Source organism: Macrotis lagotis, chromosome 4 (genome assembly GCF_037893015.1).
Source record: "Macrotis lagotis isolate mMagLag1 chromosome 4, bilby.v1.9.chrom.fasta, whole genome shotgun sequence".
In the NCBI taxonomy this organism is placed as follows: domain Eukaryota; kingdom Metazoa; phylum Chordata; class Mammalia; order Peramelemorphia; family Peramelidae; genus Macrotis; species Macrotis lagotis.
The window spans coordinates 111,351,706-111,495,884 of NC_133661.1; the positions used below are offsets into that span (position 1 = coordinate 111,351,706).

General features: G+C 38.3%; 2 protein-coding genes and 1 long non-coding RNA gene across 7 annotated transcripts in view; 2 read left to right on the forward strand and 1 right to left on the reverse strand.

Moving 5' to 3' along the window:
• Window positions 1–484: 484 nt before the first annotated feature.
• LOC141521322 (uncharacterized) lies at window positions 485–18,315 on the reverse strand. Its single transcript, XR_012477898.1, has 3 exons — window positions 17,697–18,315; window positions 5,218–5,378; window positions 485–1,364 (listed from the first exon to the last, which is right to left on the reverse strand). It is a non-coding gene; the product is annotated as an uncharacterized LOC141521322 (long non-coding RNA).
• Window positions 18,316–18,582: 267 nt separating this feature from the next.
• On the forward strand, window positions 18,583–91,518 carry STN1 (STN1 subunit of CST complex). Of its 5 annotated transcripts, none has more exons than XM_074233781.1 (9): window positions 18,583–19,075; window positions 21,910–22,005; window positions 39,525–39,593; window positions 53,366–53,533; window positions 54,592–54,715; window positions 55,473–55,644; window positions 61,244–61,366; window positions 64,819–64,891; window positions 86,999–87,187. In XM_074233781.1, exons 1-9 carry the CDS (start codon window positions 18,943–18,945, stop codon window positions 87,142–87,144), a joined length of 1,104 nt encoding a protein of 367 aa, XP_074089882.1. In that variant the 5' UTR covers window positions 18,583–18,942; the 3' UTR covers window positions 87,145–87,187. The 5 variants fall into 5 exon arrangements, with proteins under 5 accessions (XP_074089882.1, XP_074089884.1, XP_074089885.1 ...); XM_074233783.1 differs by lacking the exon at window positions 86,999–87,187 and adding an exon at window positions 66,251–74,810 and having other exon boundaries at window positions 18,591–19,075; XM_074233784.1 differs by lacking the exon at window positions 86,999–87,187 and adding an exon at window positions 89,148–91,518 and having other exon boundaries at window positions 18,594–19,075.
• Window positions 91,519–109,884: 18,366 nt separating this feature from the next.
• SH3PXD2A (SH3 and PX domains 2A) overlaps window positions 109,885–144,179 on the forward strand; it is a 362,190-nt gene continuing 327,895 nt past the window's right edge. The window contains exon 1 of the mRNA XM_074233789.1: window positions 109,885–109,982. Coding sequence (XP_074089890.1) covers window positions 109,911–109,982 — 72 coding nt within the window. The 5' untranslated portion in view covers window positions 109,885–109,910. The remainder of the gene's footprint in view (window positions 109,983–144,179) is intronic.

Here is a 144,179-nt window from a genome sequence, read left to right on the forward strand (position 1 = left end):
ACCCGACCTCAGACACTTGATAATTGCTTGTGTGACCTTGGGCAAGTCACTTAACCCCATTGCCTTCAATTAAAAAAAGATACCAATGGGACATGTAGATAGAAAAATTTGGCAGAGAGATGCAGATGATAGAGTGATAGATCTAGAACTTGAAAGGACCTTAAGAAGCCATCTAGTTCTCCATTTATTTTACAAATGAGGAAACTGAGGCAAGTAGACATATAGGTAGAAAATGCCAGAGGTGGAATTTAAACCAAGGTCTTCTGCCTCAAGACTATATTCCTTACTCTGTACTACATTCCATCACTCTGAACCACATGTGGTTCAGGATAAATTGAGGATGTGTATAACAAATTGAAAGTAATGGATTCATGGAAGTGAAATGACAATTGAAACCAGAGGAAATGGAAGAAATTCCTCTGGGACAGAGCAAAAAGAGAATAAAGAAAAATATAGGGGACAAAGTTTTGGGGAACATTGGGTATTTTTATTTTGAATTTATTTATTTATTTTTGAATTTTACAATTTCCCCACTAATCTCGACTCCTTCCCCCCACCCCCCACAAAAGGCAGTCTGTTACTCTTTACAGTGTTTCCATGCTATACATTGATCTAAGTTGAATGTGTTGAGAGAGAAATCATGTCCTTAAGGGAAAAAAATAAAATATAAGAGATAGCAAAATTACATAATAATATTATAGTGGGTTTTTTTTTTAATTAAAGGTAATGTCTTTAGTCTTTTTTCAAACTCCACAATGCTTTACAATTCCTTCTCTGGATACAGATGGCATTCTCCATTGCAGATACCCCAAAATTGTCCCTGATTGTTGCACTGATGGAATGAGCAAGTCCATTAAGAGTGATCATCAAACCCAGAACATTATATTTTTTATTAAAGATTTTACTTATTTGAGTTTTACTATTTTTCCCCCATCTTACTTCCCTCCCCCCATCCCCATGGAAAGCAATCTGTCAGTCTTTACTTTGTTTCCATGCTGTACATTGATCCAAATTGAGTGTGATGAGAGAGAAATCATATCCTTAAGGAAGAGACAAAAAGTTTAACAGATAACAAGATCAGACAATAAGATATCTGGGTTTTATTCTAAATTAAATGGCATAGTCCTTGAACTTTTTTCAAATGCCACGGCTCTTTTTCTGGATACAGATGGCACTCTGCATTGCAGACAGCCTAAAATTGTCCCTGGTTGTTGCACTGATGGAATGAGCAAGTCCATCAAGGTTGATCATTGCCCCCATGTTGCTGTTAGGGTGGACAGTGTTTTTCTGGTTCTGCTCATCTCCTCAGCATCAGTCCATGCAAATCCCTCCAGGCTTCTCTGAATTCCTGTCCATCTTGGTTTCTAATAGAACAATAGTGTTCCATGACATACATATACCACAGTTTGATAAGCCATTCCCCAATTGAAGGACATTTACTTGATTTCTAATTCTTTGCCACCACAAACAGGGCTGCTATGAATATTTTTGTACAAGTGATGTTTTTACCCTTTTTCATCATCTCTTCAGGGTATAGACCCAGTAATGGTATTACTGGGTCAAAGGGTATATGCTCATTTTTGTTGTCCTTTGGGTGTAAGAACATTATATTTTTTAAAAAAATCATTTGTTTTCTAACTATTATGCAATAATAGTTTCTAACCAATTTTTGCAAGGTTTTGAGTTTTACATTTTTCCCTCCCTCCCTTCTCTCCCCACTCCCCCTGACAGAAAGAAATCTGTTATAGGCTCTATATTTATAACCATACTAAACAATAGATCTATATTGATCAGGGAATATACAATCTTAATGGTCAGGAAATGGGAAAAGGAGGATAAGTTGACAAAGAAGTTAAAAAGAAGTGATCTGACAGGTGGGATATTAAATGATAGTTTGCAAGGATGGCAGGTTCAATATTTTATATTAATTCACAAGGATCTTGAAAATACATCCTGCCTACACACTGAGAAAATTTAATCTTCAGAATAAAGACTAAATTGTTGCTATCTACCTGGGCAATGAGTTCAGGGAATGTCCTCAAGCAAAAACTCTATTAAACATTCCACCCTATCCACATTCAGCTTGTATAGGCTTGTTTGGGAGGTACTTAAGAAAAAAAGTTGTTCTTTCTTGATACAACTCTTTTAAACAAGAAATTCTTGGCTCTTGCCAAAGGCAGAAGGAAAAGAAACCAAGTTCTGTGGAAAGGAGAACTGGATAGTCTAAATAGAAAACTAGGTATTGAAACATTTTGCCTTTTTGTGAATTCAAGGCTAAAGTTGTCTAAGTAAACAGATTCATAGAACTAAATGTTTGAAAAGATCTAATACCTTTTTCAGCTCACCTATCATATATAAGAAAAGAATACTTCAGTATTTCTGTGTGAATAATCTCTCTATCCCTACAGATCATAACCCCATTATCTTATCCTGTATTATTCTTTTTTTATTTTTTATTTTTTTAAAGTTTTTCCAAGGCAAATGGGGTTAAGTGGCTTGCCCAAGGCCACACAGCTATGTAATTATTAAGCGTCTGAGACCAGATTTGAACCCAGGTACTCCTGACTCCAGGGCCGGTGCTTTATCCATTGCACCACCTAGCCGCCTCATGTATTCTTAACAATGCTTTCCCACAGGTCCTCCAAAGAAGACATACTCAATATACTAAAGATTTTCCTCTATTTTTTTTGAAAAATAAGGATGACTTCTTATGATTTGCTTACTGATTATTTATTCAATCTAAATTTAAAATCTTCCCATGAAGGACATACACATCTTTCTCCAAAGTTCATTGGAAAAGGTTTCCATCCTATGCATTTAAAATATTCCCTAACTGATGTGGGAAATCTGGGACACTAATTCATTGTTAGTGGAGCTGTGAAATTAGCCAACCTTTCTGGAGAGCAATTTGGAATTAAGCCCAAAGGGCAACAAAAACGTGTATACCCTTTGATCCAGCAATACCACTACGAGACTATACCCTAAAAGAGATGATGAAAAAGGGTAAAAACATCACTTGTACAAAAAATATTCATAGCAACCCTGTTTGTGGTGGCAAAGAATTGGAAATCGAGTTAATGTCCTTCAATTGGGGAATGGTTTAATATACAATGTGAACTTAACTACAAAGACTGTAAGAGAATATTGGTGATCATAGGAATTTGCTCTTGGTCCACATACTTCAGTAAGGTCTCTGACATGAAAACTGGGAAAATGTTCAAATAATTCATTTTCAAGTAAAATGCCACATTACAAAAGCTAGACAGTACCACAGAGAAGAGGATCACCAGTAATACCACCACCTTTATAGAAATGGAACCAAATTAGGAAGCCTGAAGAAGAAATGAGTCCTATACGAATTAGAGGTAATAAACAATTATGAATTTACTCATGTCAGAATGGCTCATCTCTCCCATTGCTTTTAAAACAACTACTCATTATTTATGAAATGTTTACCATGACTTACCACATACAGAATAAATATAGAAGAACTGTTAAATTAATCATCAATCATTTATTAAGAATCTATTATATCCCAGGCTCTGTAATAGATTCCTAGGATTCAAAGACAAAAATGAAATATTTGGGCAACTGGGTGGCACAGTGGATAGAACACTGACCCTGGAGTCAGAAGGATTTGAGTTCAAACTCGGCCTCAGACACTTAACAATTGCATACCTATGTGACCTTGGGCAAAATAATTTTTTAAAAAAAATGAAATATTCCCTGCCCTCAAGGAATTCATATTCTATTGGGGGAAGGCACTATCTCCTTTAATTAAGGTAGTTTGAGGAGGGAGAACACTAGAAGCTGGGGGATCAGGAAAGGCTTCATGTAGAATGGTGTCCGAAATGAATCTTGAGGAAAGCAAGAGATTCCATGAGGTGGAAATAAAGGAGTGAATTCTAGTATCTGAAAGTGTAGGGGATAGTGAACTGGACATGGTATCAGAGTCAGGATTCCTGAATCCTGTTACAGAAAATTACTTTCTATATGATCATAGACCAGTCATTTAACTACTCAGAGACTGTCTCTATTGTAAAATGGGGAGAATCATATTTTTCATGACTTATCTCTCAGGGCTATTATGGAGGCATGCATGATGTAAATGTGAATTGTCATTATTATTATTTAGTATGTAATCAAGAAGGGGAAAAGCCTCAGAATGTTGATAAGGAACTTATATGGGGAAATTTTATAAGAGAATTACTCTGTATAAGGAGGCATAGATGAGTTGTGCTCTATATCACTATCTGATCTATAAATCGAGATCCCAGATTCAGTAGAGTACTACTTAATCTCACTAGGGAGACAGACTTAAGCAATATGAAGCAATGAGAATATAATTCAATGTTACACTTTGTGATGCTGATTCTAAACAAATACAATAGGGATCAATATGTAGTAGGTGAGATTGCTGCCTGGAAGAAGTAGATCTTCAGCAGAACCCTTAAAAATCAATTGCATTTGAAGATGCAGAGGTGATAAGAAAGAGTATGCAACATTAGGAGAAAGATCCAGCTGCACCTCTCTCCCACTGCTTCCGGGCCTGACTTCTGGGGTCAAACAGAGCATGATGTTTCCTTTTGTATTTGCCAGCCCTTCAAAGATCTGAAGAGAATTCCTGTATCCACTTCTCCCAGCTATCCTCTTCTCCCTAGTTTAATAGATCCTCATATGAAACAAACTCAAGGCCCTTCCCCAACCTGATTAACTGACTTTGAACATTTTCTGTCTTATCAAAGTCCTTAATTGTGTTGCCCAGAACTGAATGTTAAGTAATGAAGAAACATTGCCAATAACAGGAAAATGCAGGCTGTTGTAATACCTCATGTCTCTAAGTACACCTAACTTAAAAATTGGGTTTCTCCTTGATCAAAATATGAAATACAGACTCTTCTGTCAACTGAACTACTTTTTAATTTCTTTGATTCATTTCTTTGATATTTTTTTTGATCTTAAAAAGTTAAAAACAATTACCTTGTATATTTGGGGGAGGGGCATAAAGTTGTGGTTTAATAGGATATGGAACTTCTCTTAAAGAAACTTCCTCTATCCTTGTAAATCTACAAGTGTTCTGTAGTAGTGTTACTTGGGGTATTCAGCGATTAAGTGACTTGCCCAGGATTATTCAGCCAGTTCATATCAGAAGCAGGATTTGAGCCAAGTTTTCATAACTCTGAGGTTGGTCATAAATCTATTAATGTTGCTTCTCACCTTAACTAATAGATGTTTGTGGGATCTGATGTCAGCACCAAGGTCATTAAGATGCATCATCACTGTGAAGAGAAATTTTTCAGGGTCAGCAATGTCTGTGTATGAAGCGATCTTTCCTAATAGGGTGCATGAAACTCTTCCAGACAGCCATCCAAGTAATTCTGTAACATAAAGTCAGATTCAGTGCTGAATAATCATTTAATCATATCATTAAACACAACAAAACATACAGTATTAGATTTTTTAAAAATTCTGTTCTTAAAATTCTATAAAACACAATCCTGACTTTTTTAAAAGATGAATTCTATAAATTTTGCACCACTGTGAGAAGTGGAGGAAAAATAGAGGAAGATATCTAATAGGAATTCATAGTCTAAAAGAGAAAGTAGAACATATAGTACATCTCATATAGGACAAACATAAACATAACTATGACCTTTGGCATCTGTTCACAATAGGTATGAGGATGCTAAAACATTTAGATTTAGGTCCTGGGACATAATTACAGAAAGCTTTTTAGAATTCTGAAGAGTAGATAAAAACATAGATTACAGAAGGATAATATTAATATTTATCTTTTATTTTTGAAGAAGATCATAACATCAGGTAGGTGATGCCATAACAAGCACATCAATTGAATTTGAGTGAGGGGGAAGCTGGGCTAAGTCACCAACCTCACTTTCTCCTCCAGAGCCATCTGGGTCCAGTGGCCAGCTATGAATCAGGATGACTGGAAATGGCCCTGGATATGAGGCAATCAGGGTTAAGTGACTTGTCCAAGGTCACACAGCCAGGAAGTAGCAAGTATCTGAGGCTGGATTCAAACTCCCATCCTCTTGACTCCAAGGTCAGGGCTCTATCCACTGTGCCACCTAGCTGCCTTTAGCCACTTCACTAGTTGAATTTGTTCCCTTGCTTGAAAAATAAGGGAATTAAATTAAATATTCTCTTAAGGTCTCTTCCAATTCTAAATTCATGTTCTATGATACAAAATACCTTTATAGTTGAAACTTTCCCTAACTAGTTAAGCTCTCTTGGTTGACTTCTTATCAACTTTATCTTTTTCACTCTCAAATGACAATACTTTTAACAAAAAATTCCATGAACTTGTATTTTTAAAAATTGCATTCTCTTCTTTTCCCCAAATTTGTATTGTTGCTCTTTGCCTTTACTTGAACTCATATTCTTTAGAATCTGATCTTTGAAGATATCCAAAATTTTTCCTATCTCAAATTATTTTTTTGAGCTCTATAAATAAAAATAGGAAAAGATAATGTCATGTGAAGTTAGTGCATTATTGTTGATGGAAAGATAAGTTATATAGAGGGTTCACTGCTGATATGCTCATTTTCCTTTTATCTGCCAACCTTGCAAAATTGGCAATTTTCCACTCTTTATCAAATGGGTGAATCCTTGTCTAGTCTTTTGAGGCAGTCAAAATAGGGCTGCTTCCATTCATCCCTATAAGACCTCTTTTTCACCTTCCCCCTTCTCATCCTGCTGCAACATATATAATATAGTGGGTCTAATACAAATGCTATTCAGAGTAGGTTTTTGAATAAAATATTAGGTATTTGGGGGGAGCTTGGTGATACAGTAGATAGAGAACTGAATCTGGAGTTAGGAAGATTTGAATTCAAATCCAGCCTCAGATACTTAATAACTATGTGACCTTAAACAAGTTATTTAATCCTCCTTGCCTCAGTTTACTCTTCTGTAAAATGAGCTAGAGAAGGAAATGGTAAGTTACTGCCAAGAAAACCCCAAATTGGGGTCACAAAGAATCAGACATGACCAAAAAGACTGAACAAAAAAATTAGATATATTGCATAGGTACATAACATATTGTATTATATGCCAGAAATACCACAGGCTGTTCAGTTCTCAGAAATTCTGGCTTTAAATGGTAAAATTCAAACCCTATCATATACCATACACTTAATATGCCACCTATGAAATAATTCCTTTTATACTTTATCTCCAGAATAAACTACAAACCATTTTTATTCTGCCCCCTTTATCTTTACAAGAGGATCTTAAGTAAAAATCTCTGAATACTCTTTTGATTGATCTGAGAGGAATTATTCAGGTAAAGTATTAGATTTCACCATTCTCTTTCAGCCTTGGTTGTAAGAATCCCTTTTAAATTCTTCACCTAGTGCTTTGCCTTAGTTTGAACTATCCCTTATTTAATTCAAATAATCTTCTATTTTCTGGTTAATAAGCAAACTCATTGGCACTGCTTTCAGTATCTATGGCAGACACAATGACAGGAGAAAAACAACCCTATCAGGCAGGTAATGAAAGTATTCATTCATTCATTCATTTATTTTTGGTTTTGCAAGACAATGGGGTTAAGTGACTTGCCCTAGATCACACAGGTCATTATTAAGGATCTGAGATCCAATTTGAACCTGAACTCTAGGGCCGGTGCTCTATCCATCAGGACACCTAACTGCCCTGAAAGTATTATTTGTATTACCCCCATTTTACAAATGAGAAAATTAATGCTTAGAAATATGTCTTATTCATGGTCATTGCTAAGGAGGTAGAGATAGAGCTAGGACTCAAATTAGGTTTTAGTTCCAAGTTTCCCCCCCCCCCCATTGTACTATCAAGCTTCCCAATCATCCTTCAGTTATTCTACATCTATATTCTACTCCTTTTCTCCTTCTATACTAATCCTAAAATTCTTTCTCCCTAGTTGAAGTTAATCTTGAGTACCTGAACATAAGACAGTATCTCCTAAATCATTAAAAAGGAAGCAAAGGGGGCAGCTAGGTGGTACAGTGAATAAAGCAATGACCTTGGAATCAGGAGGACCTGAGTTCAAATGAGGCCTCAGACACTTAAAAATTACCTAGCTGTGTGGCCTTGGGCAAGTTACTTAACCCCATTGCTTGCAAAAAAAAAAAAACCCTAAAAAAAAAGGAAGCACAGTAAAACTCTTTTATCTTTATATTCCTGTTCACCTCTGCATCAAACACAAAGTATAACACATAATAGGTACTTAACAAATATCTACTGAATGAATGATTGAATCAGAAAGAAAAACTTTGCCACACTGACACCCATAAGCTTCCAGGAACACTATATTTTTCTAGTTCTTTGTCTATGTTTATTATATTTATATTTAAAGATAGATTTAGTGCTAGAGGGTATCTTAGGAAAATGACATCCTCATCCAAAGACCAAAGTATGGCTTCTGAATGCAGAGCAAGGCATACTATGTTTGCTTTTTTTTTTTTGGCAAGGCAAAGATTTGCCCAAGGTCACATAGTTAGCAAACATCAACTGTCTGAGGTCATATTTGAACTCAGGTCCTCCCAATCCATGGCTGGTATGCTATCCACTGCACCACTTAGCTGCCCCTATGTTCACTTCTTAAAAAATTTACTTTCTTTCTCATGCCCCCCCCCCCCTTAGTTCTAATTCTTCTTTCCCAACATGACTGATTTGGTACTAGGTTAATCAGATTGTACATGCAAAACTTTACCAGTTTGCTCACTTCTATGGGCAGAGTGGTAGAAAAATGTGGAACTCATAAACTTGCAAAAGGATGAATGCTGAAAATTACTTTTGTTTACAACTGTAAAAATTAAATAAAATTTCATTATTAGAAGGTACCTTAGGAATGGTTTATGAATTCATTCTCATATTTTTTAAAAAATGAAGAAATTGAGGTACAGAGGTCAAGTGAAGCCTTAGTAGTGATAGTAAGTGGCAAAGCTATGATTTGAACTCATCTTTCTCTTGGACCATGCTATCTCCTGACACTTCTGTGTGTTACTTTTATTGGGTTCCCATCTTCCTTTCACCCATTAAATACCAAGGTTCACTCCTAAGTTCTTGTTGTTTCCTTAAAAAAAAATAAGTTTTTTTAACTGATATCTTTTGTCTTTATATTTCCCTCAGCATCCTTCTTCTACCTACCCCATAAAGCCATCTCCTATAACAAACTGTTTTTTAAAAGTAAGAAGAAGAAAATTCATCAAAACTAGTCAACACATTGAAAAAAATCTGACATTACCTAAACAATATTCCATACCTATAGAAACCTATCTCTGGGAAGGAAGAAGAGAGAAGTATCTTCTATTACTTTTATAGGGCCAAGTTTTATCAGTTCCAGTGTTGATTCTTCTGAATTTTCTAAAAACTATCATATGGGTGGGGGGTGGCTAGGTATTGTAGTGGATAAAGCACTGGCCCTGGAGTCGGGAGTACCTGGGTTCAAATCCAGTCTCAGACACTTAATAATTACCTAGCTGTGTGGCCTTGGGCAAGCCACTCAACCCTGTTTGCCTTGCAAAAACCTAAAAAAAACAAAAAACAAAAAAACCCTTATCATGTCACCACATTTAATTTTTGACACTTTTTTTATGCCTTTAATTTTTTTCTCTTGTCTTATTGTCCTTCTTGGCATATCTACAACATTTTAAATAATCCAATAAACAATAAATCCAATAATCATTTCTTAAGTGCCTACTAAGTGTCCTTAGCACTGAGAATACAATTAATACAAGGGAAAACAATCCTTGACCCAAAGTAGCTTACATTCTTCTGAGGGGAAACAGCATGAAAACAGGAGTCAGAAAAAGGGGGAGGGACAGAGACACAAAATGGAGAGAACTAAAGTCCAATTTCTGCCCTTGGTAAAGTTAAGGTACTGAGAGGAGCTTGGTTCTCCACCCCATAGTCATTCAGAGTGGAGAGGAGATTGAGGAAAGTGGTATCAATAAAAGCTTGAATTAGTGGCAAGATTAGAAGATATAGTGAGTAACTCAATGGATAGAGAACTGAGTCTGGGAGTCAAGAAGACCTTAGTTCAAATCTTGCTTCAGATACTTACTAGCTGTGTGATCTTGGACAATTCACTTAACTTCTGTTTGCCCTAATCTGCTGAGAAGAAAATGGCAAATCACTCCAATATCTTTGTCAAGAAAGATGCCTGGAGATTATGGCCCACTAGGTCATGAGGAGTTTAACTTTACTGACTAAAAGAAGAGATTAGAAATGATAAGCAGTAACTATCTAAAACTATCAGCAAGCATTACATGTAAAGCATATGAACTAGAAACATTCCCAATAAGATCAGGGGTGAAGCAAGGATGTCCATTTTCACCACTATTATTCAATACTATATTAAAATGTTAGCTTTAGGGGGTGGAGCCAAGATGGCGACAAGAGTAGATCCTGTCTTAGGTGCTCTCTCATAAAACTTATAAACTAAGGACTCTAAATTTTCGAGACAGAACCCACAGAGGGACCCAATGAGGCAGTTCTCCTCCTCAAGGTGACCTGGAAAAGAGCAGAAAGGCTCTGTTCCCCAGGGTCGGAGGGGTAACCCGCCAGAGGTGTGGCCCGCCAGAGGGAAAGAACTTCAGCCTCCCGGAGGCAGCCCCAAGGCACTGGGAGCCGTAGCTCACAGCAGCTGGGGAGTTTACTGAGCTACACCCCCAGGGAGCACCAGACACAAATTGGGGCAACAGCGGGGGACTTCTGCCAGAGTAAGCATGTGAAGCCTAGCCCTCAGGGCACACAGAGAGCAGCATGGCCAGGAAACAGAATCAAGCAGAGCCAGTAAGCAGGAGCCCCCAGGGCGTGAGCCCACTGAACCTAGGGAGGGGAGTGAAGAGAGAGACTGCCCAGCTCTATCCTCTGCCCCTGGAACAGGACTTCTGGGGCTCTGACCACATTCAGATCCTGATCACAGTCTAGGCCCCCCCAATAGAACAGCAGGAGCCCCCCCCCACCTCAGCCCCGTGGCAGAGGGGGGCGCTTATGGTCATTCACAGACCAGGAGGGAGGACAGAGCCTCACATACTGAGATCCTTGTAGGGGGGGTCCCAAAAGCTCAGGAAGCACCCCAAAACCAGGCTCAGGCTGGGAAAATGAGCAAGCAGAGAAACAAGAGGAACACCATTGAGAAATATTTTGCATATGAGCCCAAGAAGGATCAAAATACTCAGTCTGAAGATGAGGAAGCACAAGCTCCTGCATCTAAAGACTCCAAGAAAAACAGAAATTGGGCTCAGGCTATGACAAGAGCTCAAAAAAGACTTTGAAAATCAAATGACAGAGTTAGAAGAAAAACTGGGAAAAGAAATGAGAGAGATGCAGGAAAAACATGAAAATGAAGTCAGCAGCCTAGAAAAATGCTGAAGAAAATAGCATGCTAAAAAGCAGCTTAGGTCAAATGGATAGAACAGTTCAAAAAGTTACTGAGGAGAAGAATGCTTTAAAAAGCAAAATTGGCCAGATGGAAAAAGAGATAAGAAAACTCTCTGAGGAGAACAAATCCTTCAGACAAAGAATAGAACTCAGGGAGATTGATGAATTTACAAGAAACCAAAAACATGAAAAATTAGAAGAAAATGTGAAACATCTCATTGAAAAAAAACAACTGATATGGAAAATGGACTTAGGAAAGATAATTCAAAAATTATTGGAATACCTGAAAGTCATGATCAGGAAAAGAACCTTGAAATCATTTTCAAATAATTACTACAGGAAAATTGCCCTGATATTCTAGAAGCAGAGGGCAAAATAGAAATGGAGGGAATCCACTGATCCCCCCTGAGAAAGAGATCCCAAAAAACCCCAAAAATTCCATAACTCCCAAGTCAAAGAGAAAATATTACAAGCAGTCAGAAGGACACAGTTCAAATATCGTGGAGCTACAGTCAGGATCACACAGGACTTAGCAGCAACTACATTGGAAGCTCGTAGGGCTTGGAATATAATATACTGGAAGGCAAAAGAGCTTGGAATGCAACTGAGAATCAACTACCCAGCAAGGCTGAATGTCCTCTTCCAGGGAAAAAGATGGACTTTCAATGAACCAGGGGAATTTCAAATGTTCCTGTTGGAATGGCCAGAGCTGAACAGAAGGTTTGATCTTCAGATACAGGACTCAGGTGAAGCATGGAGATTGGAGGAGAGGGGGAAAATATGAGGGACTTGATGATGAACTGCATGTATTCCTGCATAGAAAAGTGACACTGATAATACTCATATGAACCTTCTCAGTTAATAGAGCAGGTAGAGGGAGTTTTTATAGTTGAAGCACAGGAGAAAGCTGAATTTGAAGATAAAATATGGTGTAAAAATGGAGTCAATGGAAAAAAGGGAAATGTAATGGGAGAAAGAAAAAAGGAGAGGGGGAATAGGCCAAGATATTTCATATAATAAGATTTTTCTTTATTACAATGAGCTATTGCAATGATATGGAAGGGGGAAGGCAAGGGGGAATGAGGGAATCTTTGCTCTCATCAGAGGTGGTTAGGAGAGGAAACAGCATATATACTCAAAGGGGTATAGGCATCTGGAGTAAGAAGGGGGGGACAGGGGGAGGGGGGTGATATGAGTGATGGAGGAGAGGATAGATCATGGCGGGGAGAGTGGTCAGATATAACACATTTTCTTTTTTACTTCTTGCAAGAGGCTGGGATTGGATGGCCTGTCCGGGACCATAGGGCCAGGTGGATGCTGGGCCTAAGGGGTGGTATGGGGACTTGGGGCCTCTTGGCCCCAGAACCGGGGATCTGTCTGCTGCACCACTCAGCTACCTTACAGCAGAGTCAGAGTGAAAGGAGAGAGAAAATATAGTATATGGTAGTGAAGAAATACAAAAGGAGGGAGTTGCACTCAGCAATGGCAACGGTGGAAAAATATGAAAGTAATTTTTGTGATGGACTTATCATAAAGAATGTGATCCACCCGCGATGGAGTTATTGGTGTTGGAACAAAGACTCAGGCACATTTTTTATTATTATTATTATTTTTTGAGGGGGTGCAGGGCAAATGGGGCTGGGTGGCCTGCCTGGGGCTGTATAGCAGGATGATCTTTGGGTATCTGAGGCCAGATTTGGACCTGGGTGCTCCTGGCTCAAGGGCCAATGCTCTATCCACCACCCAGCCACCTCTACCATTATTACTATTTTATTTTATTTTGGGTCTTTTTTTTTCTTTTTTGGTTTTTGCAGGGCAGTGGGGTTCAGGTGGCTTGCATGTTACATGGCTGGGTGATTGTTGGGTGTACGGGGCTGGATGTGGGCTCAGGTGCTCATGGCTCCAGGGCTGGTGCTATGTCCATTGCACCACCTAGCCATACCTACAATTATTACTACTTTTTTTAATTTTAATTTTTTTTCTCTCCCCTTTACTTTATCACTCAAGCGAGTCTATATTTATGGGGGGAGGGGGTATTTTGTTTACTCTTAAACAAGAATATTTTATTAATGTATAAAAACATTATTTGTACAAAATGAGAATAAATAATAAAAAATAAAAAATAAAATGTTAGCTTTAGTAATAAGAAGAAAAAAATTGAAGGAATTAGAATAGGCAATGAGGAACCAAACTCTAACTCCTTGAAGATGATATGATGTTATACTTGTAGAATTCTAGAAAATTAACTAAAAAACTACTTGAAACAATTAACAACTTTAGTAAAGTTGCAGAATATAAATAAACCTACATAAATCATCACATATTGTATATTACCAACAAAGTCCAGCAGCAAGAGATTGAAGGAAAAATCCCATTTGAGTTATTTGTAGACAATATAAAATATCTCGGATTCTACCAGCCATGACAAACCCAGAAAGTATATGAACACAATTACAAAACTTTTAACATAAATGAAGTCAGATCTAAATAACTGAAAAAATGTCAACTGCTCATGGGAAGGTTGAGCTAATACAATAAAAATGACAATTCTCCCTAAATTAAAGTGCTTATTCAGTGTTTTACCAATCAAACTACCAAAAAATTATTTTATAGAGCTAGGAAAAATAGTTCATCTGGAGGAACAAAAGATCAAGGTTATCAAGCGAATTAATGGAAAAAAGTACAAAAAAAAAGGTGGCCTAGTCATCTTTTAGATCTAAAACTAAATTATAAAGTGTCAATTATCAAACTCTTTGGTACTTGCTAAGAAATGGGGTGGTGGGGCTGCTAGGTGGCGCAGTGAGTAGAGCACCGGCCCTGGAGTCAGGAGGACCTGAGTTCAAATCCGACCTCAGACATTTAATTACCTAGCTGTGTGGCCTTGGGCAAGCCACTTAATCCCATTGCCTTGCAAAAACCTTAAAAAAAAAAAGAAAAGAAATGGAGTGGTGGATACAAAAGAAACAGTTGTAAATGACTATAGTAATATACTGTTTGACAAACTAAAAGAGTCTAGTTTCTGATCTAAGAACTCAATATTTGACAATAACTGCTGGGAAAACTGGAAAATAGCATGCTAAAAACAAGGCATGGACCAATATCTCACTCCCTATACCAAGATAAGATCAAAATGAGTGCAGAATTTAGACATAAAGGGTGAAACCATGAGACAATTAGAAGAACAGGAATAGTTTATCTGTCAGTTGTTCTATGGAGAGGGAAGTAGTTTATCACTATAGAGATAAAAGAACATTATAAAATGTAAAATGGATAATTTTTTATTACATTAGTTTTTTACAAAAAAAACACAATGTAACCAAAAATAGAAAGAATTCAGAAAGCTGGTAAACAAATTTTTATGGCTAGCATTTCTGATAATGAATTGATATCTAAAATATATGACTGAGTCAAATTTATGATTACAAGTTATTTCCCAAATTGATCAATGTTCAAAGGATATCAACAGACATTTTCAGATTAATAAATTAAAGTTGTCTATACTCATATGAAAAAATTCTCTAAATCATTAAATTTAGATAAATTCAAGTTAAAACATCAGATTGGTTAATATGACAAAAAAAGAAAATGATCAATGTTGAAAGGGATGTGAGAAATCTGGGACACTAATATACTGTTGGTGGAGTTGTGAACTTATCCAACCATTTGGGAGAGCAATTAGGAACTGTGCCCAAAGGGCCATAAAATTGCATAAAACTTTGGTCCAGTAATACCATTGTTAGATTTGTATCCCAAAGAGATCATAAAAAGGGGGAAAAGACCTATATGTACAAAAATATTTATAGTAGCTCTTTTCTGTGGTGGCAAAGAATTGGAAATTGAAGGGATATCTATCAACTGGGGAATGACTGAAGAAATTGTGGTATATTAATTGATGGAACACTATAGTTGTATAAAATCACGAGGGACGGTACTCCTGAATAGCTTGAAAAGACTTGTATGAACAGATGAGTGAAGTTAGCAGAACCACAGCAACTGTGTGATGATCAACTATGATGGACTCAGTACAATCAACTATGATGGATCAGTACAATAATCAAAGAAAATTCTAAAAGATTTGTGATGGAAAATACTATCCATATCCAATGAAAGAGTTTGAAATGCAGACTAAAGCTTACCATCTTCAAATTTTTTAAAGTTGTCTTTTGTATTATATTGTTTTTTCTCTCTAAATGGATTTGATTTTTCTTTCACAACATGATAATATGGATCTATATTTACAAGGTTATATATGTAGAGCCCATATTAGATTCATTTTGGTCAGGGGGAAGGGGGAGAAAAGGAGCAAACTCTAAAATTCAAAAATCTAGCAAAAAATGATTATTGAGAACTAATGTTTCATGTAGTTGGAAAAATGAATAAAATATTTAAATTTTTAAAAATTGTGGAATTAAGAATGTGATAGAAAAGTATTTTTTTGCTAAGAAATCATGAGTAGGTAGATTTCATAAAAAATCTAGAAAGACAAGAACTTATTATAAGTGAAATGAGTAGTATCAGGAGAACATAGTACTCATTAACAGTAACCTTTTGTGATGATCAACTATTTAGACCTAGTTCCTCTCAGCAGGATGATGAGCAAAGAAAATTCTAAGACTTGTCATAGAAAATGCCATCCACATCCAGGGGAAAAACTATGGCGTCTGAATGTAGAACAAAGTTTATCATTTTCACTTTTTAAAACTGATTTTATGTTTTTTTCTTTCTCCTTTTTTCCCCTTTTGTTCTGATTCTTCTTTCATAACATGAGAAATATGGAAATAGGTTAAACATGATTGTACATAGATATATAACCAATGTATCCTCTTAAAGGGGCAAGGACCATGACAATAATATTTAGATCCTCAAAGTTCCTACCATAGTGCTTTAAAAATAGTTAAGTGCTCATTAAATTTTTGTTGACTTATTTACATTGTTCCCTTGCTCACTGTGGCTTCTCTCTCCTTGACAGAATGAAGTCTACCCTTCTTAGCTTGATATTCCAGGCCTACTTAATTAGCCTCAATCTATTTCTCCAGATTTATTTTCCACAACATCCTAACAAACAAAATTCACTCTAGCTGGGCTGAACAACTCACTATCTCATGACCTTGCTCCTATCATTCCCTTTATTCCATGTGGAATGCAGAGCAAGATGTTCAATTAATTTTGACCAACCTTTAAAGAATTTGGGCCTTATCATGTGATATATGCTTAGGAGCTTTGCAAATCCTATTTTGGCGAATTATAGAAATCCAAGGCTTAAAGTACTTTAAGGGATAACCTAGGTATTTATAAATACTTGTCAAATAACTGAAACTTTCTACCACAACCTATTCAAATTAAAATTAAATAAAAATTTAAAGTTGAGCTCTGGGTTAGAGGCCTGAGAAATATACAAATTTCAGTGAACCATATTTTCTTTTTTTTGGAAGTTTACAATCTAAGAATTGGGGAATAGGTATGAGCACATAGGAATGTGATATAATAATATACACAGCCAGAAGGAAGGAAAGAGAAATCCGTTATACTATTGGAAAAATTCTCCAAGGTGGAAGATTCCACAAATTTTCTAATAAACATTCTAATATAAAAATGCTCGACATCAAGTTCAATTCAAATGAATAAATATCAGTTTACTGAATTTTAAGGAGATAGAGAAAATGAAAAGTTTAGCTATCATAAGAACTTAAAGGAAATTCTTCATTGTGTCTTAACTTTTTGCTTCAGGTTACATTTACTTCCTTAGGCAGCATGCTGAAATCAGAATGGGACCCCACCAGACATCCATTATTCATTTCAAGCCTCATTAACAAGGAAGCCAAGATCTGAGTTAAACTTTACCCCTCAGACCAGTTCACTCTAGTACGTTTTCCACTAGCTCTTTACACGTAACATATTTTTGTTGAAGTCAGGTGAAAATTGCTTCCTTTGTGCTAACTAGGGTGATCTTTAAAGTTCTGGGGGAGTTGCCAGTAAGCTCCCTAGGTAACTTCTTATCTCTAGCTCTATTCCTGTGGGAGTAATTCATTAATTATCCAAAGCCTCTAAGTAGGCACAACTAGTGATTTTCTGCTTCTGCCCCACCCTGGTTTGGAGAGATGGGGGGATGTGGTTAGGAAAATGTCGTTCAACCTGTCTCTGGCTTCTTCCATCTGGCCCTTGTCACTTAGCGGCATCCATCTAGGGAGGAGCCTTAAATCCACCAGGGCACGGCAGGAGCCCTGGCAGGAGCCCTGGCAAGGGCTGGGCAGACCATGCTGGGGCCGTGGGAAGGTCTGCAGCTAGTGGCATGGGGCTTGATGACTTGCCTTCCTTCTGATTAGACACATGTCCCCTTGCAGTCTCCGGGTCCCATTGCACTTTTATTCTAATGGTCCTCAGTTTGATTCTTCTGACAGCTTCATCCCCCCCCCCTCGAAATCCTTAAATGGAGGTGTCTCCATGACTTTTGGGGAGCTGGTGGGAAAGGGGGCACACTCCTTAATTCCTCCTTTAGGCTTGGGGGGGGGGGGCTGAGGCTTCGATTCCTTTGGAAGGGGGCGGGTCCTCCTGCTGAGGAGGGCAGGGCGCCAAGGCAGGGTTGGCACGGGGCTCCATATCTCCCAAGTGCAGGAAGTAAACATCCTCTCGACCGTTCCGGAAAGCAAATAACTTCATTTTCGGGGCCCGTAAGGGAGGGAATATTTCCTCTTCTGAAGGCGGGGTGGTTCCTCCCGACACTGCCACCACCTGAGGGCGAGGGGCGCGGGGCCGCGGTCACTTTGGGGGAGTTTTGTTCCCGGGGAGTTGGGCGTCTCCCTTCTCCGGGACGGGGGACGGGGCGGCGAGGGGCGTCCAGGGGGAGGCGGGGAGCCGCGGGAAAGCCGGGCGGGCCGGGCGCGGGGCCCAGGGGCGGAGCCGGCCTGGCCTGGGCCTTCCCGGGGAGCCGGGGAGGGGGAGGGGCGGCCCGGAAGGAGCCGGCCTTCGAGTGCCGCGTGCGCGTGCGCGGGGAGGCGGGCGAAGGGGCGGGGCTTCCCTCCATTTCCCTTTTCCTGGGAGGAGTAAAGGGGGCGGGGCGCCGCCCCGGCTGCGGCTGGCGGGGGAGGCGGGAGCCGAGGTCACGTCTACGTGGCCGGCCTGCCCTCCCGGTGCGCGCGGGCCCCGGGCCCGATCCGCCTGGTGCCCGTGCGGAGGTTCTGAGTGGTGCCAGGCCTCGGGTTGGGCCCACGTGGGCCGGGAGCGGGCCAGCCTCGCGGGATCCGGGCCACGGAGCCATTACTTTACGGAAAATAGGCCGAGTCGCCCCAAACGGAGGATCCTGGGAGTGTGGGTTCCAGTGGGTGGCCCTGCTACTTGAGGGCAGTGGGGCCTTGATGCCAGGCCGTGCCCCTCGGTTTCCTCAGGCTCGGGCTTCACCTCTGAGATCCGTTTAGCCTTCCCCTACCTCTGATCCTCCCCAACTCAAGTTAAATCCCCAAAGATTCTTATTTTTGATTCACGCATCCAGATTACATTATTATTCTCCACAATCCGGGACCATTCAGGGTTCACTGGACTTGATAATCCCGTTTCCAAATGCAGTCGGAGCCCAAAGAAAACGAAGAGGAGACCCCTTCCCTTTTGTGGGGTTTGGATCCAGTGTTTTTAGCATTTGCCAAACTTTATGTAAAGGATATACTGAACATGAAAGAGTCCCAGCAAGCTCCAGGTATGTCGTTCAAGATAACAGTTGGCACGACCAGCCCTTCACCGCCCTGCAAGGCTTGTTACACACGTCAACATGAGGTGTGCAAAGTGCTCACTTGGGAACTTGGTTCCTTCGGGCCTGTGAAGATTACTGTAGCACTTTTTACTCAGGTCAGAAGCAATTAAACATTTTTGTTGATTAAGAAACCTTAAAAAAAAAGAAAACTTGAGGGACTTGTTTTTGTAAAGAAGGAACTTTGTGTGTGCCTACTCTGTAGTCCGATCAGATTTTTGGTTGTTTAAATGTCCACTTGGCTTCCTTTGAACTTGTCCCTCTCTCTTGATGTTTGCTCACTTTCCCACTTAACCTGTTGTTTTCCATATAAGTTATCAAAGATGGGATAATAGCATGCATTTCTACAGCACAATGAGTTTGTGATTAGCTATTGTCTAGGTTTTATAGATGAGGTAATGGGGCCCAGAAGGGTGAAGGTTGTCTCAACTTGCACAATTAGTCATTGGTAAAACCAGTACTGGGACTTCTCTTTCTGGCTCCAGAGTCTGTTATCCCCATACTACCTCATGTATACTTAACAGCAAATTAACAAATGTTTAAGGACAGAAGCAATCAATGTATATTGGTGTAATGACTATTTCCCTTTCATGGTAAAATTTCTGCCATGTCAGAGTTTCACAAAAAAATATCTATTTCATAATCTATTTGTTCTGCTGTATTTTACTTACAGCTAAGAAGGTTTCCTAAGCGGGTCTAACTTAGGTTGGTAGAGTTTTGTCATTTTGGTAAGATAAAAGTAATATTATAAATAACTAATTTATAATATACTTTAATGTCTGCAAAACACTTCACATAATATATCTCATTTAAACCTCATGAGAACTCCATCAGGTAGGGATTACAGGGATTACAATTCCTATTTTATAGGTGATAGAACTGAGGCTCAGAAAAGTTTAAGTGATTTGCCCATCCATGATCACATGTCAAAGGCTACATTTGAATCTAGGTCTTCCTGACTCCAACTCTTGTACTCTATCCACTAAATCAACCTTAGGCCTTTGATAGAATATAAATTCCTTGAGAGTAAAGATAAAGGTCCAACTGAGTTCAAATCCAGCCTTAAACATCTGGTAATCCTGGGCATTAGAATATAAATTCCTTGAGAGTAAAGATAAAGGTCCAACTGAGTTCAAATCCAGCCTTAAACATCTGGTAATCCTGGGCAAGTTCACCCAAAGGTGGGCTCAGTTTCCTCAACTGTAAGATAGGGTCAATAATAGTACTTCTCTCCCAGGTTTGTTGTGAGGATCAAGTGAAATGAATTGTAAAGTGCTCAACCTGGGACTTGGCTCATGGGAAGACAGTGCTTGGCACAGGGGAACCAAAGAAATGCTTCTTTACAGTTTAGTTCACCATCCTGGGACCATTTAGCCTTTTACTTGTATATTTTTTACTATACCTTTCCTAATCATTGTTGGAATGGGCATGATTTTTGCTTGTTTTCCTGTTGGAAGACAACCAGTCTTCCCCACAGGCATCTGTTTTCCAGAACAGTCTAGTTTTTTTCATAGCTCATCTCCTTAAGAAGAAACTAAATCATACCAAATGCCACCAATATGGAAAGATCCATTGTAGATGAATTTGGCCAAGGGGGGTGGAGAATGGGGGTGGGGAATGGGAATATTAGAAATCTGTTACTAAGGCTTAAGTTTTTCCAGTGGGTTAAAAAAACTAAAAAAATTACTACCACAGTGCATTTATCTATTGTAAAAGGTAGTATTTGGTGTTTAACTCAAAACAACATTTCCTTTAAAGAGCTAATCGAAGCTATGTACCAAGAAATTTTTTCACTCAGGAATCCTGTTGAGTCCCAGGGAATATGAAAATTATTTTAGAGTCCTGGAGTGAAGCAGTGTACTTTCAGCCTGCATGACCCAATTCATATTTTTTTTTTTTTTGGTAAGTGAGGAAGGATTCTGAGAAACAGTGACTAATATTCACAAGAAACATTTGCAGATACAGATCAGCTAGCTCTTCCTTTTTGTTGTCAGGCCATTTCTTATACTTCCCCAAATATTGTATGTCTGTGTAATAAGATATTATATATTGATATTTTTAGAACTCATCTTTTCAAGTTGTTTATTTTTATTTCCATGAGTTGATCAAAGTCAACATAGTGACATATATATTTCTCTTCTAGGCACCAGCCTCAACTACCTTAAATTAATTTCTAGCTTCTCATACTTGTGGGAAAGTTCTCATCTGAATTGCTTTATTTTTTTCTTGGTATCTGGCTTTTCGAATGGCAGAAGTAGGCCACTGAGCCACTTAGGACAGTGGAAAGAGTACTGCATTTGAACTCAGAGATCCTGGGTTCAGATCAGTTCTGCCATTTATTACTGTGTGATCTTGGACAAATCATTTAACAAATCACTTAACTTTTATGAGCCTCAGATCCTGTTCTCTAAAATGAAATTATAGGACTAGATGGTCTTATAGTTCCCTTCTAACTTATGATCCCTTTTAGAATAGGACTTGAATATTTAACTATTTTATAGTATGGGGGAAAAATGCCATTAATAATGCATTATCAGGGTGGCTAGGTGGCGTAGGGGAGGCTAGGTGGCATAGTGGATAAAGCAGCGGCCCTGGAGTCAGGAGTAACTGGGTTCAAATCCGTTCTCAGACACTTAATAATTACCTAGCTGTGTGGCCTTGGGCAAGCCACTTAACCCCATTTGCCTTGCAAAAACCTAAAAAAAAAAATAATGCATTATAATTTATTTCTTGCATGATATATGAAAGATGTGGACCCTATTTCATAATTACTTCTTTTGCAGGTGTATTTTTTTACAATGGACACCCAATAAAACAAGTGGATGTTTTGGGGACAGTAGTTGGAGTGAGAGAGAGAGAATCATTTTACAGCTATGGAGGTAAGATTAATTTTCTTTTCTTTAGTTTTCTTACAAAGTTGTATCGCTACTTGACTGGATATTACTCTGCATGTGTCTCAGAGAACACTGAGGCCATGGGCTTTTACTCTGAAAAAGAGACCTTTTGGGAGCCATTGCCTGTGGGGAAAGTAAGACATCAAATTAGAACAAACATGGATACTAGTAAAGAGAAGTGACAGTTGAGAAAAGATATGGATTGATTTTTGAAAAGAAGGTAGAAAATAGAAGCAATTTCTTTGGTGGCAGGGTAGATAGTCCCACTTACTTCCAAGGCCACTAAGATATTGTGTTACAGCATTTATGAAAATTGGACATAATAAAGACCCTGAGGAATCATGAAAAGGTTAATGTTTAATTCATTCTTCTTAAAAGACAGGACAGGAGGAGCAATGTATTTTAGAACTATTTTTCCATAAAAATGCCTGGTTTCAAATTTTTTAAAGTTCTAACACATTTAAAGAAATAAATGAAACTTATCTGGGTAAATACAGGCGACTACAAATGTACTTTTATAATGTAACTTGCCATGTAAGCAAGTTGTTCTTACAGTTGTTGTTTTATGATGATGACAATAAATGTGGCATTGCACCGACCCATGGCTAGAACAGGGTTATGCTTGGTGACCTTACAAAGGTGGAGGAGCCTCCTGCAGTTGACCTTTTGAAGGGGTCAGGAGACTTTCTATGGGAAACTTGACTTTTGATTTAATGGTCCCCAAAGGTTGAACCAAAGGGCTTCATTTTTACCTTTTAGCCTTGGGGAGAGGGTGTGTGTGGCGAGGAGGGGTGTATACTGTTCATATTTTCCTTTATCTGGGAACAGCTGAAAGGAGCCAGATCCTAAGAGTTTCTAATATCTTTCACTGGCTGTAGTTTTTAAAAAATGAAATATTACCACATGTATCATTGAAAGGTATTAGATTTACTTGCTATATAGATTGGTTTATACTTACAGGGTTTGAGTGTTGAGAATTCTTCCCAAGCCCTTTGTGTTTTCTCCTTGTCTTTATTTATACTTTAGATAGTCTTGTCAGGTATTCCCTATTGAGACTTTCTTGTCCAGAGTTTTCATTTTAGTGTTATATGCTTTTGTTCCTATAGGAACAAAGGGTGCTGGACCATTCCATTTTTACCAACTTTTTCATTTGGACAAGCATTTATTAAGGATTTGCTTTGTGCCCAGCCCTGAGTTAGATGTTCTTTAGGGAATAAGGGAAGCATGAGCCAATTCCTTCCCTTCCAATCATTCCTAATACGCATTTTCTAGTAGTTATGATTGTGTTGAAGTGTTTTTTTCCCCCTCTAAAGTAATGTGATCCCCACCCAAACCCCCAATTTTCAGTATATAGGAAAGGCCAGTGGCATTTGTTATATAGCTTTCTTTTTAAAACCAGTTGATTGAGTGCAACAATGTGCCAGGTCTGTCTTTAACCTTGCTAGTTGATGCTGGCTTTGCTATTGCTCCCAAGAGCTACCATTTATAGAAAGCTGTAGACATACTCTCTCAATCCTCATAACTACCCTGTAAGGTCAGTGGTAGACATAGTTTATCCATTTTTCAGATGATGAAATTGAAGCTCACAGAAGTTCAGGGATTTGTTTAAGGTCATACAATCAGTGAATTTGAATCCAGTGTTCTTTCTTATAGACTCTGGCTCTCTCTATAGATTTAACTTGCTGGAAGGCCAACAGTGATTTTTTTAAAGAATCATTACATAGACCTAAATAAGGATATTGTCTCTCCCATAAAATAAATCAAGATCTAAGAAAGATTTGGGGTGTTTGGCTATGCTTGAATAAACTTTCCCAGAGAGGGAGTTCCCCAAGAAAAAGAAACCTTTGTGGATTTGTTGGGAATAGTGGAATAATTCAGAATGAAAATAGCTTCTAAATCTAATCTCTCCCACTGACTGAGTCAAAGCTCTTTCTGTCTCTGCTGTCCAGAGATCTTATTTTAGTTTTTTTGAATGAATACCTGCCAGGCTGCCCCTCCCTGTTCTTTCCTCAGTTTTGGTCAGCCTGACTCACTGGAAGCTATACTGGGGCTGTTTCCTGTTCATACTGTTTAACTTGTCTCACAGCTAAAAACAAAAGGGTGACCAGGGCTGGCCTGGAAAGGAACTGGTATTGCATCAGCTGGAGAGTAGTGCCTTGCATAGCATTGTGGTGATCTATCGTCTTCTAATCCAGTCAGCAACAGGGGCCTCTGAAGACTCTGGGGGTCTAGAAGGAGAGTTTACCAAAAAGGATTAGACTGTTACCTCTGTCACAATTGTTAGTGGACTTGAATATTAAAACCAAAACAGCTTAAAACAGGCCAAGAAACCTGGGAAGCAGATGTCCTTCTGCTTCAAGAATTTCTTTTGTCCAGAGTTGAATACTTGAGAGAGTTTCAGATTGTATAATAAAAGTCGGTATTTTCTGGTTACAGAAGTTAGCTGACCAACATTGACTAGGCACTTTGCTAAACTCTGGGGGAAAACAAAAAAAGGTAAAAAACACAGTCCCTATCCTCAAGGAGCTCATGTGAGAGTCAACACAACCATAACCAGATCGATTGATCGATTGATCTAGCTATCTAGCTATGCATAAAGAGTAGGTGTAAGGTCATCTCCAAGGCACTAGCAACTGGTGAGACCAAGAAAGATTTCTTGCAAAAAGTGGGTTTAAACTGAGTCCTGAAGGAAACCAAAGAAAATTAAGAGGAGATGAGGAAGGAGATCATTCCAGGCAAAGTGATAGCTATTGCAAAGATATAGGAACTAGATCTGAAGTGACCAGAAGTGTAGCCTAATGACTAGAGGTCTGGTCTTGGAATTAGGATGACCTGGGTTTAGGTTCTGCCTTTAATGTACACTAGCTGTGTGACTGCCAAGAATTGTGAATCTCTCAGAGCTCCAGACAGCTCTTTTTGGGTATGTTACAAATGAATTGCTTCTCTGCTTTTATGAAGGAGTTTCCAAATTGGGAGTCCCCCACCTTGATAAAATTACAAGGTAGATCCAGAATCAACAAAAGTTTGTCTAGATGGATAATAATGTTTGGATTGATGACATTAATTTTAGATTTTTTGCGGGCTAAAATAATCTACTAACCTAAATAAAAGGTGCTCCTGTTTTTAGATTATAGTTCTGGCCCAACTTCTTCAACTTGGCTTGTCAGTCATTAACTTTGTTCTTTCTTATAACCTTGTAGAAAATTTTTAAAACATTTGTCCCACTCAATTTGGATTGACTTTATCTAGATTGACTACCGCCAAGCAGGATTCATGCTAATCAACTGCTTCTTGTGTCATAGGAGCAGAAAAACTTAGATGTCCCACAGATGAGTTCATGAAAATATCATGAATAAAAGGAAAGGGAAAGAAAAGAATTTAGTTGATTTTTAAATTAATTTGGACATACTGATTTCTGTTTGTCAGCAACAGAAGCAAAGTAACTGCCATAGTGTGTTATAGCCAACACTTATAGTTGGCAATTAAGAAAGTTCTAAAGACTGTGAGGCCACACTGAATGATAACATATATTTTCAGATGTAGTTATAAATTGATTTATTTTGCATGAATTTATTTATCCATTAGGAGAGGATAGGGCAGTTAGTGGATAGTGATAGAGAAACAAAAGGAAGCATGAAACACAGAATGTTATTAAAATATCCATAATTTGTGATTTCCACTTCCTTTCCCCTCACTTTCTTAACTCCATAGTCTGGTTTCTGGTTTCATCATTCAATTAAAACTGCTTTTCCAAAGATACCAGTGATCTCTATTATTGTTAAATCTAATGACATTCTTTAAGTCCTCATCCTTCGTGACCTTTCTGCAGCTTTTGACACTGTCAATCACTCTTCTCTCCCTGGTACTCCTTTCCCACTACGTTTTTGTGACACTACTATGTTCTGGTTCTCCTTCCTATCTGAACATTCCTCCTCCATTTCCTTTGCTAGATCTTCATTCAGGTTATGTCCACTGAACATAGGTGTCTGTTTCCAAGACTCTGTCCTGGGACCTCTTTTCTTTTCCCTTTAGCTCATTTTGCTTGATAATTTCACCAGCATCCATAAATTCAGTTATCTTTTCTATATTGGTGATGGAACAACTAGGTGGCTCAGTGGATAGAGTATTGAGCCTGGAGTAAAGAAGACTCATCTACTTGGTCTAAGACACTATCTTTATGACTCTGGACAAATCACCTAACCCTATTTGCCTCAGTTTTCTCATCTATAAAATGATCAGGAGAAGAAGATGGCAAACCACTCCAATATCTTTGTTAAGAAAACATGAAGTGGGATCATGAAACATCAGACACAACCAAAAAATGACTAACAAGCAATACTTATGATTCCCAAATCTCCTTATCCCTAATTTTTCTCCTAACCTCCATTCTCACATCCCCCAATTACCTGTTAGGTATCCTGACCTAGATGTCCTTAGAAATAAAAGTAATAATAGCTAGTATTTGTATAATGCTATTTTTGCTTTGTGTGCTTTTGTAGGGTCTTTTTTTATCTATTATGAAACAAAAGTGGATGCTATTATTCTCCCAGTTTTGCAGAAGGGCCATAGGCTGGTAAAAATTAAATGACTTGCGCATGATCACACAGCTCATAAATATCCGAGATCAGTTTTGAGACCAGGTCTTCTTGTCTCTGCTTCAGCATGATACACTGCACCACTGAATCCAAAATGGAGCTCGTAGTTCCTTAGTCTTCCCACCTGAAGTCCTACCCACTTTTTAACTTTCCTTTTACTTTTGAGGGCATCCTACCCAGGCTCACAGAGTGGGTGACCTTAGCCTCAAGTCTTAACTCTTTCACCCCCCAATATACAATCAGTCACCAAGTCATGTTGATTTGACTTTTTGGTTCTGTCTTTTCTGTACGCTCCTTTCTCTCCTCTGATATCAGCACCACCCTGGTGCAGGTCCTAATTCCCAAGATCCCTCTGCTGGTTGGTCTCCCAGACCATCCCCCACTCAACTGACACACTGATCTTGGTAAAACATAAATCTGACCAAGTCACCATCCTATACAGTAAACTTCAAAGGCTCCCAGTCACATATGAGATCGAGTATAAAGTTAACCAACCCTCAATGACTTTTACCTCTGTTCATCCACCCAAAAATCCTCCCCTCACTGCCATGTCCATCCTGCTGAAAATCAATCCTGTGTTCCGGTCTTTTCATGTCCCATCTTGGGCCTCTACTATCCACCTAGTGCTTAGGGCCTTACCTCTATTGGTCACCTACAATGCATCTTGTTCCTGTCTGTGATTATGTAGTGGTTTGCATGATGTCTCTCTCATTAGTCTCTTGAGAGTCAAACTTTTCTTTTTGTTTTTCTGGGGAAAAAGTTAGCCTTGTGACCCTGGACCAGAGTTAGAAAGCTTAGCTGAGCCATCCTAGCAAGATGCCTTTCCTCTGTCTGCCTTCACCCCTGGGGTGTTGTGAGGGTTAAATGAAATAATATTTGTCCATATTTAGCACAATGACACAAATTAGCCCTGTAATAAATGCTTATTTTCTTCCTTTTCTTCCACATTGATAAGATTATAGCTAGATCCTTCTTTTTGTTATTTTTGGTATATTGAAATATTTTATTCTATGATGATTCTTAAATTCATAGTAAATCAATTTAAAAAACAAAATTCATGTACCAGATATACCTGGGTTCACAGTCTTTTTTGTTCTTTGTACATTGAAATATTTGTTACTTGATTATTCTTTTTTTTTGTTTGTTTGTTTTTTAGGTTTTTGCAAAGGCAAATGGGGTTAAGTGGCTTGCCCAAGGCCACACAGCTAGGTAATTATTAAGTGTCTGAGGCCTGATTTGAACCCAGGTACTCCTGACTCCAAGGCCCGTGCTTTATCCACTACGCCACCTAGCTGCCTCTACTTGATTATTCTTAAGGTTGTAATGAAAAAAAGAAAAATTAAAAAAAAAAAGACAACCAGACCAGGAGACAAAATCTTGTGTACTCTTTTGACACTCTTCAAAACAGTACCTTACAGGTTGTGTAGCTTAGGGAAGTGGCATGAATGAAGCTTGAGTGTCTTTTATTAGACAAGCATTATAAGGATCAAGATAACTTTAGGGCAGAGATGATTCTGTCTTAGAGATGGCCAGAGGCTATTCCTTTCTGACATGTCAAGAAATCCAGATGACCTCTACCTTATCCAAAAAGACCTTTCTGACTTCTGGCCAAGATGGTAGAGAGAAGCCAGGTACTGTTTTAAGCTCTCCTGGCTTTCCCTCACAACTGACATGAATCAAGCATCTTAACAGATTTTGGAGTGACAGAACCCACAAAAAAACATAGGAGAACATCTTACAGCAAGGTCTGTCACAGGTGAGCATGGGCATGCCCAGGGCAGAGAGCAGGCAGCAGGGTGAATTAGGGAATTGATCTGAGAACCTCAGCAGCAGGGCAAACAGCCCCAGGAGTTTGCACCTTTCCCCAAGGCTAGTATGGGTAATGGATTTCCCCAATGCTGATTATTCAGAGAGACCCTCTGTCATTTCCAGCCCTGAAGGCCTAATCCTGGATTGCATGAGATCAGCCCAGATTCAGTCCCAGGCCTATGGGGTTCTCAATACTGAAAGTCTGCAAACCATCCCCACACCCAACATAAAACTCTAGGGAAAGCTAATATTCCCCAAATGAAAAAAGTCAGTGCAAAGCAGGGTCTATTGAATATTACCTTGGAGATAAGGATACAGCTCAGGAAAGGAGGACAGAAAGGCCACTATATGTGAAGCTTCAGAAGAGAATATGAATTGGTCTCCAATCCAGAAAGACTTCTTAAAAGAGATCAGAAAGGAATTTAAAAGTCAAATGGAAAAATTGGGAAAAGAATTATAAGAAAAATGTACACCATGTAAGAGAAAATTAACGTTTTACAACAAAAAACAGCAAAAGAAAACAAATTATTTTAAAAAATACAATTGGACAAATGCATAAAGAAAATAATTCCCTCAAAAACACATTTGGGAAAATGGAAAAAGATAACAGCTCCTTTCAAAATAAAATTGACCAGGGGCAGCTAGGTGGCACAGTGGGTAGAGCACCAGTCTTGGAGTCAGGAGTACCTGGGTTCAAATCCGGCCTCAGGCACTTAATAATAATTACCTAGCTGTGTGGCCTTGGGCAAGCCACTTAACCCCGTTTGCCTTGCAAAACCTAAAAAAACAAAATAAAATAAAATAAAATTGACCAAAAGGAAAAGGAGTTGCAAAAGATAATTGGATAAAATTCCTCTCTGAAAAACAGATTGGGATCTGTGGAACCTAATGACTTCATGAAACACCAAGAATCTGTTAAACAAAATTGAAAAAAAAACAAAGAGTAGAAGAAAATGTAAAATATCTCATTGATAAAAATAACTGACCTGGAAAATATATCCAGGAGAAATAATTTAAGAATTATAGGATTATTTGAAAACTTCAATCAAAACAAAACCATTCTTCTGGATATAGTTATGGTGAACTGCCCTGATATCCTAGAACCAGAAGGCAAAATAGTCAACAAAAGAATCCATATATCCCTTTCTGAAAGGGATTTCAAAAATGGAAACACCAAGGAATATTGTGGCCAACTCCAGAATTATCAGATCAAGAAGAAAATTCTGCAAGTGGCCAGAAAGAAGCAATTCAAATATTAAAGAGCCACAGCCAGAATTACACAGGACCTGGCTGCATCAACATTAAGAGATTGAAGGGCCTGGAAGATGATATTCCTGAGAGTAAGGGAGCTTGGATCCTCTTTTCGTGGAAAAGATGAAGAATTAAGAAAATCAGTGATTTTCAAACTTTTCTGATGAAAAGAGCAGAGCTGAATAGAAAATTTTATCTTCAAACAAGTGACTCAAGAGATACATGAAAAGGTAAACAAAGGAAAAGAAAAAAACTGTTATCACAGTAAGATTAAATTGGTGATATCCCCACCTGGGAAGAAGATCCTCATAACTGTTGAGAATTGTAAATCTATTAGAGGGAATATACTTAGGTTAAAGGTATGGACATTCATGATGATGATGATGATTGTCCTTTTTTCTCAAAGAAGACTATGACATCAGGGGAAGTGATGACATGACAAGCATAGGAATTGAATTTGAGTGAGGAGGTGCTATGTTAAGTCACCAGTCTCACTTTGACCTCCAGAGCCATCTAGGTCCAGGGCCCAGCTATGAATCAGGATGACTGGAGATGGCCCTGGATACAAGGCAGTCAGGGTTAAATGACTTACCCAAGGTCACACAGTTAAAAGGTGACAAGTGTCTGAGGCTGGATTTGAATGCCTGTCCTCCTGACTCCAAAGTCAGTGCTCTATCCACTGTGCCACCTACCTTCCCTGTGGACATTCATGATATGTCCATGACTGATAGAATGAGTTTTTTTAAAAGTTATTTCATTAAAGAGTTGGGAGGAAGGGGGAATTTGCATAGGGTAAATTACATTACCTGAAGAGGTGCAGAGGACCTATTGCAGCAGAGGGAAAGAAGGGAGGAGGTAAGAACCACCTGAATCTTACTTTGAATTTGGTTCAAAGAGGGATTAACACACACTCAGTTGAGTTTAGAAATTTATTTTATCTTTCAAGTATTAGGAAGGCAGAGGGGGGAGGGAAGGAGGGACTAATTGAAAGGAGGGAAGGAAGACTGAGAAGAGGGGAACAAAAGGGTAGTGGATGGAGGATGGCAGTATTCAGAAGCAAAACACTGGGGAGGAAGGATAAGGTAAAAGGGGAAAATTGCAAATGGAGGGAGAGAGCATGAAGGGCAATAAAGGGCTAGTAATTATAACTGTGAAAGTGAATGGTATGAACGCTCCCATAAAATGGAAGGGGATAGTAGAGTGGATTAAAAACCAGAGTCCCTCAATATGTTGCTTACAAGAAATACATTTAAAGCAAAGAGATACATACAGATTAAAGATAAAAGGTTAGAGCAGAATGTATTATGTTTCAGCTGAAGTGAAAAAAAATAGGGGTAGCAATCCTTAGTTCAGACAAAGGAGTTGCAAAAATAAATCTCTTTAAAAAAGATAAGGAAGGAAACTACATCCTCCTTAAAGGTACCATAGACAATGAAATAATTTCAGTACTATGCAACAAATGGTATAGCATCCACGTTCTTACAGAAGGTAAGTGAGTTACAGGAAGATGTAGATAGCAAAACTGTACTGGTCAAGGACCTCACCCTCAATCTCTCAGAATTAGATAAATCTAACCATAAAATAAACAAGGTGCAAGTTAAGGAGGTTAGTAGAATATTAGAAAACTTAGATATGCTCAACTTCTGGAGAAAACTGAATGGGATTGGCAAGGAATATTTCTTTTTTTCTGTTGAACAAGGCACCTACATAAAAATCTCTATATGTATTGGGACATAAAAATGTCATAATCAAATACAGAAAGGCAGAAATATTGAATGCATCATTTTCAGACCATGATGCAATAAAAATCATAGACCTAACACTAATTGGAAAGTAAATAACCTAATTTTAAAGAATGAGTGAATCAAGCAACAAATCATAGAAAGAATTAATGATTTCATCCAAGACAATGATAATAGCAAGACAATATACCAAAACTTATAGGATACAGCCAAAGCAGTTATTAGGCAAACTATTATATCTCTAAATGTTTACATGAATAAAATAAAGAGGAGATCAATGAACTGAACATGCAACTAAAACAGTTAGAGAAAGAACAAATTAAAAATCTTCTATTAAATACCAAATTAGAAATTCTGAAAATTTAAGGTGAAATTAATAAAATCAGAAGCAAAAAACTATTGAACTAATAAATAAAACCAAGAGTTGGTTTTAGATAAATCTTTGGCTAATTTGATTTAAAAAAGAAAGGAGAAAATCAAATTAATAGTATCAAAAAATGAAAAAGGTGAATTCACTACCAATGAAGAAGAAATTAAAGGAGGAAAATAAAATAAAATAATTCAGAACTATTTTGCCTGACAGTAGGCCAATAGATTTGATAATCTAAGTGAAAAGATGAATATTTATAAAAAATATATATTGCCCAGGTTTAAAAAAAAGAGGAAATTAAATACTTAAATAATCATTTCTCAGAAAAAGAAATTCAACAAGTAATCAATGAACTCCCTAAGAAAAAAATCTCCAGGGCCAGATAGATTCACAAGTGAATTCTACCAAACATTCAACAAACAATTTGTTCAAATTTATATATAAACTATTTGAAAAAAATAGGTGAAGAAGGAAGTCTGCCAAATTCCTTCTATGTCACCAATATGGTGCCGATACCCAAATCAGGAAGAGTCAAAACAGAGAAAGAAAATTGTAGATGTATTTCTTTAATGAATATGGATGCAAAAAGTTTTAAATAAAATATTAGCAAAGCAATTACAGCAGATTATCAGTAGGATAATGCACCCTGATCAAGCAAGATTTATACCAGGAATATGGACTTGGTTCAATATTGGGCAAACTATCAACATAATTGACCATATCACTAACAAACCTAACATATATCATAAGATTATCTCAGTAGATGCTGAAAAAGCACCCATTCTTACTAAAAACACTAGAGAATATAGGAATAAATGGAATGTTCCTCGATAAGCAACATCTAAAACCATCAAAAAGCATTATATGCAATGGGGATAAGCTAGAAGCATTCCTGATAAGATCAAGGTTGAAACAAGGATGCCCATTATCACCACTATTATTCAACATTGTATTAGGAAAAATTAGCTTTACTAATAAGAGAAGAAGAAATTGAAGGAATCAGAATTAGGAATGAAGAAACAAAACTCTCACACTTTGCAGATGATATGATGGTATGCCTAGAGAACCCTAGAAAATAATCTAAAAACTACTGGAAACAATTATCAACTTTAGCAAAGTTGCAAGGTATAAAATAAACCCATATAAATCCTTAGCATTTCTATATATTACCAGTAAGATACAGCAGTGAGAGATAGAGACAAAAATCCCATTTAAAATAACTTCAAACAACATAAAATATTTGTGAGTCTACTTACCATGGCAGACTTGGAAACTTTATGAAAACAACTATAAAACACTTTTCACACAAATAAAATCAGATCTAAATACATGGGCAAATGTCAATTGCTCATGGGTAGGTGGGACTAATATAACAAAAATGACTATTCTATGGAAATTAAATTATTTAGTGCCATGCCAATCAAATTTCCAGGAAAAAATTATTTCAGTGAGCTAGAAAAAATAGTAACTAAACTCATATGGAGGAATAAAAGGTCAATAATGTCAAGGGAATTATTGAAAAAAAATGCAAAGAAAAGTAGACTGATCATACCAGATCTAAAATTATATTCTAAAGCATCAGTCATCAAAACTGTTTGGTACTGGCTAAGTAATAGAGTGGTGGATAAGTGCAATAGATTAAATGCAAAAGAGGCAACAGTAAATGACTATAGAAATCTACTGCTTGATAAACCCAAAGATTCCAGTTTCTGGGATAAAAACTCATTCTTCAATAAAAATACTTGGGAAAACTGGAAGATAGTATGGTAGAAACAAGGAATAGACCAACATTTCATACCTTATACCAAGATAAGGTCAAAATGGGTGCAAGATTTAGAAATAAAAAGTAATATTATAAGCCAATTAAGAGACCAAGGATTTATGGAAAGGGAAGCAGTTTATGAAGAGATAAAGAATATTATAAAAAACAAACTGGATAATTTTGATTTCATCAAATTAAAATGTTTTTGCACAAGCATAACTACTGCAAACAAGATTAAAAGGAATGTCATAAGTTGGGAAACAACTTTTACAACCAGTGTTTCTGACAAAGGACTCATTTCTAAAATATAAAGAGAACTGAGTCGAATTTATAAAAAACAAAACAAGTCATTTCCCAATTGATAAATGGTCAAAAGGTAGAGAAAGGCAACTCTCAGGCAAAGAAATCAAAGTTATCTGTAGTCATATGAAAAATTTCCTCTAAATCATTATTGATTAAAGAAATACAAATTAGGGGCAGCTAGGTGGTGCAGTGGATAGAGCACCAGCCCTGGAGTCAGGAGGACCTGAGTTCAAATTTGACCCCAGACACTTAATAATTAGCTAGCTGTGTGACCTTGGGCAAATCACTTAACCCCATTGCCTTGCAAAAATCAAAAATAAAGAAAGAAATGCAAATTAAACCATTACTGAGGTACCACCTCACACCTTTCAAATTGGTCAATATGACTGGAAAGGAAAATGATCAGTGTTGGAGGGGATATGGGAAAACTGGGACACTAATGGCATTGTTTGAGGAGTTGTGAACAGATCCAACCTTTCTGGAGAGCAGTTTGGAACTATGCCCAAAGGGCAATAAAAATGTGCATACCCTTTGGTCCAGCAAATACTACTACTGGGTCTGTATCATGAAGAGATCACGAAAAAGGGTCAAAACCCCACATGTACAAAAATATTCATAGCAGTTCTTTTTGTTGTGGCAAAGAATTGGAAATTGAGTGGATGCCCAAATTGTGGTATACCTATGTGATGGAACACTATTCTATAAGAAATCATGAGGACCAAGACTTCAGAAAAGCCTGTAAAGACTTGCATGAACTGATGCTGAGTGAAATAAACACAAGCAGAAGAACATTATACTCATTAACAACAACAACATGGGGTTATGATCAAGCACGATGGACTTGTTCATTTCAGCAGTACGATTATCAAAGACAATTTAAAAAGATTTGTGGGGCGGCTAGGTGGCATAGTGGATAAAGCACAGGCCTTGGAGTCAGGAGTACCTGGGTTCAAATCTGGTCTCAGACACTTCATAATTACCTAGCTGTGTGGCCTTGAGCAAGCCACTTAACCCCATTTGCCTTGCAAAAACCTAAAAAAAAAAAAATCTAAAAAGATTTGTGATGGAGAATACCATCCATATCCAGAGAAGGAACTGTGGAGTTCAAATGAAGACCAACATTTAGTATATTCAATTTTTTAAAGTTGTCTTATGTATTACATAATTTTTTCCCTCTGTTTTCTTTCTTCCAGTTGGATATGAGTCTTCTCTCACAACATGTGCAGTATTGATCTATGTTTAGCATGCTTATAAATGTAGAGCCTAAATAAGATTGCTTTTTGTCAGAGGGAGAGGGAAGAAGAAAAATTGTAAAGCTCACAACCTTGCAAAAAAAAGATTGGTAAAAACTACCATTGCATGTAGTTGGATAAACAAATAAAATATTAAAAAAAGATGAATGTTGAAAACTATCTTTGCATGTAACTGAAAAATAAAATAACATTAAAAACAAACAGACAAACAAAAAGGCCTAACCTACTCCCCTCACTCCAGATCTTCTCTTCTGTTGAATTCTTAGGGACCTGTAACAAAGTAAGCTTTTCATGGCCATACTATGATAATTTGTAAAATGGAAGTATGTTCATCCATGTGTACATTTGTGTGTGCATGTATTTATGAAAATGGGAAATACTGTGTTTGTTTTATGTGCATTTATCTATGAAAACAACTTTGTTCTTTTGTGGTCTTTCATCTGAAGATCCTAAAGTACTTTTATTTTCACATTCTTTATTATAAGTAAAAGTAAGTAGAAAATAATCTCAGAAAGTGATAAAGGGCATAAGGATTTCACTTGATTTCTCAAGAACCACTTTCCATGATGATGATAATAATAAGACCACACAAAACTCTAGACTCCAAACTGATGTCTTCAGTGTAGCATGTAAATAATTATGACTAATATATATATATATATATATATATATATATATATATATATAAACATATATTGCTTTAGCTAATTCATTTATCTATGAGCACTTGAGACAAAAATGGATTGTTACTTTCTAAGGACACCATTTTGGGGAGGGAAGAATATTGTGTCTAAGGTTAGTGGGATGCAAGAAATGTACAATTTATGTTGCTGATTTTCTTTTATGCCCCAAATTAGCAGAGTTTAAAGAGAAATAATTACAATATGTATCAACATGCAGAGAAGTGTTTCTTTTTATTTTTTTAGAATTTATTTTATTTAAATATTTATTTTACCCCAGCTACATGTAATGGTAAGTTTCAACGTTTATTTCCAAAATCTCCACTTCCTCCCAACCCCTACTCCCCCCGTTAAGAAAGCAAGTTATTTGGTATAGGTTAAAAATGTGTAGCCATGAAGCACATTAAATCTACAATAATTGCATCGTAAAAGTAAACATAATCCCCCCACCCCACAAAGAAAGAGAAACTTCATGAAAATAAAGTGAGAAAAAAAAAGTGCTTCATTCTTTATTTAGAAGTTCTTTCTTTGGGATGGATTGCATTATTTATCATAAGTCCAAAAGAGAAATTGCTTCAATATTTTTTCCCACAATTGCTATCACTAGCTGTATTTTCCTCTATCCTATTACCCCTCACCCCCATTTATTCCCTCCTCAAAACTGTGTTGTATCTCATTACTCTCTCCCACAAGCTTTCCTCTCCTATCATCTGCACCCTACTGCTTTCCTCCCCCATCCCCTTTCTCTCATCCCTTTTCTATTTTCTTCTAGGGTAAGATAGATTTCTATACCCAATTGAGGGTATATATTATTTCTTCTCTGAGTGACTTCCCGTGAGAGTCAAGACTCACTCACTCACTCCCCCTCACCTTCCACTCCACTGCATTGCAAAAGCTTTTTCCTTGCCTCATTTATGTGAAATAACTTATTTCATTCTACCTCTCCTTTCCCTATCTCCCAATGCATTCCTTTTTCATCTATTAACTCCATCTTTTTAATAACTTTTAATAACTTATACCTTCAAATTCAACTCTGTCAACTTGTCCATATAAACTCCTTCTAATTGCTCTAATAAATGAGAAAGTTCATAGGAGTTATCAATATCATCTTCCCATACAGGAAGAAAAGCAGTTCAGCATCATCAAATGCTTCACAATTTAACCTATCCTGTCTACTGTCTCTGTGTTTCACCTGAGTCCTGTACTTAAAGATCAAACTTTCTGTTCAGGTCAGGGCATTTCATCAGGAAAGTTTGAAAGTTCCCAATTTCATTGAATGTTCATTTTTTTCCCCTGAAAGAGTATATTTAGTTTTGCTGGGTAGTTGATTCTTGGTTGTAATCTAAACTCTTTTGTCTTCTGGAATATCTTATTCCAAACCTTGTGGGCTCTTAAAGTAGAAATTGCTAAATCTTGTATTATCCTGGCTGTAGCTCTTACAATATTTGAATTATTTCTTTCTGATTGCTTATAATATTTCTCTTTGACTTGGGAGTTCTGAAATTTGGCTGTAATATTTCTAGCAGTTTTCATTTTGGGATCTTTTTCAGGAGGTGATTGGTGAATTCTTTTAATTTCTATTTTACTGTTTCTAGGATATCAGGGCATTTTTTCCTGGAGAATTTCTTCAGAAGTGAAGTCTAGGGTCTTTTTTGTTTATAACTTTCAAGTAGTTCAATAATTTTAAAATTATCTCTCCTGAGGTCATTTGTTTTTTCCTGAGATATTTCACATTTTCTTCTAATTTTTCATTCTTCTGGTTTTGTTTTATTGTTTCTTGATTTTTTCACAAAGTCATCAGCATCCCTTAGCTCCATTCTACATTTGAAGGAATTATTTTCTTCAAAGAACTTTTGTTTTTCCTTTTTTCTATCAGGCCATTTTTTTTTAGGTTTTTTGCAAGGCAATGGGGTTAAGTGGCTTGCCCAAGGCCACACAGCTAGGTAGTTATTAAGTGTCTAAGGCTAGTTTTGAACTCAGGTACTTCTGACTCCAGGGCCAGTGCTCTATCCACTGCACCACCTAGCTGCCCCCAATTCTGCTTTTTAAGCCGTTCTCCTCATTGACCTTTTGGACTGCTTTTTCCATTTGACCTAAACAGGTTTTTTAATATGTTATTTTCTACAGTGTTTTTTGTGTCTCCTTCATCAAGATGCTGACTTCATTTTCATGATTTTCCTGCATCGTTCTCATTTCTTTTCCCAATTTTTCCTCTACCTCCCTTGTTTTTCTTTGCAAGGCAATGGGATTAAGTGATTTGTCCAAGGTCACACAGCTAGTTAATTATTAAGTGTCTGAGACTGGATTTGAACTCAGATCCTCCTGACTTTAGGACTGGTGCTCTATCCACTAAGCCAACCAGCTGCCCCACCTTATTTGATTTTCAGAATCTTTTTTGAGCTCTTCCATAGCCTGAGACCATTTCATATTTTACTTAGAGGCTTTGGACACAGAAACTTTGATTTTTGTTATCATCTGAGTGTGTATTTTGTTCTTCCACAGCACTAAAGTAATTGTCTATAGTCAGATTCTTTTTCTTCTATTGTTTATTTCCCCAGCCTATGACTTGATTTTAACTCTTTGTTGAGATGGGGCTCTGCTTCCAGGGTGGGAGGGTACACTGTTCTAAACTTTTGAAGGTTTTTGCAGTTGTATTCAGGGGACCCCCCCCAGGACCTCAATTCATGCAAGGTCTTATGAAGGGCTCTGACTGTTCTCCTGGCCTGTGCTTTGGTCTATGTATGACAACAAGCACCACCACCACCCTCCCCTGGAACTGTGAGGAGCATCTTGCTCCACTATGGCAGTAAAGCTCCTTTTCCTGAGACTGGGACCTAAATCTGAGTATGGGCTAAGTAGTAGAGTCCTGCCTCAGAGATAGTGCTGCCAGGCCTGCTTCTGGTTCTGAGATCTGGAACTGCACTGAGAACTGTGCTGGCCTGGACTCTACTGCTCACTCTTGTGCCACAGAGTTTTTCTGTTACCCTTCCCAATTGTCCTTGGCAATCCCTGGACTGAGAAGTCTGGAAACTGCCACTGCTGCCATGGACCCAGGCAGACCCAGGTGTCCTACAGGTTATTCCTAGATGACTGGAGCCAGTTTGCTCCTGCTTGCCTGGGCTGCACTGCAGGCCCTTTCTAACCCCAGTTTAACAGACCTTTCCTGTGAATCTTCCAAGTTGACTTGGGCTGGAAAATTGTTTCACTTAATCATTTTGTGGGTTCTTCCGTTCTAGAATTTGGTTAGAGTCATTATTTAAAGGTATTTGGAGTGTTCTGGAAGAGAACCTTTGGGAATTCCTGCCTCTACTCCACCATCTTGACTTTGCCCCACCCCACCCCATAACTGAGAAGTGTTTTTTTTTTTTTAGGAAGGTGAGAAATATCTGGAGGGGGCAGCTAGGTGGTGGAGTGGATAGAGCGCCATCCCCAGAGTCAAGAGGATTAGTTCAAATCCAACTTTAGACACTTGACAGTTAATAGCTATCTAAACCTGACCAAGTCACTTAACCCAGATTGCCTTGCTAAACAAACAAAAAACCCAAAAGTGATAAATATTTAGACATATGAGAATTTAAATAAATGTTTTACACTAGATTATGTTATTTGTCTCTTGGGAAAAAAGTAATATAAATGATTTATCCTTTTTCACTATTACTAACAAAAGCACAAATGATAATATGCATGCCATGCAAAGAAAGCCATTATCTCTGATCTGTTGTATTTGTTTCTTTTGTAGTGGATGACAGTACAGGGGTTATAAACTGCATCTGCTGGAAAAGGTCACAAGATACTAAGTCATCTTCAGGTAAGATGACATTAATTTGCCACATTTTTTCACCTTTGATTTAACCAATATATTTCATTTGTATAAATGAATTCAGGGGCAGCTAGGTGGCGCAGTGGTTAAAGCACCGGCCCTGGAGTAAGGAGTACCTGAGTTCAAATCCGGGCTCAGATACTTAATAATTACCTAGCTGTGTGGCCTTGGGCAAGCTACTTAACCCCATTTGCCTTGCAGAAACCTAATTAAAAAAAAATGAATTCAAACAGTACTTAAGCCTGTATTTTCAGGTCATTCCACTGGGTTTTGTAGTCTGTCAGTGACACACTTAAAGCTTCTGCTGCTGCTCTGAAAACTGATAACGTAGTGTAGTATAACTGATCAGGTTTGCTCACTGACATCTTCATGATTCTTCTTTCCATCCATTTGGGTTTCCTTTCCATCAACACTAATGGGAATGCCAGCAGAATGCTGGGGCAGTTCAGCAGTTCTGGTTCTTTATTATTCAGATCAGTTACTGAGTGGACAGAACAGCCATTCCAGTTCAGCATGATATCATGTTGCTTGACCAGAGGTTTTGAAATATCACCCATCTACAAGGTAGTAATACCCAATCTTTTAAATTTTTTTAAAAAAAAGTTTATCTCTGGCTTTGTTCAGAAATACATGAATAGGAATGAAAACAATAGGGCAGGCAAATAGGATAAGGGGACAAGAAACTTGAGAGAAATGGAAGTGTAAATTTGAACTGGCTCAACAAAGAATCCAGATGGGGAAGGTAAGAGAGTGTAACCAGTGCAAGGGTGATGACATATGAAGAACTGAGTGGTTTTTAGTCCTTCAACCACTGGTGATGATGAAGAACAGTGTTAGGGAATGCAAGACAGAAAGAGAGAAGGGTTGACAACAGATAATCAGATAAAGGAATTTTCAATTTCATGAATGTGGATGTGGAACATTTGTGGGTGATGGCAAGTTCAAGTTTGTGGACATTGCAGTGTGTAGCCTAGTAGGTCATGGGAAGTGAGTTGAGAAATGAAGAGTATAGAGTGTTTGAGGGAGTATCAATATGTATTTGAAGTCCCCTAGTATGAGGGCAGGAGTTGGGAAGGAAAGAGACTGAGTCAGGCACTGAACTTGTTTAACAATGCTGGCAGCAGTTCAGTTAGATGGATCAGAAATGAGATAGGGTGATAAAGATAGATTAAATGATCCCCAAAGGAAGAGAGCTTATTGAGTGATTGTGGTACTTGGAGAACCAGGAAGTGATCATGAGGAGCAGGGAGTATTCCATATGAGTAATAAGATAAACTCAGAAGACTGAGATTAAGAGAGTGAGAAGAAAATGGAGTCATTGATTATATTATATTATTATATCATGTTATGTTATATCATATATCATATATCATATCATATCATATTATATTATATTAATTATATTAATTTCCAAGCAGTTTAGTCATGAAAGGTAGGAGACGTATAGGACAGTAGCCAGCAGGTGTGGGTGGATCAAGTGAGGGGTTTATCTTTCTTGATATTGTTTGGATCCCAATGAAGTACATAGATTGTCATCAATTAATCCTCATTCTTACTATGTGACAAGCTGACTGCTCTTCCTTTTCTAGTCTATTATTCTCATCATTTTTTATTTCTCTACTCATTGCTCTACTCTGAGGTTTCTACAACTTGTCCATTATGTCCCAGGTAGCTCATTATTGGGGAAGCATTATCTTGGGGCAAGAGTACTTTATATCATCACTACCATCTACCTGCCCCTTTGCTTGTAAAGTGAAGACATGAACTTTAAAACTTCTATTTAAGGAGGGAGCTCAAGATAGATATCTTTTCATTTCTCACCTGACTCTGCTGATTGGGAACTTCTCTTTTTTCACTATGACCCTATGACTCTATTTTTCAACCTTTAATGTATTATCTTCCCCTATTAAAATGTAAACCCGTTAAAGGCAAGGATTTTATTTTTTCATATTTGTCTTCAACACTTAGCAGAGAGCCTGTACCAAAGTAGGTGGTACAATTCATTGAAAAATTATTTGATATGTGATAGTTTATTAATTGCCTCCATGTATTTCTCTAATATCCTTTGTGTGATCATTTAACTCTATTTGAAGATATAACATCACTGGAAGAATATTGATGTCAAGAAGGTGAATCTTCATTTCAGGAAGAAAACTTGAGTTCCATTTCTCATTGGCAAGACTAGCCTTGTGCTCTTACTTTCAGTCAAATACAAGACGAATTCATTGTCCATCTGTAGTGTTCAATATATGTGAACTGATGAACTGTTTCTATGGACTGTTCATCTAGCTGAATTAGAATGCATTCTTCATTTCATTTGCATGTTCTTCCTGTGTATAGAGTTAGATTGAACTCTTTTGAATGATTATGGCTCTCATTTAGGAGTGTGCATAGTGTTCCAGGGCTTAATACAGTCAGCACTAAGTCATATGAAAGGAGGAGCATTTGAAGAACTTTATTAGATGGAGGAAATCAATCCCTTTTCCTCTTGGGCTATGTGCTGACTGAATGTCCTCTAAGACAAAAGTGACAAACACCCTTTGCTCAGTAGACAGACAAGCTCCATGCCTCAGTTGATAATAATCAGAAAATTCTCAGAGTTATCACTATTGTTAAATTTTTTCAGGAAATCTTTATAGTGTTGGCATATTTATAGTAGACACTTTGTTGAAGGAGAGTCTTTAAGAAAGCATTTTGATCTGCCAAAGAAAATGCTTTTTTATAGTTCACAAACAGTAAGCACAGTGGAGTCTTTTATTCTCTGTACTTTCAGTCAGTGGGTGATTGTAAAACTTGTCATAGAATGTCTCTTAGGAAATTCTGCTTTTCCCCTTCATATTCATTCCTCTAGGATACCCTTGATGAATATGTAGATTATTTTGATAAAGATTTTGTAGAGATGGAAAAGCAAGCACATGGTGTTCCCCTTCCAAATTCTGTCATCATTAGGGGTCATAGAGAGAGTCTAATTAGATAGAAGGTCTGGGAGTTATTCTGTTATGTCTTAATGATCTTGAAAGAATGGAATGGGAGGAGGAGAAAAATACTCTTGGAAAGGAAGACTAGGGAAAATTATTTCATATAATTAGATGAGCAAGTAGAAGTTTCCATAAACAAAGAGGAAAGGGTAGGGGGAGTGACTTGTACCCTACTCTCTTCTGATAGAGAGTAGAGAAACTTGAGGGACAGAATTTGCATTTATACATACACACACACACACACACACACACATTAAGACATGACCAAAGTGGAAATTTGAGTTTGCTTGATTTACAAGCATGTTTGTAACAGGGATTTTTGGTTTTCTTTCATTCTCAGTTTGGGATGAGAGGGAGATAAAACAGGTTTTTAAAAATGTGATTAAAAAAAGAAATAAAAGCACATGATATTTTCTTGATTGCTTTTTTATTTTTGAAATACGACCTGTGTTTTTTCCTAAGTCCTTAGTACTTAAGTACTTAGCTCCTCCCCTTTAACAAATATCTTGAGAATTGGTCTCAGCATTTCCCCAAATAGTGTGAACTCTTACTTGGACCTTCTATTTATAGATGATGTAATCTAATGTCCCATCTTTGTTTTCTCTGGTGTCTTATGCTCCTCTTCATAAAACACCTAAGGGACTTTGATGTTAAGTGTCCTAATATATTCTTGCCACTATAACTGATGAAGAGTTTATCTGAATATTAATAGAGCATTTCCATTTTTCAGTTTTATCCTTAAATGCTCTCAGGTTCATAGGACTATAGATTTAGAGATAGAAAGTACCTTGCAAGGTCATCTGATCCAGCCCTTTAATTTTATAGATGAGAAAACTTAGGCCAGAAAGGTTAAGAGACATTCTCCAAGGTCTCAAGGGTAATAATGGCAAAGCTGGCATTTGAACTCAGATCCTAAACTTCTTCCCTGTTGTGTGTGTGTGTGTGTGTGTGTGTGTGTGTGTGTGTGTGTAGTAAACGCCTCCAGTCTCTGATTTATTTAGGTCTCTCATCAAACTTTCTATAAACTTGCTTTTTCCAGTACCTCCACTTCTTGGCATTTTAGAAAGCAGTGCTTCTCTCTCTCTCTCTCTCTTTTAAAGGTTTTTGCAAGGCAAATAGGGTTAAGTGGCTTGCCAAGGCCACACAGCTAGGTAATTGTTAAGTGTCTGAGTCCGGATTTGAATTCAGGTACTCCTGACACTAGGGCCGGTGCTCTAACCACTATACCACCTAGTCTCCCCTAGTGCTTCTCTTTTACTACTATCTTTTTTTTTTTAGGTTTTTGCAAGGCAAATGGGGTCAAGTGGCTTGCCCAAGGCCACACAGCTAGGTAATTATTAAGTGTCTGAGATCAGATTTGAACCCAGGTACTCCTGACTCCAAGGCTGGTGCTTTATCCACTACGCCACCTAGCTTCCCCTACTATCTTCTTTCATAAGGTTTTGAAGAGGAGTTTATATTTTGAATTGGTACTTTCCTTAGTTTCAGTATGTTTTTCTGATTAACAAGAAGATAAGTGTTTCCTGGCAAAGGTGATTTCTAGCCTTATTTGGTTTCAGTATATTGATTGATTCACAACTATTAAACTTCCTTAGGAAATGGTATTAATCAGTGTCAATTTCCATTCTTTTATCTACTTATTAATTATTTTATTATACTTATTTCTTGTTTGAATATGTTTAGTTGGAGTTGTTTTGGTTGTTTCTTGAACAAAACGTTCCACTGGTTGTCTCTCATGTCTGAAAAGAAAAAGAAAGAAAAGGAAAAAAAAAGGAAGGTTTGAAGGGAGAAAAGGGAAGACAGGGAAGGAGGAAAACTAATAAGAACTTAGTAGTGTTTTTAAATGATTTATATTTCATGACTCAACTGTGTCTACATAGCTTTGGAAAATATTAGTCCATAGATATATAATACAATATTCAATCTGTGGAGATATCCCTAGGAATAGCTCATGGGTGCCCAAATATCCAGAGTCTATATTGGAAATCCCTGGACAACCTCTTAGAAATTAGGGAGTCTGTGTCTCATTAGATCAAAAAAAATCTTAGAAAGTGACATTTATTGAAATCATTTTGTGTTGGGTTAAAAAGCAGATAACTCATGGATTAGAATAGAATCTGTTCAAACTATTATGACTTCTTTAGATGACAGATAAGACAACATAATACTGTTTAAGGAGTCATTGTTTTATTAAATGAGTTGGGACAACTCTGAATAACAGTTTGGAAAATAAATAGCTTTTTTCCATACTTTATGCCATATTTTGTTGAAATCAGTATCAATGTAAATATTCTTTCCAGTGTTGCCTATTTTGACTCCATTTTGTTAAATTATTAAATGACACCTTCTGGGTTCCAGGGAAGAAGAAGACCCATTTTCTGATGTGGTAAAATTAAGTTGTTCCACAAGGAATACAAGTTTTCCCAGCTTTAAGGCCATTTCTTTCTTCACTTTGCCATGCTTCTTTGCCTGCCTACAATAAATAAAATATCTAAACATATAGGGAAGTTCAAGTCATCACAGGCCACCGAGCAAATGAGGGTGTACAAACTTGCTTTCCAAAGTGTACTATGAAATGTGAGCTAGTTTGGTTTAATATGAAAGGAATCTGAGAAATAATATCTTAACAAATGGAGAAAGAGAAAGAGATTTTTATTTTTTGAACATTTAATTAAAAAGACATAAGTGCCAAACTGTGCATCATCCAGTCCTTTGCTATATGGGCTTTCTGGAATGTTTGTCTATTCAATTCCTATTCTGGTGTTTCTATTTATCAAATCAAGTTAAGAAACATTGAATAAATGCTTACTTGGTGGAGTCAGGTAGGTGACTCAGTGGATAAGATTGCTGAGCCTGGAGTCAGGAAGACCTGAGTTCAAATGCAACATCAGACATTTATTATCTGTGTGACCCTGGGAAAGTCATTTAACTTCTGTTTGCCTTAATCCACTGGAAAAGGAAATGGCAACCACTCCAGTGTCCATTCTACCAAGAAAACCCCATACAAGGGCATGAAGAGTCAAATAGCAATATTATGCACCGGGAAGTATGCTCCAGGCTAAGAAAACTAAGAAAGATAAAACCAGTCCCTGCTTTCTAGGAGCTTATGTGTAATGGAGAAGGAAAGATGCAAAAATTCTATTATGTACACAGACACACACACACACACACACACACACACACACACACACTACACAAATGTCTGTCTGTCTGTATTCTCATCTCCCTTTATGTATATACATATATATTTATTTACCTATATAGTCCTATATAGTGGTTGGGGAGGAGAGAGACAGAGAAACCAGAGGACTCTCAGGGGGAAGGTACAAGATTTAGGAAGACCACAAAAAGCATCTCTTGCAGAAGGTGAGACCTGAGACTTGAAGCAGTCAGGGTAGTGAGGAGGAAGAGAGTTTCAGTCATGGGGTGGACCATATTTCACAGCCAGTGAAAAATGCTTGGAGTTGAAAGATGGCACATCATGTGCAAGGAATGGCTAGGAGACCAGTGTCTCTGGACCACAGAGTATTTGAAGAAGAGTGAGATATAAGAAGACTGGACAAGAAGGAAGGAAGGAGTCAGGTTATGATGGACTTTAAAAGCCAAACAATTTTATATTTCAATCTGGAGGTTGATTAGGAAGTTAGACAGATTAGCCCATCAGCCATGCCAAGTTATCCGGAAGGGGATGCCCTACCTATTAAAAAAGATTCCTTTATTAAGAATAATTTTATTGATTTTTTTTGTTTTTATATCATAGCTATTTCTAGAAATAAGTTATTCTCAACTACCTGCCAAAGTTTAACCTACCCATGTGACAAAGAAAAACAGTTGAGTAAAAACACCCCAGTGTGACCTCACCTGAAGATGTAGGCAATACTCTGCTGTGGTCCCTGACACTGGGGGCAGGAGGAAGGAGACTCCAAATGCATCTTAGTGCTTTGCTCTAACCTGATTAACCCCTCTTTAAAAATGTCTGTGAGAACTACTTTTGCTTATCCTCAAGTCTCTATAAGCTGGTGAAACTTATTAATGTGTGTGAACAATAGTACAACTGCCTGCCTTTTATCAGCATGGAAACTGGAGTATTCCAAGATCAGACACTGTCCAGAGCTCCGGCTCAAGATTTTGATAGTCCCCAAACTGAGGGCTTCCATCCTCCCCTAAAGGCATCAATCTATCAAATACAATAGCTCCTAAATTTCCCAGTAACAAAAGTAATTTGTGCTTCATCAGTTGCCAAGGCTGGGTTTGAAGACTAGCTGATGTTGCCCAAGGAAGGCAAATGTCTTCTGCTGTCACCAGGAAATGGCCAGGGATGTAATGAGAGGTTCTTTTGGAGCAGCTGGTCTGGGAAGGGCCTTCCTTGTAGGCTGCAACTGGGCGTGTTTGTGTGTGTGTGTGTGTGTGTGTGTGTGTGTGTGTGTGTGTGTGTGCGCGCGTGTGTGTTTCCGGCCCTCTCCACCACTCATCTAAACCATTCAGAGTGATAGGGAACTCAATGGCGATTGTTACTTGTGCCCGGTGTTCTTGGAGTGAGAAATCTGCAGTGGTTTAGTTAGCATAACGAGCTCGGCTTCATCCTTTCTATCCTGTTTCTGAGAGCTGTCTGGGAGAGTCGGAGCCATGGCCCGGATCAGCAGACCCCGGGGACATTGTCTCGAAGCACAGTGGTGACGCCGGGGGGAGGAGAGCCAAGCCCAAGCCCGAGGGCTGCAGCTGCGCAGTGCTGCTCACAGCTCCTCCTCAGCCCCCTTGAAGCTTCCCTGCCCTGCCTGAAGCCCGGGCAGAGTCCCTGCCTCTGGATACATTTGTTTCCTATAAACTATTCATTTCCTTCCTGCCTTGACCAGACCAATCGGGGATGAACACTAGAACGCTAAAGAAAGACTGCTTCGTTTTGACTCTAACCTCACTACACTAAAAATACTCCATCAAGTGTTTATTTTTATAATTAAATGAATTTTTTTAAATGATCAAATCTCGATTTTTTTTCCTTCCTCCCCTTCAGCTCCCCCTACTAATAATGGGGAGGCATATGTAACAAATATTTATAATCAAGTAAAACAAATTTTCACGTTGGCCACATCCAAAAAAAGAGCTATTTCATTCTGTTCTCTGAATTTGTTGTCTCTGTTGTGAATGGGTTGCTTGCTTTATTGTTAGTCACCTAAAATTATGATTGATCATTGCATTAATCAGAATTCTTGAATCTTTCCAAAAAATTGTGTCATTATGAATAGTTATTAATATTTAGTAGTGACATAAATTGTTCTCTTGGTTCTGTTCAGTTCATTCTGCATATGTTCATACAAGTTTTCTTAGGTTTCTCTGAAATTCTGCCTTTTCTCATTTCTTACTACAAGTAGTTTTCATATGCCAAAATTAGTTCAGCTGGCCTTCGACTGATGGGCACCTTCTTAGTTTCCCTTCTTTGTCATCAGAAAAATAAACAAATTACCCATGAATGAAGCTTCAGTACCATTGACTTGAAATGAATACCACTGATTACAGCTATTTAAAAACCTATCTATGAATGTTAGCCAAGTAGAGGAATATCTGGATATGTTTAAACAGCTTATAGTTTAATTATTTACTGTATTGGGCTCTCTTCTTTTTCATCCATTAACATCCTAATTTTGCATATGTAAGATTTCACAAGTTATAAGTTCCTGAAACTGCTTTTGACTGTCCAACTCTGTCATTCCTGAATGTCTGTTTTCTCCCTGAATCTCACCAACCAGTTATCCACCGCATGATAGTAATATAACAAAAGGACAAAGGACTTAAAATAGAAATGTCAAGTGAACGATGAGGAAAAAAAGAAAATATTTTATTCCTCTAAAAACCTTTCTCCCAACCTACAGGTTTCAATTTGAGTCCATTACTTTTTCATTTCCCTTGAATCTTAAGCAAAATATGAGAATTTTCCTTCTAGAAGTTTCCCTGCCTTGTAATTAACCTCTTGTCTCCTGGGTGCAGTGAGACAGTCACTTAACGGGGGTGGGGGGGTGGGGGGGGTGGTTGGGGACCCTGGGATACGCCAAGCTTTTCAGAAAAATATTAAGGACAAGTCTTGGAACCTTGGCTACAACCCCATACTTAAAACTCCATGCAGCTTCTCCCTCCTACCTGGGCTTTACAGCACCTCCACTTGGGCAACACAGTGTAAGGGAAGCACTCCTCATTGATGAGTCTATATATCAAGAGTGAATGAGACCTGTAGCAGCCCCTGGCCTAGAAAGAGCCATTTCTCTCCCCCCCCCCCCCCCACTCCTTCAATTATGTACCACCATCATTTTAGTGACTATTGACTTCCACCTGGGTTCCCACCTCACATGGATTCTCTTTTCATTCCTTTCTCCTACTGCTGCCAGACCCATCTCAGGCAGAGATGTCCCAACCACCTCCAGCAGCTTCCTGTTGTCTTCTTAGACCACCTATAAACTCTGGTTGGAATTTAAATCCTAGTTCCAAGCTATCTTTTGAGTCCCCCTGCCACACATGTCTGCCCTCCAACCTAGAAGGCTCTCACTTCTCACCTCAGTGTCTTAGTTTCTTGTTTTCTTCAAGAATCAGCTCAAGCATAGCCATGAAATATTTCCTGGTCCCCCAACTTCAAGTGCCTTTTTTGTCTTGAGCATATTTTGTATCCTGTCTATGCCTGTGTGTGTGTGTTGTTGTTGTTGTTACCCCCATCCCTCAACTAGATTGCCCATTAGCTCCTTGAGGGCAGGGACCATTTCACCTTTGTCTTTTTATCACCTGACACATCCTAAGCACCAGGCTTTAATAAATGTTTCTTAACTGGATGATTGATTCTACTCTTACTTCTCTCCCCTTTAACAAGGAGCTCTTTGATCCAAATGCAATAGGGAGCTGCTGGAGCTCATTGACTAGGAGTAGAACATGATCAGACCTGGACCTTAGCAAAATCTCTTTGGCAACTGTGTGAAAGATGCCTTGAAGTGGGGAAGAGATTTGAGGAGAAAGACCAATTAGGAGGCCAGTGCTGTAATCTGGGTGAAAGATGTTGAGTGCTTGAACCAGGATGGTCCCAGACAGTGATCTGAATATATAGCACATATGAACATTAGAATATCATGAAATAAGTATGAGGACATATGTAAGCAGAATGCTTAGCATATAAAGCAATAGAAAATATTACATAATTGCTTACTATATATTAAATATATAGATTTCAGACAAACTGCCACAGTGTCTCATGAAAAGGTTGGCATAGTATTTATTTTGTATTTATATTTATTAATAAAGAAATATTCATATAATTATAAATATTTAAATAAATATAAATACTTTATTTCTTTGTATTTATTCTACCTTTTAAATTTTTTCTTTTTCTTTTCTTTTTTGTTCCTTTTAACTTTAAAAAAAAATTTTCCCTAATGTCAAAACAATTTTTAAATAGTTTTTTAAGTTTTGAGTTCCAAATTCTATTGTTCCCCTCACCGTCCCGAACTCTACACGTCTTGCTTAGAATGTGAACTTCTTGAGAACAGGAATTGTTTCTTTCTTTGTATTTGAATCTCTGGTCCTTTTCATAGACTCTGATATTCAGAGTCTGACATTCTTGACTGATTGATACAGTAACCCAATATTTAGATTGCATACAACAGGAGTAGGGAACCTTTTTTCTGCCAAAGGCCAAAACTTAAAAATATGCCCACTACATTTGGTCAAACATTTAATTAGTTCACCCTAAAATGCTGCTAGATATATTGAATTTCAAGTCCTGCCTACAGTTGCCTTGGCAGTACCAGATCATATGATTTCATGGGCCTATGTGTCCCAAGGGCCATACATTCCCTTCCCCTAGCATACTGAAATTCCAGAGATGTGTACATATTAAGGGAATATAAAGCAGAGCTTGCATAATATGGCAAAAAAGAGCCTATATAGGTCAGATACAGCATGTGACATATGTTGCAGTTATATACAAAGTTCATATGCATTCCATAGAGAGCTATCCTCTGGCTTCATGTGGAAACTCCTTTCTCATTACTCTTGAAGCACTATACATGAGCTTGAAACTGGCTGGATAATGCTATTACCTTTACAGTTATTCCTGTTGTCAGGTATATATATTCATACAGACCAGTCAGCCATCAGTTCTAGTTCTGAATGGATGTTCCAGACTAGTTATCTCTGTCTTCAGTCCCTGGTATGTCCTTGTTTCCTGAGGCCTTCACACTGTAGAAAAAGTGGTACTTTCTGGATTTAGTATCGCTTGCCTTCTGTCTGGGTAGAGATCCCTCTAAGACTGAGGCCATTGAATCTGATTTCCTGGTCCTCTGGATGAGATCAATATGCAGTTTCTTTATCTAAATCTTCTCTTCTTTAGTTATCAGCTACAACAGTCCATCCTTACTTCTCAGTATCCCACTTGTCTGGACCTTGTTACTTACTCCCCATGCTCTTTCACCTCCCCTACCAATCAGTCATCAAGTCTATTCAATGTTATCTTTATAACATTTCTCTTATATACCTAGGCTCTCTTGTCACAGGTCTGGATTATTTCAGTAAACTGCTGGTTAGTCCCCCTACCTCAAATTTCCTTCTAGCACCCTTGACTTAGCTACTTACCATCTTCCTAAAGAGCAGGTCTGACCATTCCCTTCTTTCCCCTTCCCTCTCTGCAGACAACCTCTACACATCATTAGTAAACTCCAATGCTCCCTTTTCCCTCAAGAATGAAATATAAAATTCTTCCATCTTTAAAGTCCTTTGTAACCTGACCTTCTCCTACATTTTCAGTTCTCTTACACCTTACCCATACTCTGTGATGAGGTGATACCAGCCTCTTGTTTTTCTTCCAACACAACTCTGAATCTGTTTGCTTTGAACAGTTTCTCTGGCTTTCCCCTGTAGATTGATCTCTCTCCATTCTCAAATCCACCTCCTGGCTTCCCTGACTTCCTTCAAGTCTTAGCAAAACTTCTACCTTTTGCAAGAAGCCTTTCTCAGACCTCTTTAATCTTTGTGACTTTTTTGGGAGACCATCCCTCAATTTATGCTGTATGTTCACATCTCAACTAGGTGGGAATGGGGGCTTAGGGGGTACAGCACCTCTGTGATCTGGAAAAAACATGTAAAATTTTTTTGACCTTTCATTCATACCAGAGAAGTCTGATTTTTTTTTCTTTTTCTTTTCTGGGGTGTTTATAGAATCTTATAGTAAAATTTGTCATAAGAACTTTTGAGTTTCTAAACTTTTTCTGTCTCATCTGCTAGCCTTCATGTGTCTTCTGTGGTTTCTTCAAAACTCCCCCCCCCCCCAACATTTCCATTTACAAGTAATTTCTCATGATATATCAACTGTGATGGGGAAAGTCACAGTGCGAAAGGACTAACTGTATAGTAAAGGTTAAGAACCCCTGATTCCAAGAATGTGCTAATACAATGCTTAAACCAACACAATAACATCCAATTTGTTACTCATCATGAGAATCTACCTCAGGATTTGCAGAAATCTCTAGTTGTACCTAGTGACGCATGGATAACAAATGTATGTATAATAAAATTCATTTGCTAATTTGAGAGATTATAGAAGTTACTAGATTTGAAAAGAAAACTGAACCCTTAGTTTTAGAATGTATTTTTTTCCAATAGATACACAATAGTAGATATCATTATAGTTTGATGAATGTTAGTATTGAAAATCTGATTTGGTGTGTGTGATTTTGTTTCATCTATTTTTTGCCTTTTAAGATTTTTATCATTTTCCCCACATTGTATTTCTCTCCTTCACAAACTCCCTGGCCAAATTAGATTACTACTGTGGTTTTCCCTGAAACTCCACATTCCATTTTCTGACTCTGTGATTTTTGCCTAAACTAATCCAAGTTCCTACAGTACATTCCCTCTTTATCGCCTCTTCTCAAAATCCTTCTTTCTTCTTTTTTCAATGACTCAGCTGTGATGTTACCTCCTTTGGGAAGTCTTTCCTGATTCCTCTGATTGTTAATGCTCGCTCTCTCTCTCTCTCTCTCTCTCTCTCTCTCTCTCTCTCTCTCTCTCTCTCTCCTTAAATTAGTTTGTATTTACTTTCTCCAAAAGGCTAAAAGCCTCTTGAGGTTGAAGATATTGTCATTTTTGCTTTTGTATCCTGGCATCTTACATAGATCCTTATACACTGTCAGCTCACTGAGTCAAACCATATTTGAGACCTTGTTTTTCCTGGCACATTCTTTTAAACTGTTATGGAAGGTGTGTTTGTGCGTGTGTGTGTGTGTGTGTGTGTGTGTGTGTGTGTGTGTGTGTGTGTATTTTAGACAAAGAAACCAAAACCATGAAAAGTTTAGTGGATTTTCTGCAGTAAGTTAAAAATTAGAAATGGAATAAATGATTGATAGTAGTTATATTTCTCCCTCCTCCCCAAAAGAAACCCAGAAACAGTAATCAGATAACTTCATAAGGTTTTTTTGGTTCATTTTTTTGTCTTGAATACATGGTTTTTAAATGATATAGTAGTAAAATAAAAGACAGTACAATAAACAGTTACTAATCATAGTTTAAAATGTGTATAGCAATATTAGTTCTACTATGTAAATTATAGCCTTGAGACCAGAGAATAGTCTTTTAAGAAGTGGGGGGTCATGGAATATGTAAAAACACTTATGCTCTCAGACATAATGAAGTTATTGATTGTTTTTGCTGACCTTTATTTTTCCTCTTTATTTTTAAAAATTATGTGATATAGAAACAAAAGTTATCAATTATAAAAATAAAATTTTAAAAACATGTTTTTTTTTCTTCTTACAGCTAAAATTTGCTCCAGTGTGGCTGATGGGCAAAGTTTAACCTCACTGTTTAGGAAATTACAAGAAACTATAGATAAGAAAACTAAATTGGAAATTGGGGATGTTGTTCGAATGAGAGGCTATGTCCGTGTCTACAGAGAGCAACGAGAGATCCATGCCACCACTTATTGTAAGCAGCATCTACTTTGGTTAAAACTGGAGGGTTTTTTTAAGTCTTTCAGAAAAAAAGATGCAGGCAACTTGAACGACTTTAAGTTATTCAAAATTTCTTCAGAAGGACATTTCTTCATTTTATTTTTATTTCATTTTTTATTTTATTTTAAGGCAGTGGGATTAAGAGTGACTTGCCCAAGGTCACACAGCTAGGCAATTATTAAGTGTCTGTGGTTGGATTTGAATTCAGATCCTCCTGACTCCAAGGCTGGTGCTCTATCCACTGTGCCACGTAGCTGCCCTTCTTCATGTTATTTTTAAGGATGATGATAGACTGATATGAGTTTTGCTTTATTCTTGGATTTTTGGAATAGTATTGAAATTGGGAGCTCAGCCTGTGTTTTTATGCAAAGAGAGTTCTCAATGAGGAAATTCCCTCCACCAATGTAGATTTATAACTCTTGATTAACATAACCTGTGGCTTTGAAAGGTTAAAAGACTTGCCCATAATCACATAGAGAGTATGGAGGAGAGGCAGAAACTGAACATGGGTCTTCCTGACTCCAAGATCAGCCCTTGAATCAGAGTGTTTGGTTTGGGTCATATCTAATAATTTACAGTATGAGCTCCCAGGAGAAGAGGACTACCAGGTTGTATTAGGCGGGACAAATTAGTCCAGCATAGAAATAGAACAAGATATGTTTACTAGTCAGTGGAATCAAGCCTATGAGTAGCCTCTGAAATTCCAGGCTAGGAGAGATAAGCAGACTCAGAGGATGGAAGGAGGGAAGAGGAGAGAGAAAACCCTGCTTACAAGAATTTGCTGACTGTCATATTTTGTTGTACTCTTTCCTGTCCCAGAGCATTCTTCTGGTAGTCAGGTAATAGAGGAGTTGTATTCCCTCATGGAGACCACTTGGGAACCATTTAGTGTACCTTAGCATTAATGATCCCTTATTATCCAATAGGAGAGTCACTAAGGGCCTCATTTATTGCTGCTTCAAGTAGTACCTTCACTATAGGGGAGAATAGGCTTCTGTGTAACTACTATGGTATTTTTCCATTTCCTGATAGATAAAGTGGATGATCCAGTATGGAATGTTCAGATTGCAAGAATGTTGGAGCTTCCAGATATCTACAGAAAAGTTTATGACCATCCTTTCCCAAATGATACAGTAGTAAAAGAAAAGACAGTAAGGTAAACAGGTGCTAATCACTGTTTAAATTGTAAACAACAATATTAGTTCTACTGTATAATTATAGCTTTGACATCAGAGAATAGTTGAGAAAATGTACTTTGCTCACCTCTTTTAAGAGGTGGAGGACCATGGGATGTCTAAAGTACCTGAGGAGTCACCTCAGGTACTTAGAAATTAAGTAACTTGCCCAGGGTCATTTGGCTAGGATGTTAGAGGTGAGATGCAAACTCAGGTTTTCCAGACTCTGAGACCAGCTATCTATTGTGCCATACCTCTTCCTGACATGTTAAGTAATAAATATCAAGATATATCATTTTTCAAGGTGGCAGTGGATATAGCACCAATCCTGGAGTCAGGAGTACCTGAGTTCAAATCCGGCCTCAGACACTTAATAATTACCTAGCTATGTGGCCTTGGACAAATCACTTAACCCCATTGCCTTGCAAAAACCTTAAAAAAAAAGATACATCATTTTTCTCATGAATCACTAAATTGCGAGTTTAGTAGCTAATTTCCAAAAAGCAGAACATGCTTTTGTCAGGGTTGTAACAAGATAATTGTTTCAATAATATTGTATTTTATTTTAAAATACTGCACTTTTATTGTTTTTTTTTAAACTCATATATACAAATGTATATGTGTATACATATTTCTTTATGGATTACTTAGATGTTCTATAGCAAAAGTATTACAAAGATGACCAAAATAATCTTGGTATTTTTCTGAAACTTTCTAAAACTCATTCTCTCACTGCAGCAATCCAGGTACCTTGGATCTTTCTAGTCAAACAAGTTTGCTGAGTGAAAAAATCCAAGACTTCCTTGTTGAGAACAAAGTGCCTACCTTTTACCAACAAGAGCTAGAAGCTGTGGAGTCTTTGATGGCTCTAGCCACTCAGCCTATTATTGACAGGTCCTACTCTGAACAGGTGAGGACTTTTCTACAGAATGTTATCAGGTATACCCACAAACTAGAGAGGAAGAATGTAGGGGATCGTGTTCCTGCTGGAACTGGGCGTCTCCATCACCAAACTGCAGAGGAGGAGCAGTTAACCTGGTCACAGAGAATTATGAGATTACCATGAACCTCTGCGTGGGTAGGGAAAAAAGCTCAGGATTTATTTGCCTACTATTAAAGTAATTAGCAGCCCATTGAAATGGGCTCTTAATCCTAGTAAATTCCAAGTAAGACAGAATGGAAGAGAGTATATAGTTATCAGCTCAATAACAATAATGATAATAATAGCTCATATTTTTATGCAGTACTTGGCAATTTCCAAACTACTTTTTTCATCTAAAACCTATGAGGTACTTGGATAGATCTGTCTTTGATGGATCATTCCTTTCTGGCCCTGTTTCTGATTGTGACTTTCTGGACTTCACTATCATGTCCTCCTCCTCCTCTTCCCCCATCTTTTCAGCTCTCTTTTCTGTGTCATCTTTCCCCATTAGAACACAAGTTCCTTGTGCAGAAATTCTTTCTTTTTACTTGCCTTTATACTCTTCCCCCGCCCCCAATATTTTTCTGGTCATATGTCTTAGATAATCCTAACATTGCTTCTCCTGTATAATTCTGCATAATGTGGTGTAGCCTGCCCATCGTGAGCCATTTGCATTGCAAGTCATCCTTATTTTGTAGGTGAGGAAACTGAGGTTCAGAGGAGTCTTTGCTAGAAAACTTCTTGGGTCAGCAGTAAGTTGTTATGCTTCTCTAATGGAAGTTTTCCACTTTCCCCTTGGATTAGCTTAGTTTGTACTCCTTGTCAAGCACTTAAAGCCCTTCCCTCTTTTTTCCAACCTGCCCTTTGAGGCTTGGTACATATTTCTTCCCTCCTTGTAGTTTACATTTCAGCCAAACTAGATACTTGCTGTTCTCTGAGCCCCACATTCAGTTTCCTGCCTCCCTGGCATGGTACAGGCTATTTTGAATGTTTTGGATATATGTATTCCTCATTGGCCCTTCTGTTCATGCCCAGCCTATACCTTTGGTTAGGTTTGGTCTCATGTGCTGCTTCCCACAGAAACCTTTTTTTGTTTCCCCCAGGGGTTAGTTCTCATCTTTGGGTGTTGAGAGGGTGTTCGGAGGTGGGCATGGGGGTGAATGTACTCCTCTTTACAAACTGGAACCTCCTAGGACAAGAGTAATGCCTGTTTTCCATTTTGTCTTTGTTTCTGCAATCCCCTTTGTGCCTTCCACACATAGATACTTGATAAACTAATTTCCTGTAAAGGATTATTAGACTGTAAATATCCATTGACTACCTTCAAATAGAACCTATTTATAGAATTTTAAAATTGTACCAAAATTTCTTTGATTTCTCTCTTGTTTATAGAGATTTTATTTATTTTCAGCATTTCTGTGGGGGTTTTTGGGAAGGAATGAAAGATACCAGCTGCCTGGTACCACTTTCCTCTTCTGTCATCCTGGAAGCCCCAGAACACTGAACTGTTCAGAATTAAATCATTCAAGGAGGCTGACTGTCTCTAGATTGGCTTCTCAGTACCCCTTGTGACTAGAGCAAAAGATAAGGCAGTTTGAAAGTGAATCTCTGTAGCCCAAAGGGAAATATTAAAACCATGTCCTGAAGATGAAAACAGCTTTTTTCTAAGAACTGTACTCAGGCTTAATTTTTTATATTTTGATATCTTGATGACTCTTCTTTCTAAAAGAATATATAGGGAGCTCTGAGTTGAAGTCTTTAAAAGCACTGGGCCTTCTACCAGGTCTGATTATTGCAGTATGTTCTAATGGAAATTTAGCTTTTGAAGTAGATCTTCTTTGTCTTTTGAAAACAGTTTTTCAATCATTCATGAATCTTCCCCTCATATTACTCCAGTTAGGGAGATCAGTGTGATTAAATTCTGCTTAGTGAGTCCCTGAGAAATAAAGCCACTGGTTGGTGGTGAAATCTGATGTAACCCTAGATCTTCTGTTCTTTTCTCTTGTGGTATAAATGGGAGCTTTCCATAAAGGCTTAGTGACAGCCTGGAGTTTAGAAACAGGAAGGAGAGACTCATTCCTAATGGCCTTACTATGGACATCATAAGAACAAATGTTTCTTATTTTCTTTAAAAAAATATTTTTTCAAGTTTAACACTGAGGACAAATAGAATCAACTGAATTTGTTTAATGACAATTCACATTTTAATTAATTTCAAGTATCATTCTTTGCCACATGGATGAATATTAAATTTATTTGACAATGAAAACTTTTAAGTGTTTGGCCTTGGACTCAGTTGCTGAACTGAATTAATGGGTGCAAGGCAACAGTTGCATCGTCCCTCCTCATGTAATGGCTGATTTTTCTTGTAGAATTGTTTCCCTAGTCCCACAACTCATCCTCTGGCCTTTATCTTTTTGTCCAAGACTGGAATGCAGCTGTTGTGCTCACTAGAAAACTGTTGATGTTTTGGACCCTGGGCTGTTTATAATCAGGACAGGCATTTGGGTCATCTGAGGCTAGGCTGGAGTAGAAATTTCACACACTGTTAATGTTTACCAAAAGGCTTTTCTGTTAGGGTTCACTTGTACGTACAATTCAAACTGATTTTTTAAAAATATCTCTTCTGTTATGTGTCTTGAAGTAGGAACCTTGGCTTATGTGTTTTGTAATAGTAATAATAATAACATTTTACATCCATATGCTACCTTAAAGTTTATAAAACATTTAATAGATAATATCACATTTAATTATTATCCCTATTTTGAAGATGAGGAAAATAATGCCCAAAGAGATTAATTTGACTACCCATGATCTCTTAGCCTCTGTCAGAGGCAGATTTTGAATCCAGGATTTCCTGACCCCAGAACTATCTCCAGTCAACTACATTGCCTGGAATATATATATATATGTCACTTAATTTGCTAGACAATACCCAGCATTCATCATTAAAAGAAATCCTTGTATTACCAGTTTTGATCAGGTAATTTTGGCCTCAATAAAATATTTGAAATATTTGGCCAGTAGAATTCAAATGAACCTTAAAATGAACTTTTATCCTGTGTTGCTGAATTAAAATTGCACAGAATTTTGATGATCACTATAAGAGGCATGATTCTTTTGATTCATCATGAGTAGGAGGAGCTATAAAAAAGAAGAAAAAGTTGCTACAAATCCACCTTGAATGCCAGAATCTGTGACTCTGGAATACTGAGTGGAGTGCCCCTTCTGCACCAAGCCACCAAGCCAGGGACAGTGGGACATCACCAGATTGTTCTTTTGCCTGTCTTGAAAATGGATACCACCCTGTCCTTTATTTGGCATGTTTTTAGTTTCCAAATAGGCTGGAGACTACCAGTGAATCAATTATTTCACAGAGGTGTATATGCCAAGTCAGCCTTAATGTAAGAAACTCATAACATTTATTAGCTATAGAAATTCCAGACTAGGTAGAGTCCTTTTTTTATAAAACTCTGGGTGTACTTGAGGTCACAGTTGATGATCTTTCAGACATCTTCCTTCCTGCACCTCTTCCAGGCCCCTTCTTTTGCAGTTCTCTGTCTAGGCTGCCTTGCAGGCCTGCGCATAAAAAAATTCTCTTAATTCCCTTCCTTTACAGTAGGGTCTTTGGCATGAAATAGAACTGACTCATGGTGGCACTTCTTCAGGAATTTGTCTTTTTTCTTTTTTAATTTATTTCTTTCACATTAAAAAGTGGTTGGAATCTTAAGAGAGAATTCCTTTGCCAGCAGCTTTTCCTGTTGTTGAAATAAAATGGTTATCATCATTTGAATGACAAGAAGGAAATAGCCCTTTTAATTGGAATATGGGAGGGGCTCAGAGCTCTCTGTGTAGCTCATAGCTGGGCAACATGAGGAAACACCCAGTTTATTTTAGGAATACATCATGGTGTCTGGCTGTCCCTTAAGAGAAAGCCTTTTCTTAGAGAATGGTGGTTTCTTACAAAATCTGAACCTGTGATTTCATTGATGTGGGGAACTCCCAAGACATATTGGCCCTTCCACTGTCACTTAGAGTACAATTCCTCTCTTCACTAGCTATCCTGCTTCCATCTCTTGAAAAAGAAATAACACAACTGACATTTATGTGATAATTTAAGATTAGAAATCACTTTATAGATACTGGCTTACCTGACCCTCATTGGGAAGTAATACAAGTATTTTTCCCCATAGTACAAATGTATGCCCAAGTTACACAACTAGTCTGTTGTCCAAGGTGAAATTTGAACCCACTTCTCCCTTGACTCCAGATCCATCTTCCTTTCTGTTCTGCCACACATTTGAGTAGCAACTCAACTGAACTGAAAAGAAGTTGAGGGACAGGAAAGAGCCAAGCCATCAAAGGGGAAGTAGTAAATATAGAATATGACTTTCTAAGCTTTTCTATTTCTCTTCTGTGTTCTTCATTCAGTTTCTGTGTAGTATTCAGACTTATCCCTGGCTACCTTCCTGATCTTAGTGCCCCAGATGGCCTTTGATAGGTTCCTCTACAGCTTTAGACCCAATCACTCCTGTCTAGAAAATGGACATAGCATTGTAGCATTGCCAGGATTGTTGCAGTATGTGTCTAGTTCTTTGAGCTCCTTAGGAGAAGATTTTATATTCTATAACTTCAGCTTATGATGAGTGGCCACAATGCATGTCTATAAGATAGTCCTGTACAAAGAATTTCGAAAACAGTTTTCAAGGTTCACAAGGTAAGTTTCTTCATAATAACCCCATGAGATAATAATACAAGAATAATATCTTTATTTTACAGATGAGGAAATTGAGATTTGGGGAAAGTGAGGAAAGAAAGATCTAATGCAGGGAAAAGATCACTAGATTTGTATCAAGGGACTGAGATTTGATTCTCCATCTGACCACCTTTTGAACAAAACACAACTTCTGGACTCAGTTTCTTCAACTTTAAAATGAGGGAGTCACACTAAGTGAATTCTGAGATCCCTTTCAGCTCAGAATTTGTGAACCCTTTCAAAATTTGTGATCCCGGGAGACCTTGACATAATAAAAGAGCTCTGGAGTCTGAGTCAAGGGATCAGGATTCATATCTGATTTTGCCACTCTTAATTTTGGGCAAGTTGCCTAATTTCTCCTGGCCTCAGTTTTCTTGTGAAATGAGGAAGGAGTCAAACTAGATGACTGCTCAGGTCCCTTTCAGCTCCACAGTTCTCAATCTATGAAAAAAAAAACACAAAGATATATGGCTAATATGTGTTTGAGCTGAGACTAGTATAAAGTCTTTGTCATTAGCAAAGAGGAATTAATAGGCAATGGGATTGCCTTGGGGGGTTTTTTCATGATGATTTCAAAATGAAAACCCTAAAGCTAAGTTTCAGAGTAGTTACTTGTCAAACAAGTCTGGAAGAATATTTTCAAATACCACTCCTGCCAGCCTTCCCAGTTCAAGTTCTCTTGTAGACTGCGTCATTTTTTGACTCATTGTAGAACAATTCCATTGGGCCAATTCAAAAACCAGTTAGTTTGGGAGAGTGGCTTCCAGGTTCAACACAGTGAAATTTTTCTTTCAAGGTTTCATTTTTTTTCTGATTATTTTCTTTCCACAGGTGAATTTAGAAAGTCATCCAACTTCTAAAGCAATCCACAACATATTTAAGGAAGCTATACAACTACTGCGGAAAAAGGGAATCGTCTTCCAGAAAACAAGTGACTTTACCAGTCTTTACTATGTAAGAGAGTTCCAATTCTATCTTTGTTCTAATGCTTCAGAACCAAGCCTTATTGGCTATCAGCTAGGTCTCAACTTTTAGAGTATCCAGAATTGGGCCATACTAGAGAGGAATCTTTCCTTTGATACAAGTCCAGTTATTATGGAGATAAAAGCATCTTAGTCAATGAAGCAGTGAATTCAATGAAGGTTAAGCAATTAAGCATTCCCTGTGTGCAGAGTTTGCAAATACAAAGACAAATGTGAGACAAGTCCCTGCCCTTAGAGAGCTGATATTGTAGTGGGCTCATATGGAGGGGTGGAAAAAACACTGGATTTGCTGGCAGCTGCTACTTTATTCCCTTTGTGATCTTATCTGGTTTACTAGTAGAGGGAGAACAACATGTAGGGCAGTTTGACTGGAATGGAGTGTGTAATGTAGAAGAATGTAAGCTGAGTCATCCAAGGTAAGGAAAAGTCAGATTGTGAACAGCTTTAAATGCTAGACCAAGGAGTTTTTGTTTATACCAGCAGCAGGGAGCCACTGGAGATTTTTGAGCAGGGAAGTGATATGGTCAGACCTGTACTTTAGAAGGATTATCTTAGCAGCTCCTTGGAAGATGGATTGGCAAAGAGAAAAACTAGAAACAAGGAGATCAATTAGAAAGCTATTATAGTAGTTTATTTTTACTCACTCATCCTCAGCAAGGCCCAATGCAGTATTACCTCCATCATGAAGCCTTCACAGATCTTCAGCTACAGTTGTTTCTGCCCTTCTCAATTTTTTTTTTGGGGGGGTTTTTGCAAGGCAAATAGGGTTAAGTGGCTTGTCCAAGGCTACACAGCTAGGTAATTATTAAGTGTCTGAGACTGGATTTGAACCCAGGCACTCCTGACTCCAGGGCCGGTGCTTTATCTACTACGCCACCTAGCCACCCCTATTACAGTAGTTTAGATGACAAGTGATACAGGTGGTGGCGATGTGAGTGGAGAGAAAGAAATGAATTCAAAAGACATTGTGAATGTAACAAAACTTGGCAATTGATTATTAAGTGCTTGTAGATTGGTTGATGTGTGTAAGATAAGGAAGAAGACTTATGGATTAATTTAGTAATGTTAACCTATGCAGCTAGAAAGAATAACAAAAACAGGAAAATTTGGAGGAATGGAAAGGTTTGGGGGGGGTAATGAACTCTTTTAGACATCTTTGAGAAGTCTGTGGAACATCCATGTGAAGATGTCTAACAGCTAGTTGATATTACAAAATTTGATTTCAAGAAAGAGAGATTAAAGGTATTTTATATAGATTTGGGAGTTATCTGTAGAGATAACATTGAATTTATAAGACTCCTAAGAGAAGAGGGCACCGTGCAGTACTTTGGCTAATACCCAGAGCTGCAGGCATGATAACGATGATGATCAGGAAAGGAACCTGAGAGAGAAGTCAGACAGGAAGAAAGAGAACCTGGGAAGAGCAGAGTGAGAAAGAACAAGAGAGAAAATAAGGGGCGGCTAGGTGGCGCAGTGAATAGAGCACCGGCCTTGGAGTCAGGAGTACCTGGGTTCAAATCCGACCTCAGGCCTTGGGCAAGCCACTTAGCCCCATTGCCTTGAAAAATCTAAAAAAATACCAAACAAAACAAGAGAGAAAATATATTCTAAGAGGACAAGGATAGTTGACACAGGTTAAGGAAGATGAGGACTTAGAATAGGTTATTGGATTTAGCAATTAAGGGAACACTGGTAACATTGGAAAGATCAGTTCCTGTAAAGTGATGGAGTGGAAGCTATACTACAAGAGAGATAAGTTGGAGGTAAGTCAGTGCTGGCACTGAGTATAGGGAGTTTGGTTTTTTTTGCTTTATCCTAGAAGTTTGTCTTTGGAAGAGAAAAGAGGGAGTTTTATCTCCAATTTTGAGGGTCAATTAAAAGTTTCTTAAGGATGTGGATCACCTGGGCATGTTTGTAGGCAGCAGAGAAGCAACCCATATATACATTAAAAAATTAAAAATGAGACACAGAATAATTAAAGAGGCAAGCTCCTAGGAAAAAAGGGAGAGAACGGGATCAAAGGCACAAATAGAGCTTTGGGTCTTGCCAAGGGAAAAAAATCCTTCAGAACAAATAGAAAATAGGGAATGATGTAAAGGGGTCAGGGATTGTAGTATGGGATCAGAGAAAAGTGATACCTGGATTTTCTTATTAAAATTGCATGGAAGACTCTCTGCTGGGGAATACTTCCTAAGGATCATTCTTTTTTTATAGAAAATTTGCCAGATGTTACTTTCTATCATTGATTCTTGAATGTAGAATCATAGATTTAAAGGTTATCTCCAAAATCCAGTAATCTGTGCATTACATTGCCTCATCTGTTGTGTAACAGAACATACTAAAACCTTCTGAATAAGAGGGTCTTTTTTTTTTAAAGCTTATAATCAGTATTTGCCTATTGGTGGAATCTTCAGTACAGTGGTTCCCTGTAGTCATACTTATTTTGTTGATATGCTTTGAACTCTGCATCCTTGCCAGTCTGTGGGGAGCAGCTCTTCCTTGTGAGAAACAGCAAAATGGAGTCAGGGTGTGGCTGGGTTGGTGCCACTTCTTCCTGTGAATCATTAGGATCTGCATGGATGGGATTGGAGGTCACGTTTTATACATAGCACCATCCCCATCGCTGATACTTTCTGCTTTGACTACTCCCAGTGCATTAGGTTAGAAGGTTTTAGCTTGTGCTTTTATTCCTAGAAGTCTTTGGGCTATTCTGTAAATTCTATTCAAGCTAGACCATTTCAACAGTATTTTGTTAAGGGATTGCTATAATCTGCAATATACACAACGGCAGGTACCACAGTTACAAGGACAAAAAGAAGAGTTTTTGTCCTTGAAAAGTTTATATCCTATTGCCAATTAGTATTGTTGTTTTATTTTAATATAATTTGTATTACATAATAACCAATAGTAATTTATTAAAAATTTATTATGTAACAAGAACCATGGCTGAACTCTGGAAATACAAAGAAAAAACAAAAACAGCCCTTTGACTCAAAGATCTTACATTCTCTAAGTGGACATAACTTGTTCATTCAGGGTAGATGTCAAGTAACCTTAATCAGTTCTAATCCCAACTCTGTCATTAACTGTGTAACCTTGAATGATTTCCTCTGCATTTATGTCTATTCTCTTACCTCATAGACTTAGTACAAGGCCAAATGAAAACATAGATATGAAAGTTTCATTATCTATGTTTGTTTCCTATTTAGCTCAAATGCATCATCTAATATAGTGGACCCTTTTGTCCAAGTAAGTCATAGGGATATAAATAATTTGATAATATGGTTAGTGTTCAAAGTATGTTATCATCACTGGAAGGATAATGGAATTTCTTTGAAATCTATTCTAAATTTTGATTTAGAGCTTTAGACGTCACAGCTCACATATTAAAAAGCTTTATCTTCCACTACGTTCACATTTTAGGTGACAAATCAAGATAAGGAACTGCACCAAAAAATTCTCAGTATCATTCAAGATGATTGCCAGAAGCCAAGACGTAAGTTATGCAAATAGATCCTTTGATGATTTAAAAAGGGAGCATTCCCTGACAACAGATATATAAAGGTACAGAAAGACAGTGTTGTTTAGTAAGGAGACAGAAGCTTTAGTTTCATCTCTACTCCTACCAGACTGTGTGATCATGAGACATTCTCTTGATTTCTCTAAATCCTCGCTTTTTAATTTCTTAGATGGCAGTGAGATAGGGAGACTAGCTGGTCTATAACCTTCCTAAACTTATGTTTTTTATTGTAAATGGTTAGTGGGAAGAGAAATTGGAGCAAATGACCTCTAAGAGACCTTGCAAATGATTTGATGGGAAGCAGTGTGGTATAGTGAACTGGAATTGGGTTCAAATACTGACTCTGCCATTTATTACCTATAAAATTTTGAACAAATTGCTTAACCTCTTTGAGCCTCAGTTTCCTCCTTAGTAGGTAAAAATGAGGCGTAGGGGTGGGGAGTGGAGCTTAGATTTTGATGACTCCTAAAAATCACTTCTAGCTCTTAATCTATGATCCTGTGAACTCCGGATTCTTTGATTCCCAATTCTATCATTATTCCCCATTTCTTTTGTCTCTGGAACCAAGGCTATTTTCCCAAATGTAAATTTCAAAGTTAATGAAATTATACTGAACACTGGAGTTTATTAACATACTAAAAATGACATTTAGCAAGGAACAGCCATCTTAGAAACTGAATCCTTAGGGATTTTCTAAACCTAATCTCATTCCCTGCTTCTTTTTATTATGCTAATGAGAAAATTGAGGTCAAAACTGGTTAAGCAATTTGCTCAAGGTTGCATAGGAAATAAATGGCAGGGCTAGGATTTGAACCTCCTCTATCTCCAAATCCAATGCTCTTTCCTCTCTACCACATTGTTTAGCATCAAAGGTTGGAAAAAGAATTGATTTAGAGTCATTTACTTTAATGGAGTTAGATCAGCCTCTAGTGGTTATACTGTGGAGTAAACTGTGGAATAAGCAGACATCTCATACACTCACAATTACAAGAAGTTCTAGTCATTTATTTTAAAATTTTTATCAAGAACATACCACTTTAAATGGCAAATGACTTAAATGTGTCTGTGTATGGGGGTGACCTGTGGGTACATAAGGTCTGACAGGTTCTACCAAACAGGTAAGTTTTTGACAAACTCTTTTCCAGGGATCAGTTTAAGGCAGAATAGAGAGGCTTGTTGGCTACTAGATAATGGAATATTTTTTAGGTTGTGGTAACCCATAAAACAGATAAAAGGCACAGAATGTTTTGTATACAATTCAGTTTTGGGGATGTTATTTTACCAGTGGGGTGGGGCAGTATTTTACAAATAATCTTTTTCTCTTCCTCAAATCAGACCTGAGTAGAAGAACTTGGGAAATGTTTTCATGCCACTATGCAAATTCTACTGAAAAAGTGGGTCGGAATTAACTTGTCTTAAAAGATTGGTGTGGTATGAGGTTCCTTAATGACCAAGGGTCATTTCCCGAATGACTTTCTGTCATCTTTGAAGATTTCAACTCCAGTAGCTTATACCCACCCATACCTGACTCAGAGAAGAAGAGCATGGAGATTTAAACTGGTCTTACAGGGCCCAGCCTAGTTTGCTTCGAAGAACTGATGGGATCATAAGTGCAGGTGGGGAGGATTATTGTACTTTAAAGGGAGCTCAAAGGGACCTATTTGTGCAGAACTTTCTGATGCCTTGTTTTCATTCCCTGGCTCATGTCTTATTCTCTTATGAATTGAGAGCCATTGGCACTAAGCTTGTTTAAGTTAAAAAGAAAACCCTTGCTGTCATTCTTTTTTTTAGGATTTTGTAAGGCAAATGGGGTTAAGTGGCTTGCCCAAGTCCACACAGCTAGGTAATTATTAAGTGTCTGAGCCCGGATTTGAACCCAGGTACTCCTGACTCCAAGGCCGGTGCTGTATCCACTGTGCCACCTAGCTGCCCAAGGGGGCTACATTCAGTACCTGAGTTCAAACCGACCTCAGACACTTAATAATTACCTAGCTGTGTGGCCTTGGGCAAGCCACTTAAACCCCATTTGCCTTGAAAAAATCTAAAAAAAAAACCCCCAAAACAACAAAAAAAAATCCTTCTTTTGGGATCATCTTTGGAATTTTGAATGGGATGATTTAATTATATACTAGAAAAATTGCCAGAATATCAGTGTGACACATATTTCACTAGAGATCAAGAAGTATCAGGTTCTATATTTCTTCAGGAACTGATGGCTGCCTATTAGCCTCTTAGCCAGATTTACATTAAGACCAGAATTGATTGCAATTAGCTAAGAGCCTAGGGAAGCAATGAGAAAAAAATGTATCTTAATTCTTGTAAAAGTCAAACAACCTTTTGTCAACTGAAAAATTGCATGTTTTAGGCATTTCTCACTCTTCAGGGCAGCTCCTACAGATCTGTATAGTACTGAACAGACTCTGCCAATCACACAGTAGATAGATAGGTCTTGTTATTAAACCATCATTGAATTGACTGAAACTAATAAATTTTTCAGAAGCTGAATCCAATAGGGTGACTAACTGATTCCACCTATTAAAACATCATTAAACTCCTCCCCACCCTCAACAAACTGGGGGGAAAAAAGCCTTCTTAGTGACATTAGAAACTGATGCTGCCTCCTCTAATGCATAACAAATAATGACTCTATTGTGTTTTATTTTCTCTAACAGTAGGATCTGAAACAATGCTCTTCAATGAGTCTCTTGGCAAGGGCTCCCTTAGAACACTAGAATCATAGAGTTATTTTTATCCTATTACTAGAAATATGAAACAACACAAAGTAATAAATATAGAAGGGCAGCTTCCATGTCAAGAAACCTGGGTTTAAGTTCTATCTCTGATTTATGGTAGCTATATTGTATGACCCTGATCCAGTCATTTCATCCCTCAGTGTTCTGAACTACTCTCTAGGTCTATAAATTGAAAAATAGACTGAGATCTACATGGTAGAGAGAATTTCTTCACAAGGAATGACTAGTTATAATCTGTTCCAGGATTCTTAGAATGTTCTTCAGAATGTTTGTACCAGACTGCAGCCTCATTAGTCATATATAAAGAGTGCCTATTTCTCCAAAAAAGAAAGAAACAATATACAAACAAGACATGGAGGCTAAATTGGAGGTCATCTCAGAGGGAGGGAACAGGAAAGGTTTCTTGCAGTGACTGGCAGAGATGGGAGTTGATCTGAGACTTGATGAAAGTCAGAGAAGGGGGAGGCATAGCTGCTGAAGGAGGCAGGGAAGGGGTGGTCAGCTGGGAGAAAGAGCTGGGAGGTGGGGAGCCTGGGGGCCAGTGTCACCAGGAGGAAGGGGAAGCAATGATATGTTCCCTTTCCATCCTCTTCTCTCCAGCTCCTGTAAAAGAGCATGATGAAATTTTGAGTCTTCTCATCCATTTATTCATCATCTACTCATAAACTGAAATAAGTTCTCCCTTCCTTGAACTCTTGGAAATTTGGTGACATTTTGATTCAGTCATTCAATAGTATGTATTGAGTAGGAGCTTTCTGTGGGCCAGGCCCAAGGATCCACTGGATTCAGAGAATAGTCATAAAACAGGCCCTGCCCTCAAGGAGCTTAAAATTTAGAGGTGACATATACACGAATTAGTCCATTTGAGATGCATACCTCTTATGTAGGGGAGGCACCAGGAAAAGACTCCTGCTGTAGGTGATTGAAGGAAGCCAGGGATACTTTGAATTACAGTTATCTGTGCACATCTTATCTCTTTTACTTACTTGTTTGCTCTTTGAAGATCTGGGTACTACCTTGTTAATCAGTAACTTACACAGTGTATTAAATGCTTGGATGAATTGATTAGCTATTTTACATTAAACTTCTAAAGAATTACTGCCACAGTTGTTCCAAGATCCTCTTTCCTGCTATTAGAGGAGATAGTTCATAACATTTGGTAAATAATGGTTTCTATAATAAGAACTGATTTTAGTTAATACTTTACAATTTTCAAAGTGTTTTACCTCATTTGAGCCTCATAATCACCATATGAGATAGGTAATACACATAATACCCTTATTTAACAGATGAGTAAACTAAGGTGTAGAAAGGGTAACTAATTTGAAGAAGATCACATAGCTAATAAATATGTAAAGTGGGATTTGAATGCAGGTTATTCCGAGCCAAGTACTGTCTTCTGTTATATCAGCTGTAGTAATTGAGATTCAAGTGCATGGCTTTTTTTTTTTTTAAGCTTGGACCAAGCCCCTGGGAAGAGAATAATTTAGAATAAGATCTACAGGAAAATTTATTTTGCAGTTTTTTTCCTGGTGAAAGCAGCCTAAACATTAGGGAATATGTCTAGGAGTTAAGTAGAAATAATTTGGTAGATGTGATCATGAAAGCACTAAATAGGATGTTATCCAAGTAAAATATTTTGAATGTTACTTTGGGACTAGTTCTCAAGATTATCAACTGTCTAAAAAGTATAGTATATTTTTTAAAATAATAGGTTACAAATAACAGATTAAAAACCTATAGCATACAACCTTGCATATAGTAGGTGTTTAGTAAATGTTTATTAAATTGAATTGAATGGCATCATTTTTCAACATTATATTTCTTATATAGATTGTTTCTACTTTTTCCTTAAAATAAGATCTCTTGATTCATCAAGTGCTGAAATATCAAATGATACCACTGCTCTATTTTAAATTTAATTTCATTTTTTTCAATTAACAACCATCTCCCCCCCTTCCCACCCTGTCTACCATAATTGAAAAAAAAAAGAAAGCTCTTCTAACATCAAATAAGCAAGTCAAGCAAAATAAATTTTTGCCTGGTTGTGTCCAAAAAAATGTTGTCTTCTACTTCATCCTGAGTCCATCACCTCTCTGAAAAGCAGTGAGTTACATGCTCATCATCAACCCTCAAGGAATCACAGCCGGGTCTTTGTATTGCTCAGAATTCTCAAGGTTTTCAGAGTTATTTTTCTTTACAGTGTGTTTTATTGTATACATTATGTTCCTGATGAATTGTACTTCATTTTACATCAGTTCGTTAAAATCTCCCCAGGTTTCTCTGAAAACCATTCCCTTTGTCATTTGTTATAGCACAATAGAATTCCATTAAATTCTTCCATAATTTATTCAGCTGTTTCATTCAAGTTCACATTCATTAGACATCTGCTATGTGCAAGGCCCTCTACTTGGTGTAGAAATCAAAAAACTCAGAGTCTGCTTTGTGGAAGACATCTCTTATACAACAGATACAATGTAAAGTATAGAGTGTGACAGGGGCTAAAGAGATCCAGACAAAGAGCTTTAAGAAAAATTGAGAAGGGGGGGTGGCTAGGTGGCGTAGTGGATAAAGCACCAGCCCTGGAGTCAGGAGTGCTTGGGTTCAAATCCAGTCTCAGACACTTAATAATTACCTAGCTGTGTAGCCTTGGACAAGCCACTTAACCCTATTTGCCTTGCAAAAACCAAAAAAAAAAAAAATTGAGAAGGGCAGAAACAACTGTAGCTGAAGATCTGTGAAGGCTTCATGATGGAGGTAATACTGAATTGGGCCTTGCTGAGGATGAGTGAGTAGGAAGGGGGCAGGGGCAAATGAAATGTATCACAGGAGAAAATAGCAGCATGACAACAGGGAACAGGTAGCATTCCACTTTGATCAGAAAACATGAAAGAATAATGTGAAATAACTGGAAAGGTAGGTTGGAGCTAGATTATAGAAGACCTTAAGTGTCACAATAAGAAATTTGCATTTTTATCTTGCAGACAGCTGGTGTTCTGAAAGTTTTTGAGCTGGGAAGAGACACAGCCAGACCTGTGCCTGGGAATAATGTCATTAACAATTTGGTGCTAACCTTCTAGATCACTGGAGCTAGAGCACGGTTTTTTAGGATGTATCTGAACTAGATTTTGATTCATCAAACCAAATTAGCTATTTTAGATCCCAAATCAACAGGATCTAAGGATGAACTTTGGATAAGTTGCTCCATGAGAAAGGGCCTGGAAAAACAGATAGTGTTATGATTACTATTATTATTTTCTGTACTTTTAAGCCATATTGCCAAGGAGTGTGTACCAAAGACTATGCCTCCTCTGCAGGCCTTCTTCCCCTTAAACCACGCATAAGCCTCCAGGGAAGTTCAGTTTGACCTTTAGGGAAGGGCCCATTCCACACAGGGAACTGATATTGTTGGTTGGTTCCTTGGGTGTGGGAAGGGCACATTTCCCTGTCCTGTCTTGCCACACTGCCTTTCCAAAGACTAACTGAGGAGTCTCTCTCTACTTTAACGGTATGACATAATCAAATTTAAAGGAAATTATTTTGCTAATACCTGCCATGTCTCCCTCAGGGTAACTGCAAGAAGAGTGATTTTGAAAACCTCAAAGCATTTTTATAGCTATAATCTGCAACTGATGATGAGAATGATAAGAATGATTTCAGAAGAACCAGTCTTGGTCCCTAGCTCACTTGTAACTGCACAATGCAATGACTAGCCCAACTGAGGAAAGATATTGGCAACCATAGGGACCCTTTATAGAGTATCAGCTGTGTAGGAACTGCAAAGGTTCTGTTCCATCTTCAGATACTGTGATTCTATTCTGTGACCCACCTGTGCCCATGACACAGATTCAGTACAATATAAACAGCTAGACTCCCCTGACTCAAAGAATCCCCTCTCAAGTTATTCTACCAAAATCTTGACTTTCCTGTACTCATTAGAGGGAATGGGAATTATATATTTTCCTCAAAAGTACTCTTTTCTCCATGTAAATCATGGTTCTTGCAGATGATGCAAATATTCACCATGTCACCACAGCCATCAAGTTGGAGGTAGAAATGGAAACTTTGGATAGAAAGATAATACTTTTTGTTGGTTCCAGCAATATTTTGCTAGTTCACCTTTGCACATTACCCTCTGTTTCAAGCCATAGCTTCTTCGACTTTTCTACTCTACACTCCCTTTTTGAAGGGAGTGCATGGAATCTGCCAATGGCGAATTTGGAATTCCCTAGTCTATATCCCCCCAATGGTGGGACCCTTAACTTACCTATAATCCAGACTTTTCTCTCATACCCTACTAAGTGAACCTTCATCTCCAGATTTCTGTCTCAGGTCAAAGTCCTTCCCTCTTTCCTTGTGCCTTTGTTTCAGCCACGCTGCCCTTTTAGGAATGCCCTTCTAGTCTTCCTGCCCATCCTTCTGAGACCCAGATTAGTCCTTCCTGTCATCACACTCTAGTCCATGGTCAGAGCCTTTTCTTCTGAATTTCTGTAACAGTTGTTTGAGCCTTTTATCTGTCATGTCCTTCCAGTGAGAGATGCAATTCTTGAAATGATATAGTTTATGTATTGCTCTGCCCACCACATCTGGTAAATCCCTGAGCACACTGTATCACTCTGTATTTATTTGCTGAATGACTGAATGTACAAACCTTAACAGAAGCAGCTCAGAAGTTTAGTTTTCATTATTAGTGATCTTTTAAAAAAGCATTAAAAATACTGGAAATGGTGAAACAAAATGACCACTAGGTGGAAGTGTGGGCCTACGCTGTTAAGTAGAAGTCAACTCAGAGAATCAGAGCTCTGAGTTTAATGAGGCCGTGTGAGGTAATGTAACCAAGCCCTTTCATTTTCCAGATGACTAGGTTGGAGGGACAAGGGGCATGCTGACCAGATTTGCAGATGGCACAAAGCTGGAGAGAGATCTGGCATGGTAGATGATAGTCAGAAGCCAGTTTTTGATGGCTCAGAAAGCTGAACTATAGCTAATCATAGCTAACATTTACGTAGTACATTATTTTTGTAAAGTTTTTTACATAGATTATCTCATTTTGTCCTCACAAGAACCCTTTGATTTTGATCGTGTCATTATCCTCATTTTAGAGATGAAGAAACAGAAGCTAAGATAAGGGAAGTGACTTGCCCAAATGTGGCTAATAAGTGTCTGAGATGGGATGGCAGACCACCTTCCTGGCCATAGTGTCCTGGATTCTCTCTGATAAAATCATATGATAATAGTGCAAAATGGAAGAGGCTGAGATAGACCTTATTATATCTGAAAAAGACCTGGGGAGAGCATGACAGAAAGCTAAGGGCATTTCTCATCTTGGGCAGAATCAGGAGAGAAGAGAGATGGCAGTCCCTGTCTTGATAATCGAAAATCACCAGAGCTTGCTTTGGCAGGAGACCTTGTGAAATCAGAAGGATATCAGATTAGGTATGTGAGGACAAAGAGCATTGGGTTTGGGGTCAGAGGACTTGTATTCAAATCCTGATTTGACTTGCTGGTCAACTTCTGACTAAAATTCAATCTCAAATCCTTCTTTATAACAAAATAAAACATTTAAGACCAACCCACAAGGTGAGGGTCTCAAACGGTTGCCTTTTAATGTATTCTTATTAATGTAAGAACAACGTGCTTTTAGGAAAATGGGATATTAGTTATTATTTTTCAGACATATCTAGCTCTTTGTGACCCCTTTTGGGGTTTTCTTGACAAAGATACTACAATAGTCTTCTTCTCTAGCTCGTATTATGAGGAAATTGAGGCAAACAGGGTTAAGTGACTTGCTCAGGGTCAAATAGCTTACTAAGTGTCTGAGGCTAGATTTGAACTCAGAAATATGTCTTCCTGATTCCAGGTCCTGTGCTCAATCCACTGCCTCACCCTGCTTCCCTTCAGGGGATATTAGAATGGGTATCAAAGGACTAGACTTGACTTGGTTGTAACTTGCTGCATAAGTTTAGACAGGTCCCCTCCTCTCTTTAAGCCTTTCTTTTCCTATCTACAAAGTCAGGGGATTAGGTCACATTTAAGATCCCTTCCAGTTCTAAAAATTCTCTGATTATACTAGAAAGATTACAGGAAGAAAGACTATTATTAAGTTATAGATAAAAAAGGAATGGAGAATTGTGAGTAGTAAGAAGTTTGGGTTGCTAAATCACTTCTCTGTTTTCCAGTAAGGTTATAGGAACAAGTTATTTGGGTGAGAAGGTAATGATGAGGATGAGGAGGATGATGATGACAATGATCTAAATCTAATCATCTTTTTTAGTGGAGTTCAGTAAAAATGACCAAGTGACTATCCTGCTATTACTATCCTCTGGTGATCCACATTTACATAGACTCTTGCACAAGTGGATAAAATAATTATCTTTTAGAGTGAAATAAAAATATTAGATCCACTGGAAACATCCTGGTTACACATTCCATAAAAGTAATTAGGATAATGAGGTGATATATCCTTCATCTTACTCCCCTAGGAGTTTGATTTCCTCTGTCAGGTCTTTATGGTATAGATCATTATGTTCAGGAGATTGTGGATAACAGTTTGGCCAAGTTCTAGAACATTTTATTGAATGAGTTCTCTAGGATATTTTGAGACATGTATGTGTAGTACAGGGTTTTTCCATTGTCTAGTACATGAAGGATAATCAATTAATAATCATTTAGTAAATGCTTCCTATGTGTCAACACAAAGCTAAGTACTGAATAGTGAGCATCTATCTGCTGGAGGCCACTAGCCACAATGGCTTGCTAGGTAGGTGTTAAATTTGTACAATCTGCATTGATAAGTTGCAGTTATTATTAATGATATTTGTGTGGTTCTTTAATGTTTACAAAGCACATGATCAGATTTGATCCTCAGTAACCCTGAGAAACAAGCACTATGGTTATCAACCTCATTTTACAGATGAGGAACCTGAGAGAAGAAATGGTGTAATTTGCTCACAATCACAGAACTAGTAAATGTCAGAGGTGAGATTTGAACTCAGGACTTCCCAAGTCCACATCCAGTATTCAGTTCACCAGTCCAGGCTGCCATGAGCACAGTTTGCTTCAATTCAGTGTAAGAGGGAAAAACCTTTCTTGAGGAAGGATCTGCAGGCATGGCCAGGCTTAGCAGTCTGCTCTTTTCCTCCTGACAGATTCTGAGAAGGGTTGCCACTTCCTTCACATCTTGGCCTGTGCTCGCCGGCACCATGACTCCAGTGTGAGTGAAGTGGTGCTCCAGCAGGTCTTGGATCTCCTGGAAGACAAGAGTGAAATAGTCAGCACAATGGAAAGATACTACACAGCCTTCTAAGAGAAAGGACTTCATTCTGAATCAAGACAGCCTCTCAGACCAGAGGACAGGCATGAGAGTTGTGCCCAGCAAGCAGTCTGCTTCTGAAAGACATCATTTTAAGGACAACTTTGGGAAAAAGTCACTTTACAATAAAATGTGAGAGTAATTACTGCTGAGAATACAGTTTGATCTGTGTCACATGGTGGCCTTTTCTATTTCGGAGTGGGAATGGAGGGAGACAGCTTGGAACTTAAAATATAGCAAAAAAAGATTAAAAAATATTTTTAAAAGACTACAGTTTGATCCTAGACCTTTATTTATTGTGAATACACAAATCTTTCAACAGGCCACAAAGACCTTATAAATAATTCAGTAAATTTCAATCATTTCTTAGCAACCAAAGTATCAGAAGGATATGAAGTTGGTGGATTAAGTGGTCACTGAACTACTATCCTTGTGCCTTGCTTAACAAGAGACATTCCCAGCTAATGTGTTACTTTATGTAATCAATTCATTTAGGAACTGGAAAAATATAGCAGCAAACTTGCACAGCTCTTGACTTCAGTGTATAATTCACAAAATATCCCAAATTGGCAAAAATAGCAGGGGTTATTTCTCATGCAAGACACGCCCTTTCCAACTTCTTATATTTTTATTGACTGTCCCCAATTTGCCTCTGCCTCCTGGCTTCAAATTAAAAAAAAGAGAAAGAGAAAGAGAGAGAGAGCTCATGCAAGAAGCCTCTCCTGATTCTAGTTCCTTCTCTCTGTTGATTATCAGTTTATCCTGTATAGATTGGTTGTATGTAGTGCCAGTTCCTTGCAGGAGGAGGGATTTGAGAGTAGGGATTATCTCTTACCTTTCTTTGTATCCCCAAGACTTAATTTAAGCATTTAAATACTTGTTTAATGACTGACTGGCCCTAAAAAGGCATTGTCTCTCTTAACATACTGTACATACTATCATGGAGTTGTTCTCCAGGTAATGAATCAAGATCTCCAAGAAGGGGGACTCCAGTCCTTTTCTTCTTGAGATAGCCCATTCTGATTTTGGATAGCTCTAATTGCTGATATTTTTCCTATTATTATTTTTTTTTTTGCAAGGCAATGGGGTTAAGTGGCTTGCCCAAGGCCACACAGCTAGATAATTGTTAAGTGTCTGAGGTCAGATTTGAACTCAGGTACTCCTGACTCCAGGGCAGGTGTTCTATCCACTGTGCCACCTAGCCGCCCCCACTGTGCTAGCTAGCCGCCCTATTTTTCCTATTATTAAGCCTAAATTTTCCTCTGTGATTTCTACTCATTGCTGATAAGCCTGCCTTCCAGGACCAAGCAGGAAAAAAAAATGCCATTCCCTCTTCTAAAAGATAAGCCTTCACACACTTTATGACACCTATTGCATACCACCTCAGTTGAGTTTTCTCTAGGTTACACATCCTTATTCCCTTAGCTGATCCTTCTAGTGGTATGAACTCAAGGTCCTTTACAATTCTGCTTGCCCTCATTGGACCACTCTGTAGCTGATTACTTGAAGGGGAAGGACAAATATATTCTACTCCTGGGATGGATGACACTTGATGTGCCCAAGAATTCTCTCTAGAAGAAAAGTGGACTTTAGATAAGAGTCACTGCAACACACAATCCTGAGTACTCCAATTATCAATCATCCATTAGTCCTGTAATATCTCCCTGGATTCTTCCTTTCTAAACAGCGATGGAAGAAGTGGCTAAACACACACACACACACACACACACATACACACACACACACACACACAGAGACAAACACAATTTTCTCTGAAGAAGAACTTAGTACACACATCCTGCTTGTCTGACTTACTAATTTCATCATCTGCTGTGGTCACTGAACACCACTGAGAATTTTACCCACAAAGCCATGGATTTTAGAATTTGTCAGTTTTCAGGACACCAGACAAAGTTCTCAATATTTACTCAGACAGGTGGAGTCATGCATTGGCATGGATATGAATAGAGGGAATAAAACTATTCAAAGTATGCACCAACTTGTCCTAACAGGGAGATAAGAGATCCATGTAGCAGTCCAGACCATAAAAAAAAAATAATAAATTTAGGAGAAAGAACTGGTATTGATTTCAATTATTTTACAGAAGGCACAGTTGCATTTGTCTCATGTCTCTTAGCCTTTCAATTTTGATCTAATAGGCTCTAAATGTTGTTGCTAGAGATCAAATTTGTCTAGAATAGCTAACTCATCTGCTCTGTGTCAAAACTAGATGGTTTTTCATTTTCAGAAAGAGAACAGAGAAAGTGGGGGAAAACAGCCTTTCAGATGCACCCAAGTGCCTCAATGTGGAAAACTGGTACCAAAGTTACCTGTTATCACTACTAATTTGACTCTACCTAACACATAAGAAATTATCCTAAAAGAGTCATAGCTAGTAGTTTTTTGCACCTGGGGCAATGGCATAAAATCAATTGGAGGAAAAAGACACCAAGGACCTTAATATGCTCAGAACAGGTAGAGTCATGTATTACCCAGGATAAATGTGAAAAGGAGGAAAAAATCTGAATAATGCAGCAACTTGCCCTAATAGTGAGGGATAATAGTGTTTTTCTGGGAAGGGAAGGTTGGGAGGGACTCACCTGAAAAACAGCTGCCAGTGGGGAGGAATTATACCCCAGGCACTTCCAAGGTTTTGGTGGGATAGAAAAATCTGGCAGCTTCTTGTCTTAACTGTTTATTCTTGATAACTAGGCCTGAAGCTCACTTGTTCATTGGGCTGAATTTTGGGGTTTTTTTTTAGGGTTTTTTTTTGCAAGGCAGATAGGGTTAAGTGGCTTGCCCAAGGCCACACAGCTAGGTAATTAATTATTAAGTATCTGAGACTGGATTTAAACCAAGGTACTCCTGACTTCAGGGCTGGTGCTTTATCCACTGCGCCACCTAGCCGCCCCTGTTTTGGGGTTTTTTAATGCTGATGGATGACACCTCATAAATTTTTTATGCCCTATTGCAAAGTTTTTGTCATCCTGTTCTAGATATATCTCTAAATAAAAATGAAGAAATAGTTCAGATGTTACAAAGGGGCCTTATAGAATTGGTTCTTAAGTGTCTGGAAAGATTTCCAAATAATATGGATGAGGGACATTATTTGGTTTTAAGTATTTTCTCTCAACTCTGTGATTGGTTTTTGGACCACCTTAGTAAAGCTATAAAAGGATTGAGAATCGAATGTCCATCTTGCCACTAACAGGAAGGCCCTGAGATGAAGCATGATAGGGAAGATTCTCTTGACTTTCAGCTTAATGATAGTAAGAATTTATAAAGCCCTGCAACAAAAATGAGCATACCCTTTTGATCCAGCTATACACCCTGGGTCTATACCCTGAAGAGATTGTGAAAAAGGGTAAAAACATCACTTGTACAAAAATATTCATAGCAGCTCTGTGGTGATAAAGAATTGGAAATCAAGGGGATGTCCATCAATTTGGGAATAGCTTAAGAAACTGTGGTATATGTATGTGATGGAACACTTATTGTTCTATTAGAAACCAGGAGGGATGGGAATTCAGGAAAGCCTGGAAGGATTTGCATGAGCTAATGCTGAGTGAGATGAGCAGAACCAGAAAAAACATTGTGCATCCTAACAGAAACATGAGGGTGATGATCAACCTTAATGGATTTGCTCATTTCATCAGTGCAACAATCAGGGGTATCTGCTATAGTAAGAGCTGTGGAGTTTGAACAAAGACCAAAGACTAGTAACTTTAATTTTTTAAAAAAAACCGTTATCTTATTATATAATTTTGCTATCTCTTATACTTTATTTTTCTTCCTTAAGGATATGATTTCTTTCTTATATTATTCAACTTAGATCAATGTATAGAATGGAAACAATGTAAAGACTAACAGACTGCCTTCTGTGGGGGTGGGTGGAGGGAGGAAAGTAAGATTAAGGGAAAAAATGCAAACTTCAAAATAAGTTGACTTAAAAAAAAGAATTTATATAGCCTTGGATGGTTTGTACAATGCTTTGTACATTTTATCTCATTTGAACCTTTCAACAACCACATGAGGAAGATGCTCTTATTTGTCCCTTTTTTATAGATTAGGAAACCAAAATTGACAAAAATTAATTGACTTGCTCATTCATAGCTAATAAGTAAGGCAGGATTGAACTGAGGCCTTTCTGGCTCTTAAATTCTGCCCTCTAGCCACAACACCATCTGCCTATGTAAAATCCAAGACTCCAATATGTCTTCTAGTTCTGTAACATTTCGAAAGCATTGAAATGGTTAAATCCTTTTTAAAAGTAACAGGTTGAGTAAGGAGGAGTATTCAGCAAAGCACCAATCTATAAGCACATGCTTTAGGAGGTATGAAATAGGCTATAACTCATATAACTTTGACCAAAAGAAAATACTTCTCATTTATCCAAGAATTTCGTTGAAGCTCTTGGATTATATCCATATTATACAACATTATAACACATTTAATTATCTGTCAACTTTTGGTGTTAGCAGACTGCTGATCAGGATGAAGTCAAAAACAAGAGTCCAGTGATGAGAAGTGAAATTGGATCCAGGGATTAAAAAAGAACAAGTAAACATTTTTCCGATGAATATATGTCTGCAAATGTTTATTAGTTAGATAGAAATGACATTTTAAAAGACTGGTTCATAGAAGGACATTTATTTATTTATCCAACAAACAAGAAGAATAAAAACAACCTATGAGTAGAAAAGGCCTACATAGGGAGTCCCAATTATTTGAGGAAAATGAAGAAATGAAGGCTATGCACAACTGAACTGTGTGATTTCTGTTAATCATGGGGATTATTGTGCCAAAAGCACAAGCCATTAGGAATTTTTTTAAAAATTCCTTTTAAAATTTAAAAATCTCATTTTTTATCTTTCCTATAAGTTTTGAAGAACCAACAAAAACCAAAATGGAAAAAAACAAAAATGTCTATTGGATCCATGTTTATTAAATGTACTAGAAAAGGTTAATTCAGAGCATAGCCTGGTTCCTTTACTCTGCCCTTCAAACATTTAAGTCAAATCCTAAATAAAAATCATCTCAGGTCCATTTGTAGGATCCAGAGGAACCCAGATCTGCATCTGAGGCTGAAAGGACTTTCTATTGAGTTAAAATGGTAAGTCTTAAATCTTAGTTATAGAGTACACATTAAGAAATTTTAATCTTCAAAGAAATACCCATCTAACCTGATAGAGGCTGAATTTATCAAACTTAAAATATTGTGGTTAAAAACTTAATTTGTATAGCCTCATTTAGAGAGAAACCTGCTTGAAATAGTTATAACCGGGTGGCTAGGTGGCGTAGTGGATAAAGCACCAGCCTTGGAGTCAGGAGTACCTGGGTTCAAATCCGATCTCAGACATTTAATAGTTACCTAGCTGTGTGGCCTTGGGCAAGCCATTTAATCCCATTTGCCTTGCAAAAAAAAAAAAAAAAACCTAAAAAAAATAGTTATAACCCTGAAGAATTGCTATCTTATTGGTTTGTATAATGATGTAGACTAGATTTGCCAGTGGGTCACCATTTCAACTGTATTATCCTCTGCTCTTGAACCCTGTGGCCCCTTTTTCTCACTCTTCTCTTGCTAAATCTCAGCCCCTGGGTTACTCCCATCATCCACCTCTTCAACTCCTCTCAAGTTGCTAAAACATGAAGAAATGTCACAACTATATTGACTAAATACATTATAAATTTATATTAATCAACCTCAACTAACCCATCAATCCAGCAAGGCAGTTATTTTTTTCCTTCCCTAAAACTGACAACCTATCTCACTCCCACAAAAGCTATCCCAAATCTTTTCTTCCTCTTCTTTTAATCCGTCTCTTCCTCATCTTACTTCTTTTTACCCTTTTTTCTTAGTGGAACCTTCCCTTTTTACTGAAAACATTGAGACTATTTGTTGTTTCTTCTCCCATTCTCTTCTCAAAATCCTGGGACATCATCTACTACTAATCTTTTCTTTAGATCTGACAAAGAACCAGTCCCTGTCTATGTGTACTTGATCCCATGCCCCCCCATCTTCTCCAGAAAGTTACACTCTCAGTGATCCTCTCCCACTTCTCAAATTCAATCTCTTTTTATCTACTGATTCTCTCCCTACTACCTTCAAACACAATCATTTCCCTCATCTTTAAAAAAGCTTTCAGTAAGTAAACAGAACCAGAACATTATACTAATAGCAATATTGGGTGATGATCAGCTATGAGGTACTTGCTCACTTTAGCAGCACAATAATCAAGACAATTCTAAAAGACATGATAGAAAATACCACCCATATCCAGAAAGGGAACTGTGGAGTTTAAATGCAGACCAAAACTTACAATCTTCAAATTTTAAAAGTTATCTTATGAATTATGTCTTTTATCTCTAATTTTTTTCTGATTTAATTTGATTCTTCTTTACATGTATAGCCTATACATTAGGTTGCTTTCAGTCCAGGGGGATGGGAGAGGGAAAGAAAGGAGGGAGTAAAATGTAAAACTCAAAACTTTGCAAAAAATGATCACTGAAAACCACTGTTGCATTTGGTTGGAAAAATAAATAAAATAATAAAAATAAAATAAAAAGCTTTCATTACACTCTGCTATCTCCTCAAACTATGGTCCTATAACTCTCCTCCCTTTTGCAGATACATTCCTTGAAAAAATGGCCTACACTTGTCTCCACTTTCTCTCCTCTTTTCATCTCTTTATAATGTGACTTTCAATTTCATCACTCAACTGAAACTTTTTCTTTAAAGTTAGATGTGGTCTCTGAGTTGCCAAATCTGATATTCTTTTAGCAAACCTAATCTTTTTTGACCCATCTGCTGCATTTGATAACTTGACCATTGTCTTCTAGATACTCTCCCTTCTGTAGTTTTTCATGACAGTTCTCTTTCCTGGTTCACCTCCTAAATGTCTGATGGTTTTTTCTATTGCCTTATCATCCACATCAAGTCCCCTAACTCTGTCCTGGGTCCTTTTCTCTTTTCCCATTATACTTTCTGTCTTGGTAAGATTATCAGTTCCCATGGATTTTAATTTAATGTTATTTTATATATAAGCCATTTTAGATGTCTGAACTAGTATAATCTCCCATGCCCTCAGACATGCTCCAAAACATTTAGGCTTAACTTTTTGTGGTAGCAAAGAATTACAAACAAAATCGATGCTTATTGATGAAGAATGGTTAACAAATTTCAGTTCACGATTACTGTGCTATAAGAAAAAATGAATATGACACATACAGAGAACCATAGAAAGACTTTCACGAACTGATACAAAGTAAAGTAAGCAAAACCAGGAAAGCAACATAAACAATAACTACTAAGTGGAACAAACATCCACAAATCAATACAAAATAAATTATAATAATCAAGTTTGCCCCAATCTAAAGAAAAAATAGAAGATACTTTCCCATGCTTCTTAACAGTAAAGGAACATGGGTATGAAACACTGCACATAACAAAGTTATATAGTTTTGATAAGTTATTTGGTTTGCCAAACTTTGATATGTTTTCGTTTACTAAATTTTGAATTTTTCCCCATTATTCTTTTTTTATTCTTTATTTTTAAGGAATAAAACTCTCAGATGTCTGGGAAGGGTAGAGGAGAAATGCAATGGGAAATGTAAGTATTGTAAAAAATAAAATAGATCAATCAAGGGAATTTATAGACAAAATCATAAGGGCTTAAAATGGATTTTTATTTCCTTAATGGGGATATAATCAGGATGCCATAAGCTCCTTGGGGGAGCCTGTCTTTTGTCTCTTTTTGTATCCCCCAGCCCCTAGCACAATGCCTAGAACCTAGTAAATGCTTAGTAAAAAGATATTGATAGAAATATTAAATTGCTAAGTTACTATGGTGACAAAAATATGAACACACAAAGGTGCTAGGTAGAGTAGCACTCTAACAGATTCAGAATTCTGGGAAGAAACTTATGAAAAGTGGTGTCTCCTCTCTGATACATTTGGAGAGTTCAAAAATAAGCTAATTGAGGTGTAAGATTTACATGTCTCCAGGGAGTTAGGGACAGTTGGTTTTTTATCTAAGCAATGTTTAACACTGTAAATAAATTTTCAGATCCCATGGGACAGATTTTGGTCAAGTAAGATCAATATGAACAGAAGACAGAATTTTAGTTAACCAAAATTTTCAGGAGAAATGAATGGAATTAAAAAAACCAAAAATGCCCTTTCTGGTACTTTAGATATCACCTAGTCCAACTTCATGTTGTTGATGAGAAAGCTGAGATCTAAGAGGATTATTTGTGCCTAATGACATGTGAATATAAAGTGACAAAGCCAGGATTGTTCCTGATTCTAAGGGGTTTTTCCCCCCAACATATCTAAAAGGAAATGTTGCTAACCTTTGCAGGGCTCTGTCAGTTTAATAAATGATCATTCCTAGACTACCCTACCTCTTTCCCTAATTTCCTTCAAAATTTCACTTATATGCTATTCCCTATGGGGAGTCTTTTCTGATTCCCATACTTGCCACCTCCTTAAATGATCATATATACATAAAGTTTACATGTTGTATCCCTTCAGCAGAATGTTAATATAGTTGAGGATAGGGATTATTTACTATTTAGTTTGTATCCCTTGAATTCAGTACTTTGCATATAGTAGGTATATAATTAATGCTTGTTGGATTATATTGGATGGGATTATTGTACTAGTTTTCTTGTCTGTTTCTCTTGAAGACATTCCTACCTTTCTAGAACCCAAATTCACATTCTTAGAATCACACTCAAACCTTCACTTCCCCTAGCCAATAAATGGTGTGTGTGTGTGTGTGTGTGTGTGTGTGTGTGTGTGTGCCATTCTGTCCACCTTAAACTTCTTACATCCAATGACATGGCCACAGGCCCAATTCATGCCTTTATCACCTCTGATTTGAACTGCTGCAATAGCTTTCTCATTAGCTCCCTATCTCCTAGTCTCTCATTTATCTTAAATCCATTTTTTTAACAGCTCCCAAACTAATCTTTCCAAAACACATCTGACTATATCACTTCCCTCAGTGGCTGGAATCCTCAATGGCTCCCTATTGCCTCTGGAAAAAATGCATACTTCTCAGCTTGGCATTTAAAGCTCTTCATTGTTTGGCTTGTGCCAATCCCTCCAATCTTATTTCATATGAGCTCTCTCAAATTCTCAGTGTTGCAACCCAAATGGCCTATTAAATGATGTTCACTGAGCTCAGCTTTCATCTTCTTTCTCTTTGTCCTTGTCTAAAATGTCCTCCATTACTAGAATGCATTTCCTTCTCCCCTTTCCCCTCTTAGACTCTTTAGTTACCTTCCTTGGCTACTCTTAGACTCCACTTTCTCAGAGAAGCCCTTCTTGATTCCCCTAGGTGGTACTTACTTTCCTACATAAATGTTATGTTCTCTCATACTGAGAGTAAGAGTAGCCAAGGAAGGTAACTAAATGTGTTCACGAAGAGTTGGACATGATTGAACAACAGTAATATATGAGACAATGCTTCATATATTATTGTTGTTCAGTCATGTCCAACTCTTCATGAACACATTTGTGGATTTCTTGGCAAAAAATATCAGAGTGGTATGGTACTTCCTTCTTCAGCTCATTTTACAGATGAAGAAACTGAGGCAGAAAAGGCTAAGTGACTTGCCCAGGGTCACATAGCTAATGTGATTGAGGCCTACTTTGAACTCAGGAAAAAGAGCTTTGCTGACTCCACTTGGCACAGTATCCATTGTACCACCCTGATCTTAATAAATATTTGTGAAATGAAGGTACAATCAGTTGAATCCAGGTAGAGTGTGATCCATGAGCAAGTTGGTAGACTGTATTTGAGGCATTTCTGCTAGGGACTTTGAAGAAGTCCCTGAACTTTTCTAGTCTAGGTGAAACAATAAAAAATGTTTTTTCTTTTTTAAAACTCCAACAAAAACAGTAAGAAGTGGCACACAGGAAATTGTGCTGAGGAAGGGGTGTGTGTTTGTATGTGGGGGGAGGGGTTTCAGAGGATATTTCATAGGTGATGTTGTGCTGGGAGAGAAGATGATTTTTGTACCAGAGAGAGCTTGAGTGGTGAAAGGGAGATGGAAATCATTGTAGGATGTTCTGCCCACTCTCCTGTCCTGTCACAATGTTGGCATTCTGAGGATAAGTCCTTTACCATTTAAGGTTCTGCCTGTCAATAAAGTATATTCACCTAGTCCAGCTTTGAGATACTAATCCAGGGATTTATAAGGTGAAATCTTAGTCAAAAAGAAATCTTTGTATGGAACACTGATGGAAAATGTAGCAAGGAACCTAAACCTCAAGATTCCCTAATTACCACTTCAATTGCTTGGCCACCCTCCTGCCCAAGTAGTCTGTGTAATTGTACAGTAATGGTAGCCATTACAGAGAAGCCAACCATGTCCTGTTATTGGCTAGAACCTCTAAGGGACCAGATGCCAAAAACCATTGATTTAGTAAAATTACCCAGAGTCTTAGTAACGAGAGGAAAAAGATAGGAACATTTTTGGAGTAAATTGTCGTTAAGGGGGGAAAATTCTTGAGGAATAGCCATGGTCTTGATTCTGCTTCCATTTGAATCTAGGTAAGCTTTCATTTTCATTCCTGATGGTGCTGTGTACAACACACTGAGTCATTTGACACCACCAGTTTAAATGAATTCAGTTTGGAGTTACTTCCTGGAGAGAAGAATGTCTTGTTGTTCATTTTGAGATAAAATTAATGAACTGTAATGGATAAGGTGATATAAGCAGGAATGGCTAGAAGTGGGGATTAAGTCTAAATCTTCTGTGCATACTTTAAAAGATAGAGGAGTAGTGAGAGAGCAGTGTATGTGGTAGTGTGAAATTATGGAAAGAATATTGAATTTGGACTCAGAGGAGTTAGGTTCAAATCTTAGCTCAACTATTGAACTAAATGATCTTGGTCAAGTAATTTCTGTTCTCTAGATGGAAAATAGTGAAGTAATTGGACTAATTGATCTACAATCCTAAATATGTCTGTAACTGTACATTCCCTTAGATCTCAATCTTTACATACATTCCTGAATTACCAATCACAAGTATTGACAAATAAAAGATGCTTGCAAGCAGGACCTCTTCTACTCAGTGTTTGTGGGACAGAAATTTAGGGAAGTAAGCCAGCAGCCTCTTTAATCCAGGAATTCTCTAGAAATTCAAAAACAGCCTAAGGAAGGATTTTTCTTCCAACTGAAGAAACTTGAGGAAGTCTTCCCTACTTAGCTGGTTCAGCCCAGCCCAACACAGCCCAACCTACCCCTTTGGGATGTGCCAGCACACAATGCCTTGACCTGTGTTTTCTAGCTCTAGTTAGGGCTTGCTTTTCCATAATGGAAAGGAAGAAGTGGAAACTCCCCTCTTGAGAATGAAAACCACCATAGGGTGTACCAACCTGGGAAAGCTGGTGTAAGCAATATGTTAGTGGTTTCTGAGATCAGAAAGAGCAGACACCTGGTTAGAGTGAACCAGGGAGTGCATGAGTGATATGCTATTTCTGTTCTTCTGTAGTTAGTAATATGATCAGACCTGAGTAATGAGGAAAAAATGAAAAGGTAGACAGGTTCCTTGTCAAGATAGACAGATGGGCCCTGGGTGAGCTTTCAGAGGCAGTAGGAAACCCAAGAAGAGTGCAGGAGGTAGCCAGAAGTTCTAAAGGAATTACTTTCCTTCCTAAAGTAGGAAAGTGACCCTGAAAATAGTCAGAATTACAACATACTATCCCCATGCATATGATTCCATCTTTAACAGTAGGTGAAGACAGGTGGGGAGAATTTTCTTTTTCCAAGACATTGGTGGTGTCCCAATGATTTAAGCCTGGAAATTCTCTCCCTGTCAAAGCAGGAGCCAAGGTAACTGGATTCCTGGTCAAAGGAATGGTTGTGGTTTAAAGGATAAAGGGAACAAAATAAGAAGAATTTGAAACTAGATGGCTCTAGGGAAAGGATTTGCTCTGCAGCTTTCTTCATCCTCTAGAGCTTCTAATTAGTCTCTGCTAAAGCCTGTCGTTTTTGTCTTACATAGCTGCAAGCAGGAAGCTGTTCCCTGAAGGATTTCTGAGACTAGCTGGTCCCAAAAAGCAACACTGGCCTATAAACAAATGGGGGCAGATTTGGCATTTCACCACTCTGGACTTGAAGTCTGAATTCAGTGTAATAAATATTTATTAAGCGCCTACTATGCAAACACTGAGGGGACACAAAAAGAGGTGAGCTTACAATCTAATCAGGGAGAGAACATGCCAAAAAATATATACAAAGTAAGCTATATACAGGACATATTTGTTGAATCATTTCTGTCATTGTCTGACTCTTTGTGACCCCATTTGGGGTTTTCTTGGCAAAGATACTGAGGTGATTTGCCATTTCTTTCTCTCGCTCATTTTATTAGATGAGGAACTGAGCCAGAGTTAAGTGAATTGCCCAGGGTCACACAGCCAGGAAGGGTCAGATATCATATTTGAAATCAGATCTTCTTGACTCCAGGTCCAGTATTTTGCTCACAGCACCACCTAGCTGCCCTTAAACCATATACAAGATAAATAGGAAATGATTAAGAGGGAAAACACTGAAATGAAGAGATGTTAAAGAAGACTTCCTGTAAAAGGTGGGGTGTCATATTAGCTATCCAAATGTAGATAAATTGTTCGGGAAATTTTTTTTTTTTTTAGGTTTTTGCAAGGCAATGGGGTTAAGTGGCTTGCCCAAGGCCACACAGCTAGGTAATTAGAAAGTGTCTGAGGCCGGATTTGAATTCAGATACTCCTGACTCCAGGGCCAGTGTTCTATCCACTGCACCACCTGGCCACCCCCCAAAAAAATTTTTACCCCAAATGTAAACTAGAAAGGAACAAATTAGATTTTGCTCATATAGATTCTACCTGTGCATAGAAGCCCAAGGCTAAGACTAGAAGTGAAGGAAGAGCACGTTGATCATTGTCTGGTGGAAGAGGAGTGCTACATGGCATGACATCCTTGTAATTGGGAGGACAAAGTCCTTACTTTACCCTTATCAAGGAATGTTTTCCTCAGTCAGTTGGAGGATGAAATGAAGATGAATCCAAATTAGGTTAAAAAATTAGGTTGACTGAAAGACCAGCTAAAATTAGATTAGTTACTTGATGGATTTTAATGATGACCTTCTACCTTTGAGTCAACAAGAATCTTTTCACAACAGAGGAACTTCCTCCTTTTAAAAAGAAAGCTTGGGGGCAGCCAGGTGGCACAATAGATAGAGCCCTAGAGTCAGGAGAATCTGAGTTCAGATGTGACCTCAGACATGTAATACATACTTAGCTGTGTGACCTTGAGCAAGTCACTTAACCCCATTGCCTTGCAAAAGCCCAAAAAATCCCCCCCAAAAATTAGCCCAAATGATGGAATAAAGAAGTCCCATATGCAACAGAATATTTAGCATTATTTTTTAGCAATAGCAAAGAAATGGAAACAAACTGTTCCCATTTGTGTTAGGGAATAGCTAAAAAAAATATGAATGCAATAAAATATTACTGTGCTATAGGATATGATGAATATGTTGAATACAGGGAAGCCTGGAAAAATTGTATGTAATGAGGCAAAGGAAAATAAGCAGAATTAGAAAAATAATAAACATGATAATCATGCCAATATAAAGAGAAAGAACAATGACAAAACAATTAAAACAATAATGACTTAACTTGATCCTAAAGAAAAGATATGAGAATGTACTTCTTTGCAAAGGTAGGGGACTATGGGACTAAATATAATGTTGAATTTATGCTATTTGGATTAATTTTGTTCACTTAGTTTTTCTCTCTTAAAAAATTCTTTGTTATACCCTTTGATCTAGCAATACCACTACTTGGTCTATACCCTGAAGAGATCATGAAAAAGGGTTAAAAACATCACTTGTACAAAAATATTCATAGCAGCTCTGTTTATGATGGCTAAGAATTGGAAATTGAATGAATGTCCATCAATTGGGAAATGACTGAACAAATTGTGGTATATGTATGGAACATTTTGTTATGGAACACTATTGTTCTCTTAGAAACTAGGAGGGATGGAAATTCAGAGAAGCCTGGAAGAATTTACATGAACTGATGCTGAGCAAGATGAGCAGAACCAGAAGAACATTGTACACCATAACAGCAACATGGGATTGATGAACAATCTTTTTTTTTTTTTTTTTTTAGGTTTTTGCAAGGCAAATGGGGTTAAGTGGCTTGCCTAAGACCACACAGCTAGGTAATTAGTAAGTGTCTGAGACCAGATCTGAACCCAAGTACTCCTGACTCCAAGGCCGGTGCTTTATCCACTGTGCCACCTAGCTGCCCCGATGAACAATCTTAATGGACTTTCTCATTCCATCAGTGCAACAATCAGGGACAATTTTGGGATATCTGTGATGGAGAATACCATCTATATCCAGAGAAAGAACTGTAGAGTTTGAACAAAGACCAAAGACTATTACCTTTAATTTAAAAAAACCCATTATCTTATTATGTAATTTCGTTATCTCATATTTTTTTTCCTTAAGAATATGATTTCTCTCTCAACAGATTCAACTTAGATCAATGTATAGCATGGAAACAATGTAAAGACTATCAGACTGCCTTCTGTGGGGATGGGGGGAGGAAAGCAAGATCAGGGGGAAAATTGTAAAATTCAAAAAATAAATAAATAATAATCTTAAGAAATTCTTTGTTATAAGGGATGGCTATCTGGAAAAGGGGAGGAATATTTTTGGAAATGTCTGAAATGTAAAAAAATCAACAAAATATAAATTATTTTTAAAGCATTAGCTCTCCTAGGCAAACAAAGGTCAAATGTTGACAGTCATCTTTACCTTATTATCTGAAGGTTCCACCTTACTGAATACAAAAAGATATATCGAATAGCTCCAAAGATTCCTGGGATTGTACAGAAGGAAGGTTAGAAGGAAACCATGCTGTATCCTTGGCCATTGTATACCTGCTCATTTAGCACTTCTCTCCCTGGGTCTGATACTATGGTGACAGTTGCTAGGGAGATGCCTCAGCTTATGGATCAAGCAAATCAACATTATCCTCCAGATAGTTTAGTGCTTTCTAATATGCCTGAGTATCTGTAACTTAGAATAATCCAAGTTTTCTTGGAAATCCTACCTCATCATTTTTAGAGGCCTTATCTTTGAATATGTAATCTCCTTGAGAACAGGTCTGTGAGTTAATCTATAATAATAACAGATGACATTTATATAGATTTTCAAAGTGCTTTTCAGACATTATCTCATTTCACAACAACCCTGTAAGGTAGGTGCTATTATTATCTTTGTTTTACAGATGAAGCTCAAAAAAACTTATAGCAATTTGACCAGGATCACAGAGTTATCCAGTGTCTGGATTCAAACACAAGTCTTCCTGACCTCATGTCTAGCCCTCTCTCTACTACAAATATAACCTAGAATCATGGAATGTTATAGTCTGAAGGGAGTTTAGAAATCACATCATTTTATAGAGGCAGAAATACAGGATACTTCAACATTCTTAGTGCAGTTTTAAACTTTAATTGCTGAAACCCAGGTAGAACTTTTGAGATACCTGCTCTAACCATGGCACTTTTTTTCTTAATTGATATTTTATTTTATTTTTTCCAATTACATGTTATAGAAGTTTTTCAACATTCATCTACTTGCATATTTATAAATTAAACATTTTTCTATTACCTTCCCTTCCTTTCCTCCTCCCTTTGGGTTGTACATATACATTGTGTTTAACATAACAGTTATTTTGTGTATGAAGAATTAGAACTAAAGGGAAAAGAAAGAAAACCATGGGATAGGAAGGAAAAAATGAGGTTTTTAAAAAAGTGAACATAGTATCCATTCAGATTCCATGATCTGGGGTTGCCCTCCCCAGATGTGGATGGCATTGTCCATGACAGGTCTCCTAGAGTTTTAACCGTATCACTTGATGTCGATAGTGATTGTATCCTTCTGGAAATATGTGAATAGTTACCCTATTTTTAAAACCAAAAATTAGGGCTTGGATCAATCAACTTGGATTGACTGATGTAATTACATAATATAATATATTATATTCACACACATAGGTATGTAGCAGCACATTATCCTGACATTCTCCAGCTTTACAAACCTAGTTTTGACAGAGCCAGTCTTGCAACTTGCCACTCCTACCATGCACATGGGTATTATAGCTATACGAGCTAGCATGGGCATGCTCTCCTGAGTAATCTTGAGGTTTCTTTTAGCCTCTGGTTCTCTATCTTTTGAAAGCTCCTCTCACATCCCCCATTTAAGGAGGGCACCCAAGGCAGTCATCTCATCATGTCTTACCTGACTACACTTTTCTGGACTTTATTATACTTCCACCTGGGATCCTCCCATCCTTCCCCCACCCCTTTCCATCTGTGTTGTATATGTTGCCTTCCTTCATTAGATTGTTAGCTCCTTGAGGGCAGGGACTATCTTTTGCCTATCTTTGTATCCCCCAATGCTTGGGAGAGTGCCATGGTACATTTTAGATGCTTAATAAAAGTTAACTGACTGACTTACTGGCTCTCCTGTGTATGTTTTTATAATGATTTTCTGTTCACTGATGATTCATTCAATTACCTTTGGGGGTGGCAAACATAAGAATTTTCAGCATATTTCAGTGCTCTATAGTGACAGAAGAATAGTTGGCCAGTACAGCTACCAATGTTGCTGTTTGTTCTTCATTATCAAAAAAGTTCATGACATCAGGGAGGTAATGTCATGACAGGAAAGTGAATTGGATTTAAGTGAGGAAGGGCTGTGTAAAGTTACAGTTAACTCTCTTCTCTAGAGCTCTCTGGGTCCAGTGGCAAAATGTAGATCAGGACCACTGGAGTTGGACTCATACAATGGGAGTCCTTGGTCTTTTTAAGCTAAGGTCTTTAACAGGCCCCTAGTGATTGTCATGATGCTACTAGGGAAGAAATTCCTTTGGCTGAGTCTTTTTCCTGCCTGTTCCAAGCAATAAAGTGATAAAGGAAATAGGCTTCTCATTGCCCTCTGGCAGAGAGGGCATTTTTATAATGCATTAGAGAAGAAAAGGAGTAATACCTACCTTACTCCCTGGAGAAAATGAGTGTTTATCTTTTCTTGGTTGTCCAGAATCTTTCCTCACCCTAGAAAGCACATAGGTCTTAGAGGGAAAAGATACTCTGTTAAGCATTTCTCTGCCATTCCTGGAGGAAAAACTGCAGAAAAGCAAACAGCTGGAAAGGTAGCCCAAATTCCTTGCTTATGTGTATGGATCTGATTTAGAATACTAATCTTAGATTCTCCCGGGGGGGGGGGGGGCGGGATTTTTAAAATGTAGTCTGTTTCCATTTCAGGATTTTGTGGTAAAAGGAAAGGGCAAGGGCTTTTGAGAGAAAAAAAAATCAATAATTACTTTATCAATAGTGAAAATGAAAACAAGCTCTTTGTTCCCCTCATGCAAGATGGTCAAAGAGGAATGGTATCATTTGGTCATGGACTTTGACTTGTGCCTTTAGTGTCAGAAAGAGGTTGTGCTAAGCTGTTCTCTTACCTGGTTCACCTTGAAATGATGTACCTTTGTGAGATCACCTGGTCTGAAAGCATTCTGAAATCAGACTTCAATGGGGAGCAAGCTGTGACCTTGACCTCATTAGCAATGTCTAGCACCTTAGCTAGCTAGTAAGTATCTAAGGGAATCGACATTTGAGGAGGTTACAATTTTTAGTTTCATTGTGAGAAAAATCTCTGTTCTACCAGAACCAAGAAGATGACCTGGAAGTTGTGGAATAGGACTTTGCAGCAGAGTTTAAATGTCTCAGATTTGACATCAGAGGACCTGGGTTCAAATCTTAGTTTTGGCACTTGCTGGTTGTGTGAATTTGGGCAGGTCAGTCTCCTGACCTTCAGTTTCCTCTTCTAAAAAGTGAAAGAGTAGACTAGATGACCTTTAAGTTTCTTTCTGTCTACCAATTGTCAGTGTCCCTTAAAGGTTATTTTTTTAATCTCAGCAACTCCAGTTGATTCAAATATCACTTCTAAGCAGGTTATTCCCAGATCTATTAATCTAGCACTGACCTCTTCCCTAATGTCCAGTCTCACATTTTAAACCCCCTCTAGATATAATAAATTAGATTTCCACCAGATATATTAAATACAATATGTTAAAAAACTGAACTTACTAACCCCCCAACTGTCTGATCCCTCTTCCTAACTTCTTTATTACTGTATTACTGACGCTCACAATCTAGGTGTTTTCATCTATTCTTTGCCTTCTATCACCACACAATATCCAATCCTCAAGTCTTATCAATTTTACCATCCCCAAATCTCTCATAATAATATCTCCTCTCCTCTGACACTGCCACCACCCACATGTTGGTCCTCATTCTGCATCCTGGACTATTGTAATAGACTGCTTGTTGGATTTTCTTGCCATAATTCTCTCCACTACAATTTATCCTCTATTCACCTATCAGTCATCTTCCTAAAGCACAGGTCTGACTACTGCCTCCCTATTCAATAAAATCTAGTGGTTTCTTACCACCTTCAGCATCAAATATTAAATCCTTTGTTTGATATTCAAACCCATCTTAACTTGGCTCCCTTCAACCTTTCCAGTTTTCTAAAATTTTACTACTCCAGAATTGATCTGCATCCAAAGGCATTGACTTCATTGCTGTTCTTTACAGAAGACACTCTATCTTTCAATTCCTTTGTATTTTCTCTTCTCAGTCCCTTGTTCCTGGGATTCTCTTCCTCCTTCCTGAATTGCTTCAAATCCCACCTAAAATCTTCCCTTCTGTAAGCATCCTTGCCTTCCCTCTGAGATTATCTTCAATTTATCATGTATATCTTTTGTTTGGACATAATTGCTTGCATGTTTACATTCACCTCCTCCTTTAGACCTGGGGTGAGCTCTAAGAGATTTGAGTCTGTTTTTGTTTGCTTACCTTTTCCATTGTTTCTGGGGATGATTTACAAGTCAGTCAGAAGCTGATTTACTTTACTGGAGAGCCTCTTTACTTCAACCCCACTCCCCTGTGCACCACCCTTCATATACTCTGTGGTTTGAAGGCATAAAGATTAGCAGTTCAAGATTTTCCTAGGGCAGCTAGGTGGTACAGTAGAGAATGCTTGACTTGGAGTCAGGAAGACATCTTCCTGAGTTCAAATCAGGCCTCAGATATTATCTGTGTGACATGGGACAAGTAATTTAACCCTCTTTGCTTTAGCTTCCTCATTTAAATGAACTAAAAAAGGAAAGGTCAAATCACTCCAGTATCTTTGCCAGGAAAATCTCAAATGAGGTCATGACTGAATAACCACTACCACCATCACAATAACAGTTTTCTACCTTTAGTCAGATAATTAATTAGGGTTAAAATATTTCCAAAAGATATTAATCTTCAGGATTTGGGAATGAGAAATTGGAAGTCCAAAGATCATGTTATTATATATATTCTTCATAACATTTTGTTTTCAAATTATAGTGTGTGATCATAATAAATAGTAAATAATTTTTCTATAATAATAATAATAATAATAATGTTGTCCTTCATTCTCAAAGAAGTACATGGCATCAAGAGAGGTGATACCATGACAAGCAAGGGAATTGGATGTGAGGGGGTGCTATGCCAAGTCACCAACCCCATTTTCTTTTCCAGTCATCTGGATCCAGATGTGAATCAGGACAACTGGAGATGGTCCTGGATGTGAGGCAATTGGGGTTAAGTGACTTGCCCAAGGTCATACAGCAAGTTAGTGAAAAGTGTCTGAGGCTGGATTTGAGCTTACATCTTTCCGACTACAAGGTCAATGCATTACCCACTGTGTCTCCTGCTTGATACCTATTCTTCTTTGCTAGGGTTATAATAAAAGCTTTGGAAGTTTTCTAATAAAAACAAACAAAACAAGCCTACCTAATAAGAAATGCATGATTTATTATCATTATTATTATGAACTGATATTGTAACAATGATCTAAAACTGATTCTCTTAAAATATTTTCAACCTTCTTTACTCATTAGGAAAAGGAATACTTTACTATGGTAAAGTTACTGTGCTAAGCTATTTATATAAGTTGCAAATATTATTTCATTTAATCCTCACAATAATCCTGGAAGGTAGGAGCAATTACAACCCTCATTTTACAATTGAGGAAACTGAGATAGACAGATCAAGTGACTAGCCAGAGTCACACAGCAAGTAAGTGTCTGGGGTCACATCTGAACTCAGATCTTCTTGACTCCAAGCCTGGAGCTCTATCTACCACACCATTTAACTGCCTCAGGATCTCCTAGAAAAGTTAAATAGCATCCCACAGACAGTTTAAGGACTTCTTTTGCTTCCAGAACTTGTTATTTCTTGGAATATCACTCATTCGATTTGCATAAAGTATACAGTGTATATAAACTTATTAATATTTATTTTACTTGGAAGAATGACTCAGCAGACAAGGCAATGAACACACTTAGAACAGTTACAAATAAAACTGATTCAATAGATCATAAGTAAAATCTCTTCTGTGTGCTCCTTCCTGTCTTTGTTCCCAGAAATATTGACTTTAAGCTCCAATTCTATCTATTGGAGATTAATGTTCTTGATTCCAACATGGCATCAATGAATTCCTGTGAGTCAGTAACTTCTCTATGTCTATAGTTAACCTTTAATTCTTACGGGAGAATTTCAATTTTTTTTGCCACTTTCTCAATGGATTTTTTTCTTAGGTTTCAGAAAAATAAAAATTTCCTATTAAATGCCAGAAAGGAATTCTTACAAGAAAATCCTAGGATCATAAAAATCATAGCTTTAGAATTGCAAGAAGTATCAGTGGTTATTTAATTCAACTTCATTTTATTACAGAGGGGTAAACTGTGATCCATCAAAGTTATAGTTTTTAAAAAAATGATCTTGCTCTTAATATGAGGCATCATTAGGCTTTGATTGATTGCCAGGCTAGATGTTATCAATTTAGACTGAAAGCTACAGTTCTCTCTCTCTCTCTTTTTTTTTTTTTTTTTTTTAGTTTTTGCAAGGCAATGGGGTTAAGTGGCTTGCCCAAGGCCACACAGCTAGGTAATTATTAAGTGTCTCCGACCAGATTTGAACCCAGGTACTCCTGACCAGGGCCGGTGCTTTATCCACTGTGCCACCTAGCCGCCAGTTCTCTTAGAAAAGCCATTTTAGCTCATCAGATGGTAGTAGAAATTAGCAGAAGTTTCAGTGACTGAATAGCTGTAGACCAGCAAATGGTAGCAGAAAAGCAGATCAATGAACAGACAAACAGAGGCTTATAGAAATGCATTGCCAAGTATAGACCAGATGCCTGAGCAAGGTGTTGCTGAAAGCTACACAATGACAGCAGCAGTATTACAGTGATTTCACAGCGTGACTAATGAGATGTAAAAACTGAGCTATGTTTGAGTCCATTCCCTACCAGAGTCTGAGGTAGAATGGGAGAGAGTATGCTTCCAGAGTACTGAAGGGAAATATTTTTGTTCTTGTTTACATGCATATATATATATATATATATATATATATATATATATAGAGAGAGAGAGAGAGAGAGAGAGAGAGATGAACTAGACAGAGATACATGCACTTACATGTGTGCATACATGCATATATATGTATATATAGTTGACATCAATAACAAATATGAATCTCCCTATTGTATTAATGGTCCCTGGATGGCTCCAGGAGGGGTGAGATGCACATGCTTTGTGGAGGTCTTAGCATAACCAATAAGGCACAAAGGTCCTGAATTGGGACGGGACATTCCCTTCAGCCTAATGGAATATCTGTTGAGGGCTGCTCCCTTGATGGATGAGCCAAAAACAGCTTTTTTCAGATCCCACCTTCTGATAATGAAATTGTATAAGAATTCCAAAAAAGCCATTCTGTGGTCCAGTTTTCTAGCCTGGCCCCCATGTTTGCCTGTGTAATCAGCAAGCATAGAGCAATTCTAATAAATATGTATGTTAATCTAATTCTATTTGTACTTTCTTGAGTCCAAACTCTAGAAGTTAACATTTGTCCCTTATTTGGACAAATTCTGGAGATTAACATCATGTTTAATTCTTTATTAAATGGTCAAATTCATAGAGGTTATCAGTAAATATCTATATAAACACACCCATATCCATATATATATAAACAAATATGCCTTTGTAAAAACTATTTTAAATGATTAAAAGGACACAGGGTACTAGCCACTCATTGGCACCTAGTAGTAATGATAGTGGGGAAACACAACCAGTAGAGGCAAGGACATTAGTGCTTGTGGATATAAATCCCTCTGGATATCTCTAGAACCTTAAGGGGGAAAATGGGAGGTAGAAGATAGGGTGCTGGACTTCGAGTAAGGAAAAACTGAATTCACATCTTCTTTCAGATATGCATTTAGTAGCTGTGTGGTCCTAGGAAAGTCACTAACTTCTCAGCCTCAGTTTTCTAAAGTATACATGAGTTATAATAATATAGCAACTACTGTACAGGATCCTTCTAAGGATTAAATGAGGACATAAAGTACTTCTTAAGCCAAAGTACTATATAAATGCTTGCAATTATTATTATTATCATTGATATTTTATATACTGACCTTGGATAGTGAATCAGATCATGATTGCTATATGTTCTTTTCAATAAATTTACTACCCTATTTAATAATAATAAATACCTTTTGCTTTGAACTATTGTGTCCTTTCTGGTTGGCTTAGTAAAAGTAACCTATGGCTTTGAATAAGTATTGGACAACAAAATACTTTGAACCTGAGGCAGCTTTCTGGGATCCACCCAGTGCTACACATTCATGGAAGATGACTTTCTTTGAGTCACTCAGATGGGAGGGTAAGGTGGGGAGGGGTGTTTTACCTTCATACTCCTCACCCGTCACTGACAAAAGTGCATCAGAGAAGGCAAACTCTTTTAAATTCAGCCCCTCATGAGAGAACAGGAAGTATACCTTATTTTCTTCTACAATACAAGACAGATAATCATTCTCTTCTCAAAGAATTTTAAAAAAAATTAATACTGTTGCTCCTTGAGTAGCTCTCCATTGAAGGAAACAATATGAGCCATGAGAAAGTTTTGGGAAAAAGAAATGACCAATTTCTCTCTCTCTCTCTCTCTCTCTCTCTCTCTCTCTCTCTCTCTCTCAACATATAAATATATAAGTATATCCAATATGTGTGTGCATGTGTGTGTTAGTCGCTGGACAATTTCTTTTTTTTAATTTAGTTTTTGTCTTTTTTCCTCTTATGTTCAATGCTCTAAAACAATCTCAACCAGAAGAGGGCCCCAAATTTCACTTTGGATAAGAGAACTATTTTTTAAGCATCAGGCAAGAAGTTGTTTCAAGGAGTGCCAACAGTCATCAGAGTATTATGGACAATGAAAAGCATATTTCTTATGTGAAAAAAATGGTTGCTTTTTTGTCACACATTATGTGGTTATACAGAAGAGATTTTTTTAAAAATTGTATTCTTTATTTTCTTCTATTACAATCCTAGCTTCACCTCACACCCCTCCTTTATTTTTCTGCTTTCCAAACTGTTTTGTTTTTGTTTGTTTATATTTTAACAGAACTCCACACATTGTAGTAGACTCAATTAACAGCAAAACAGAAGAGAACAGACTATTCACAGTTCCCACAGTTCATGGCAAATACCACCAGATGATTCTTTGAGCAGTGATTTTTTTTAAAACTTTAGGGTTTTTACTCAGTATGAGATCCATTTTTAAACTATGGAGTAATTTTGATGAATTTTGTATAACCTACACTTAACTAGCTGTGTGACTGTTTTGGCAACTCCCTACAGATAACTGGTAATCAGACTGTGGCTATTAGTGAAGGGGAGTTCTATACCTGATAGTCTAGCTACTGAAAAAATGTCACAAATCATTCAGTTATTTCCTTTTAAAAAATACTGTCATAATTTCATACAGCATTGTAGAAAAAATTAAAATTTGTAAAATTCAATTATATGTTCTTTAGCTCTGTTATTAAAATTGTCCCTATTGCATGGGGCAGAGAACAGGACCTGGAGTCAGGAGGACCTGAGTTCAAATGTGACCTCAGACACTTAATAATGACCTAGCTGTGTGACCTTGGGCAAGTCACTTAACCCTACTGCCTTACAAAAAGCAAAAAACAAAAAAAAATTGTCCCTGTTGTAGGTACATCTTGCTTTATTTACTAGACTTAGTTGATGGGATTCATAATCCTCTACTGGGAAATAATAATTGAATAACTTTTTTTTTTAGTTTTTTTCAAGGCAAATGGGGTTAAAGTGGCTTGCCCAAGGCCACACAGCTAGGTCATTATTAAGTGTCTCCAACTGGATTTGAACCCAGGTACTCCTGACCAGGGCCGGTGCTTTATCCACTGTGCCACCTAGCCACCCCTGAATAACTTTTTGGTATAGTTATGGAAGATATAAAAACTATCATTTCTCTAGGCCTCAGTTTCCTTATTTGCAAACTAATGGGTTTAGATTAGATGATCTTTTACAGATGTTTTAAGACTTGGCCTCTTCCCTCTAGGAATTTATTGTCTAGTTAGAGGGAGAGGGCACTACCATCAGAAACTAAACAATTTAAATAGTCTAACCCCAAATTATTAGGTATGGAGTATACAATAAATTACCATAAGTAATTCCTGCTTTTGAGGTGCTAATAGTCTCACTGGTGACACAAGACTCAGGCATCTAAGTGCATGTTAAATATCTAAGCTATAAAGATTCACTTATGAACAGCATCTCCTTTAGGACTAATTCTCAAATTCCCTCATCATTGTGGAGCTGGGTCCCTGAAAGGCAGTTGCTACTTACCACTTCCCTAGAGAAATAGGGATAAATGAGGGTCATGGAGATTTCTAGTACCATTATTCTAGAGTCTTCATCAATATGCTTCCAATTTTGATCAGTCATTAAAGAATTAGCTTTTTGGCAAAGGACATTTGCTAAATTGGCATAGAAAGAACAGGGCAGCTTTGTGATATCACAGATAAAGTCCTGGATCTAGTCAGAAAGACTCATCTTTGTGAGTTCAAATCTGACCTCAGACACTTATTAGCTGTGTAACCCTAGGCAAGTAAGTCACTTAATCCTGTTTGCCTCAGTTTCTTCATCTGTGAAATGAGCTGGAGGAAAAGAGGGCAAACCACTTCAGTATTTCTGCCAAGAAAACCCCAAATGGGATCATGAAAAGTCATACAAGTCTGCAATGACTTAACAACAACATTGTAAGAGCAGTTGGCGCAAAACTTCCACCAAAAAAAAATCCTGGAGCACACTGTCCCATAAATATATACAGGTTCATGGGAAAAGTCACCTCAAAAGTATAACATCATGCTGGTGAGGCTCAGTTGTAAGATTCAATTGTGGTAGAGGGCTAACTCTGAGCCCCTAGTAACTTGAAGTCCATTCTGTAAGGCCAGAGTCTTATAGACTTACAGAAGAAGCCATTCTTCTCTGGTTCAAAGGATCATACTTCTTGAGCTGCTTCCTTCCTGCTTGCTGCATCCTTTTGTATCTGTTTTTTTTAGTTCCTGATTCTATATATGGCCCACTTTTGATAAAACCTCACCAATGACATGGTCAGTAGAAGAGACTGTGTACCATTCATTCTTGGCTCATTCCCCTGCCCCGGCTTGCTATTTCAACTTAGTACAGGTGCAAGACTGTATATCAAGGAGCTTCTGGGACTAGATGGTTCCAAATCTTGACTGTTTCACTGTTGGACTATGTAACTGCTAAAATTCCTATTTAAAGTACCAAGAAGTATGGTTAGCTTGTTTGGTTAGCCAATTGCACTAGTTCCTTTTTTGTACCAGTAAAAAAGGATTCATACCTCATAAGGTATCATAGGGCATAAACTATCCTGTCTTCACATTTAAAACTTCATCAAGACTTCACACTGGTTGCATTACTTTACTTTAGGTCAGTATGGAGTCTCCATTACTTATAAATTAATGGGACAGATAAAAAATGACTTATGAGTTCAAAGGAGTGAGAAAAGTTGCATGTAAGATGAATTTTTATAAACAAATTCAAAAGCCCTAAGCCCAAATTCTTTTTTTTGGAAAATGTGAATAATTTAATCTGCTGTCTAGAGTGGCAGAAAGAGCAATGTGCCATTAGCAGAGCTAGGTTGTAGTCCTCATAGCTCTTCTACTAATTAACTACATTGAGAAGCTTATTCCATTCATTAAATCTCAAGTCCCTTCTATATATTAATCCAATACAAAATCACAGGTCCTTTGAATATTGACAGCATCATTTGACTCTGAACAAGCTTTTATTTATTGCCTATCCCATTCAAGGCCTTGTGCTAAGTGCTCAGGAAATGAGATAAATAATTTAAATGTATATCTTGTAATACATATAAATCAGTTTCTTTTTAATTGAAAGAAGCAGTCTGATGTATTGGATAGAGTGATTGATTTGACTTGGAGTAAGCAAGGTCTGGTTTGAATTTCCATTTTTTTCACTAACTAATAGCATAACCATGGGCAAGTAACTTAATCTTTTTGAACTTCAGCTTTATCTTTAATTTGTGGATAATAATACCTGTAGTGCCAGATATAGTACCAGATAAGATAGATAATAGAAAGGTTTTAGAAAACGCAAAGCTACATAAATGTCTATGGTTATCAATTCCCCCCCCTTGTTATTATCTTCATCATCATCATTATCACTTAACACAATGGCCCTTGGGAAGGCAATATGATTCAGAGGGGAGAACATTGGATCAGCAGCTCTGATAAGTAGTAACTGTGTGATCATGGACAATTCATCCAAATTCCCTGGGCCTCAGTTTTCTCATCTATAAAATGAAAAGGATGGACTAAATGACCTCTGAAGTCCCTTCCAACTAAATTTATGATTCCATGAGTGCTTCCCAGAGGAGCATGACTAAAATTTCTTTCAGTAGTAAAATTCTATAATTCCAAGTACCCAAGTATTAATTTTGTTATTTCACATATTCATGTGTCCAATGGGAGAGAACCATCTTTTTGAGTTTTATATGGCCTCTCTGTGACCCCCCCCTACAATATTAGCAAGATTTCTACACAACTTTGAGATTTATGAAGTAGCATTTTACCTTCCTTATTTTATTTGATCATCCATAATTCTGTAAAACAGTATAGCTATTGTTCAGATGACTAAACTGTGTTAAAGTGATTTGCTAGTGATGCAGTGATTGTTTCCATTTTACCATGTAACTACTGAGATCCTGCAAAGTGATTTATTCAAGGTAGATAAACACGCCTAGAGGAAGAAAATCTGGGATCTCTAATTTTTCTTCTCTACGATTAGGAGAATCCTTTCCCTAAAACTCTGTTTTTAAAAGTCACTTCACTGAGTTTTACATACAACAAAAAACACAACTCTTTCTAATCAATCTAATATAATCAATTTAAACAATTTTTTCTAAAATAGGTTTATTTTAGTAGTTAAGAAGGCTTAACTACTACTGCCCAAGTCACCATTGAAATGCTTAGAGCCCATGAAGAAAAGGTTTTCCTATGCTGAGCCAAGAGTATTTCTGGGTTGGGACACTTCTCCAAACTCCACCTTGCAGAATTAGTTAGGATCATCAGTTTGTAGATCAGTGGTCTCCAAATTGAGATGGTGGTGATGATTTTTCCTAAGGGACCATAGCATGAATCCATGGTGGAAATCAGAAGGCAGAAAGTGCACATCACCCTTAACAAGATATCTACAACAAAAATAACCTATCTTCTTCAAAAAAGTGTTCTGCCAATCCTACTCCCCCCTCCATTCCCAACCCTAGTTTTGACTTTCTTCAAGTCTCAGGCAAAAATCCCTGCAAGAAGACTTTCCTGGTCCCCCTTAATGCCAATGTCTTTCCTATGAAATCATCTCCAATTTATTTGCTTTTATCTTGTATTTTGGTTGGCTCTTGTCCTTCATTATTGAAGAAGACCAAAATGATATCACTATGTTTGAGACAAAACTGGCTGATCAGACCAATATGAGCTTGGAATGTTCTACCACTGGTTGGGCACCTGTGGGCACTCTAAACTACGGATGTTATGTTTCCTTTGAGCTGCTTTAATTCTGCCTTCCTCAAAGAGTTTGGCCCCTTCACTGATGAGGACATGCCATGTTGGGTGATCTTGTGCCAGTGTTTCCCATACTGTACAATCAATTCTAGAGTTCTTCAATGAGACCTTCAGGGTGTCCCAGGATAGCTTCTTCTGACCCCCTTGTGAGCACTTGCCCTGGGTGAGTTCTCCATAATAGTCTTTTTTGGCAAGCATCTGTCTGGCTTTCTAAAAATATGTCCAAGCCGTCGTGGCTGCACTCTCTGTAGTAATGATGGAATGCTAGGCAGTTTAGCTCGAGAAAGGACCTCAGTGTCTGGTATCTTCTCCTGCCAGGTGATCTTCAGAATCTTCCTAAAACAATTTAAATGGAAGAGATTCAGTTTCCTGACATGGCGCTAGTAGACTGTACAGGTTTCGCAGGCAAATAGCAATGAGATCAGCACAACAGCTCTGTAGACCTTCAGTTTGGTAGTAGGTCTAAATCTCTTCTCTCCCTTATGTTCTTTCCAAGCCTCCCAAATATTTATTTTTATTTTTTTAGGTTTTTTTTTCAAGGCAGTAGGGTTAAGTGGCTTGCCCAAGGCCACACGGCTAAGTAATTATTAAGTGTCTGAGGTTGGATTTGAACCCAGGTACTCTTGACTACAAGGCCGTTGCTCTATTCACTGCGCCACCTAGCCACCCCAAGCCTCCCAAATATTGAGCTAGCTCTGGCAATGTGAGTGTCAAACTCATTGCTAATGTGTACCTCCTTGGAAAGGACATTGCCAAGGTAAGTGAACTTGTGCACAGTACCCAAAACTTCTCCATTTGTTGTAATTGATGGTTCCACATATGGATGGTGTGGCTCTGGCTGATGGAGCACCTGTGTTTTCTTAGTGTTAATTGTTAGATCAAAATTAGCACAAGAAGCAGAGAATCAATCCATACTCTGTTACATTTCAGAAGCTGCATTGATTGCACAATCTTCTGCAAACAGAAGATCATGCACCAACACTCCCTCCACTTTGGTCTTGGTTTGTAGCCTTTTCAAATTAAAGAATTTGCCATCAGTACAAGAGATGGCCTTGAGGCCATGTTCATCCTCATTAAAAGTGTTGGATAACATGGCTGAAAACATTATGCTAAAAAGTATGGGAGTAAGGACACATCCTTGTTTTTACTCCATTGGTGGACACATCCTTGCTTTCCTCCATTGGTGACTGGGAAATCTAAAGAGCATCGTCCACTATGCAGAACTCGGGTATGCATGCTGTCATGGAACTGATGTAAAATACTGATGAACTTCTCAATTTTGTGTGTGTACATAATTGTTTGCATGTTGTTTTTCCCATTTGATTGTGAGTTCCTTGAAGTCAAGGACTAATTCTTTTTTTAATATCTTCAGCAAATAGCACAGCGACTGACATATTGATGATTGTTCACTATCTGACTGACAATCTTCCCCAATTTAGTCCTTTCCCATGGCAGACACCAGACCCTTAATATAGGTATAACCTAATTTGACCCAGCAACGCTCCCCATTCCTACCAGCAATTGCATAGGCAAACTTACTCTTTCCCTGAGTGTCCACAAAGTTCTTGTCTATGGCAGATGGTGGACTCTGCAGTGAGGTGTAAAGGCTGGTGAGTAAGAATATATGAGGAGGAAGCATTGATTCCCATTACCAATCTCATCCTTTTCCTGAAACTCACTCTCTTCTAAACTTCCTTATTATTGCTGAGGGACCATCATCTTTTGAGGCATCCTATATAACCCAACAACTGCCAAATATTGTCATTTCTACTATCAGTGTCTCTCACATTTGTTCCTCTATTCACATTGTCACCTTGTTCAGTGTTGGATCTAGGTCTGAATTTCACTCTTGCCCATTAGAGCCCTGTTGATTATCCTTTCCTGAGGGCAGGTATCCCTCCATAGAAATGCCAAACAACTCTCAATCTCATCTTGGTGACCCCTACACAAAACACACCTCCATGGAGACCCCAAATGATTCTCAGTCCCTATGGAAACTGTACCATCTTGCTTCCTATATCCAATATCCTATAAAAAGATTTGCTCTTCCCACTATCCACTGCTGGAATCTTCTTGGTTCCCAGGCTGCTGTACTTTCCCTCAATAAACAGCTTTGCATTCACTTCTTTTTGTAGCACTACCTTCCTTTTTACCATGGGTTCACCTTTTGATTTCTCATTTGATGCTGAAACCCAGATGGAACCAGGGAGCTCAGAAACTCTCATTACCAAGACTATTGCAGTGGCCCCCAATTGGCCTCCTTGAATTGTCTTTCCTCTCTTCAATCTATCCTCCTCCCAAAGGGAGTTTCCTAAGGCACATGTTTGATTCAGTAAACATCCCTGACTCCTTATTGATGAATGGATCAAACAATATTGCATCTTTATCTCACATTTTTAAAAGCCTATTATTCTGTATGTTTTATAATATATATAATTATTATTTCAGTAAAATGTACATACATATATAATTCATATATGTTATATGTATATGTATACAGCCTGAGCTGTATTATCAAGTACAGACTGCAATTGACCTTGTCACTTCCAAACCCTCACATAACCTTTTAATATGAGTTAGATCAAAGACCAGAGATAGGGTAGGAAACATCTTCCAAGAGAGAAGATACTGTTGACTCACTAAATGACCCAGGGCAAGTTAAATTCATCTCCCTCTTTGACTTTTATCCCATTGGCACAAATGCCTTCTCACCTCACCACAAGCTTCTGAGTCTTAATTAGTGCTTTGAAAACTATAGGTGAAGATCAGAGTATCATTATGAAATGTTTATCAAGGGTTCTCTAGACTGTCCTTATTTAAAGGTCATGAAGTTTTGTGAGGTGGTTCAGTTCCTAGTTTCTCACACCACAGCCCAGTTTTTGAGTATAAAACAAGGGATTGGGGAACACCCTCTTGAAGAACAGATTCTTCTCATAGGAAGGAAGCATTATCTCTCTTTCCTTCAGCCCATTATCCACACTGCTACCAAAACCATCTCTCCAAACGTTGTTTTTCACAAGATCAACTCCATCATTTTCAAACTTCTCTTGACTTTTTTTATCCAGACCCTCCAGAATTGGGTCTCATCCTGGCTCTCCAACTTTAATATCAGTATAAGACACTTTTGCTGTCCTCTAGGAATTTTTCAATTAATGGGGAAAGATGCCATGTTTAAATAATTATAATGATCCTATTGTTATTATGCTATATGAATACCATAGGTAATAAGTGATGAAGGAACTGAGGGGAAGGAGCTATAATTTACAATCCAGTCAAAATACCCATTCTTCAAAGTTCAGGTCTTTGAGTGAAGTCTTCTCTGAGCAAGTCTAGTTCTAGCTGACTGATATTTTTTGAATTTAAAAGTCATTACCTTTGAGTTCTTTGGGACACTGCCACCCGAAATTCCCTGCCAATAATTGTTTTGCTATGCACAAGTGAGGCACTGGACATATAGAATCTGACACTAGTTTTTAGGTACTGTCTTAAGTACTTAACAGCTATAGGACCAAGGGGCAATTCACTTAATAGCTCTCAACATCACTTGACTCTTTTATTAAATGTTCTACCTACTTCACCTGGTGGGTGTTACAAGAATAATGCTTTATAACGTGATCCATGGGAGGTATTATTACTGAATTAAATTTTTTAGTTGTCAATATCCCATTTTCCCACCAAACTGAGTATTTTATTTAGAGTCTCTTTTAGGAGGAGAGGAGCAGTGTGATTTCATTGCTATGGTCAGAGGTGTCAAACATGTTAAACAGCATGAGGAGGGGCAGCTAGGTGGCGCAGTGGATAAAGTACTGGCCCTGGAGTCAGGCGTACCTGGGTTCAAATAAGGTCTCAGACACTTAATAATTACCTAGCTGTGTGGCCTTGGGCAAGCCACTTAACCCCATTGCCTTGCAAAAACCTAAAAAAAAAAAAAACAACCAAAAAAAAACCAACCCCAAAACAAACAGCATGAGGGCAGCCAGAAACAAGTTAACTTGTAAAATTTTTTTGGAGAGTCAATTATAGTTAAGTGACTTGCCCAGGGTCACAGAACTAGTAAGTGTCAAGAGTCTGAGATCAAATTTGAATTCAGGTCCTCCTGACTCCAGGGTCAGTGCTCAATCCACTTTGCCACCTAGGTGACTCCAGATTAATGTGTATTTGGGCAATATTCAACAAAACAAATAGGAATGAATGAACAAATAAATAAGTATAAACTGTGGTTTTTCTAAGTCAATATGCAGCCCACAAGGATCCTTCTATAGGTTTAGCAACCCTTAACTCTATTTCAGCTGAATATATTTGATGTAAGGAATTTCTATGAGAACATTCTCTTCAATGATAAAAATTTGCAACTGGTCTATAAATTATGATGGCCTTAAGGTAATAATTGGTTAGATGGCTTTCCCTGATTCACAAGAAGTATAATCCAGAGGTAGGCCTGAACCTATGTCTTTCTGTTTTCTATCTCCCAGACCACACTCCCTCAGAGATACTCAGAATGCTAGAATTAAAAAACCCAACAACAAAAACAATAACAAAAACATTACCAAACCCAACAACAGCAACAAAACCAAATAACCCAGTACTGGAAGAAGCCTTAAGAAATCATCTAGGTTAACTTCTTCATTTTAAAAATGGAACTGAGGTCCAGGGATATTACATATATTACATGACTTTCTGAAATTGGTGTAGAGCTTATTGGAATAAGGAGTTTTTGTTTTCTCTTTCCAAAGACCAAGAGAGTTGACAAGCATTTCCAAAGTTGGGCTAGGTTCTGCAGTAGCTCAGATGCTAACAGTGTTAAGTACAAAATATTAGCCAAGTCCTATAATAATAATTTTTTAAAAACCCTATCACATCACAATTTAGACTTTCCCTATATTGGTCCAAATTCATAAATTTGGATTATAATTGTGAAACCACCAAAATATTATCGGAAAGCACTACCCTTTAAATATTTTAAAAGGAAGTGAACTGGAAATGAATAACCTTCAGGAAACATTTGTTGAATTAAATTAATGAAGGTTATGGTGGACCCAGGCAGTCAAGCTTCAGAGAGCAGGAAAAGACAGGCCCTTCTCACTGCAAAATGACTGCTGGCACTTTACAGATCCCAGGTGATACCTCAAATCTAGAACACTGAGGTGGTTGAAGTGGTTTTCTTTCCCATCATTGTGTTCTATATTCCACTACCCTTCCCCTTTATCTGGAATTAGTAGTGTTCTTATTTCAGTAATAGTTAATATTGTCCCTGCAGTAGCCAAATCCCAGTCAATAAATGACTGTGAGGGGGAAGGGAGAAGGGAAAAAATTGATCCAAGTCAGAGAAAGAATTCATTGGTGATAAGTAAGGAAGGGGAGCAACTATTTAGCAAAGCTCCTGTGGGTGCCCTCCCCCACTCTCACCACATCACATTCTCTACCCCAGGTTCTGTAGTTAAGATTATACATTACAACTGAAAAGGATTTTTGAGGATCATTTAGTCCAAGGATTTTTTTGGTTTTTGTATCCCTTTGGTCATCTGGTAGGGTTTATAGATTCCCTTTTCAAATGTTTTTAAATGTACAAAATAAATAGGATTACAAAGGAGATTGATTGTGTAGAAATATTTTAAAAATACATATTTTAAAAAGTTAATAGATCCCAGATCCAGAATTCTTGATTTAGTTCAACTTCCACTGATGCAACAACCTAGAGGGGGCAAGGGAGGGTGGTTGGTTGATGTCAGTGATGGGATTAGATCCCAGGTCACAGAACAGGATTCTTTCAACTGCACTGCCTTGTTACCAAGAGCATGTTATTTTAGATGATAAAGACCCTTTAGAGGAGTGTGGAGGGGGTGCCCAGGGCTTTAGGTAGAGGGCAGAGTGGCCCTTCCCTCCAATAATCCCTACTCTAACACTGAAGTGCAGGGCTGCTAGGTGGCCAAGTGGATAGAGCACTGGCCCTGGAGTCAGGAGGACCTGAGATACTTAATAATGACCTAGCTGTGTGGCCTTGGGCAAGTCACTTAACCCCACTGCCTAGCAAAAAGCGAATAAATAAATAAATAAAACCGAAGTTGCCGGTGGCTGAAGTGGGGGATTGGTTACCACCCCTGGTCCTGGCAAACCCAAGAAATTTTGTAGTGAGGAAATGGTCGTTTGCCCCCCCCCCCATACTCGTCCTTCTCCCTGGTAATTTTTCCCTCCCGACGCTGCCCCTCCCCCTCGGCTTTCCCCCAGAGTGGGTGCAGGCTGGTTTGCAGGTCTGCCCCTAGGCAGTGCCCGGCCGCAGCCCCTTCCTCGTCCTCCCGAGCCCCTCCCCCGGCCCGGGAGCCCCTCCCTCCCCGCTTCCCCTCTCAGCAGCCCTCCCCTTCCCCGGCCCCGGCCCTCCGCCTCCCGCTCCTGCAGCCACAGTCGCCGCGGAGCCCTCGCCCTCGCTCGGGGAAAGTCCTCCACCGCCTGCCCACCCCCCTGGCAGCGGGCGCCCCTTCCCCCGCAGGCAGGGCACTGCCCCCGCCGCTGCCTCCCCCAGTTCCCGCCGGACTCGGGCCGGGCGGGAGGCGGCAGCTGCGGCTCCGGCGGGAGGCAGTTCGCGAGCCCGGAGCGAGCCGGCTGGGGCGAAGGAGGAAGGAGCCCGCCAGCCCGGGGAGGCAGGAAGACCCCACCCCGGGCCAGGCCAGGAGGGGGCTGCAGCCCGGGGCGCGTCCTCGCTCCGGCCGCGGGGGTCCGGGGCAGCTACCTGTGCGCATCCTCCCGGGCGCCCCGGGCGAGAGCCGCAGCCGCAGCCCGTCCTGGGAAGCCCCGGGCAGGATGAGGCGCTGAAGCCGGGGCGCCGGGGAAGGCAGAGTCGGAGCGGGGGCGCCGCCGCAGCGGGAAGATGCTCGCCTCGGCCGTGCGGGATGCCACCGTGGTGGACGTGGAGAAGAGGAGGAACCCGTCCAAGCACTACGTGAGTGCGGCCCCGGGCCGGGCCGGGGGCTGGGGCTGGGCGCGGGGGGCTGGGCGCGGGCCGGGGGTCCGGGACGGGGCTGCGGGCCAGTGCCCGGGGAGGCTGCGGGGACACTCGGAGCCCTGCCCTTTGGATCCTCGCAAGTCCCCGTGGCCCCAGCTGCCCCCCCCCCACTCCCCCCATTTCTTCTTTCTTTGGCTTAGAGCTTGGCAAGTGTCTGGCCTTGTCTGTTTGAGCGGTGAAGTCATCCGTCCAAGTGATGATGCTGATGGATAGACCTGGGACCGTGGCGAGGGTGGGAGCAGTTTGTGTGTGTGTGTGTGTGTGTGTGTGTGTGTCTATATGTGTGTGTGTCTGTGTATGTGCGTGTATGTGTGTGTGTGTGCGCGCGCGCGCGCGTGCATCTGGGCTGGGGAGGGGGCGGCTATCGTCAAACTCTCTCACACCCGGAATGTATGTGAAAAACAGCATCTTCCCAGGAACATTTTCTGAGGTCTCCTAAACCTGCCCTAAGGGAGCTACTTTTGGCAATAGGATCTCCAGTCTCCTTTTCAACCTGTGTCAGATTCTTTGCTGTACTGAGTTCTGACCTTAGAAGAAACCTATCACTCTCTTCCTCCTTACTTTGTCCTGGAAATCCATCTCCATTGCAATGAAGGACACCATGTTACCCTTTTCCTGTGGATCAGATTCTTAAACTGAGGATATTTTTCTCCTCCTGTACAAGTTCCTATTTTTGTGTGAATGTTAATGGTGCACATGTTACTACTCCAGTGACAGAACTCCATCCGGAAACTAATAGCGTGTATAGGACACCTATGGAAATATGACATAAGGTAGAACTCCTCAGAGGGTGAAGGAAAGATGCAAACAAAACCATTCTTGGGAAAAGGGGAGGAGGAAAAGACTGTTTGACACTTCACCCTTTCATCTCTACTACCCAGCCTTCACACCTTCTGAGCAAATGGAGTTATCACTCACACCTTAGAATGTCCTCCCGAGTTAGAGAAACTCCAGTCTAGTAAGGTTGTACCTTCCTGGGACTAGGGGGATTGAAGCAACAGTGTTGTTTCTGACCTGATAATGCTTTGTTTACAAAATAAAACTTTTTTTGAAGACAGCATTAAAAAATCAAATAGATTTCACAAAATCTGATGCTTCTTAGATTTATCTTAGATAGTGATAGTATCTTAGTTTCTTTGTTGAGCTTTGCTTAAGTTTTCCTTCCAGGAACTACCAAAATGTTATGCTTTTTTTGAAAACTGTAACAAGTTGGCTTGTGCTGGGTTTGGGTTTTTACTGGGGTTTTCCAGAAGCTCTCAGAATTCTTGGGTTGGAAGGGACCCTAAAGGTTGTTTATCCTCTCGATTCTTGGCATGGTTGTTTCTAAATCCCCTTGGATTGATAGGTAACAATTCCATTCTCAAAGTCCTCTAGGAGATGATACAGTCTTCTAATGGGTTGAGCATTCTTCTTGTGCCCCTTAACATCTACGTGGCCCATAAGTTTTTCTTTTGGTTGCATTCACCTAAATTTAAGGTATTGCTTCTTTAGGACTGGTCACCATTATCCATATGGAAGGTATATTTGAGAAGCTTGACTTCTAATTGTGAAGTCAGGGAATCAAGTTGCTTTAGCCATCAATTTATTGTTTTGTTTTTAAACTAGTCCTTCAGTAAGGTTGGATGTGCCTTTCAGCAGGTGGCAGTCTCTGCCCTGGGACAGGAGCAATCTTTTCTCTGAAATTTTCATGATTTTAGCTTTTAGTTGAATTTACTACAACATCTGTATACCATTGCCAAGTTGAGGGTCCAAAATTTGCAGAACAGCTCAATAACAGTTTAGTCCTCTTTTGGGATGCAATTCAGTCAAGCTAAAACCTGTTTAAAATGCAGCATTTTCCTGCATTTGTTCATCAAAAGTGACCTAGTGCACTATTTTCTTGTGTGGTGACCAAGGAAGATCTAAGTTTGCATCTTACTTCTGACCCATTTTAGCTATGTGACTCTTGACCTATATTTAGTTATTTAACTCATCAATACTCTAAGTAATTCTTTATTAAATATAATTTTAGGTAAAGTGACAACTTGCATTATTAGTAGGGGGAGTTTCTTTACAAGTCCCCTAGACCAATGAAATCCTAATTCTAATCCCTAGCCTTATCAAAATTCAGTTTCCTTCTTAGGGGTCCAAGATTACAGAAGCTAGAGATTCTGGCCTCAGGCCAGGACCCTGTTGCCAGAGCTCTTGGAAGCTCATCCAAAAGGTGTGGGTAAAGAAAATGCCGTAGTTCTCATTTCTGGCCTCTTCATTTAAAAAAAATTAAAGACTTTATTTTGACTTTCATTGACAAGTACAGATATTTGGTTATAAGAATATAAAAAAGGAAAGTTTTAAAATCCAAGTCTTTTTTCAAAAAGTTAATATTTTTATTAAAAAGTAGAGCATTTGTGTGGGGGGGTAGGAATCAGCTCTTAAAAGGCTAATAATAGGTACTTGCACTATATGAAAACTTGGGAAAAAAGTCCCTTCCCAATAATATTCATTCATGGATACTACCATTTCCTCTTACATTATGGGACAGGGATGGGATAGTTCCCTATGGGAACTGATGATGTCACATCCTGGGAAAGCAAGGCAGGCAGTGATGTCACTGGATGAGAGAGGCCACACAGAGCTCTGACCTTAAGTTCTGGGGAACAATTAAAAGAGAAACTTTTTTTTTCATTATGGAAATAAAGATCTGGCAGGGGCTTTAGCAGAGATCATGCCAACCTTGATCATTTTACAGAGAACAAAACAGAATCTCAAAGAAGAGACAGTGACTGAATACTCAGTGGCAAGGGCTTGAACCAAAGTCTTCTTGTTTTTGCAAGGGGGTCTATTGTTTCATGATATCTCTCCTCTCTTATTTGGAGGAGGAAAAAGGGAGAAAAAGAAAATAGTAGGAATTAGTGAGGTTTTCTGATCAAGTTCATTTTGCCCATCTCCTTTTTAAGTTTAATTTTATTCCTCACACTTGAGCTCTGGTCTCTCTGTCTCTGTCTCTGTCTCTGTCTCTCTGTCTCTGTCTCTCTGTCTCTCTCTCTCTCTCTCTTTCAATATCTCTCTCTCAATCTCTCTCTCTCTCTCTCTCTCTCTCTCTCTCTCTCTCTCTCTCTCCCTATGTCCCAAGAGCAGAATGAGGAAGAATCCCAGCTGGTCATTTTCCCAGCTTAGACTGCTTCAACGTGTCCAAGCCCAGGTGGAGAATCTAGACATAAGAATTTGGGGGGAAGTTCTGTGCTAACCATTTCATAAATATCTATTTGATCCCTGAGAGAGAGATGCTATTTTTTATCCCCATTTTACAATTGAGGAAACTGAGGCAAAGAGTTTAAGTGACTTGCCCAGTCATACAGCTAGTAAGTGTCTGAGACTGAATTTGAACTGGTCTCCCTGTCTCCAGTCCCATGTCTTTTATTCACTGTTCCACCTAGCTGTCCTCAGATAGAAAAAATTATTGTCTATGTAGCATTGTAGCAATAGTTTGTAAAAGTCTTGCATGTGAAAATGGTTATTGGCAGGTTCAAGGTTAAGGTTCAAGGTTAAGTGAAAGAAAGGAGAAACTGCTTGTAAGTGAAAATGTTTTATCTAATGGGGAAGAGAACTAGGACCTCAGGGCATGGGTGGTTATCCACCTAGGTAAGGTGAAGCAACTAGGTGGCACAGTGGGCAAAATGTTGGATTTGGGATAAGGAACACCTGAGATCCAATCCTGTCTCAGATCTTAACTGAGCTGTGTAACTTGGACAAGTGATTTAATTTTTTTCATCCTCAGTTTCTTCATCTGTGGAAAGGGGATAATAATAGGGTTGTTGGAAGGAGCAAATGAATTAGTATATGCAAAGTTTTTATACTTTAAAGTACATTATAAATGTTATTATTGTTATTATTATTATTAGTGTCAGATCAAACTGGTAGTGTACTCCTGTGTGGTTGTTGTGTAAGAAGCAATATCCTCAGATCACATGTGTTCTAGAAGCTGTTTGCATTTAAGGAACAAACCTTTCTCTCTCCTCTTTTTCCCTCTAATGGAGAGTTCTGAGACTATGACTTGCTAAATTGCAGCAGAGAGTCAATTTTTGGGATTACAGGTTAGTCCAAGGAAGATGATGAGAGGCCTGGGGCTCATAAAAAGGCTTTCTCCTGGTTTTAGAACTTGAAAGCTTTTTTGCTGCTGAAACACTGTTTGTGTTATCTGACTAGGATCATGGAGACTGATGTTTAGTTCATGGGGAATGAGGTTCTAACAGAAGTAGTGGGGTGTAGATGGAGCACTGAACTTGGAGGCAGGAGGAGGGAGTTTCGGGTTTGAGGCTTGTTAGTGTCTTGGAGTCTCAGTTTCTTAATCTATAAAATGGAGATAATAGATGGTAGAGTTTATACAGTATGGGTTTGGAGTCAGGAAGACCCAAGTTCAAATCTAACTTCAGACACTTAATTAGCTATATGACTCTAGGTAACCTAATTAATGCTGTTTGCCTCTGTTTACTCATTTGCAAAAAGAACTGAAGAAGGAAATTACTTCAGTACCTTTGCCAAGAAAACCCCAAAAGAAGTCACAAAGAACTGGATGTGATTGAAATCATTAAACAAAAAGTGCCAAAGAGCATGTGGTGAAACTCAAATGAGATTAGTCATATAAAATGTTCTGCACACCTTCAAAGAGTGCTTAAAAGAGTTCCAACTTTAATCTGACCTCAGACTAACTCTCTCTAAAATGGGTATAATGATAAGAATGTATCTTAGGAAATAATTTTCTGATTGAGAGTTGCCCATAAAACCTTCGTTATATATACTTTTGCTATGTTAAATGTGTGTTTATTAAATAACATTGCAGTTGGAAAGGACCTAAAGATTATTTTATCCAAACCCACTGCCATATATGCCATATCATTAACAACTGATTCAGCTTCTATTTGAACATTTCTAGTATTGCCATAAGCATATAGGTGAGAGAAGAAGACCAAAGTGTAGCAAAATTCAATTCTATTTGGTTTTGGAATGCTCAGTACTTCCATGATAATTTACCCCACTAAGGATATTTGTTTTATATTAATACTAATGAACAAAGTTTTGCTGCTTTTCTAGTGTGTCCTATGGAAGATTTTCTTTGGGGGAGGGAATTATTTAATATTTTTAGAGAGCTCACTTTGAAGAAATTCTTATTGATGCTGATTGGCAGTTACTATTATGCAACTTGTAGTCTTGGAAAATTCTCTAGTTGAAAAATTGAGTGACTTTAGAGTCATATAGACATTGTGTGTCAGAGGATGTCCTTATATCCAGATCTCTCTGAATTTGAGACCAACTGTCTGTACCATATTGCCTCTACTATGGAAGATACAGAAAAATAAAAGCATGGCCCTTGCCTTTAAAGACAAACCTACATAGAATGAGTACATAATTAGGTATGAAATTGTGTGATGCTAATGGAATCTAGGAGTTTCTTACAGTCCTGATAGAGGTTGAATCACATTGTTGAGGAATGTGGAAAGAATGAAGCTTTTTCCCACTTATTAATGAAAAAATTGGGAGTACTTAAGCATGTTCAGTGCTGAGCCTGGGATTAAAACTCTGGCTTCTTTACTTCTTGTTGCTTAGAATTTTTTCCCCTAGATTGAGAACTTGATTCCTTTCAATACTTTTCATTTCCTCCAATAGGACTTGGTCAGTGACAAATCGACAATATATATAGCAAGTCTTCCATAAATATTTGAATGGAGATTTAAAAGTCTCACAGTATGCTTTCTATCTTTTAAAGAAAAAAAGTCTTTCAATTTCTATCCAGTAGAATGTAAACTCATCAAGGGTACGGAGTGTCTTGTGGGAAACTGGATGACTGAGTGGATAGAGTCAGGAAGACTTATCTTCATGAGTTCAAATCTGGTCTCAGACACTTACCAGCTCTGTGATCTTGAGTAAGTTATATAACAAAGTTTGCCCCAAGTTTGACTTCACTCAAGTCTGACTTTTCATGACCCCTTTAAGGGTTTTCTTGGCAAAGATACTAAGAATAGTTTGCCTTTTCATTCTCCAACTCATTTTACAGATGAGGAAACCGAGACAAACAGGGTTAAATTAAGTTGCCCAGCTAGTAAGTGTCTGAGACTGAGTTTGAACTCAGATCTTCCTAACTCCCATGTCTGGTGCTCTATCTTTACACTATCTAGTTGCCTTTTCCTTGCAAATAGCAAGGGTGTAGCCATTCATATTTACCACTGAGCACCATAAAACATGCAATATTATCTTCTTTGGAAAATCCTGTTCTCTTTTAAGGATCATGGTTCACAGATAATCCTGCCTCACTTTTCTAAAATTGTACTTTTATGTTAATGAGATAGCCCAAGAATAATTTCCTGAATATAGCAAATAATTCATATAATAGTATACCATACTAAGCACCCCCACACCATGGAGAAAGGTAGAGAGAGTCCTCTGTGCTCAGGGAGCTAACAGTCTAATAGAAAAAATCAGACACACGAGAAACTTATAATTAAGGCTCTAATTGATAGCAAGGTTTTGGAACTAATTTGGGTTTAGGTAGAGAAGGCTTTTGGGAGTTTTGAAGAGTAGAGACATAGGTTGGCCCCTTTGAAAAAGAACTGAAATAAATGATGTCTAAGGTCTCTTTCTGCTCTAGTCCGTGATCCCAATCTATGATATTTAGGTGTATATAGGGTAAGGGCTATGTTTTCGAGAGATGAGACAAAGGGAGTCATGATCAGGATGGAACCTGGGCTGGTTGAGTCAGAAGTTTGACTTCTCTCAGCCACCCCACCCTTCTTCCTTTCTTTCTATCCATGGCCTTGTCTTACACAAAGCAGCAGTTTCTTCCTTAGCTCCAGTGGGAAGTGATTTCTAGGTGATTCACAAACCTCACAGCACTGCCTGCTTATGGAACAAGCAACCACATCCTTCTCCAGGGTTGGAACAGAGAGTTCTCCCAATAATTAATAATAACCACCCTGCCTGCAGGAAGGAGGAGAGTAAAGAGATCAAGGGCCTTTTCTGGGTGAACCATGTTTCTAATGAGTAAGTGAATGAGTGAGAGAGAGAGAGAGAAAGAGAGAGAGAGAGAGAGAGTATGTATGTTGTGAAGAGTGGAACAGTGGATAGAAGGGAAGGGAGAGCTATTCACTGGGTGTCCTCAGAGATGGATTCCAGCACCAGGAGGTGGAGTGCCAGCAATGAGTTAAATTGACAGTGGTGGATATTAATCAGTATCATTTCTTGAGGGTCTCTTTGGATTTGAATAGTAAAACATGAAAATTTCCTCCTAATTTCCCCTGCCTGAGTCACTGTTACCAGAATGATTTTTGGATGGGGGGGGTGGTGGGAGAAAAAGGGATCTGAGAATTGGCAAGATTCTATGGGTTTTTCTGCTGTTTTGTTAAATAAAAATGAATTCTGAAATAGGTTTTGTAAATGTGTCTGCTGTTCTTCAGTTTCAGGGATCTAGGATCATGGAATAGGATAAGAAATCCTGGGAAGAAAAGGAAAGAGAGTGTGTGTGTGTGTGTGTGTGTGTGTGTGTGTGTGTGTGTGTGTCTATGTGTGTAAAGGTCAGGATGATGGGTGTTGGAAATAGATTCTGACTTGGAGCCAGTGGTTTGTTCTGGGATGATAATTGCCAAAAATAATGGAAGCTTGTAAGTAGGATGATTAGCTTTCAACAGCCTGGTTCCTAGGGCTGATTTCTTGCTTCCTGAGCTGTCCAGAGTGCATACTAGTCATGGTAGAGTTCATTCCCCTTTGTGCTCAGGAAGGCTGATGATCTGCACCCAGGTGAGAAAGCAGTGAACTTTAAGTTTGCATGTATGCATATGCATATATATATATATATATATATATATATATGTATATATATATATAAAATTTGTGTATATATGGTACATGTATAATATTTATACTAATATATACACTTCAGATTTTAATATATGTATATAATATATTCCAAATGTTGAGATGTATCATAAATACATGGCATGTGTGTATACATATGGTACATATACCCATATTTATATACATGTTTGTGCTTATACATGGAATATGTATCTTTATCTCTAATAGAATTCATGTAAATATATACCAGATTTTGACATTTTTGTGTATGTATAAACATACCACTTATGTGGACACATGTATGTATATTTAATCTCATGTGATAATAATAATTTCCATATATACACAAGGCATACACACACGTATTTCCATGGATGATTCTCAAGGCATTAAGTCACTTTTTTTAGCATAGCACTGTTTTAAATGGAAACGAAATTCATGTCAGGGTTTCTACCCCCAAGGTGCTTATTAGTACTTTAGACTAAAAGATAACAAAGAATTTAAGTCAATATGTGTAAGTCATTCAATGAATGCATAAGAGAGTCAATATAATAGTTTAGAAGAAATATCTCTTTCTCTTTTTTTTTCTCTTTCACACACAAGCATGCACATACATACACTTACATATTGACTGTGCATGATAAAGAATGAGGTCATGTCTAATTCCAAGTATGTAGTTGCAAGAGATGGGAGCAATTCTTCGTCAGCTCTCTTTAGTTGTAATGGGTCATTGTATTATTCAGAGTTCTGATGTCTTTCATTGTTGTTTCCCTTCATGTGATTTTGGTCATGGTGTAAGCTATTCTCCCTTCAAACTGTATCAGTTCTTATATATTTTATAGGTTTCTCTGTATTCTTATTTTGTTTTTTTCCTCTTTTAAAAAAATTATTTTCATTTTTTTCCAATTACATATAAAGATAGCTTTCAACATTCATTTATGGTAAGAGTTTGAGTTCTACATTTCTTTTCCTCCCTCCCTTCCCTCCACCCTCCCCATGACATTGAGTAATCTGATATGGTTATATGTGTACAGTCATGTTTAACATATTTCCATATTATATCCATTGTTTCTTATGACACAGCAAATGTCTTCTACATTCAGATATCACAATTTGTTCAGTTATCCCCTAATTAGGTACTCACTTTACAATAGATTTTTTCTAATAAAGACAACTCTAATCTGTAAAAAGTACATACACAGAGAAATGTTTTCAATTATAGAAGATCATTTCTAAGAATTGTGGTTTTTTTCTCCCAGGCAAGTTATTTGATACTTTATATCTGTGATCTCATTGATATTAATACTGCCTAATAGAGATCAAAGTTCATACATTTTTCTCATCCTAGTGGCTCCTTGACAATGCCCTTCCATAAAGCCCCGTAGCATTTACTCTCTTTTTTTCTAGGTCTTTTGATATTTTAGTTCAATTCTATCCATTATCCCTATATGCTACATAACTTTGTATCCAAAATTAGTCCTGTGTGTCCAAAACTAAAACTAAAGAAACATTTATTAAATACCTACTACGTACAAAGGTCAGGTAGATGGTGCAGTGGATAGAGAGCCAAGGCTGGAATTAGGAAGACCCATCCTCCTGAGTTCAAATCTGGCTTAAGACTCTATCTGTGTGATCCTCTCCCAGTCACTTCATTATATTTGCCTCAGTTTCCTCATCTGTAAAATGATCTGGAGAAGGAAATGGCAAGCCACTCCAGTATCTTTGCCAAGAAAATCCCAAATGGGGTCATGAAGAGTCAGACACATCTGAAATGAATGAACAACAACATAAAACTATTGCAAGGCACTGTTTTAGATGAGATCACAAAGATTGAAAAATGATACAATCTCTAACTTCAAAGAGATACAATCTCTATTATATACTATTTGATGTGGATGAAATTACACTAACTCTTATGAACAAGCTGTAGGTAATATATTGCAGCTAATTTACAACCACCATATTTCTTCCCATGGTTCATATATTAACATTGGGAGAATACTAGTGTTGAATATTGACTTTTATGCCAAGGACACTTGAAAGTGTAATATATCTTCCAAGTTTTCTCTGTTCTGGTTCAGTCCTAGGTTCAGACCAATGATCAATCAACAAGTATTTTTAAGCAGTTTTTAGGAGCTAAATTATCAGTTAAATTTAAGATTGTTTGATAGGGGAGAGCACTAGTAGTTGAGGGGATTCATAAAGAAACTGATGCTTGAGCTGTATCTTAATAGAATAGAGGGAATCTATGAGGCAGACATAAAGAAAGCTGCCATCCAGGCATGGGGGACTGGTTTTGTAGGCCTTTAAAAATTAAACAGAAAAGTTTTTATTTCATCCTGAAGTAAATAGGGAGCCCCTGGAATTGATTCAGTATGGGTGTGACATGGATCTGTGCTTGAGGAAATTTGTTTCCTCAAGAATAGTGTATAGGTTGGACTAGAATCAGGAGAGACTTGAGGCAGAGACCAATGAAATTAAAGCTATTGTAATAATCTATGATATAATAATAATAATAATAATAATAATAATAATAATAATGAGAGTCAGAACCAAGTTGTAGCTATGAAAATAGACAAGAAGGGGTCCAATGTGAGAGATGTGAATGCAAAAATGGTGGAAATTGATGGCTGATTGGATATGGGGATTGAGTGACAGTGAGGAGTCAAAGATAATGCAAAACTTAAGAGCTTGGGAGACCAATTTCAAAAGAAATTAGAAAATTTGGAAGAGGGAAGGTGTTGGGGAAAAGATAATGAATCAGTTTTGGGCATGTATATCAACAGCACTTGTCTAAGATATTTACTGATACAGTCAGCAAAATGTCATGATTTGTTGGAAAGTAATTTCTTAACTACTTCCTTTTTGATTTATATGTTCCTAGACCAATTTCTTTTAAGTAATTGGATCTCATGGAAGAGTTCTTTGGTTTTAAAGCAATTACCTACATTCGGTACCATCTGGGGAATCTTTCCTTTTATAGGGAATCCCTCTTCCATTTGAACTTCATCAGTGACATTAGGGAGCAACTTTGAAAAGCACAGATTTTCCTCTTTTATGCTTCCTTGTTATTGATAATTAGGAAATATTTTATTGAATATTTTACTTTTTCTCTATTACACATAAATACATTTTTTAAATGCAATTAGAAGACTATTGAACAGTGTTATCAAGGATCATCTCATTTTATAGATGAAGAAACAGACCTGAGGAAGTTGTGGGTTGCCCAAGATCACACAATTAATAGGCTACATCCTCCAACTCCAGAGCTGGTTTACTCTTTCCAAAGTCCTTTGTTGACTCTTCTGTGTTTCATTGTCTCCAAAATCTTTTATAGTCTTAATCTATACATGAGTGATATCTTAGAGGTGAGTCTTTATAAGACTTTTGTTCTTGAGTTGAAAAGTCATTTTATATTCATAAATATACCAGGATCCTATATTCCCTACTTTTTCCATCATGCTCCTAGCCCCTTGTTTCCTGTCTAATAAAATATAAGAAATTTTAAGTTTGTTTTTGATGTGTGTGTGTGCACGTGCGCATGCACATGCATGCATGTATATGTGTGATGTTTGGTATTCACATGCATAAACCCTGGACAGGCATGAGAGTCCTGAGTAATCTAAAAGCCTTTGGCTTCTCTTATTATTGAATCCAGAGCTATATTTTTCAACATTTTTTTTGACTATTTCCATGTGCTCACACAGGCTTTAAAGTCACTGAACATCAATGTATATGTTATCTCAGATCATCATATGTTTCATAGACTTTCTTTACCATTTCTTTCTTGACCTTGCCTAAACTACAATTATTTTCATGGTGGTCTTTTCTCTTAGGCTCATCATGACCCCTGCCAGGTGAGGTGGTCAAATGTCTTATGATATGAACTTTCCTTTGCATAAAGAAATAGCTCTGCTGATTGTCAAATTAATGTACATAATCAGGTTTAAAAAACCATCTGGATTCTGAACACTCTCCCTTCTTTCCTGCCATTCCACGGTTGACACTGAAAGTGGAAGGGGATGGATAAGCCTAGGATCATTTTTAAAATTTTAATTTGTTCATGGTCTGCCTTTTATCACAAACTATTGAAACTAAGTCTGATTATATTTAGTGGAATTGGGTTTCTGTCCTAGTCTTAGGGATAGGGATAGTTCACTTTCATTTTGGTAGAAACTGACATAGCTTGGGGTCCATTGGATTAACTCTGGAGAATTCAGGGTCTTTTCCTCTCCAAGATTTTACCCTGAAGGAGGAAGTTCAGATTATTTTTTTTTTTTGGTGGAAAGTGAGGGGGAGAGACAGAGACTGTGTGTGGGTGTGGGTCTGGGTGTGGGTAAGTATAAAACTTACCTTCCCTGTTACCTGAGAGAAGGGAATTGCTAATTGAGCAAAGAGGAAAAACAACAGTGCTTTCTGTCACTCCATTTTTCTTTCTTTTTTGGGGGTGGGGTGGGGTGGGAGTTTGGCAAGGCAATGGGGTTAAGTGACTTTCCCAAGATCACACAGCTAGGTAATTATTATTAAATGTTTGAGGTCCTCTAGACTCCAGGGCTGATGCTTTATGCTACCTCCATTCCATTTTTTCATTTCATACCAGCATTTCTTGTCCTTTTTTTGCTCATTTTCTTAGGACTCTGAGGAAGTGGACTTCTGGATGGGTGCCTTTCTGAATATAAGAGTACAGACTGGCAGACTGAGGGCCTCAAGATGACTTAAGACAGATGGTTGGGTAGAGAACTCTTGAGCTGGGCAATCTACTGTCTCCTTGGTGGCTGACCACCAAAGTAGTCCTTAGTTGTTCTAACATGAAGGCTCTAGTGGCTATGTTTCATTCATCCCATCTTAATTTCAAAAATCCCTTTAGACTCTAAATCTCTAATCATTTTTGTCTCCTGGATTCCTATGGGGTGGACTTGAGACTTTCCTGTTCTCTCGGTACTTTAATACCCTGGGAGGAAATGGGTAGTTCTTATCTGTTGTGATCTCTTATTGACTGAGGTTGAAGGGGGTAGGGGGTGGTGCAGGCCCATGCTGATAGTGAACTTGCCTAAGATCTTAGCTGGGGTGGAGATTCTGGTAAGTAGGGGAGGAGCTGAACATTTGGCAAACACAGGGTGGCCTGAGATATAGAGTCCCCTTTCATTTGGGGTTGGAATGTTATAGCTTTAAATAGAACAGGGAAGCTTTGAAAGCCCTGAGTTTTATTAAACATGACCATGTCCTGTATGACGAGGATATTACATGCAGAAAGTTTGGCTTCCTTCCACATCCCATCCAGGGCTGCCTCAGGGTAGGGACCAAGGTTTTGTAGACTAGCCTGGAGCTGCAAGACCCTCAGATCCGTCCTCTAGGAGTGCTGCTGCTAGATAGGGAAGCCTACCTGCTTGCCAGACTAACCCCCTCTACCCACCTCAAAAAAAAAAAAAACCTCAGTGATTTTCAGTGAGAAAAGATTTTCTAAGTGGTTAGTTAGAAGTGGCTGCTTTTTAGCAACACTTTATAGTAAGCCCAAGTCTGACTTAGTCTTAATGTCTAACTTGCTGGCATCGAGCCCTGGAGACTATTTTAAGGGATTTGCCGGTGTGGGAGAATTTCACTGTCTGAAGATGGAGGTGGCCTTCATGTGCTTGGCATTCTGGCATAGGCAGCAAAGCTCTGAGGAAAGGTCACTGTTCCCTTCTCTCTAAGTGATTTAAGCTAATGGTTTCCAAAGCCAGGGTCCAGGGATGTGGTCATCTGAGTCAGTCCCCAAATTGTCTGCCTGTTGTCTGACTTTCACATTCATGTCAATAACTTGGTAATGCCTGGGCTTTGTTTGATTCCTGGTGTAGATGTGTCTTGATCTTTTATTGGTGACTCCTTAAAATAGCTTTCTGCTTCTTACTGATTCTGAGGGAGGGGGAGTGACCAAATTTGTTGAATATTTTTGTAGTTGGAAGAAACCTTAAAGATTATCTGGTAGGGGTAAAACACATAGTGTTGGATCTTCAATCAGGGTGCACTTGAGACTTTCCTATTCCCATGGTACCCACTTAACCTTGGCTAGCCTCAGTTTCCTCCTCTGTAAGAGGAGGTACTATGTGTACCAGGATTACTATCTCTCAGTGTTGTTGTGAGGATCAAATAAAATGATATTTGTAAATATTTTGCGAACCTTTTTAAGGGCTTTATAAATGTTAGCTATTATGATCAATCAAGCAAGAATTTGTTGAACATGTAGCATATACCAAGCCCTGTGAGGTACAAAGACGAAAAAGAAGCAGTACTCACATTCAAGGAATGTCTCTGGGGAGACGTGCACCCATAAATAGAATAAAAATTAAATTTGTGTATGTGTATTTTTTTTACAAGAACTGTGATTTCATAAATGCCAACTTCCTCTGTCGCGAATAGTCTTAGAGGTCCTTCAGACACTGAGGTTAAGTGGGTTTATTGTTGTTATTTAGTTATGTCTGACTCTTTGTGACCCCATTTGGGGTTTTCTTGGCAGAGGTACTGCATTGATTTGGCATTTCTCTCTCAGGCTCATTTTATAGATGAGGAATCTGAGGCAAACAGGGTGCAGTGACTTGTCCAGGGTTACAGAGCTAGGAAGTGGCTGAGGCTGGATTTGAACCCAGATCTTCCTGACTCTAGACCCGGTGCTCTCTCCTTTTTGTCTACTGTGCCACCTAGTTACCTGATATTTTAGAAGTGGAACTTGAACCAAAGGCTTCCTGATTTGAAGCTAGTTCTCTATTCAGCATGGCATGCAGGTGCCTCTTGTATAACGTATTTTGAGTGTGCCTTGGGGTAGGAGGAGGAACTAGAAGTCAGAAGACATGGAGATTTGGAAAGGTAGTATTTGAGCTGAGCTTTGAAGGAAATCAGGGATTCTAAGAGGCAGAGGAAGAAGGGCATTCCAGAAGTAGGGGTGGGGGTCAGGGAAAGGAGCAGGAGGAGGTTTGCAAGGTTCCAGAGATGGGAGAGGGAATTTCTACCCTGTTCCCTGAATTGATGAAGAAACTGAGGATTGGTCAATATGAGCAAGGTGACCATGTCCTGTATTTTTGTTTTTTAAACCAGAGCTACCTAAGTGGTTCCCTGAAAGCTGTCATTCTGCAAAGTACTACAGTTCTCCACTCTGACCTGTAGCATTGTTTCTTCATCTCTTACAGTGCAATAATTGGGGATTCTGCCCTATGCTAAAAACACTGATGGTTCATTAGAGAGAGAGAGAGCAGGCTTCGGGAAGTAGATGAAGACGATTGAAATAAAGGGAAACCTGTTTGCCACAGTTATATTTGAAGAGAACAATCCCACTATAGTTTTTCTCTCTCCTGCTCTTATGGATGACTTCTGTCTCTAGTTTATGCAGAAGTTTGGAGGATAAGGAGCTTGTCATGTGAAGTGTCCTCCCCCTTTTTCTAATCCACTCCCTGATAAAATTTAAAGGATTGAGATTAAGTTTTGGGATCACCTGATTTCCTGTGGCTGCCAGACTCTCAGACTCATTCCCAGCACTCCCCCCCATCAGACCTGGTGAGGGCTTTTAATTCAGATGTGATAACAACCATCAGCATGATGTCAGAGGTGAACCCAGCTGCACAGGCCCCAGGGGCCACTATTTTGGGAGCAGACTTTGTTTTCTCCTTGGTGGCCTGTCTGGGGCAAAGTCTGGAAAAAAACTCTACTGACTCCTCAGAATTTAGATGGAACCTTAGAGAACCATAGAGGACTTAGATTATAGTGTCCAGGATATAAGTTATTGTTTTTTTATTCCATAACCTTGACTTTCAAACAAGCCCCAGTGATCTTCCCAGAATAGGCTAGGCAAGCCCTTAGCATCCAACAGTGTTTGTGTGAGAGCTCTGCAGTAAAATGTACAGAAGTTACAAATGACCCTCAAGCCATTATGCCATTATGTATTACAAAATAGCTTGGGCCACCAGGACAGATCTTAGGAAATCTCACCAGCTTTCTATTAAATAAGAAATAAATTAACCAGCAACTCTTCCACTTTCTGCCTGCCTTCCATAGCCAATGATTTTCAGTGTCCAGAATGAGAGTAATGATAACATTATACTCTCTAGTAACCAGGCTAAGATTAGTCATCCTTGACTTTACCTTCTTCCAGATTTAATATGTCACAAATCCCAGTCCTCTTGGATCCTTTTCATGTCCACACCAATTTATTACAATAGCCCCCTGATTGATGTTCTCATTTTCGAATCCAACTTTGTTTCTGCCAAAGTTTAGTAGAAAGAGTCTTGGATTTAGAGTCAGAAGACCTAATGTGTTTAAATCCCATTTCTGCCATTTATTGGATAAGTGTTATCTTTTTGGACTTCAGGTTCCTTCTCTATAAAATGAAGGGATGGGCCTGGATGACCAGTTGATCTCTCTTCTCTTGGTGGTTCTGCCCCATTAATCTTTTTATAGTATCATTCTGATCATGCTTCCTTTGCTCAGAAACCTTCAGTGAATTCATGGTATTTGAGACCCTGCATAATTTGGGGCCAGTTTCCTCTTCAAGCCTTATCTCAAACTACTCATCCCACATAAGTGGTCAGTTCCAAGTAGATCAGATTCTTCAGTGCCTGCTTAACATGCCTCATGATTATCCTTCTCCTCTGCTCAGCTTGTGCTTTCTACCTCAAATACCTTCTCTCTTTCTCTCTCTCTCCCTGTCCCTATTCTTTCTTTCACCTTCATAGGTAAAATTTCTCACTCCTGAAAGCTGTCATTACTATTTTTATTGTTATTACTCAATGCATCAAAAAGCATTTGAGTTTATAAGGTATACCAAGAAGAAAAGTAGAGAAAGTGTAGATAATTGTTCACATAATCTAATTCAGCTTCAGGGTGAATGGAAAGGCCCAGAAGTCTGATGGCTCAGTGGAGGCAAAGTCAGCCTTACATTATAAGGTGAACTGATGGTGCAGAGGGGTCTGGAGGGCTCCAAGTCTATAAATCCCCAGAAGGCAGAGGCAGGACTGAAGGTAAAGTCTGTTGGTCGGTTGGTCATCTCATTGGAAGGAAGAGAGTTTGTGACTGCCATCTCTTTTGAGTATTGGCTGCAGTCAAGGAGCCTGAGGACCTCTAAGTTTCCTTAGGCAGGAGAGGGGATGGTAGAGAAATTATCCCTGATTTTCTCTAAAGTTTAGCTCAAACACTACCAGTGTGAGGCATATGCTGATTCCTCTCAGCTGCTAGTTCCATCCAAAATTACCTTTCATTTATTGAGTATATACTTTCTTTTTTCTTTTTTTTTTTTTTGGCAAGGCAATGGGGTTAAATGTCTTGCCCAAGGCCACACAGCTAGGCAATTATTAAGTGTATGAGGTCAGATTTGAACTCAGGTATTACTAATTCCAAGGCTAGTGCTCTATCCACTGCACCACCTAGCCGCCCCAGAGTAGATACTTTTATGTGTCTTTGTTTATGTGTACTTTTATATGTCATTGTAGCTCCAGTACCAGGCAGATAGTATGTGTTTAATAAATAGGTATTGATTGATCTGGAAAATCCTAACTATGAGGCTTAGTTTAATTCTTCTCTCTTCCATGAAACTTTCTTTGTCAAAACTAATCCAGGCTAAAATCCTACCTACTACAGGAATTCTTTCCTGATCCCTCTTAATTCTAGTACCTTCTCTCTCTTGATTATCTCTAGTTTATCCCACACACAACTTGTTTGTATATGGTTGTTTGCACATTGTCTACCCCTTTAGCTCCTTGAGAATAGGGATTGTGATTTGCTTTCCTTCTCCAGTACTTAGTAAAGTGCATACTTTACTGGAACATAGTCATTACTTAATCAATATTTATTGACTGATGGATTTCTCCTAGGGTAGAGACTGTTTCTCCTTGTGTGTCTCTGTCTCTATCTGTTTGTCTCTCTCTCTCTCTCTCATACACACACACACATGCACACACACACACACACATACAGCCATGTACAAAAAAAAAGAAAAAGAAAAGGAAAGAAAGTGATGGAGAAAATGTCAATAATGCAAATTAAACTTAAAAATATATTCTGACTTTTAGAGGGCCAGTTACTAACTGCCCCTGGTTATTTGGATCCAGGACAATCGAGAAAAATGTAGTTTACTTGAAATGTAGCTGAAATAGATGATAGATTTAGAGCTGGAAGGGCTCTTAGAGGCTTCTCTTATCAAATTAAGAAAATGAATCTCATGCAGAGTGACTTGCCTCAAGTCTTACAGGTTGGTAAAGCCAAATTCTGAAGCCAAATCCCATCCCCCTCTTTTCCTTGATGTCTCATGTTAGCTCCTTCTCACCCTTTATGAGCACTCTTGGATCTAATAATGTGATAACATTACATTATCATTAACCAATAATGTAGTGGAAGTGTTACTATTAATAATAGAGTGCAGCCATCTTACACGATATCCAGGCCTCTGTGAGTTAGCTTAGGAACCTCACTACCCTTTAAATATGTTATTTCTATGGAGAATTGTCTTCAACAGGGGGAAGAGAATTCAGAAGTTTCATAAATATACCTCTTCACTTATCCTCTCTCCTGTTGCAGTTATTTGAGTGCTCTTTAATGAACCATGAGAAGGGAACAGGGTGGGGAGGTAATATTTCTTGTTTTTTAGGTATCCTAGGGTATAAACTGACCCATTTTGTATCAATGGATTTGGGGAATTTGAGAATAAATTGGAACTAAATATTAAGTCATGATCACTGCCCAAAGAGGGCAAATCATGTGTTCCTGATATATCTGAGAAAGATTTGTTCTCCACTTTTTTCTTCTTTGTCACATAGGAGACCCTACATGGAGTGACAGGGTTGGACGGGAACACCAAGGCAACTGTATCTTTTCCCCCTTTCCCTTTCTGTTCTAGGTCATTCCCTCTCTTGACATCAACAGATGTTGGTGGCTTTTGCTGTAAGAATGACAATCTCCCAGCCTGGTCAGCTTTATTGTTGGAAATAAATGGGTTTACTTTGGATTCTTACCAGTTCCTCTTCTCTTTCCTTCCCCAAAATAAACAGCAGCTGCTAGCAATCCTTGGTCTCTGGATGGTTGAACTGTTCCTGCTTCTGTCAGCAGCCCTGGTTCTCCCTTGGTCTGCCCCTTTTTGGTTTGATAGCCTGGGTTTTTATAGGCTCTTTTACCAAGCACACTCCTAGTGTATCCTGAAGGACAGCTGGTTTGCATGGGTCCTGCCATCTCACAAGCACAGCTGGCTCTTATCTTTTAACCATGCAACTGATTCTAGGGCAAAGTGTTCCCTCAGGTTAGGTGGAATAAGTAAGCCAGCTCGGTACTAACTGTCCACAAAGCAAATAATTCACATGTGTGGGTAACTGAGAGGAGGTGGTATTATGTTTTAGTTAAAAGATCATAGAACTTAGAGCCTAAAGATTTTTTTAATCCAACCTGTACAAAGTAGAAAGAGCACTTGATTTGGAATGGGAGGTTCAAATTTCAGTTCTTCTACTTTCTACCTGATTGCCCTTGGCTAAGTCCTCTACCTCTCTGAGCCTTTGTTTATCCATCTATAAAATGAAGAGGTTGGACTCAAAGAATTACAAAGTTTCTTCTAGTCCTAAGTCTCTGAACCTTTGAAACTCTCCATTTTATTGCTGGGGAAAACAGAGACCTAGAAAGATTATGTGATTTACCAATCACACAGGAATTATTAGTAGCAGAGACAGATTTTGAACCTATGTCTGACTCTAGCTTCAGCTCCCCTACCCATTGTGCTCTCAAAGCACAGTTTCTTTCAAATGTTTGGGATCATATTATTTTGCATGTCAAGGGCTTCCATTTCAAAGAGGTAGTTTATGAAGTACATGATAAAGGAAAGTCAACTTTTTTTTAAAAAACAAAATTCCACCTTGCAATGTTTTTCTGAGGCAAGAAATTAAAAACAACTAACTTAGAATATCAACTACACTGCTGCTGGGTGTTAGATGGCGCTGTGAGCAGTGCTGCAGTTTGTCCCTTTGGGATTGGTGGGTTATCTCTCTCACTGTACAAGTGATGATAGCTCTCTTCTTCCATGTTACTCACACGCTCTCCCTGTAGGCCAGCAGCTGAGGTCCTGAATGACTTGGCTTCCTTTCTCCTCTATTCTCTACCCTGGGAAACTCTTATTATCTTTGGCTTCTTCATTTTTTTCCCTTTATTTCAAAGGCTGAGTTGGGAATACTTGCTTGAGCTTCCAGATTCAAATCAATTTTCTTCATTGAATAGCCGTGAACACTAGGCTGGGTTGAGTCACAGTTCTAGGCAGTTTGACAGATGGCAAAATGGTGGAGCTGAATAAGTTCATATGTAGAAACACTTGCTGATCATTCAGGATAAGGAATAAGTACATTTAATGAAGGAAGTAGAAGAGGGTATAGGGGAAAGAGTACTGGAATTGGAGCTGGAGTACCTGGGTTCCTATCCGGGCTCTGTTTCTTGTTATGTGTGACCTAGAACCAATGACTTCTGTTACTTTATCTGTAAAATAAAAGGCCAGGAGCAAATGATCTTGAGGACCCCTTCTGCCTCTGTGTGACCATTTTCTTGGCTTCCATCTCTCTTATTGTTTTTTCCTCATCCCAGATACTTTCTTGGTATAGGAGTAAATCGCCATCTTGAGAACTGGAATGGTGGGAGTAAGTGGCTGCCATGCAGAGTCTTGAGCTGCCACAGCAGGTGGTGTCTGGTTCCCATCTTGGACAGGACTGCTGCAGCCTGCAGGGTATATATTTAGCACCCTCATAGAGACTCTGTATTTCAGCCACATTCTGAACTCCTAGAGCTTTCTCCAGGAAGGGACTTGGGGCTAATTTCAGAGAACAGAATTTAAACCTGAGGCCTGATTCATGACTGGTGGCTTCAAATTCAGTTCCTGATGATCCCCTTTAAGCTCCTTCCTGTGGCAACTTGCCAGCATCCCTGTTGATGCAAGTTTTGAAATTTTCTTATATTTTTAATGCATAATGCTGAAGCTGGAAGAGACCCTGTAATCTCTAATTTTATTCATTTACTTTTTTAAAATTGTGTTTTTAAAAACATTAACATCAATAACACAAACATTTTAATATACAAAGAAAAAAAGGTTGTAAATAAAATAATCAACTCCTGTTATAAACAATTTATTTGGGAGGAGGGAAATGTATATTAAATTGAACAAGGTAGTAACAAAATTGCTCTATTTCTTCATGAACTTCTGAACTTCTTTTTGCTTCCTCCTCATTTTTACGGAGAAGGAAACTGAGGTTAAAGAAGTTGTTGACTTGGCTGGGTTCATCCAGAAAGCTAGCAAAGCTATTATTAGACTCTAGGTCTGTTAAGTTCTATTATAGACACTAGGAGGGGAGACTTGTTGAGCATTATCATTTCTCTTAAGAGAAGGTAATGTAAGGGGGGGAAATTAGAGTGTAGAATACCACCTCCTGAGTAAGACTAGATTGAGAAATTAGAATCTTCTAAACTCTCACGGGGAGAGCCTTTGTGTTGATGCAAAAACATTGAACGGAAGTTAAGCTTTGTAAACATGGAATGAGGCTTTCTTTAGAGTCATCTTAGAAAAAAATAAACAAGGAAACATAGATAAATAGAAATCTAATATCTCCTCCATCTAGGCAGTCTGGGAAAGGGTGAATTAGACTTTAAAGGGAATAGAGATTTTAAGATTTTGAAACTCTGTAAAGCACTCTGTTTATAGACTCCCTAATGTGGGCAAGTTGCCTGACCTATTTGTGACTCACTCTACCCATCTGCAAATTGGGGCCAAATTACATAGTGCTGGATTATCTATCATGCCACCACATTACTTTTTTCAAACAACACTAGAAATCCTTCCAATACAGATATCTGAGTGGATGGTGCTATTTCAGAAACTTGCATACAAATAAAGCTTAAACTCATCTTTCTGACATTTATGCAGTGGACACTCATGTCACTTTTCAGGTGGAGTGAGTTTTGACTTAAAGATGACTTCAGAATCTCAGGAGTGAGAATAAAAAACACCAAGTAACTGCAGGGGTTGTGTTCCCCCATTACTCTTGCTTACCTAAGGAAGGGATATCAGACAAATTACGATAGAGGATAGCTACCATTAATATCAGAGAATCTTAACCTGATTGATTTCAGGGGACCCTCGAATTTGGATTGGGAGAAAATGACATCTTTATTTTAATATAATTAGTTTCCTGTAATCCTATATCTATTTTTTGGTTCATATTCCAAGAAGGGAATCCTTGGATTTCAGCAAATTACCAGAGGGTTTCATCATAAAAAAAAATGAAGAACCTCTGATTAATATAATGATTTAAAATTTGCAAAATACTTTGTTATCTCATTTGAGCCTCACAACAACCCTATAAAGAAAAGGCTGCTATTATTCCCATTTCACAAATAAGCATACTGAGATGAAATGAGACTCAGTGACTTTCCCAGGGCTAATGAGTATCCAGGGCAGGATTCAAAAATCAGATCTTTGTGACTCCAAGTTCAGGATTCTATCCCCCGGGCTACCTAGATATTCTCAACAAATGAGGAATATAGAGAAAATATAGAGAAAATAAAAGTGATTCTCATAAAGAAGTCTGGCAAAAGGATTACCAGAAACTGAATCCACTGCCCCAACCTGGTACCAGGATATTAACTTTGATTAACAATGATGATGATGATGATAAAATTGTGGTGATACAGACAGAAGTGTTCTCAGAGAGCACAATTACTCCCTCTAAAGAAGACAAGAGGAAAGGGAGGAAGATGGGACTTGATGATATTTCCAGAGTCCAGTATGTGATGGTTTGGACAAATGCATGTTTCTGGAAGGGGGAAGTAATAACTTCCCAGGAACTGAGTGGCTCAGAAGAGAGTCTTCCCATAGGCTTGTGGAAAAGGAGGGAACACCTTTTTTTTTTGCTCTTAAGTGTTATTGTATTCTTTTTTTTAAAATTCTTTTTTAGGTTTTTGCAAGGCAGATGGGGTTAAGTGGCTTGCCCAAAGCTACACAGCTAGGTAATTAAGTGTCTGAGACTGGATTTGAACCCAGGTACTCCTGACTCCAGGGCTAGTGCTTTATCCACTGTGCCACCTAGCCGCCCCAGTGGTATTGTATTCTTAGACAGATGATTGTCTCTCTCTTTCTCTCTTTTTATACTAGGGAAAGTTATTAAAGTCTGTGGTAAGCTGGCGGTAACTCACATAATTAGAGAAGGTTAGAAGGAAGCAGACTCAGGATAATTTTGGTTTGATCAATAAAATTTATCTTGTTTTAATCACGTAAGGAACAATTTTTCTGTTTGTTTATGAAGCATACTCTTCCTTCTTTGGAGAGTAGAGGGAGGAGTGAGATTTCATACTAGGTAAGTCTTGAAAGGTTTCATTTTCATTAAGAAAGGACTAGAGGAAGTGAAATCTCCTTTCTTTAAAAGAATGAACTGGGACTAGATTCAATACTATAAATTTATAAAGGGTGGCATGAATTTCTAGGAGGAGCTTAGTAGACATGAAAGATCCATGAGAAAGTCCTAGTAGTTTAGATCTCAGATGTAACCGTGTCCAAACAATTTTATGTGTTCTCTAGAGCAGTGATGTCAAACTTAAATAGAAAAGGGCATCACCAAGCCATATATATATATAAGAACAGCACATTTTAACATTATCTATGTCCTATTGTACTTATTTGTTTGTGTGTGTATATATATATATATGTATATATATACATATATATATTTGCAGATTTCCTAATTATGCTCTTTCTAATCCAGGGAGTGAAGTGGGTTCCATGTTTGATACCTCTACCATTGTCCTTAGGAAGAGGTTCCTCCAAAGAGTCTCAGAATTTCATTAAAAATCACAGCCCAGCTTTTGGATGTCAGAAGAGAAGGAAAAAAGGAAAAAAAAAAACAAAACCAGTTTCTCCTGCCCCCCACTGATGGAAAAAAAAAAAGGAAAAAAAATCCTTGTAACAAATTTGTATAGTTAAGCAAAACAAATTCTGCATTGATCATGACCAAAAATTTGTCTTTGTCTATATTCCCTGAATCTGTCACCTCTTGCTCATATGATTTAGAAATAAAAGGGATCTTCGTGGTCATCTAGTCTGTAACTTATATTTTATAAATGAGGAATCTGAGGCTTAGAAATGTTATGATATTCCCATAAATGACTGGATTTTAAAAAGTATTTAAGTACATAATATATACATATACATACATATATATGTGTATATATATATATTATATATAAAATGTTAAGAATATAAATATCAAAGTAAACAAGCCCTGCTCTTAAGGAACTCACATGCTAATGGGCTCACATTCTATGATCACAAACCCAGGTCCTACAGTGACAAGACTGGGTTCCTAATTAGTCTGGGGCATTCCAATTTAGAATGGTGAGCCTGCCTTTCTGTCCTGTGAGGGCTTGATTAATCTCTAAGGGTACTTCCAGCTCAGACAGTATTAGTATCTATGAGATTAAATAATTCATTTGAAGTTAAATAGGAGTCCTTTGGCTGATTTTCTCTAAATCAGTACTCCTCTATTTTAAGGCTCAATTTAAGTACTTAAATATTTAAGTATTTCTCTATAGTACTGATGATTACTTTTTAGCAAAGAAGGTATTATAGAATCAGTTGTAAGGGACCATCTAGTTCATTTTACAGGCTAGGACTCTCATCTGTTATAATAGGGAAATTTTATATTAAAGACTGTGACAGGTTAAGCTGGAGGTAACCCATATAATTAGAGAGAGAGAAGGTTAGAAGGAAGCACATTTAGGATAATTTTAATTTGGCCAGTAAAGCTTATCTTCTTGTTTTAATTGCTTTGGGAACGATTCTGCTTGTTTGTGTAGCACACTTTTCCTTCTTTGGATAGTAGAGATTATGTACTCTGTAACTTGGATTAGGAGAGGGGGTTTTACAGTGAATTACTGGGAATGAGAAGCTACTGATGATTCTTTTTTTTAGGTTTTTTTTTTGCAAGGTAAATGGGGTTAAGTGGCTTGCCCAAGGCCACACAGCTAGATAATTATTAAGTGTCTGAGACTGGATTTGAGCCCAGGTACTCCTGACTCCAGGGCCGGTGCTTTATCCACTGCGCCACCTAGCCGCCCCTACTGATGATTCTTTTTCTAGCTTTTTCAAAATCTTCCATTAGTAAACTCACTTTTTTATTTTTGGTAAACTCTCTTTTTACCAGGTCAAGCATCTTCCCTCTCACACCTCTAAGCAGGGCATGGGACTCTGTGGACAGGTTCACAGACTTGCAGAAAGAGGTTACCTTCGGTGGTCTTGGACTAAAGGGTGAATTTCCTTCCTGCTTGGGCTTTCAAGTGCTGGCTCTGCTGTTTATCTGAAATCCTTCAGGAAAAAAGTAGAACCCTGGTGCCATTCATGCCTTATTTCTTCCTGTGGCCTGTTCAGTAGTTTGGGGGAGAAGGGAAGGAATCAGAAGTGACCTTTACTGATCTATTGTTGAGTGACTTCTTTCTAGCCAAACTATGGTCATCATGGTTTGTTTTTAAATATTGAAACTAGTTCCTCTCTGCTCCACCCCATCCCCAGTCTCCACAAGTACAAATTGCTGGGATCCTGGCCAGATATTGCCTTTTAAAACCCAATCAAGACCAGGATTACTCTCCTGGTATGTAGCTGATGAAGAAGTCTCCAATGACTTAGGAGTGTCCCCCAACTGAAACCAGTCCTAGACAAAATGCAGCCTTAAGAAAAAGAGCTACCTTCTCTCTTTTTTTCTTTCTCAGTTGTGAGAGGGGACAACTGTCCTCTGCTGTCCTTCCTTCTCCTTTGTGCTTAGAAAGCACAAAATTAGGCTTCAGAACTTTCTTTTATGGGTTTTTTTTGGGGGGTGTTGCAAGGCAGTGGGGTTAAGTGACTTGCCCAAGATCACACAACTAGGTAATTATTAAGTAGCTGAATTAAGATTTGAACTCAGGTCCTCCTGACCTTTTCACAATGCCACCAAAATGCCCCAGAACTTTCTTTTATACTAAAATGTAAGTGAATGATATCTATGACCAAGTCCTTGGTAGATTTGCATTTCAATTCTGACCCAAAGCTTCAGGTCAAAGGTGGAAACTGTAGTGTTAGAATCTCAGACAATGACAAAAGACAGGAGGATTGGTGAGAATTGAATCAAATTTGATCATGAAGGGGCTTCCACAAGTTTCTCTCTAGCATTCAGAGTATGAGTGCTAGAACTGGACTAACCTAAACCCTAAAAGTCTAGTAGAAATGAGTTGGGGCCAGCAGGACATTGGTATTAGATGATCTTAATTTGAATCCTGGGTCTTCCACTTAATTGCTGTGGGACCTTGACTGTTTTGGCCAATTAATCCTCAGTTTTCTTATATGTAAATGAAAGGATTGGCTTGACCTAAGGACCCTTCCCTTGAGTTTCTCCATATCTTTTTGGCATTTTTAGCCTTTAGGGGTTCCCCTAATATTCCATGGATAGATTTCAGAGAATCAGTGACTGTATAGGAAAAAAAAATCTCTTTCTGTCTTTATTTTTGGGACTGAAATTTAGCATTACCTTCGATTACTTAAAATAGTATTCTGAGAAGATTCCAAGACTTCACCAAACTGTAAAAGTCATATAGGACACAAAAAAGATTAAGAACTTTTCCTTTTATATATGTTGTCCCCATAGTTTTTTGGACAGTTGTATTCCTCAGATAGAGGAAAGTCATTGATTTAGAGCTAGAGGTAACCTTTGATATTATATAGTGTTACCAACAGACTTCATAGTTTAGGAAATCTGATGCCCATGAATGTTAAGTGGCACAAAGAATTAAGATAACCTAGGGTAAAAGGAGACTATCCACTCCCTCCCCTCTCTCTCTCCCATGCTAAACCCAACTCTACTCACTGTATGAACTTTATGAACTCTACTCACTTTATGAACACTTTATGAGCCTTTAGCCTGAGCCTCTTTTAAAGTAGAGCAAAACTTCCATTAACCATACTCCCAAATAGCTAGACCTTTAAATTAACCAGGTTTCTTTCTGCCTCTCCCACTTGCTTTTCAATTTAAAGAAAGTTAATAACTAGAAAATGTCATGGATTTATTTATTTATTTTCAAAAATTGGAGGCAGTAATGATGAGTGGGAATGGGCTAAAGTCAAGATACATTAAACCCTGCCCTTCATCTTCAATGCCTAAAGCCCTAAATATAAATCCACTGAAAAGAGGGAGGCTCTATAAACTCCTAAAGCTGTCAGACTCATTCCCCAAAATGGGTAGTTTCCCCCCCAATACCCCCCCCCCCACTTGATTCTATTATTGAAGTAGAAGAGAGTCTCAGATATCTTAGAATGCTTTTCCCCCATCAAAAGCTGAAGCTAAAGGAGTTTTCTGGTCTAATCTTTACTAATGGGTAGGGTCTCTCTCCTCCCCCAAGGGATGAGGTTCTTTGGATCTTTCAGAAGCATTTCAAGACACAAGAGTATTTGGTGTCATAGTTTGAGTTTTTCCTCACTTCCAGTGATTCCCTGTTAGAAAGCACAAAATTAAGGTCTTTGATCTAAGAACACATAATTTTATTCATACCCATGCTAAATTCTGCCTTACATCTCAACATATATATACATATATATAAATTAAGGAAACAAGATAAACCAAGACCTCTCATTGCTTTTGGTTAGAGACCAGAATTAGATTGTGGGAATTCTCAAATGACTATATTTCTAGTTTGATAAGAATCAGCTTGGGCTAAGGGAGTTTGAGCCAACATTTTATTTGTTTAATGTTTCTGTAACTTTATAGTAGGAGGAATATAGCAGCAAACAACTGTTTGTTTTCTCACAAGGGGGAATGTCTGGGCAGGATTCTGCTCTTGCCACTTCTGAAACTTGACCTCAAATGTCCCCTCAGTTGTTGCCACCTATTAAAGCTTTACTTATCAGAGCTGGTTTTTATTCAGTCTTGTCTGATTATTTGTGACCTCATGTTCCATACTGTCTGTAGGGTTTTCTTGGCAAAGATACTGGAGTGCCTTGCCATTTCCTTTTCTAATGGATTAAGGCTAGCAAAGGTTAAGTGACTTGCCCAGGGTCTCACACAGCTGGTAAATGTCTGAGGTTGGGTTTGAATTTAGGTCTTCCTGACCCCAGGCCAACACTCACCTATCTACTGAATGATCTGAATCAAGATGCCAATCAGTGCCATCAGAGCCATTAGTTCAGTTTAAATGCCATCTTCACTGGGAAACCTGCCCCAACATTTTACAGCCAGAAGTGAGCTTTCCCTCTGCTGAGTACTTTATTACTTTCTCTTAGGATGTTTGTCACATTCTGCTTCATGTTTATTTGATGGTAGATTGGGGAAGTAGAAAGAACCCTAGACTTGGGGTCAGGAGAGACTTGGATCTGAACTTTCACCACATTCTTATTTTGTGTCCCTGGACAGGTCACTTTCTTTTTCAAAACCTCAGTTTACTAATCTATAAAGGGGGGGGGGGGATATTCAATTTAACAAACATTAAGTGCCTAGGGGCTGCTTGCTGGGAATAGGGATAGAACCTGGAACTTTGCTATTGATAAGTATGAAAAATAGACTTGTGATAGGGATAGGAATGGGATCTGGACCTATGTTAGGGCTAGGGATGGGACCTAGATTTGCGTTAGGGCTGGGAATGGAGCCTGGACCTATGATTTCACTAGTTAGGAAACTTTTGGGTGAGTAAACTCCCTATGCTAATGCAGGTCAATACCTTCTCTCTAACATATTCTGAGAGAACTGCCTAAAGCACTTGACTGAATTCAGTGATTTGCCCAGGGTCACACAACCAAAGTGTCTGAACTCAGATCCTGAGTTCTCAGATCCCTATCTCTATGTAAGTCATTTAGATAGGACAATAGATAGATAGATGGCCCTAGAGTAAGGAAGTTCAAGACTAGCTTCATATTCATATTAGACATGTAACCCTGGGAAAATCACTTACTTCTGCCAGCCTCAGTTTCTTCATCTGCAAAACGGGGAAATTGTTTTGAGAATAAAATGAGAAAATGATTTTAAAAGCACTTCGTAAATCTATAGTTTGTGTGAGTATGTGAAAAATGACAGTTGTTATTATTATAATACTAAAGGATACAAAATAATACATAGTACTAAAGGATATAAAAAAAATTAGGGGAAGACAGAAAAAATCAAACAATCCCTGCCCTTAAGGAATTAATTTTTATGGGGGGATAAAACATGTATACAGTTAAGTAAATACAAAGAATATAACAGCTAGAAGGAGAGTCAGGAAAGGCCTTTTGTAGGAGGAAGGGCAAGAATGATCCTTGTACTATTTATAGACTCTGAAGACTTGTTATGATTAAAGTGCGTTTTGGAAACCTAAAGTACAGTAGAAACATGAATTGTTGTTATAATTATTTGTATAGGTCTCTCTTATCCCCAACTACACTGGAAGCTTTCATCTTTGTATATGCCTTGTTGATCATTTATTGGAATTGAAAAATGTCTGGTAAACATAATTGAACAAATACCCTTTCCACAAGAAACAACATGTCAGTTTTTCTACCTCACCTTAAAGAAAAGTCTTACCAGGTTCCCACTAGGTGGGATGGAGCCAACCTTCTGACCTTCAGAAAATATTCATCCTTGTCTGGTATTTTGCTTCTATTTTTTCTTGCATAGATTAGTGACTTAGAGATCTCTTTAAATTTAAATCTTCAAGCTAGGTTAAGATTTTAGGTAAATTCTCCGTTCTTATCATTTCTTTTAGTGTTTCTCCCTCTTGCATGATAAATCTTCTTTTTCTATCTCCATTAGTTTCTCACTAAGGCAACCAGTAACCTAAAACTCTCTTCTATTACCTCACCAAAGCAGTCGATTTTTACAAACTAAACCTCCTTTGTCCAGGCTTATAGAGGAGTAATGTGTCCTTATCTTGCCTTCCCTGGTTAGCCCAGCAACCCCCAGTCTCACTTGGCATTCTGAGCCACTGTCTCAGAAACAACACCTAAGATGGATTAATTCATGGGAATACAGGCCCTTTGTGAGACTAGCTCTTCTGCTCTTCCTGTTCAAATCTTAGAAGCTCAGCCTTGCCTGGGGCTTTACCTGTAGCTTTGTGTTCAAATGGAAATAGTGATGTATGTTTACAAAGAAAGTCAATGAAGTAGAGGGATTCCAGAGGTATTTATTAGTTGATTAACCATGTGCCATCTCTTATGTTCTATTCTTTTTCTCTCTGTCTTATATTCCTGTTTATAATGGATTGTGAGCTCTAGTTGCATTGTAAAGGGTCACTTAAAATTTTGCACTGGATCATCATCACCCCACAAGATTATGGGATTGTAGGTCAAGAAAAGGATAGGTCATTTAGTCCAACCTCTTTCCTTATAGATGAGGAAGCATGAGGTCCAGATCTGTTAGAGACTTGAGTCTTCACACAGGATTCAGACCAAGATCCTCTGGCTCCAAATTCAGTGACTTTTCTACTATCCACTAGCTCTGTAAATCCTAATAGATTGATATGAAGACAACATGTCAGTGTATCATCTAGAAGGATAAATCAGACTCAGAAAATATTTGCCATTTACCACCAGGTGTGGCTTTCTCTGTTGTCTCTGTTGACCTTTTTTTTTTTAAAGTTTTTTGTAAGGCAATGGGGTTAAGTGACTTGCCCAAGGTCATGTAGCTAGATCATTATTAAATGTCAGAGACAGGATTTGAACTCAGGTGCTCTATCCATTGTGCCACCTGGCTGCCCTCTCTCTGTTGGTCTTTAGGAACAAATGATCATCTTTGTCTGTGAAAAGCAGTGGGCCATATTGGTTAGAGAGCTGGCCTCAGAGTCAGTAACAATAATAATAATAAAATACCTACAATTTTGTAGTACTCACTATGTAGCAGGCACTATTATCTCCTGTGATGGCAATGAATACTTGGGTTCAAGTTCCACCTGAGAGGGCTGTGTGACCCTGGGCAAGTCCTTTAACCTCTCTATGCTCTGGGTAGCTCTCTAAGAATATAAACCGCAGAGAAGATGCTTTCTTGCATTCCTTATCTGGGAATATTGTGTAACAATGAAATCACTGGTCCAGTGCTTATTCTTTATTTAATATGCTGCTTTTTTCCCCCTTACCTAAGCAAGTGACTCAGAGAGCCTCTTAAAGTTAAAAGATATAAAATAAATAGTGTTCTTTAAGGGAAAGTTGGATGTTTTCCATCTGTTCCTTTTCCTCCCCTCCCCAAGTGGAGTGAGAGTACTGTACTTTAGATGGCTTTCCAAACTACCCCCACAGTTACAGTATTTGTCTTTTGATAGGTGGTATGTGGTATACTACAGCTCTCTTTTAAATAAACATTCACTTGGAAACACAACATAAACACCCTGACTACACATTGTATTAAGATTGCTAAACATTGTGGAAAGGGTCAGAAATTTCCAGTCCATTAAGAAAATAAGAAGTCTTCGTAATATGAAACTTCTCACCATTAAGCAAAAAAGATATGGTGGAGACAGCAAAACTATTAAGAGAGAAGGAACTTAAGATAGATGAAGAGAACCCCATCTCCTCTTCACTCTCACTTCCCACCCCTCTTTTGGCATGCTGGCTTACAAAGGTGGCAATTTCTCTTTTCACCTGGGAAGCAAATTAAATTATAAACTCTGTCTCATCATTCAAACAAGAATTCTATCTGCTAGTACTGAGCTGGTGTGAGGAAGAGGAAATGCTGAACAGTGACTCTCTTTGTTCCCCTGAGGATGGACTCACAGATTCACAGGAAGTGGTGGCCTCATCCAGAGTCTGGAATAAAGATGGACATAGTTGAAGATTGGACTGATTGTCCTAGCCAAGGTTCTGCTTTTGGGACCTGGGGTCGTTTTGCCTTTTGGAGTCTAATCTGAGTGATAAGCTTTTCTCTCCTAGCTTCCTTCCCATTTCCTAGCCTTCAGGTCAAGGGTGTTGAACAACATGCTGCTGTAGGGACTGGACATTTGATTTGTTGTTAAACAAATCTAGGAACCATCCTGATTTTTATTAAAAGTTTGATTTATCTTAGAGAGTGATTATTAAAAGTTATTCACTTTCAGCAGTACTGAGTGAGGAGACATAATAGGATGATAATAAATCTGCCTCTGAATTGAAAGACATTGCCTGGGAAAGGTTTCTTTTAATATCTAGAGTTGTTGGTGGTGGTGGGCATGGGTGTCCTCCTGCAAGTACTGAATTTTAGGTATGGCGGGGTGAACTCATTTTTTTTTTTGGAGGGTGGTGAACTCTTGATCCTTGGTTTAGCTGGATCCAAAGATTATTAGATTAATAATAGGGAATGAGTTTCAGAGAAAGTCAAGTGACTTGCCCACAGTCACACTGGTAGCAAATGGAAAAAATCAGGATTCATACCCAAGTCCCTCTGACTCTTGATTCACAGCTCCAGGAACATTGATGCTTTTGTTCTTTTACTACCATGATACCCTCCTCATTCTCTACCTGCTGTAATCTTTCTTTCTATCTCTGGTTATGTCTCCCTTTCTACCTTCACTAAACCATTGAAATTGGCTTCATCTCTTCAGCCATACAGGCATGACAAATACTATATGTAGCAAGGCCCCAGTTCTTGAGATTTCATTCATTCATTCAATTGGCATTCATGGATTACCTTTATTGTTCTCAGTCTGGTTATAGACCTTCTGGAGTCTATTACTAGTGGATGTCTTAAGGACAGCACTATTCAACTGAGAAGACAACACATGCAGACTTGAAAAGAGAAAACACCACAACTTTGTGTTATCCAGGTACTCTCTGAGGGATATAGATCGTAAATATTGATAGGCATTCAAAGGAGGCAAAAATCATTGTAACCTGGTGTGTTGACTTTTCAGAGGAGGAAGTAGGATTGGAATTGGGTCTTGAAAAATGGGTAGGGTTTTGGAAAGGCAGAGAGGAGAGAAACTACTATCTACTTTGGGGGTTGGGAGGAGGTGGAGATAAACTGACACCTCCCTATATACATCAGGATAAGGCCTTTACAAATACTTCCTCTTTGTTGTCACAGTTAATGAGATGTAAAGTTTGCCCACAAAGCCTAGATTTCCTTGACTAAGGCGGATATAACTAGTTAATTCTTTAGATGTAGTCATCTCTAATGGGCGTGGACAGTTAGGATGACAAATTAGTACCTCCCTTGTCTCTACCCAGGAGACATCCTGATTTGGAAGAAAATGTGTTTATCCTTAGTTCCCATTTAGTTCTTTCTGCTTCTCTCTTCCTGCTGCAAATTAAAAAAATGTTCCTTTTCATTCGGATCTTAAATTCCCTTCATGTTAATATATTCTCAGACTGGACAAGTATAACCCCTTACATTTATACAGCACTTTATAGTTTGTAATATAATAATAATAGTAGTAATAATATTTCAAATTTATTCAGTGCTTTACAAAGTTTTTTCCTCACAACAATCATTTGAGGTAGTTGTGCCAGTATTCTCTCCATTTTTCAGATAAGGAATCTAAGGGGTTGTCTTTGTCTACATCAGGAGCTGTGAGAAGTAGGGCTTCTGATTACCAAGACCAGTTCTCTTTCTGTTCCAGTCTCATTTGCTTCCTTCCATCTTTTAGCTAGAGGTAGTTAGACATTCTAGGTCCTGGTGGGTAAATGGGTGAATGGTTGCCTGGAAGACTTGCCAACAATGAGGTTTCATGCTTTCAAAATAGTCCTACAAATCCATGTGCTTCCTCTTCTGAGTAGGGAAATGATAGCCACCTGGCAGGGGGAGCAGGCAAAACTGGAGGATGACATACTCATATGCTTTATATGGAAATGTACATTTTTGGTAATGTTAGTCGAGTCTAAAAGAGTCAATGGCATAAACTCTGATTTTCTCTGAGTTGTCTCAGCTGAACCTATGGGAAAATGTCTTTCCTATAGCTCCTCAAGGCCTTTCTTCTGTGACTTACTCTGGTTTTCAGGACACGCAATATCTACCACCAATTCACTCTTTCAACAGGGTATATTGGGTCATGAAGCAAGTTCCCTGGGATTCAGGAAAATTGGGGTATGACATGATTGCCATCATTCATCTGTCCCTAATTTGATCAGTGGGTGAGGGAATGATGCTGTTGAGGCTAATGTCATGTATTTGTTGTCCCTGTGGAGCAGTTAACTTGTCCTTGGACACAGATAGCATTCCTAACCCCAACCTTCCACTTCCTGAATATCTCCACTGGAGGCACTGGAGGAGCCATTCATACTCATACCCAATGCTAGAGATACAATTCAGAGCTTTTGGTGGGTCAGTAGACATATCTTGTCACATGGAAAACAGCACCTGCTTTGAAAAGTAGTATTTCTTTGGGAAT

Bases quoted from the DNA above. Each gene is read 5' to 3' on its own strand.
- STN1 (XM_074233780.1), top strand. From the start codon at position 18,943: ATGCAGTCGGAGCCCAAAGAAAACGAAGAGGAGACCCCTTCCCTTTTG. The intron at 55,645-61,243 runs GTGAGGACTTTT...TTCTTTCCACAG, and splicing joins ACAGGTCCTACTCTGAACAG to GTGAATTTAGAAAGTCATCC. The intron at 64,892-74,816 runs GTAAGTTATGCA...TCCTCCTGACAG, and splicing joins TGATTGCCAGAAGCCAAGAC to ATTCTGAGAAGGGTTGCCAC.